This window comes from Thunnus albacares, chromosome 8, assembly GCF_914725855.1.
Source record: "Thunnus albacares chromosome 8, fThuAlb1.1, whole genome shotgun sequence".
Lineage (NCBI taxonomy): Eukaryota > Metazoa > Chordata > Actinopteri > Scombriformes > Scombridae > Thunnus > Thunnus albacares.
In genome coordinates, this window is record NC_058113.1 from 1,152,323 (window position 1) to 1,296,501 (window position 144,179).

The 144,179-nt window shown below is 39.4% G+C and overlaps 4 protein-coding genes and 2 long non-coding RNA genes across 8 annotated transcripts; 3 read left to right on the top strand and 3 right to left on the bottom strand.

The window, feature by feature from the left end:
* Window positions 1-6,842: 6,842 nt before the first annotated feature.
* tgfb2 (transforming growth factor, beta 2) lies at window positions 6,843-63,560 on the bottom strand. The gene is made up of 7 exons (XM_044359154.1): window positions 62,164-63,560; window positions 21,683-21,846; window positions 17,527-17,659; window positions 17,312-17,422; window positions 14,359-14,533; window positions 12,452-12,605; window positions 6,843-12,282 (listed from the first exon to the last, which is right to left on the bottom strand). Exons 1-7 carry the CDS (start codon window positions 62,507-62,509, stop codon window positions 12,124-12,126), a joined length of 1,242 nt encoding a protein of 413 aa, XP_044215089.1. The 5' UTR covers window positions 62,510-63,560; the 3' UTR covers window positions 6,843-12,123.
* A 4,161-nt stretch (window positions 63,561-67,721) lies between these two features.
* Window positions 67,722-74,565, bottom strand: rrp15 (ribosomal RNA processing 15 homolog). Of its 2 annotated transcripts, none has more exons than XM_044359956.1 (5): window positions 74,458-74,565; window positions 73,648-73,958; window positions 71,889-71,986; window positions 71,611-71,800; window positions 67,722-68,310 (listed from the first exon to the last, which is right to left on the bottom strand). In XM_044359956.1, exons 1-5 carry the CDS (start codon window positions 74,501-74,503, stop codon window positions 68,164-68,166), a joined length of 792 nt encoding a protein of 263 aa, XP_044215891.1. In that variant the 5' UTR covers window positions 74,504-74,565; the 3' UTR covers window positions 67,722-68,163. The 2 variants fall into 2 exon arrangements, with proteins under 2 accessions (XP_044215891.1, XP_044215892.1); XM_044359957.1 differs by lacking the exon at window positions 74,458-74,565 and adding an exon at window positions 74,146-74,227.
* Window positions 74,566-79,114: 4,549 nt separating this feature from the next.
* On the top strand, window positions 79,115-81,598 carry LOC122987176. The gene is made up of 2 exons (XM_044358912.1): window positions 79,115-79,210; window positions 80,103-81,598. Exons 1-2 carry the CDS (start codon window positions 79,192-79,194, stop codon window positions 81,596-81,598), a joined length of 1,515 nt encoding a protein of 504 aa, XP_044214847.1. The 5' UTR covers window positions 79,115-79,191.
* A 4,237-nt stretch (window positions 81,599-85,835) lies between these two features.
* On the top strand, window positions 85,836-95,481 carry LOC122988151 (alpha-N-acetylgalactosaminidase-like). Of its 2 annotated transcripts, none has more exons than XM_044360325.1 (9): window positions 85,836-85,975; window positions 86,849-87,021; window positions 88,429-88,569; window positions 89,681-89,892; window positions 90,028-90,122; window positions 91,536-91,697; window positions 92,241-92,438; window positions 92,569-92,709; window positions 95,192-95,481. In XM_044360325.1, exons 2-9 carry the CDS (start codon window positions 86,864-86,866, stop codon window positions 95,393-95,395), a joined length of 1,311 nt encoding a protein of 436 aa, XP_044216260.1. In that variant the 5' UTR covers window positions 85,836-85,975; window positions 86,849-86,863; the 3' UTR covers window positions 95,396-95,481. The 2 variants fall into 2 exon arrangements, with proteins under 2 accessions (XP_044216260.1, XP_044216259.1); XM_044360324.1 differs by having other exon boundaries at window positions 86,862-87,021.
* Window positions 95,482-114,575: 19,094 nt separating this feature from the next.
* Window positions 114,576-140,831, bottom strand: LOC122987583. Its single transcript, XR_006404528.1, has 3 exons — window positions 140,684-140,831; window positions 115,024-115,124; window positions 114,576-114,888 (listed from the first exon to the last, which is right to left on the bottom strand). It is a non-coding gene; the product is annotated as an uncharacterized LOC122987583 (long non-coding RNA).
* LOC122987584 lies at window positions 121,029-121,998 on the top strand. Its single transcript, XR_006404529.1, has 3 exons — window positions 121,029-121,285; window positions 121,770-121,831; window positions 121,906-121,998. It is a non-coding gene; the product is annotated as an uncharacterized LOC122987584 (long non-coding RNA).
* Window positions 140,832-144,179: the final 3,348 nt, after the last annotated feature.

Below are 144,179 nucleotides of genomic sequence, written 5' to 3' on the forward strand. Positions count from 1 at the left end.
GTTGTGGACTGTTTTCTGTGAATGAATGATGCACATTTGGTGCTCTTGTGAGTGTTTTGCAGCAGGGCAGTGTGTGTAGGATTGACCCTTTTTGGATCCTAAAAATCCTTCAAATTAAACTCTGATAAGGACAAAATCATTGCTTTATGCATTACAAGTGGATAGTGCATCATTTTAAAATGATCACAAGCCAGAACGGTTGGGTACCAATGCACTACTACATATAGTATGAGACTATTTAGTGCTAGTGTTACCAGTATTGATACCACATTTCCTTGAAAAATAACAAAAACAACTATGTTTTCTGTTTTCTCTTACAGGGCTATGGCCTGTACATGTCACATGCTTAACATATTATATGGGCTACTACACTACCATATGAGACATATAAGACAAAATACACAAGCATTATAGTGTCTTCACATAGAAGGCTAAATAAAGTATGTTTAACAATATATATGATTCTTATTTTTATATGTTGTATTGGGAAGATTTCAGACTGAACGCATTAAACATTTAGTCCGTCCGCTTCCGTTATTTCAATTACTAGTGCAGGGCCTGTTCAAAACGTGCCTGTCCAGAACAGTCCATTGATGATTGTTTCTTGAGTGGTTGCAGTGCCGCGTCCAGACACTTGCTGAATGTAGTGTGGGGAGTAGCTCAACAGTAGTCTGTTGTACTTGTAGGCTATCCCCTGGGAGACGAAATGCAGGAACTTCCTGTGTTTCAGCATCACCTCAACATTAAAAATATGCATTATTCAGGTTGATGGTGGTGAACCAGTCACCTGGTTGAATCAGTACCAGCAATCTCCTGATGGTCAGCGTATGGAACATCTTTCTGGTGATGCACTGGTTCAGAATGCGGAGATCCAAAATAGGTCTGAAACCTCCCATCTTCTTGGGAACCAGGAAGTACACAGAGTAAAACTCCTTCTGTCTGTCATGAGTGAGAACGACAGACAGAAGTAATGCTGGCCAGTCTGGAAAATAACGGTACCGGCAAGCACAGCAAAACACAAACGCGCTTTTGAGTGTCGCTATGGCGGATGGGATGTGTGTTTTTCTCACCACATTGTGCCTAACATAGTGCTCATAAATCGAGTGGTGTTGAAGGTGGCTGAAGCAGCTGAGGCTGTTGATGCTCTACCCTGCTGCTCTCCTTCTCGCTGTGGAGTTGCGGAGTTGTGTCCTAATTGACTGGCTACGTACATGCAAATTTCAGTGAGCGATTGTGTGTGTGTGTGTGATTGGAGAGGAGTATCACCCATAGAGTCCAGTAGAGGGCGGAGCCTCTGTGAGATAGAACAATAATAGAGTTTAACTCTCTAAACTTTTTCAATTCATTCTCTAAGGTAGTTCTCATCACTACCACCTCTGACCACAATGTGGGTTGCAATGGCAGAGTGGTGCTGTCCGTATTTCTGCTCGTTCACTCCACGTGCAGAGGAAGAAGCAGAAGCAACGTTGTTGTTTCTGAACGTGCCTGAGACATCCAGAACTAAGTCTTGCACGTACATGCCAAGTTTCATTCACAGTAACGTTACACAGTTCAACAGTAGAGTTTAAGTCTCTTAAACGTTTTCAAGTTATTAACACTACGCATGTAATCCCACCTCCGACCACAATGTGGGTTGCTTGATGGTGATTTTGATAATCATTGCACCATTAACAAGATAGAAAAGGTTCCCAGTGGAGTTTTCTTAAGAATTTAAGATATTTTTACATTCAATGTTTCTCACCATAACATATTGTGTGTGTCTTTTTTTTTTTTTTTTTTTTACCTCTGGTGGCCGTCATCTTTTTCCCTTCCGTTGGTGGTGCATTGCTACTTCTTTCTACTTGTATGCTTTTGAAAAACTCCACAGCATACGCATAGGGCTTAAGGACAAATATATTTTGGGATGTTTACTTGATTGACAGGTAGGTGTCTCAGCCTATCACAGCTTCACCAAGGCTTGACCAAATTCGGAGTCAAAGTGGTAACCTCGTGGTGATGTCACAGACTCTGCATCTACTGGTTATTACCAGACATTTGATAGATTTTTTTTAATGTTGTCTAAAACTGGAGATGTACGCAGACATGTACAGTAATACCACTAATCTGTTCCACACTTTTTTGTTTTGTTACTGTATATCTTTATTTTCTCTATTTTCTCCTTTCACATTCCAAGGCACTTTATGTGAAAGTGTTTTGTGTTTATGACTCAATATAATTAAGTGAACTTGACTTAAACATCAGACAGACAGGCAGGCAAGCAGACTGGCGCTGTACGGATTGAATGTCTGGGGCTCCAGGGCTGCCTTCCTGCCTAACTCTCTCTATCGTGACATCTCCAAGACGCCTGTCAAACTTTAGAGGAAGGCTGCAGAAAGGAGAAAAGAAAAGGAAAAAAAACCCTCACTTTGTACTGAGCTTGTGAGCGATACTTCTGGCTGCCTTTGTGCCCCCCTTTCTGAGTGAAACACAAAGAGAGTCACTAATCCGGAGCTCAAAGAGAGCTGGCCTTCCTGTGTAATTACAGACGCAATACAACACTCTGTCTTCTGAGCTATTACTGCCGCCACACGAGACGCACAGCGAGGGGAGTCAGAGGTGGGGTGGGCAGGCACAGTGAACCAAACCGAGATGGTATCAAGTTCGGTCAAATTGCTGTCAAAGGAATGCCTTGGCTGCGAGCATCCAAACACACAAACACACTGGCTCACACATGCATTAACGCGGTTAGACATGTACGTTCTGTCAGTAGCCTAGCCTCTGAGATTTTTCTCTCTGCTGATGGGAGCCAGCACATTGCTCGCTGCTGATGTCACACTTTGAGTGCCTCTCTCTGATTTTGTGTTATTGTGTGCCGCCAGCTGCAGCTGAGTAACCAAAATCTCCAAATCGCTTGTCTCCCCAGAGACAGCAAGCCCTTTCACCCCGAAAATCCTTGTTCTCCTTTGCTGCAGACTCTCAGGCCTCTCACAGGAGCTGCGGAGGACAGAGGGCCCTTCACAGGCTCACCTCACCCTCTGACTTCACACTAATAGTGGTTATATGTGTAAGACAGATACTGAAGAAATGTTCCACCAGCCTCAGGAATCTGATTGGATTCAAGATTCAAGCCAAAGACAACCGGTTAGACTCCACGATCAGTTCCAGTCCTCTTGTGGCAGCTTGTCTCTGTCTGCAAGAACACTGAACATGTACATTTCAAACAGTCACATTTTAAAACATCAGCTTTAAACTGAGAGGAAATGTAGGGATTTGGATGTTTGAGGCCAGAATTAAAACTAATTCTAAAATCAAATGCATCTTTAGATTCAGTGACACCTTAAAACTACACTGATATTTAGCAACCAATCAGTACCCCCTAAACCCTAGAATTCTCCCACTGCTCACTTTTGATGTGTTTCAACCCAGCTGAGATCCATGAGGAAAAGTGGGGTTTGCGTGGCACTACTGTGTGCAAAAACACTTCCCGGGAAAGATTACCCAGTGTTAAGAAACTTCCACAGCAACACTAGTTAAGAGTAGCAAGCTACATCACAAGCTAAATGTAGCTTAACACACTGAGTCTATTTCACATCAAGAAACATCTGCTGTTATAATAATATAACAAACGAATTCACCACAAGTCAAACCTCAGTCACCGAACCAGCTGTAGCCACGTTCTGCTCTCTCTCTCTGCTCCATATTGTCACACCAGCTGCCTTGTTTGTTTCTCTACTCAATCAGAGTACTGGGAGGCATCCTCCAGATAATCTGACAAAGTGCAAATATCTGTTTCACAGAGTCTGACCCACAATCTTTAAATCCTACTTAGTAACTGCTTTAAACAAAGTGCTTTTTGTTTTTTGTTTCATTAACTCACATATGTAACTGATAGAACTGATCATGTTCGTCAAATAACAGATACAGTGGTAAAATTCAGAGACCTTTTCCTTCAGGGCTGATTCAGTTTCACATAACTTTCACCACCATTTGATCTATTATATATTAAAAATATTGATCACTGCATCTTGAAATAAATAACAACAGTTTATTTGAAGCTTTAAATGCTCAGTGGTGTGATTTATGATTGTTTTGTGTTACTTACAAAATCCTCCAGTGCTTTCTGTGTGGATGTTCTACCACTATCTGTATTTATAGAGGCAAAACATTCTTTAACAACCATATTTTTACAAAATAGGGCATTCCTCTGTTCTGCACATACATAACAGCTACATAGTCAAATTATACTGTAAATCAGGAACAATGTAAAAAAAAACAAAAATCAAAGACACAATCAATGTTAAAAAAAAAAAATAGATAACAAAACCTCAAAAATACTCTTTGATTACAGACATTGTTAATGGATTGGATTGTTAGTTGTTCTTTATTCATGAATGTGATGTTTTCTTAGCAGGCAAAGAGGTTTTATACAGTCATCAATCATTCTGTTATCAGTATTAACAGATACATATAAAAACATTCTGAAAAACAGATTAATTTTCTAAAACTAGAATCAAAAACTACAGGGAAAGAGTTTAAACATCATCACGTTAACTGACTGACTATTAAAAGGCTGATATTGTGTGTGTGATTGCAGCTCTGCTCTGCTCAACATGATCATCAATGACCCAGATGATGACACACTTCAATGGTTTCCAGCTGAGATGCTGAGTTAGATTTCGTGGAGGTCCAGATTATGACTGGAAGCCAGTGCCAGGCTCTCCTCTGGTCTTCTCCCCTGGATAGGAACCACACAGAGCCGGGACCACACTGTCTTTATTTATCACTGGTCCGCCACACAGACCTAATCCCTCATACAGAGCCTGGTGGAAAGCCTCATTCCAGAGCTGACAAAAACCTCCCACACTGTTAATGCTGCTTTCCCTCCCCTCTCTCTCCACCCATCTGTTTCATACTGACAGCATCACGGTTTAGAGAGAGTAAATGCACCCCAACATGATTTACCCGCCTTTTGGATTTTGAGAGATTATTTACGCCTTATAGAGTTATGGAAAGTTTATAAACGTAAGTGATGTCAAACTCAGTCAGGTTGGTTTTAGAAGTGGTGGTGATACAGTGAAGTCAGAGGAATCTTTGCCTCTCAATGCTGTATACTGTAGTGCACAAAGCCACCATCTTCCACTCTGGTTGCACCAGTCAGTCATGTTGGTAGCTGAAACATACTGTAAACCACAAGTCAAAATGCCAATTGTTATTAAATCAATTGAAATTCAAAAAAGTACACTCACAGTTTTTCAAGTCTGTCTTAAAACAACAGTCAGGAGCCCAAATGAGCAATTTTCTTGCTGTTTTTCTTGCTGTAATCATTGCTTCTGTTCATACTGACCATTAGAAGATCCCTTCATAATGACCTTACAATGTAATTGACGGGAGACGAAATCCAGTCCTTCTGTGCAAAAATGTATTTAAAAGTTTGTCTGATGCTAATATGAAGCTTCAGCGTCCAAATGAGTCAAATCAAGTAGATATCTTTCAACGTTACAGTCTTTAGTGCCAAAGTTCCTCTTTTTGTTACTATACTTCCACCACAGCTCAACAGGGAAACACTGTCTGAGGAAACACAAAGAGGGAATTTGATGCTAAAAAGACTGTAAATGTGTCAGATATCCATTTGATATGACTAAGTCAGACTGATGAAGCCTCATATAAACTTCACATCGACTTCTGAATGCAGGTTGGCTCAAAATGAAATTCACGTCACACTTGTTACATACTTGACTGTGATTGGCTCCAAACTGTTTGTGATGTCACAAATCATGCTTGTGCATAGATGCCTTTAACTCAGATTTAAGGTGAGCACAGAGAATCTTTCCTCCCTCTGCAGGTGAAGGTAAAAACAAACTCTGCACATACATTATTCTACACAGAAAAAAGAACAAAGGAACAAGAAGAAAAACACATTTTTGAGTGGAGGTGGACTACAGTTGAATTTTACATTTAGCCATTTGGCAGAAGCTTTCATTCAAAGTGACTTACGAGTGAGGCAAGACAATCAAGAGGACAGTGTCAGTTAAAAGGGTCGTGGCACAAATTCTCAAGTAGCTGACCAGGTACAAGTGCAATGAGAATATTTTTTAATTTTTTAAAAAATTATTATTTAAGTAAGAAATGACTGGAAGTAGACAAGAGCAAGAGAAATACCATAAACAACAAGAAAGTAGTGCAACAATTACCAAAGTGCTAAAAGGTTAAAGGGGCTCTTTAAGGTATGGTTGGGGGTTAGGCAACTGAAACCCTGGAGGTTAGAGAAAGATTATGGATTCCATTGGATCATTTCCTGCTACACACCCATCCACCACCTGAACCTTCACACCCTTACTCTTGTGAGGTGCAGAAATGTCCAATATGGACATTAAGTATTTCTCAGGAACACTGGGCTGAAAAAACATCTTACACCTAGCTTTAATTCAGTCTAAAGCCAGGAACATGCAAGAAGAAAGACATTAATCTGGCTTTTCCTAACATATCTAATTTTGTTTATGCTGAGGGTTGTTTGCGTTACGATTAGCCACTGGAGGCCATACGCACATTATTATTTAGCAAACAATAACAGTTTGGCATTAGCATCTACATCCCCTCCTTTTGTCTCATGTGCTGCAGTTTTGCTTGACTGTCTCACAAAAGATTCCTCCTGTTGCTCCTTTGTTCATATATCATGTTATGAAGCAATATTGCATTGCATATGTGATGGAAACATGAGTCTCTTATTTGTCTTTGTGGCTTTCTGTAGCCAGAACACAACAAGTGTAGGAGGAATTAGACTTTGCAGAGAAGAAAGGACGACACGCTGCTGCAGCAGACAAACAAATCAGCATCTGAAAGAACACACGTAACACAGAGTTCCCTTGAAACTTAAATAATTTATTTACCACTAGAGCACCACAACAATACTGTGTTACAATACAGCATAGTGGGTAACAATAACATCATCATCATCATCATCATCATCATCATCATCATCATCATCATCAAAACAACAACAAATACACATAAAAAATAACAGCTCTATCGTGACAAAGTTGGTGCCTAGCTCTCTTTTTTTTCCTGCTATTCAGTAAGTCCACTGGCACTAAACGCCCAAATGGGGCCGGGGTCAGGGGTTAGGTCACCTACATCAACACTCCTCATTTTATAAAGGGTGGGGGAGTTTCAACTAACTAAAAGGGAAAAAAAGAAAACAAAACTATGTATTTTAAAATAGTAAAATAAAACAGCATCAGTGCAATTTGTTTTTATTAAAGAAACAAAAAGATCATTACTGACAGATTTTACACATTGGTGGGTGAAATAAAAGCTTTATGTTGGCAGGAAGACAACACACTGATGACACTACTACAGGCTACAACAGAGTGAAAGACTTGACCACTATTGGAGAAGTTTTAGAATATTTTTTGGCTGTAAGAGTATTTTTGGAGGTCATATCTACTCTTCATTACACCTTCTATAATCTTTCATCACACTAATCGCCCTCAGCATTTCTCCATACATAGCCTCATCATCACTTACCAAAAGACAACATCTCCTCTCTCTGAACCCAGACCTTTCATAGCTAGTGTGGACTGAATGTGTGGCTGTGCTGAGTGCATGACATGACACTGCTGTATTTCTTAAGTTTATGAAATTTCATCACTTCTTTGAGTTTTCTCTGTGTGTGGAAAGCCTCTAATTGTTAACCATTAATCACTGCTGGAGGTTCAACTGAGTGAAGCTAAACATAACCTATATACAGTGAATGGGACATGAAAACCATCTTTGTTCAATGACTATTTATGTAAGCTGATACCATAAAAGGATCGTTTAAATTTATTACAACTTGGGTCTTTTTGTAGTTTTGGCAATTCATACTTGTGCCCCATCATATTTTTATAGGTTTACAGTGTGACTACCAGAAGGTCACACTTAATATTTATAATTACTCTGCTGATTTACTCATGCCAGCACCATTTGCTGCTGCAGCTCCCTCCACCTCCCCAACTTGTACCCAAGTTGTAGGTATTGTAAACTTTACTGAGATTTCATGTTCATGCATGAGTTTACCTTAGGGGAATCTCTACTCCCTCAGAGAGTCTTTTCTGCTGAATTGGACTGTATAACCATTTGTTAGAAATGGTCAGTTCCTTGAAATTCACGCTAATCAGCATTGCCATTTTAACAGCATCAATATAAATGTGCCGGGGTTAGCTCAACAGCTAATTTAAACCCGTAGTCCCAACTCAACTGTAACTGTGTAATTTTGAAATCTCATTCACAAAACAACATCTATATAATTTTATGCTTAATGTTTCGGTTTTTAACACCTTTTACCCACAAGCCCAAGACAAAGAAGGACAAAGAAGAGCAACCTGTGTCGTTTTTAAACAGTGGGAATTATAGCACAAGAGTTGGAAAAATGACTTTAGAAGAGGACATCAGTGGATATTGTGAATAAGGGAGAAACAGTGTTCTGGAACACTAGTAAAATTTAATGGGAGCTCTCTAACGTTGTTAAAACCTTGAAGGGTTCAAATTCCTGTAGTGTTGAAGTGTTGAAGTAGATACTGTGTTATCTTATGGAATATGGATTATATCACCTCTGTTCCATCACTTTCTGTACTTCAATGCAGCCTCTTGTTGAGGGTACTTTTCATCAATGTCTGAAAAGGTGAAATGTATTCCCAGGATTTACTGTCCATATTCTACATATGTGAGCAGGAACTGCAGAATTCTAACCCTATATAACAACAATTAATTTATTAGCATTCCAAAAACCAGAGATCCCGTCAATTTTAACTTCATATAACATCATAAATTCCAGTTTCTTCCATATACATGACATCCAACAACACCCTCTTCCTGTAAGTAATATTTCCAATTTTTTAGCTGTAATCTCTGCTGTGTAAACACATCTATACTGTTCGGCTCTCCCTGCCCTGCTGCTGTTACAGCTGCTCGATGGCTTCTTCTGTCGAGCTGGTCATGTTCAGCCTGCAAAGGTCTTGAGCTTGTAGGAAATGTGTTTATTAAAGGCTGCTTGCAGATATGTTATATAAATCATATATATACATTCTATTCTTATCTTGGCAGTGGAGTGAACCACACCATTTACTGTTGGGTAAAGTCAGATTGGACTGGATTTTTAGTATTTTGTGTTATTATTAATGTGAATGGGATTAATTTCTTCTGGAACAGGACTTGGAAGTTCTTGGAAGATCTATCAAAACGGACAGATATGATGGCCAAAACTATGAAAATAAGACCCAAATTATAAAAACACTAAATTATCCATCAAGGGACCTTCCATGTGACATGTTATTTTTTCCTCTTCTGGTGGGTTTTTCATGCATCTATAAAAATGAATAGTTCAACTTTTTCGACACAAAATTACAAAAGGGAGTAGATATTATATTTCATCAGTGCGAGGTTGATTCTGTCCACTTCTCTACCAGGTTCAAAATTTGTTGGGTGCTAAACCATGAACATCTTAAATAGCAAAACAATGAATAAATTTAGAAAATAACGAAGGATACGAAACAAAGACAAACATAGAAATGAGGACATGGTGTGGCGTGACTGTGAAAACTGTGGAGGGGGTGAGGTGAGGGAGAGGGGAGCGAAGGGGTGGGTGAGTGTCGAGGGTGGGGCTGTGTTATTAATTTCACATATAGACACTTATCACTTAAACTTCCAGTGTTTGCCTTACTCTCGTGTCTCGTGTGACAAGTGTGTGAGGTGATGCATGTTGACAGGGCCTTCAAAACGCAAAGAAAGGACATAAGCCATATCTGTGTCACTTTACATGTGTGTGATCATGATCCAAATTGGCATGACTTTGATACCATTGCTAAAGATTATCTTACAAACATTTGATATTTTCATCAAGTGTAAAAATTAATGTCAAAGTCACCTCTTTGCAGTATAAATGTGTGCACTGGAATACTGGCCAGTAACTGAAAAAATAAGCATCAACCACACATGACATGGCTGTAGCATCTATGATGTCCCCTGAAACTTGTATTTGTATTTGTAAGATAGTTCAGAAGATAATAGTAGAAGTATAGTAATAATATAGTAGTAAGTTTGATACCAGGTCCTAAAATTACTAGTCAAAACATCTACATATGTGCAAAGAGGAGGAACTCTGGGGACAAGTAAACTGCAATAACATCGCTGACTATAATAGGCTAAGACATCTGTCAATCAAGCAAACCTGCCCCAAAGCATATGTCTCTTAAAGCCATAGTAGCTCCATCACAGAGTAATGATACTCAAACTGAAGTGAAATCAGTTAATGAGACACTTAGTCCTTGTGAACATACATTGCCTTTCTATTTTGACAGAGAAGTCAAGACCTTTTAAAAGAAATCAACCAATACTAGATTTTTGAAGCTGTTACCGATATTTGAGAATTAAAAAAATCTCTGGTGGACAAACTCTGTAGTGTTTTTCCACGTGTTTCTAAATGACCTGGCATTTCTAAATTGAGATTTCTTGTTAATTGCTAACATCAGCCAGGCATATTGGCCCAGCAAATGTATCAGTCTAGCTCTACTTTCTGAACAAATTTCAAAACAGTCAGATTTTTTGGAACCAGAGTTAGTGGATACTAGAGTTACTATATCTTAAAGCACAAGTGGTAGTAGCTTTTTGGTGTCCACCGCATCATAAACTGGATGTCAGTCTATTTAAACTGGTTGGCAAACTGATGCCAGGAGCCAAAACTTGAACTATTTCACTTAAAGACAGCAGTGTACCTGTACTACAAGTACTTAGCAGTGGTATCAAAGTTATGTTTCTGGTATCATGACAGCACTGGTCCTGTATGTTGTGAATGAGCATTGCTGTCTTAGCTGAACTAGCACTGAAGTTGATTTGTTCTGTACCTCTATTCTCCAACACACCACACCTGACTGTGTGTGTGTGTGTGTAGGAATATTGCTGTGAGTATAATAGCGCTTATAATGCCTGGATCAGACTACATGAATTCAGCCTGATTTTGACACAATTTTGTCACTGCCAGCAAATTTCCAGCATTGGGCCTGATTATGAACATCGGGAACGACGAACATGGCCTTGTAGTGTGACATAATCAACAAACAGCGATGTGGCATCCGGGACGCCCCACGACACCCCAACGAAAAGTCTAGCATGTCAGAATTTTTTGTATTTTCATCTAGTTTGACATCTCCTACGATGTGTTCCTTAACATTGACCAATAGGATGACAGAGTGCTCTCTGCTGCACATAAGTAAACACCAACACATAAAGTCAAAGCTGTCCAGTTGCTGTCAGTGTCTGTTTTGATTTCATATATACATATCACTATGTAGTTTTACAGTTATTACTGAAATAAGAAAACAGCACTGATGACTGACGGCAGGTTCTCCTGCCTGAATCAGCCTGTGGAGGAGGCAGAGATGAGCCATTGCTCTCCCCCCTGTCTGAGACACTAAATGCGGCTCAGCTCAGCTAGACAGCTGCTGGACAGCTTTGACTTTCTATGTTGGTGTTTACATATGTGCACCAGAGAGCACTTCAGTTGTAGTGATTGTCAAACCACCTGATATTAAAACATATCTTTGTATCTACCAGAGTATACAATTCCCAAAAACCCAATCATTTTCCCTCCACAAGACCTGTTTACATACAGCGAAACTGGTGGCTTTATGTTATGTTCTTGACATGTTAACACATTCATTATCTCAAGTTGTTTTTGAAGGATATACAGCCTATACTGTTCTCTTTGTGACACCCAGTAACAAGTCCACGATCGTTTTTCCTTTCTTTTCTTTTCCTTTTCGGAACACGACAGCCAGCATCACACATAGTGCTTCTGTAGCCGTGATTGACAATTTCTTGACCCTCATCCCTGACAAGCTATGAACTCGCACAAGGTTGTGAACAATGATTGGTTGGGGTCATAGTTGTAGTGTTGCCAGTCTCCTTACTAAGACATGGCAAGAATTTATTGTACTATAATTGTCTAATCTAACATAGTGACCATTGTGAAAGACAAAAATGTCGTGTAGTCTGATCCTGGCATAAGAGATGGCTGCGGTTTGACTGCATGTATGCCCAAGTCCACTGCATGTGTGTGCGTGTTTGTGTGAAGGAAGGAGAGAGAGTGTTTGTGCTGGCTTGTAAGAGCTTCTAGCTGCACTTGCAGGACTTGACCTTCATATTGGAGAGCTGCTCTATTTTGGGGGTCTTGCCAATGTAGTAGAGGATGGTGAGGGGCTCCAGGTCCTGGGAGACACAGCAGGGCGATGCTGATGCTTCAGGGTTGATGGTGTTATACAGGCCTAACACCTGGGAACACAACCATACAATAAAGAAAATCTTACCTAAAGATGAAGATTTCAGAGCATAAATTCCCATGTATGTATTTTAAACTGTAACTTTCATGCTCAAGTTACTAACCTTTCTAACTCAGACCCCACAGATTGTTTAACCTTTGACCCTGTCACCCATACAGTACCTTGGAATGCTGGGTGTCTGCACTCCACAGATATGGACAGGCCCCAGCGCAGAAGTTGGCCTCATAGCCCTTGGGCTCATGGATCCACCTCCAGCCCAGGTCCTTCTTAAAATCGATGTAAAGTGACCGTAAGCAGCAGTTGTCCTGAACATTTCTACAGATTATACAAGATACAAAGACGAGAGGTGAATTGTAGTGCAGCAGGGACAGAGTTTCACAAAGAATTCCTCTGATCTCATCTGACTTTTACAGTATGTCATTCAGTGGATCAAAGAAAATAACAGGGTTGTGTCTGAGATCTCTGAATATTGCAACTTTTACTCATCTATGTTGAGGCTGAGAGATACCAGATAGTTCAAACCATATACTCTAGGATGATTTTCTAGATTTGGCCTTCATTCCTAACAGTCATAATAATATAAACACTCTAAAAAATTATTACTAAAAAATTATTACACAAACTGTCCCTTATAAACATCAACCATTTATAGTCCCACTTCCCGCTTCACCTTTGACCTACTGTACCTACTGTAGTTGTGAGTGCACAGTTTTCCTGTGCAATGAGGGACTATCAGCAATATCTCAGGTGCGTTCATTTTCAGTTTGACATCCAATTAAAGTGGGTTAGCTGATGTGGATAAATGGTTGGCTTGTTTACAACCTGATCATCTTACTGCTTGTGTTTCTTGCCCTATTAGACCTATTTTGAGCAAGTGAATTACTGTCTGTTGTTAACTAACAAGTAGGCAGACTTCCTACTTCAACTTTGACCTAGAGTTTTGCTGCCTGACCCAAACCTGAAAGGGGCACAAAGTTTTGGGGCAAGTTCAGGCCATTTTGTTGTTTTAAGCTTCAGGATTGGGTCAAGTTTGGTTATTTTCAAAAGTAATTTATTAAGAAATATCTTTCTTTCTCTGATTGCGCCAACTATCTGCATCCTGCAAACAAGCAAAAGAGCGCAACCAATACATTACATTAGCCTTGTGCACTTGATGAAATGAAACAAAAGCAGCACTTTGGGCCTTTGATTGGGCTCCAGTCTCAAATTTGGCTGTAGCAGTTGGGTTCGGGGGGGTCGGGTAGAAATGCGGGTACGGGCCTTGTTTTGGTCTCAGTTTTAGGCACGTGGAGAAGTCTGCTTTGACCTGCTGCACTTATTGTAGTTGTGCACTTATAGTTTTCCTGTGTAATGAGGGCTTATTTGAAAGTGAGCAAACATTCTGTTTGACCTCGAAATAAAGTGGTTTTAATGATCTGGATAGATCCTGACTGCGGATGATCAGCTGGTTGTATGAAAATTTAAACACTGTTTGTGCTTTTATGATGTGATGAGTAATATTATAGTGGCATACATTACAAGTAGTACTATATCATTTTTTATCACTTGTGTGAGTAGAGAATTTCTTCCAGTACTCTGTGGGAAGATTTTACTCAGCAGCCTATAAAAGTTGTAATGAAGCCTACCTCACTCTGCCTTAAGGAGCAGCTACCACACAATGGAATTTCATTACTATGGCTTTCCATGGAGAGTTTTATGCCTATAGACACAGACTGTGTCTTTGTGTTGTGTCAACACAACTAACGTCAGTTCAATGCAAATAGCAGGACAATGCGTCACTATCCAAGAAATTCTAACAAACTGTTGCCATGGCGGAAAAGCTCATAATCACTGTCACTGGATTTTGTTGTCTATATGACTTTACAGCCAAAGTATAAGACCCTATGTGCAAACATTAGGGGAGCTTTTGGCTGCTTATCACTAAATAAAAATAGCTACTAACAGCTCATATTACAGGAAAATTTAAGCATGATTTCTGACACCTCAGGCAGACCTTAATTTCTGGGCCTCTTCTGCTGAAGTATGTGATGTGGACGAGTGTGAGTCTGGTCTAATTCTAGCTCAGTACCTGGAGCAGTAGGCAGCGTCCAGGGCTCTCTTGGATCGATGGTTCTTATGCTGGGACTGGGACTCCAGCCGGTATGAAGGCAGCAGCATAAGGAGAAGGTGTGGAGCCCGAGCACTGTGCCGCCGCTTCTTAAATACCTTCAGGTCACCACCACGGATGAAGCTGTCATCAATACCTGGAGACAGGACAGAGAGATCAACCAGCGGCATGTTACTGCATGTAAGTATTGGTGTTAATGGCAAAAGGAGTTAACAGATCAAAACATCTGATTTAATCTAATAATAATCTAATCATATCGGATTCTTAAGACTATAGGTATTAATAAGCTTCAAACAAAGTGTTTTTCAGGATGTGGAAACCATGACCAGGTCTGACAATTTCTACTGTAAGCAGGATTTGAAATTAAACTCAAGCTCTAATATTTCATCATTCACTAAAGTACTTTTGTCATTTTTCATGTGTACAATCGAGTGCGACACCATGAATCCCTCTCTGGAAAGCCTTAAGACTCTTCAGCCATGCTAGAGGCTCTGTAAGACTGCAGCTAGACAGAGTGGCTTTGTTAGCATAAGCAATATTATTAGCAGTGAAGACAAAGTTCAGCTGAGGCTGATGGGAATGTCATTAGTTTTGCAGGTATTTGGTCATGAACCAAAGAATTGGACAAATAACAGTTCTGATCCGATTATGATCATAGATGTAAAATCAGGGTATCACAAAAGCCAAATAAAATTCATCCTCTGGGGACCATGTATGTCTATACAAAATTTGTGCCAATTCATCATATAGATTTTCATATACTTCACTGGATATGTGAAAAGTTTGACCTGCTGGCAGAAAGAGGAAATGTCAAGGGATCAAGGCAACTCAAGTCATCAAGATGCATCCTCTGGAGACCTTCAATATGTACTAAATTTCATGGTAATGAATCCTAAAGTTGTTGAGATATTTTAATCAGAACCGAATAGCTTAACCTGCTGGTGATGTTAGATAGTAAGTCAGAAGTTCATTCATTATTAAGATTAATCCTCTGGGACCCATGAATGTCTGTACAAAATTTAATGTCAATGAAATCTAATATTTGTTAAGATATTTCAGTCTGGACCAAAGTAGTTGACCAAGCCACACCAGTAGTGTGGCTAAAAACATTTACTGGTTTAAACAGAATACCCAACAAGCTAACATTTACTCATTCTTAATAGAACAGCTAAGAGTTTTGACTGCTGATTAGAAAGAAAAAGGCCATTCTGATGTAGCCCCAGTAAACCTGTCAGTTCAAAACACTAATATTAAACACTTTAACCCCTGAGAGCATAAGCCTGGCAACATTCTAAATTCTTTTTGTCAACAAATCCTATGTGTAGACTCAAGCCTAATCACTACTACTAACAAGTTTTACTTGTGTGTCCGAAGCCTGATATATCTTATTATATCTGTGCCATAGAGCTCCATTAAAATACATTTGTGTTTAGTTTAACTGTAGTTTATTTTGACTCATTTCCACACACACTGTTCTGCTGCTGGAAATACTCACCAGACCACCAAATGTGGATTAATCTGCTGCTGAAAATAGTCCCCAACAAATTTACTAAAATGTACCAAACCAATGTGAACCAACAGGCAATTTCTCTTGAATGCTGGCAAAGCCCTTCTCATCTGATATGTAAGTCATTATTAATTATGAAGATACGACGAGATACTAATAATATCTTAATACAAGAGAAATATCTGCAACTGAAATTAACCTGGATGATAAAGAGAAACACATGTTGCGCTAATGCAAGCCAGGCTGCCCATATCACCAATGAGCAAGAGTTTAACTGGGTCTATAGATTTCATTATGATATGAACAACCATAAACCAAGTCAAGTAAAGTATCTTCTAGTAATCAGCTAAATAGGATACATGAGCTAACAGACAACCCTCAAAATTACTCCAACCTCTTGGGGAAAATGTGCCTAAAACCAGTTCAGCCAATATGGCCATCACTTGTACATTAGCAAGAAGGGAAGCACATGCCCGACAACATCACAAGAAATGAGCTCAACTGCTACATGAGTTTGATTGATTAATACCTATGCAAATTAATTCACATTGCAAGTGAATACATGCTTATATGCAAATGAATACACATACAGTACATTGCATACTATCCAAAAGAGTACACAGAGTTTCAAAAGCAAACAGCAAACTGAGGAGTCGGCAGCACAGCATCACCTGCAAGCATGTGGAAGCCATAAACACCAATAATTCATACTCCTCACAAATGAATCTGAACAGCAACAGCACAGCAGTGGAGCTAAACAGGCAACATGCATAAAACTATGCAGCCTTATAGTTTACTGCAAATGGCAAACAACACGGTCTGTACTGAACCAAAATATGCAATGCCACTGGCAATGAAGGATGTACAAGCAGCTCAGCAGCAGATACTTAGCTCAGACCCCGGCATAATGGTGAGTTGAAATCCAGTGAACAGACCCCTGACTGAGTGGTCATGTTCCGACAGCAAACACAAGAAAACTCGGCTTCTGTCCTGGTTTCTGAACCGACAGCTGTTTGAGTGCACAGACAGTGGCGCCACTCACCAAGATTATTTACTCCTTTATAAAGTCCAAAACCAGGGGCACCAACTTGTCAGCTGCAGCGGCAAACTGCATTGGCAAAAGCATGAGTAATGTTTTGTAAAAACTACAGTGATCAGCTGTTTCAGGAATTGACTGAGCCCTTTTGAAACTATATATTTGTGAGTCATTTTTAGAGATTTACATCTTCAGAAGAAACCAATGGACTTGGAGCTGGGGAGGTAGGGAAGTCAGAAAGCATTACTGAGAGATGGACTAACACGTTTTTGGTTTTGGTCTTTTCATGAGATTTGCTGACAATAAGAAAATATAGAACAACACCAGACTAACCCTTTAACATTCCCTAACAATTTTTCGAATCAAATAACCTGCAAACCGTGCCTCCAGCTCCTCACTCTTGTTGGGAATAATGTAGTTATTTGATGGTACAAACGTGCAGCATGGGCAGTGCAGGCTGATCTTGAATCCACTGTTTCTGTCTGTGGAGAGACAAAAGTCATGACAAGGTGATGTAACAATGTAGCACATGTAATAAGTGATGAGTAATGGGTTACAGGACATCATAGGAGGAACATGCACTCACCTCTGTGGTTCAGCCATTCACTCACCGCCTCTGTCACATCAAAGGACAGCCACTCCCCCTCCGTCTGTGTTCGTACCACCTTGCTGTCAATATATCGCTGTGTTGGGGATGTCAGGTCTTTGTGTGCTAAAATCTGTGGACAATAGAGAGGCACAAGAGGAATGTGTGAAACAAATAACAGATAACTGCACTAAGATGATTAAAAAAAGTTTCTCTCATGGTCTTGAAGCTGTCTCAGTTGGTAAGAAGATGTAGAATACCCAAAGCTATATTGACCACAGTCCTGTCCAACAAGTCGTCAAACCTTGATGACACAATAGGTTGTTTGTAATTGAGTGTTTTCTGATCTGGCACCCCTATTGGTAGGATGTTGTTGTGTTACTGTACCTGCCAAAATACTTATCACCGTTATAAAAACAATTCACACAAGCATCAGCCATGGCATCTCTTTGGTTAATGTTTGGTCAGGTTTAGGCAACTTAAACTAATTGGTTTACGTGATCATGGTTAAAAAATTCAAACGTTATGTTGGTAGGAGACATGATACTAACTGCAGTTTGCAATGTTAAACTCAGACATTTCTTGCCATCCACCTTGTCTTTCTCCCTAAGCGATTTTGAACGTCCACCTTGACTTAATCCCCCTCAGAAGTTTTGCAGCATCACAAAACATCACATTAAGTGGCAGTAAATGTAGGCAGTGCAGCCAGTGCAGCTGCACCAGGCCGTCCATTGGCCCATCATGGCATTGCCCCTGCTGTCCCATTAATTCATATTGTGTGCTAATTAAGAACACCAGTTACAAATGAAATTAATTTTGTTTGATAATTGTATTCATAATTGAATTCACCACCTAAATCTATATCTTAAAGGACTGACAACTTTATAAAATGCTTGGACTACACTGTTGTCCAAATTCAAGCAGATATTAATGATGCTAGGTTTCTAAATAGATGCCTGGATAATATTTCAATAATATTCTATGCCTCTACATTTCTATGCCTGCTGTCATAACATAACTTACAATACATCAACACAGAAGGCACACAAGCGGCAACAGTAGCCTTGGAGGACTGTTGGTTGAACCATCAGTTGAGGTCTAGCAGCCTGCTCTTTTCTCTCTGATTGATTGGCCAGGTCTGGGAGGAGCAGTGAGAGCGGAACCAGATGCTGGACAGACCTCTGTTATTCTGCAGTCCTTCAGAACCATGTGTTTACATTGGCTCACCTTGCCTAATGTGTAAAACACTATTCCTGCTGCTTTCACTGAGATCTCCTGTTAGGGCCGCTGTAGTAACCCTGATAGAGGACAGTGAAGCTCAGTCACAAACAGTACATCAGAGGTAGAAGTTGAAGATAAAAAGCACTTTGATGAGAAGTAAAATGAAGTTAGTCAGATGCTATGACCGTAACAGTCAGATCCTTAACCTAGCTGAACACTTATGGGAGGTTTTGAGATTATGAAGTGAAACTCTCCACCACCATCATCAAAGCACCACACGAGGAAATATCTGTTTGAAAGATCTTTGACAAGGAGCACAAAAGCCCTCTTTAAATTTAATACATTTCACAAAATTTCATTAAAAAACATATTTGATGCTATTTATGGTATGTTCTCTGCTGCAGTCATTCTGTAGTCGTTGTGATGTATTTACATTCAGTAATTACCCTTCTACATACTAGTAGTCTTCATTGTTAGTGGTGGACTTCGCATGTAGTAGTATGTAGTATGTAGTATTTGTAGTAGTAAATCCTGTCATATCAGAGGTGTATTAAGTTACTGTTAATGCAAACCCAACATTTACTACTGCTGTTGCTTCACATCAAAAGCATTTAACTATTGAAACACAGGGTGGCTTTTATTGTGAGGCAGCCACAGGAAAACAATGTATTTGTCACAGAGGTTAGCGTTGACAGCCATCGTTCATCAATAATGCATCTACAAAACAAGTCAATGATCATTTTTAGTGAATCAGATTTAAATATTGCAGGGACCAATGGAACAGTCAGGTGCAGCCACAGTGAGCCGTTAGATGAAGAGCTGCAAGTGACAGGCTGCACACCTCTAACTCCTGAGCAAGGTCACCAGAATTCTGTGACTTGTAGAATTAAAATGTAGTAAAATACACACAGTATGCTCATGATGAGTGATCGACTGCAACAAATTTAATGTAATTTAAAGTTATCTTAACCAAAGTGTGTACTGAATTTTGTAATCTCATAATTTAATGTTTTAATTTAAAACTAAAACCATTACAGTAACTATTTACAGTTTTACCTTGTGGAACTATGTCAGAAATGGTGCTTCACCTTGATGTAGAAAAGAAAAAAAAAACCTTGTGCACCACACATTTAGGTCTCAGGAGTCATTTGGCTGTAAGATCTATAGATACATCTCCAGGATATTTATCACAGCAGAGTCCAAACTCCACCTCAGGGGCTGAAATATTTCTAGATGAGGTGTTACGTTTTGCTATGTATAGAGATGAATAAGTGAGTGTGTGTGTGTGTGTGTGATGAATGTGTATGAGGTCGATGTTATCGGGTCTCCCTCTTTGTACCGGTCTGTCCCTTCCTCCCTCACACATTTACAGGCGCTGTGTTTGCGTGAGAAAATCTCCCTGTTTGGAGCTGTGTTTAGCCCAGCTGTCATCTCCTTGTCTGGATGTAAACATAGCATTTGAACTGGCTGGTGCAGACAGGCTGACAGACAGACAGCCCAGGGTGACTACAGGGCCAAATCACTAACCTGAATTCTTTACTGTGTTCAAAACACCATTATCATCCATGGACCCTTGTGAACAGTACCACACTCACATTTAGAATGTGCATTACAGTTGTTATTCTAGTATTCCAGACCCTGGCGTTTCTCCAGTTTTTTTTTTCTTCTGGTGCTGCATAATGCTGTGTTATTCATGCATACTGCCCTTCCTAAAGATTACTTGCCAATCAAATACGCTGACCAAAGCCTTTTCTTTGGCATTTGATGAAGCTTGAGTTTATGTAGGTGCCTGCAGCCACAGTAAGTGTGTCTGTCACTGCTTATGCTAATTACTGTATCCTGTACACCAAAACATTTTTTTTCTAAATATACAGTAATGCTCTGTCATTTTGATGATCTCATCTGTGTTTGTCAACATAGAAACAGCAGTATCCTTGGCAAAATATACATCCTATAGGTTTATATTGTTGCTGTCAATTTGTTTTTCTCAGCTGCCATTGCTATGGAGAAGAAACCAGTCAGAGGCACAAATCAGGTTGCCAGGTTGTAAAAAGTCTCTTTATCCTCTGTAGAGATGTAACAATTAGTGGATTAATTGATTTGTTGATCAACAGAAAATTAATTAGTACCAATTTTGATATAATTGAAAAGTCATTTTTAAAGCAAAACACTCCAATCATTTTCTGGTTTCAGTTTCTCCAATGGGATCTTTAGCTTTTTTCTGTTGTTTAATTATTAAGAAAATAATTCAGCAGATTGAATGGCAATAAAAACAATGATTTCTTTTAGCCCTAACCCTTTTATTTTTTATTATTACAGCTATAAATATGGGTAATCCACTGATAAATGCTGGTGGGTCTGTAGTATTTACAACATTCCACCAAGTCCGCAGTTGTAAATATTAATAAGTTGTTAATAAATGGATTATGGTCCAGATGCCATGCAGCTGTTTTCCAGAAGGTAAGTGGTTGATGAGTCAATTTGGACATCTTGCTGACGAATGAAAGAATGTTCCTAAAATGATTAATGAATCATCAGTAAAGCCAATTTATGAAGCCTTTATGAAGAGTGCCTTATTAGATATTCACAATGTTCATCTTTTGAACAGATAATTCAACCAGAAGAGTTTCATGCCCATCTAATTTGTGGGTGTGCTCCAACTGTCAGTCACCTAACACTGATAAACAGACATTTACTTCTAGAACCCTGGAAGCCCAAAACACTGTAACTTCTCTGATGGAGGTTTATATAAAATGCTGTTGTTTTATTGACATTTCTTGTACTGTTTCAGTGTAAAATGGGAAAATAATGTCTAAATATTATTATTTATTTCATTATGACTCAGAAGTAAATCAACTGTCCTTCCTTGCCTGAATTGATCCCAATAGTAACTCTTAAATCATTTTAGAGAACCCAGAGGAAAGTGTGTGTGTACCTGGTATAGCTCAATGCGCTGCTCAGACACTCGAGCCCCAGGGTTTTGAAGACGGAAGATCCTGAGCTCAGCCTTCACCAGGTTGGAGGCGTTCTTTTCCATGGAGGACACATCAAATGTCAGCCGCCTGAAGTAAGGGTTGAAGTGTGTAGGAGAGATGACATCTAAAACAAAGGAGAGAAACAGGTGATTTCTAGATACTGAGAAAGGTGAAAGGTTCAGTTTGACATGTAGGCATTAAGCTGATGTTCTTATCAATGTGATCTACAGTGAAATAACATCCACAACAACAATGTTGACAATGACCATATAAGTAGGTGATGAGTGATTTTCTGTAACTCATACTAAAAATTTCATAAAAAACAGAAACAGATTTCACTCTTCAACTAAAGCTTTAGAAATAAAAAAGCTCATATAAAATGCTTTGCAAACAGCACACCTGCATTTAGATTAGACAGGTATATAATGTGATATAAAGTAGAGAACTGAAGTTAATCCCCACTTTCATCGTTGTTTGTGTTCCTAGCCTTCATTGCACATTTTTGCTTTAAACTCTCTCTGAATAGTTGAAATATAACAATGATCCTCTGTGTTAGTCTAGTTAAAGTCTAATGTAAAACAGTATATTGTACTTATCAGTATTAGCCAAATTAGAGCACCCTGTTATGTTAATGGAAAAGAAATAAAAAAAAAACATTTAAAGACAAAACAATGACCATTTTTTTGGCATATGCATTTAATCCCATTAGTCTTGGCCACTGTTTTCTAAATGAACCAAATGAGCCATGAACTAAACTATGAGCTAAATGAGCAACAACAGCTGCATTTTGACGCGCATCATAGGTTGGTGTACGCCAACTGTCCAAATGTTGATGCGCGTCAACTCTTTTTTTTTCTCTGTTCAAAACAAGCTTAAAAACCTTTTTATTCAAAAAGGCTTTTTTTTTTAATCTTAACTCTTGTTATTTTCTTTATGTTACTGTATATGTTATATGTTTTTAATGCTGTGGCACTTTGAGTTTCACTGCAAATGAAAAATGCTGTACAAATTCAATGCTTTATTATTATTAACTCTCCATAAATGCAGCAGTTTGATCATTTCCCCAAATGTATGTTTAGATATTAATCTCGACTACTTTGTCTGTCCGTATGACCTGCAGAGGCTGAGATATCCCTAGTACAAGTCAAGTCACATATTTGTAGCCTCCAAGTCCAAGGTCAGACTGATGACATCACTATGACATCATTGGAGTTATTCTCTTGACAAAGCCCCTCTAGAGCCACAGAGGACATTATACAACTGTTTTCACAGAATAGTACTCCCAAAGACCAATAAACTGGTCTTGAGGTGTCAAATCTGTGGAGTGCCTCTTTAACGATCAGTTTGAATGCTAAATATTACTACAGGCATCAGACTTTTACTGTGAAAGCCAGACCAGTGGAACCCTGACACCCACACACTCCCTCAGTACAACAGCAGCCATGCACAGTAGCAGCAGCACAATCCCCCTCATACACTACTTAGAACCATGTGTGTGGAAGTGTTTGACAGACGCTTACACAGGACTGGGGTGACACGCGCAGCACTGACAGCCATATGTGTTGCCATGTCTGACAGATGCTGCGGAACACACACACATGAACAACGTAATACTGGAAACCATGTGTGTGGTGAAGGAGTGTTTGACAGTGTCCCACAGCATGGTGAATTAGGAGGCCCGGAGGTCTTAAATTGATGGCTGTAACGTAAGGCAGAAGTCAGGGATTAGCAAGACACTGTGGTTTGTTTAGAGAGAGTATACAACCACAGCAACCAGCGAGACAGATGGACTGGGACCAGCTGAGAGAGGCAAACACACAGAGAGAGAGCGAGAGAGAGAAGGAAGAAACTGTTTTTTCACACAATTTTTTAATATGGTTGAATATGACCATTAATATATATATATGTGTGTGTGTGTGTGTATATATACATATATATATATAAATGTATATGGAAAATAACAATGAAGGGAGAAAAAAAAAGGACAGAAACAATCAACAGCAGTACTGTCTCAATCTGATGAGTATAAGACAAGTTCTGAATTTTTATGTACACATATCCTCAATGGAAACAGTAAGTTATGTATGATGTGATGCAAATTGTGTCAGGTCAGTCAGGTGACCGATTAACTTAGTGGGGTAAAAAAGTATTTCTACACAAATTCAGATGCTGTTTGCACCTGTCGAGAGCACATGCTCTGTTCTTATATGAATACTTCCTTTACACCACTGTTATAAAGAAAGACTGACATAAAAGCCAATAATTATTCTTCCAATATCTCTATATCAATAGCAGTACTGTACCTCCTGCATATTTGTGTGTTCCCAGAATCACTTGTCATTCACTTGTCTTGGTGTTCTCAATTGGAATCCTTTTTATTTGCTTGATATGAAAAAGTTTCACACTGAGTGGATTTAAAGTGTCTATGTGAGAGACTAGACAGCAGAAATCCACTGCAGCAGAAAGGTTTACTGTGTCTGATTCAGCATCTGACTGTTTGTCCAGCCAACTCTCAGGATTCTCACAGCCACCTGTGAAATACCTCTGCTGCTGTTGTGTTTCAGCATGGCTGTCTCCAGTGTCCATCTCTCTCCCTATCTATCCTTACAGTTTCTACAGCAATGTGCAAACCTGGGAACGTTTTTCAATCTTATTTTTTTTAAATGTTGCACCACATTTACTCCACCCAGGAGTTGTAAATATAAAACAGCCCTGAATCTCCCGAAAACCAATGTTTTGTTTTTATTATTCCTCTATCCACCTATCTATCCACCTATTCTAGAAACCACCTACCCTATTCAGAGTCAAACACCCTGGACAGGCCTCCAGTCTATCACAGTGCTGACACACACACATTCACACCTACAGTAATCTGCATGTATCTGGATCTGAGGAGGCTGGTCCATAGAGGCAGAGGAGGTTGCTTCTCCTCTATTTTAAAACCATTACCAAATATAATAACAAATATAATTCATATAAACCATTACCAAATCTCAGAATCATTTATAAAATAATTTTTCTCTCTTCTTTGGAAAAGATCCATTTTTGAAATTCTGATCAACAGTAATACATGCAGTGCAGGGAAGAGGAGAAAGGACAGTGTGTGTGAAGCGGTGAGAGGAGAGCAGAGGAGGACGGGCTCCTGCTGTCCTCCTAAGGGTGACATCTCTTCTATCAATTTAATGTACTTCATTTTTTCATGCTAATCTGTTATTGGCCAAATCATGTAAAATGATGCTCCAACAGAGGACCTTCCTCAATAACCACTCAACAACCAGAATACTATATTGACATTGCGTTGGTGCAGTGACAGTTTCCAAATTTCATCTTCAATTTTCTACCAATGTATGCAGTAAAGTGATAGATAGATTCATACAGTAGCATATTAGAAAATATATTATGTGCAAATTGTGAACTACTTTTAAACACATCACTGAAAAATTACATTTTATTTGGGCCTGTTCAACAGAGTCCACATGAGATTTGCAGAGACAAAATGTTCTCTTCTTTTGACTCTGGGTCGTAACCAAGTATATTTCCCAACCTGTGAAACTGTTCCATTAAGTCCTATTGAAAATATGTCCAAAAAATCTGTATGCAAAATCAAAATCAAGCACGTTAGTAACAAGATGAAGGGGGCATACCACTTAACCGCAACATCCCTGGTTCGATGGCAGCTGGGGACCTTTGCGGCATGTCAGAAGCCCTCTCTCTCCCTTCATTTCCTGTCACCATACTGTCTACAAAATAATCTTAAAATATACAGCTATACTAGCAGCTATGCTAACATGGTCACAATGACAATGCTAACATGCTGATGTTTAGCAGGTGATTGGTGGTTGCCATATAACCAGAACTACTCCTCTATGGGAAGCTCTTGACCTGAATGAACTCTAAAGCAGTTCTTTGATCAAACTCCACATAATCACACATCAACATGTTTAATCCCTGTGTTCCTTCCGGTGCTGATCAGTGGCCAACATTAACCAGTATGCAGTGCGAGCAGTAGAGGCATGATGAGCCAAAACTAACGATGCTCTTGTTCGTTTCCTTCCCATCCGTCAACAGAGAAAGTCACACTTCCAGCTCCCGGAGGACCAGCTGAAGGAGGACTGTTTACACAAACTGCAGCACAGCCTCATGAATGAGTCCGCTGTGCTTTAACACAACACTGGCTGCATTGAGCAGAGGTTCAGGGGAGAGCTACAGCCACACTGACATATGCTGTGGATGGAACACACACACACACGCGCATGCGCATAACCACTATACCTGATAGACATTCACAAATATAGCTCACTACCTTTGTTGGACTGATATCTGCCTTCTATAATGTGACACTAAAACCTTCACTGAAACCCAGACTTAGCAACTTCTTATGAGAAGTGAGATGTGACACAGGTTTTACTTTACTCACTGAAATAATCTGTGTGGTCTGATCATGAATGTATTAGGAGAGCTGGATATGGCGCCGCCACTCAGACCTGCTGCTACTTTTTCCTATTGGTTATTGTGGTACTGCAGACGAACATCCACTATGATCCAAAAGAGCATTTTTACTATAGACCACCATTATAAAAGTAATGGTAATGGTGGTAAAACTGTTGACAGGACACCTCAAACTGCAGTCAAAGTCAATTATTACTCTGTCTACTCTGAATTTTTAATCCATGAAGGTTTTACATTTGTAAAACCTTTCAAGAGTCTAGAAAAGTGATTTAAAATTCTGTAACGTTATCCCAAGGAACACTACTGTGCATATTCAGGTTCTGTATGCATACTAGGCTAGAGCTGATATTTCAGCATGTCACATCCATTGGTAATCAGCATTTCATTTTCAGGTTGCTTCTTTGGCTTGTAAACATTATCTGTCACTGTAAACAGTAGTGTTTCTGAATTTTAGTTATTTCTAACTTGGACTAAACCCAAACAGATTTGATAAGGGATTGAAAATGGTTTCAGATTCAATACTGGAATTAGATTCAATAAAATGCTATAGAAACCCAACTCCACTCTCTGACTGATAAAGTTTGCAGTCAGTGCCAGCTTGGATATTGACTGTCATCCTGTTATTTGCGTCTATATTTGTGAACATTCCATTCAGCATTTATTAGAGGGAGTGATAGTTGGATCCTCAATGGGCTTCATTTTAGTAAAAGGCCAATTAAGTAATTTGTTGGTCTATTTATTATGGACTTCCAAAGAAATAATACTGTACTTGTCATATATTCATGAATAATATTCAATAAAAATAATTTGCTGAGCAGTAAAGACAGTGCAGTAAGTGGACTGTCATTTGAAATACACTTGAGTGTTCTAGTAAAGTGAGATCAACAGGGAAATTCCGGGGGTTGGTTGAGGGTGTGGGGCATAAGCATGACTGCCTGCAGGCAGCAGAGTCAGCCCACATTACCACTGATTTATCCAAACTTGACATGAAAATGATCCAGTACAACTGGCGCCGCTGTGGTCTGTCACACACACACACACACACACACACACACACACACACACACAGCAACATGGATGCTGCTCTTTCATGCAGTTCCTCCCTCTGACAGAAAAGCTGATGTCACATGAGAGCTGTCACACACAGCCGACACAGGGCCCCTGACTCCTGTAATCAGTCACTTCATTACTCATCACTCCCATTACCTCACATACCAATGGCAAAGCACTAAAGCATGTGCTATGTGGACAAAACACAAGTACTACAGAGTTTATGTGTGGCTGCCCTGTTGGTCAACTTAATTGTTAAATGATGAGAACATGGATACCGAATCTATCTACTGTATGTGTCCTAATTCTTTGGCTCCAGGGCTTCATGTTTACACTTAAGGCCAGTAGTTCCCAACATGTTTGGCTTATGACCCCTTAAAAAGGTATGGTCAAAGTGTAATCCCCATCATCATCAGTTGCATATCTACCCATTGTGAACTGTTACCAATTCAACCAAAGACATTTTGGTCTTGTTTTGTTTTTAAAAGACCTCAAATGCCCAGGTTGCTATGAATACAATTTGCTGCAATAAGTACCAAATCTTATGCCAGTTACTCTCTGTCAACACCAAATGTGTAACAGAAGAAGCACATTAACAACTTGCAAAAAAAAAAGAAGTCATAAATCTTCCGCAAACACCAGCCGCACTTCAGCTGCATATTCAGATGTATTTTGGCAAATATGCTAATAATAATAATAATAAATACATGTCAGCGATACAATAGAGAAAATTGTTATTTGGTTGAGAAAGCTGTGTTGAAGTATTTACGATGCAAAATGGCTTGTCTAGGGATTGTTTGTTATTTATGAGAGGGAGGAGGGGGTGCAAAACGGGGGAGGTACATCACATAATTTTTTAAGCACTGTGGAGGGACTTGTATTTTTTATTTTGGCTTAGAGGAGGGACTTACAATTTTAAATGGCTGCATTCTGTAGTCATTTTAAAAACATTTTTTCTTTTGAAAATGCATGTTTTACTGCTGTATGGTGACGGGACTCGGAAAATAATTCAGAGGAAATAAACCATTCACACCTGCCTATTCAGCCTGTGTTGGAATGTGAAGAGTTAAATGAAAGAAACCCCTTTTGTCAGCCTATCAGAATTTTGCACCTCCACAGTTGCTGGGAAGAAAATGCTGCTTTCAGCTCTGTGATTGGCGGTCCAGCTATAATTTTCATTCATTCATTCAAATTGACCAATCATAACCATATCTTCCCTCTAAATGGGCGGGTTTTATTGTTGCTACTTTATGACAAGTTCAGCCCACTGTGCTCTATGAATGGGTCCACACCATCACCACGCTGGTAAACCTGTGGTGCACCGAGTAGGCAGAGTCTGTACAATATTGGACACAGTTGTTGTTGCCGGCAGATCCGATGCCAAATTTCAGTGGCGAGAGCAGCGTTCACGTCACCACGACTAAATGTGCCACACAAGTCAAGGGAGATTGACAAGACAGTGAACTGATGAATGTCATTCAGGTTTACATAAAATCATATTTTGAACATTACTGTCCATGCTGGCAATTATTTTATCTTTATTTTATATTTGGCTTTTGCCCTGTAGGCTGACATTGTTGTTTGTTTTGTCAGCTGATAGTTACGTGGTTGCTGCTGCTGGCTGACAGATTACACTCCATTTAAATAGTTTTCCTGGCCTTAGCTGTTACGCGTCAAGCAGTGCACCGGTGCACTGAAATGGAGTGAACCAAATCACAAGCTAGCAGGAAAAAAACATATAAACAAGCTGGGAGTAACCATGGCTAGTGAGGATTATCCATGTCTTTTTCAAGGTTAACTTTTAATGAAAAATTGGAGTTAATCGGCAAAGGAAGACCTACACCAGAGATAATTTGGTGCAGAAAACCAAGACTTTCTTCAACTCCAGGAATTTGTTTTCAAGTAACTTTCGTTAATGCGATCATCAAAGGCAAAATTTTTATTCTGGCTGCTGCTGCCACTGTTGTGCATGTTATGGTTTATTTGGGAAAATGGTCATTAATATGCACATGTTGCTAATGTTGACTGTGCGCGCTGCGTTGTGTGTGCGTGTGTGATGTTTAGGCTTATTAATTTTTGTTAGTTTTGTGTGGTAAGAGGGGTGGCTGTCATGCACCCATATTCTGCTGAATGGTTATTTATGGTGGAAGGAGGGGTAATGCATTTTCTCCCAGTCACTCAGGGAGGCTCAAGGATAAATATTTGTAGCTCCTGGGACGGTCAAGTTAAAAAAAAACAAAACTAAACTAAATCATACCCCAGCCACCACCCTCCCTCTGATAAATAACGGACAGTCCCCTGGTGGTTTTAAATCAAGCGTTTATGTGTGCATGTAGAAAGAAAATATGTATGATAGTGGTAGGCAAATCAAGCCAAATCTGGCCCTCACCTGACAATATTTGGCCCCCCGACAAAAGGAATTTTTACAGATTGCATCCAATCGTTTACATGACTCCTCATAAACCTACAGTAGAAAACAATGTAAAGACAAGGTTCATGTAAATTCCTATAAATATGACCTTGTAACACCTTAAACTTACAAGATGTATGACACAGCTACATAACATAATTTGGCTTATCAGAACAGAACAGATTTGTGTCAATAACGGTACATTGTTTCAAACCATAAATGAAGCAGACCTCTGTTTATTGTGTGTAGAAAAGATATGTTAACATAAGATATGCTTGCTAAATGTCATATATTTAGTTAAATAGTTAAGTTCAAGCACTTTTTTCAGTATTTTTGGGGGGAGGGAGGGAAGGGATTAAAGAACATTAAATTTTTTATAGACCAGTGTCTAATAAACCTTATCTAAAGCTTATGTAGCCTAAATGCATGATGTCTTCCAAGAGGTGGTAGGAGACAACGATGGAAGCAAGAGAGGCAGCCATGCAGCCAGAGGAAGTACAGTATTGAGCTGAGCTTCTGCAAGTGAGGATGTCAGAGGGCAACAGTTGGTAAGAGTTGGGCTGGTTAACATGTGAGGAGAATTTACTGAAAATAAACTTTACTTCTTTGCATTTATCATGAATTAACTGTCATGAAACACTGTTTGAACCAACCTCAGTCATGGATTTGTTTTAAATACATACATTTCAATATCCCTTTTACAGTATCACAAAAGTATTCATTCCAGGTGTATATTTATTTAATCATTTGCAAAAATTACCTTTTATGAATTTGGGCCCCTGCCCCTCTAACATCTTCTGCATTCCCACTTACTAATGGGACATCTGCCCTCACATACAACCCTAAAACAGTTTTATAAATGCTATTCTTAAATGAAACAAAATAAATAAAAAAAATATATTAAAAACATATTTGGTGGTTTTCCCCATGCCTGTGCAATGTCGGTCCCAATAAGCAGGGCTGAGAAAAATGTGGTTGAACATAGCTGCTGACCCCTCCCTTTAATGGATTTGTTTAAGTAGAAGCATATCTGTTCTGTCAGATGGACGGCTGGAAAACAGACACTTCTTGACATTGGCTGTAAAATGAACACTAGCAATGTCCATTCAAATCCTATTATTTCTGTACCAAAAGAACATCCCATGTATTCCAATGAGCCTTGTCTGTGGCCTGACTGGACAGCCTGTTGCATAGTAATGTAATAAACAACACAATGCAGTGGTGCCAGATGAGGCTGAGACTTGACCTTTTGCTGTCTGTCATTGTCTTTAACATTTCATCAAAGAAGTGAATGACATGTTGGTTGACATCATGATACTGTCTCCCGCAACAGACTTGACCACAACAACATACACTTATCTGTTCCTTTGTCAGATAGCATAAGCTCCATAAGAATGTCTGCTTTTATCATTTGTTTAATTCTCCCAAATCTTCCTGTGCTATCTAAACTATAGGTATATGTAATTCTGTCTATGAACCTAAAGTATCAGGCATCAAATATTTTCTGAGATGGGCTTTCATAGGACAAAATCCTTCGGTAAGCTTTTGAAGTCTGACCTGCTGCATATCTTTAAGAAACCTTCACATGACATTGACACAGTACGATAATAAATTCCCCAAGTACAGTTTAAATAGTGAGCCGGAAGCAAAGCGAGGCCCATCTGTCAGTGACCAATCTATTTCAAATAATAAAACCCTGAACGTCTTCCTGCCTGAAGGACTTCGCAGTTCATAGGAAACCTGTGTGAGGATCCATCAAATGCAGGCTTCCTTCCTGAGGGGAGAGGGCTGGGAGTGCTGTGCTTGGCTGCTCTCTGCTCCCCTGGCCTGCTAAGTCTATGACTGGTGGCTTTGTCAGCAGAAACCACTGGCTTCATGGACCTCTTCCGCTCTCCAATGACAGAGTTAGCACCACTTTGAATGCTGGACTTCTGGCTAATCTGTCATTACTAGGCTACATGTTTTCCACATGAAATTCAATGTGAAAACAGCATTAAGCTACATTACACATGGGGGGATGATATTGGTGGGAGTGAAACCTATGATTAGCATAGTCAGTCTTAAATAATCTCTAATTGGGGTCATTTCTAGTAAACAGAATCACAGTATATTAAACTATTCATCATACTGCGTATGCCCTGGAAGGACATTAAAGTCTCCTGGGCATCCCCAGTTTGGGAACCACTGCCTTTAGAAGCAATCTTAATCCAAGCAGCAGCTTTCGCTTTATTCACTCCTGAGGGAAAGGAGTCCATTACAGATGTAGAGATGATGTGTTTTTTTTTTTACAGGTTAAAGAAATTGTTTAATATTTTGGGAAAATCTTTTTAAGAGTGAGTTGGTTAGCCTAGATTGGTATAAAGAAGCAGGAGGAGACAGCTAACCTGGCTCTATCCAAAGTTCAAAAATACACCTACCTACACAGAACAGCATGTGTGTGTGTACAGATTTAACAAATGTGATATATGTTCATTAGTGAGCTTTAGAGATGTTGGTAGGCATATCTAAAAGTGGTTTGTGAAGAATAAGAGATACAATGTATCACTGAAAAAAATGAAAATGGATAATTTGATACTTAAGTGCTAATGAGTGATGGGCTGATGAGTCATAGGAGTGCCATAAAAAAGAATAAATCTGTAAAAGAATATGAAAATAAATGTGGAAATATACAGACAAATTACAAAATATAAAAGATAATTATAAGAATTTTCATATATTTTCACATTTATTTGTTCATTTATTTCTGTATATATTTATTTATATATTTTTTCAAAATATATATATTTATTTATTTTGCATATAAATTACTCATTTTTTCTGTACATTTAATTTTTTTTTTTTTGAAAGTTAATCAGGGATCCTTTCTAAGAAATTGAACAAAATACTAATAGCTCCATGGTAAATATCAGTTTTGTGGTGCACTGGGTGTTTGTCATCATATATGCATCTCCCTGTTTGTCAACGGATAAGTACAGACTTAGAGTTAGAGTTTTGATTGGTAACTGAGTCATCTTTGGTAACAGTTCTGCTGTGTAAGTGTAGTAATACAAATGTTTTTTCATTCTGTCATTGACCATCACAAAATATATTGCAAATTAAGTAGCAGACTCATAGCAGAACTGTAGTCAGAGCAGACTCTAGGTCTTGAGAAAGTAGTAAGTGGCTGGTATATATTAAATTTCATTATTAATGTTAGTATCTGTTTTAACTTCTCAGGTCAGCCAGCAACACGAAAGGATGGGCATCCAACACAGCAAACAGGCAGAAAAGAAGTGACAGTTAATATAGAGAAAACAAAGATATGCATGCTATATCTTGGAAACATCCATGAAATTCTTATATATAGCACAATTTATAAGATCGATTGCTTTGTGAATGTGAAAAATGTGTTGGGAACAATGTTTAAGGTAATACATGATTTTGTCATGTAGGCATAGATGACATAAGTTGAAGGATATAGGCAATGTTTCAAATGTCATTAGGCTGCTGGTTTATTTGTACAACACAAAGAGTTAAACATTATAGCAGTCAAATAAATATGTAAAAACAGACTAAAAAAAATAAAGCAGCAATTAAATACTGGTGCTATGGGTTTGAGAATTCTCAGCTGCCCTGCAGATGTCCATTTTGTCCAGAGCAATTGTCTTAACATTACTATTAAAAATTAAATTTCAAATAAAATGTTATATTTGCAGTAGTCATACAATGCAGTAAAATTAAATGAAATGTAGGCAGTAGTGTTCCAAGCAGAACACTAGGGACACACCCTGACCACAGCCCCAGATGGTCTGGACTTAGCCCCAGACCTTGTCAACTCCTAGAAACGCCCCTGGCCCACAGTGCTAACCAGCAGCACAGTTTCAGTGCAGTGACCCTCACCATGCAAAGTTTGTTTTATTTCCCGTTTTGGACAGAAGTGCAAGGGAATTCTGAATTGCTACGACAACAGCATTTGATTCTGTCTTCAGAGATTAAACAAAAGAAACGACCCATGACCACTGAGATGTAAGCTGTTACTTACAAGAGAACCTTACACTGACCAAGAATTTGAGAAAAAGCAAGGAGACACTAAAGCAATAGAAGGCCTCTAGCAGGGATGATCCAAATTCAACTAAATGGGGGCGAACAGAGAGGATTACTATGGTGGGTTCTGTAAGAATATATGGTTGACTATAATGATTTTAAATGAGACCTTTCTCAGCACAAAATAGTGCAAGCTAACAGCTTAGCTTGAATGCAGGTTCTTGAGACTTTAAACTTGGCATGTTGAACTTGGGAGTCCAAGGAAGCAGTACACTCAATTTGAAAATGGCACAATGACAAATGGCACAATGGCACTTGTCATCTTCGCTGTAATGTATATTTACTGTGCAGTAAAACAAAATATATCATATCATCAACACACTGGCTCACTTTTTTCATATATCTATAAATATGAGATATATATACATGACATGGACATATGAATCAATATATATTAATTCATTCTTTTTGCTGTGTGGCAAGATCTGGAGAAGATCTGTTGTACAACATCACTGCCCACGAAAAACACAAACCCTAGCCAAAATAATTGGGCAGTAACAAATATTAGACTTTAACTCTAATACTTGTATATATATGTATATCATAATCAAAATGCTACAGGGACATCAGAACCAAGGGCTGCTGACATAACTGTTCTCCTTAGGATGACTATGAAAAGCTGACTGAAGATATTGTCAAGGTCACACACACAATTCAGCTCCAAAACCATCCTGGATCTAATTGGCGGAGCAAAAACACTTCTGGGCATTTGGACTATACTTTGCTGAATGTGAAATTTCACATTTAGTACTTGGTGTGGATAACGTTTCACAAATCCATGAGAACACATGAAAAGACAAGAAGGGGCTAATGTAACATGACTGAAAACAGTTACACATGACAGTCAGTTTATTGATCACGTTTAGTACAAAAGAGAGTAAAGATATTTGCGTTGTGGGAAAGGATCCAGTGTTTTTGACTCATATAAATGAATCTGCATTTTCAACTTTTAACCTTTTTTTTTCAATCTGTCTCTTGTGAGTACTCTTGGGAGTACTCCTTTAATGTGACTAAGGCCTGAAAAAATCTATCTGCAATGTCTTTGATTAAATGGTGTCATAATATCACAATCTGTATACATTTAATGCTCTGATAAGGACAAACATGCCAGAGGGAAGGCAACAAGTAAATCCATGACATACCTACCACTGCATTTTTTTAAGACTTCATGTAGTTCTGGAGAGGCTCTTCACATTTTTAGATTAATACTGTAACTAATTAATGAAACCAGCAGGTTTGTGGAGCTGGGGTCATGACCTCATGAAAGCTGCAGTTACAAAATCTAAGCAACAGCATTTCAGGACAGCCCCTCCCATCAGCCTCCTGACCTCAGCTGACCACAGATAAACTTCCCAAGTTGTGGATGTGTTACAGGTTGCAGCTGACCAAACTGGTGAGCCGGACTTCACGGTTTCTGAGGAAAAGATGTAATGATTCAGCTGCAGCTGGCCTCAACTTTACAAGGCTACTTTACGCACTGTCAGGGAGTTGGAGGTTGCAACATGAAAGGGTCATTATAGTTTTGGCCAGGGCTGAGCGGGACACCTGCAGTGGGCAAACAACTGACCTCGAAGACAAGAAGAGACAATTTGAGCTAAAACTGTTTAATTTGGAATCCCTTTGTGAGGATTTAGCCAGCTTCAATACTCCACTTCAGCTCTTTTTACTAATACTAGTCCATGAAAGGGTTTTTACCATTCCCAATTTTATTTTCCAAACCACAGTTCTCTTCAATGACCTGAACAGGTGACAGCCATATTATTCGGCTCAAACCATGAACTGAACAAAAACAGATTGAAAGTGTGGGAATACATAAATGAAAACATTCGCTATGAAATAATTACGCTGTGATCCTGAGCTGTTAGGAATTCAGCTGTGACTGCTTTTGCAGATGTACTGGAATGAAGAAATCCACATGTGCACATGTGTCTCCTCAGTGCTGGTAGTGGCTTCTGGCACCGACATCATCATCATTATCATCTCTTTCTCCTCACACACATATGGTGAATTATTGGGTGTTTTGTGAAATAATTTAAATATTTCAGTTACCATAGAGACCTTTATGGCAAAACATGTAGCAATAATAAAATGTAACATTAAGCGGTATATATTTTATGAGGAGATATTCTGTTTTTCCCCCCTCAGAGTAGGCATGGTGCAGTGACTATTTCTGTTTGTGCAAATTTTCCCAAAACTCACTAAAAAGATTTATTACCGGATGCAACTGTTTACTACCTCAGAATCACTTTTACCATTTCAGAATGGAAACAGGGACTAAATATTGGTCTGCAGGGCTGACTATTTGACCTACTTTTGAGTATTTCCCACCTCTGTAAGACATGCACAGGGGAAGAGAAGGTTAGGAGTGAGTGAGTTGAGTTAACTTAAGTGTAAAATCATTTTGTGTGGAAGAGGACAATAATAGCATGAGAAGATAGTAATAATGTACATTACATAAAAACCGAAATACAACAGTAAAGTTGGTGGAACTTGTACAATTCAGTTGTAAGAGAAAGAAAATATTTCTACAGATTTTACATCTCTAGTACAGTCTAGATGAGATGAACACATGAATGAAACTTTGAATGAAACAGGTGAACTTGTGCCATGTGGTAGACATGATAGAAATCTACTTAACTGATATCATTCAGTGTGAATCCTGCCAACAATGCAGTGAGGGTGGTATTTGACAAATAAAATGATTATTATTTTGGTCCAACAACTCATGATTTCTGTTTTATGTCCGGCAGGATGGATATAAATATGAGAGTCATCTGCATAAAAATGAAAATTTACATTTCATCCACAGAGGATGTTTCCAAGTCGGAGCATGTACAATGACAAAAGCAGTGGTCCTAAAACAGAGCTTTGGGTTGCCTCACAGAGAACACAGAGAATCCAGTGTGTGTCATCTGCCAAGCTCATATGAACAACTCCACTGAAATGCAGTCAGTGATGCTAACATCAAACCCAAGACAATATAACAACAAGTTGTGGTCAGTGGTGTCAAATGTGGCATTCAGATCAAGCAAAGTAGAACAGAGGAGAGGCTGAGGTCACAGGTACGCAGCAGGTTATTGAATACCTTGATGAGAGCAGTTTCAGTAGGATGAAATGGCCTAAAACCAGACCAGTCTCCAGAAGACAATTTATGCTAAGCAGTGAGCTGAGTTGCAACTATTCTTTCCAGTGTTTTGGAGAAGAATGAAAGATTGGTCTAAAGTTATTAAATGTATCTATAGAGAGACTTTTGGAGGATTGGTTTGATTATGGCCTCTTTGAAGGCAGAGGAGATGTTAGATGAAGAGAGGCAGCAGGGATAAGAAGGAAAAATCAGCACATGAAACAACAAATTATAAGACACACAATGAAAGAATCCTAAAAAAAAATGATTTTCGTGGTGACAGTGAATCAGATCATTGTCCAGCATATAGAGGTGATTTATGGAAAAGGAAACTGGACAAATTGAGGGAGTGAGGGCGACAAAGCAGAGGAAGAATGATAAAGAGTGGAGAAGATAGGAGCAGACGGCTACAGACACACAGCAGCCAAGAGGAAATGAAGGAAACAGCAAGGACGGGGGGCAGGAGGAGGGGAGGGATGTGTTGGGAACGAGAGAATAAAAGAAAAGTCTGAGAATAAGAGGAGAGACTGAAAGAGAGAGGGGGGGAAGGATCTACAGCGGGGGAATGTGAGCTCCCGCCTGTCTGGTTCCCTGCAGACGCCTCCGCCCAGCCGCTCACCTGCCAATAGCAAATTGAAAACAACTCCACACATAATCCCTGGGAACTAAAAATACCCAGCGCTTTGAGGGCCCATCCACCACGGCCTGTCAGTCTCCACAGGCCCAATTCCCAGCAACAGATAAACACACATATACACAGTACAGACACATGTGTGACAATGCAGACACATGTTCTTTATGCACTGTGTGACTGGGACCATCCAAGCATAGATACAGCACAGTCACATAGAAGCACACATAAGTGTAGAGTGATGCAGATTTACATATATCATGTGCACATATGTGGGAGACAGGCAGTGATGGAGAGCCTTGGCCTCCAGCTTTGCAAAGCCAAAAATACATAAACCTGACTTAAATGAAAGTCACCTACAGGTGCCACTACATCCTTCTACCAAATCATGATTTATATGTTTTAAAAGCTATCTCCAAACTTGTTTTTAATGTAATGTGTCAATCTATTTACATATGAAAATATGTGCAAATTTATGAGTATCATATAACAATGGTGCAAGTAATTTCCTTCATAGTTGGAACATAAATGTACCAAATATGGTCAAAGGATACTAGCCTTTTATGTAGTTGTTGGCTTCAACAAAACCAACTCATTGATTGGTTTTAAGAAAAATGACAAAGACTGATAGTAAAGGCAAACCCAGAATTTTTCTGATAGAGCCACCTGTAGCTTCACACAATGTCTTCACAGCCTGTGTCATGAAAACAACATGTTATCAGAGCAGCAGCAGCTAACTCTAGTTTTGTGGTAAAACAGAAGTAAATAGACTTGTAAAATAGGCTTGTGGTTACACATGTACGCCGTAAGTGAGACGCAAGCTGTTAAGCAGCCTGTGTAAACAGCTGTATTGATTAAAATACAAGCGTATCTGTTCTGTCAGACACAAAACCTTTTGAAAAGCTAATAGCTTTGATTTCCTGGTTATCTAATTTTGTTTATGGTATTTATAAAAACCATTTGCATGTCTAGAAAATTCAACAGTGGTGTGTTTTTCCAGGAACAAGGTCAACAGTTTTCATTGGAACTACTTTCTACCAAAAACATACTCATTTACTTAAGTAGAAAATATTTTATGAAAACATTAGCAGCGAAATAAATAAATGCACTCATACCAAGTAGCCCAGAGTGAAATTACTGATGAATTAAAATGGAATCAGGTTTTCAAAGTTGTGGCTAGACCAGGTGGTGCTACTTTATATAGTATTTTGTAGTTTTTTATAGAATATGCCAAGAAGATGCCAACTGCACAATTTTGTAAAGTACCAAATAAGTGCTACTTTAATATGGATTTGACTATGCCATAATAGCACACTGTAAAATTTGTTGCTCATGTGGGCTGATGGTAAACTTGGCCTCCTTCTGCATGATGAAGGCTGTTAAATACTTGCTGGGATGGGACACTTCCACTGTTGCTGTATGGCAACAAGGTAATCAGAAAGCATGGCAAACACACACACACACACACACACACACACACACACACACACACACACAGAATACTTGTGACTCAACCACATGCATGGTGTGTGCACATGCAAAGTGGCAGCAAGGCAGACAAGTGTTGCCTCATTACACAGTGACTGACACACACCATCGTGACCACAGTTTCAGCAGGCTCTGCTCAACCAGCCTGTTGCATAACCTGATTTTGAGCACCAGCGCAGCCACAAACACTGTCCAAGTTCCCATCCAGCATGTGAGCCACACCACAGCCGAGCCTGTGCACCAAACATCCTCCTCCCCTTCCTCCTGTTAAGACTATCATCTTACACAGGACTTGTGCCGCTGCTGTAAACAATACAGAAAGTGCTGGAGGAGAACTTGTTATTCTTTTAACTCTCTCGCTCAATCGCTCTCTTTCTCTCCCTCTGTTACGCAATGCTACTTGGCCACAGTGGCTGAGCAGTTCAAATGGCAGCAGCGTCCAGGTCTTGCGTAAGTGAACAGAAAGCAGGCTCTCAACAACAACCCTGTGGTGAAGTCCGTCACTCCGGCAAATACCCAGAGGTCTTAAAAGTTTTCAGCTCTCCCTGCAGCTGCCTTCTCTCTCTGATCACTCCATCACAGGAAAGAGGATTTCAGCTGAATTTGCAGGATCCTGATTAAGAATCTGAGACAAAAACAACAATCCCGGGCTGCAGTCATCACAGCTGGCACTTTATAAAAATGAAAAATGATGGTCAGTTACCATGCAGTCTGTTTGCAGCAACCCAGTAACAACACTATGACTGTGAGTTCTATTACTTCTCTGAAAACTACGAGATCCATCATAGTGACAATGACATAAGCTGAAGAAAACACACAGCTAAGAACGGGTTTCAACGCCTGGAGAGCAGAGGACTCTCAGTTCCAGTCTGCTTGGATAAGATGGAATCAGAACACAGTGTGACAGGCAAAAAACAGGCCTGAAGACATTCTGAACAGCGCTTTGCGGATTATCTAATAGTATCTGAAAACCCCTTTCCAACATCATCATCATCACCCGAATTGCAATTTTTGTAACTTTCTGAAACTGACAACACAAGCATTTCCACTTCATAGTGATTGGCCAGGTGCGTGGACATTCAAAAGTTTGAATATCTTTCTTAAGCTCTCAACACATGATTGTCTTTGAAAAGAGACCGTAAAGGTATATGTTGTTATCCCCATTTGTAGATTCACTGCATTTTGCCCTTCTCTATGAGGGTGACCTTTTTGCCCTGTCCTGGAGTGTGGAGGATGATGAGCATACAAAGCTCAGGACTTTTGGAGACTGGGATTACATCCTGTATATTCCACACATTGTTACTGTAGGTTTACACCACTAAAACACTGGGGGTTTCAGTTATTAAATACTGTCAGGTCAATGCACCCTGTTATCAGGGATGGGCAGTATTTCTGTTACTAGTATTTGAAATACAGATTTCAATTACTTATGAGTATTTTGTAATTGGTATTCGACAGGGCTGAAAAAATTCAAATGTAATTTGTAACAAGGTACTTTAGAGTGGAGAAATTTGGTATTTTCAAAATACTCAAAATGCTTTCTCCATGATTCATAAAACACAAAAAAACAACACTAGGGGTACATTTCAACTCTCTTAATTGCATCCATGTTTTCCTCACTTGCGTCTTTTCCTTCAGTCTTAGTCCATCCCCATGAAGATGCATGGAGAGACGCAAGGAAACCATGCAAGGAGAGAGGAAATGAGGAAATATGTTTTTAGAGAAATGAGACATCCTTTCCTCTGAAGCATCACGTGAAGCAACGTCCGTTTCTGATGATGTTTCAGCTGGAGCAGTTGTCAGTCAGCTTTAACAGCTGTATCGACTTCTAATGGAGTTTTTGTCTGCACACGTGCACTGTGCTGACACTAATAAAGGCGCAGCGTTATCACTGCCAGCAGCTGTTTTCTCTCTGCAGCCTGTTACCTGTTTAACAAACTCCTGCACATGAATAAAAACCTGCATTCTGTATTTATACTGTGTACTGTGTCCTGCTCAGAGGCACAGGAACCATTTCTAATGACAAAATATATTTATATCATTTTGCGTCTGTATTTATTGATATTCTGATTGTGAATTGATTATTTAATAACCCAGAATATGATCAGGGTGTCTTTTGAACACTGGCAATTATTTATTAGGTTTAATTTTTCAGGGAAAATTGAAATGATGTAACTCATATCAAACCCGACACTCAAGAATTTTCAGTCTCACATGTGACTGAATGGAAATGACGACAAATGATAAAATAAATGTGTTTCAAAAGTGTTTCTTGCTGGCAGACAGACTCTCCCTGACTTTAACTTTATCAATAATAAAAGTTAATGGAGGAGATCAGATCATCTTTCTAATAAATGAAGAAAGTTTTTTTGGTCCTTAAGTTGACCAGACCAACAATTAACAAATGTTTAACTAGATGATGAATCAGAAAACAAATAAAATATAAAACTTGGGAGTGATACACTTGAGTTTGATCTGTCATCTGTCTTCACTCAGTGATGTTGTGATGTATCAAATCAGTCCGATCAGCTGCAGTTTCCAATCAATAACTGATATTCAATGAGACTTCCTTGAAGGCTGCCTCTGGTATATCTTCACTCATGGCTCCTCAGAGATCCTCCTCGCTCCTCGATCCCCAGAGCAGGAATAAGAGACTTGACACAGCCTTCAAGATGGCAGACCGGAATAACTTCTGTTTCAAGCGAGGATCGAGGAGCGAGGAAAGATCAAATAACAGACGTGTACCCTGATGTACCCTAGGTCAAAACCTTGTGAGGGCTTTTAATTTGAAACTAGATCTTTTAATTTGAAACAGATACAGGAACCAACCAATGGTGTGACTTCATCACTCAGTCAAGTGGCGTTTGGCCGACCAATGGTGTAACTTAGTGGTGTAACAGAGGGTAGTTGATCTGTGATCCGTAGAGACCACTCCACGCAGTTCAGCACAGCAATGAATGACCACAGATTAATTGCAAAATTGATTTGCTCATTGCAGACAAAGTAAACAAACTACTGTAGCTACAAATCATGTGAGTGTTGCTAATAGGGCTTTTGAAGAGCAGCAACCAGCTGCTAACTAGCTGAGAACGGCATCTAACAGTCCGAAGTGAATAGGCATGTTTATGCGCACTTTAATTTCCTGCAACTGAGCAACTAATTAACTATATTGCTGCTCACTGATGTTAGCTGTGCATTTTTCCCCAGTGAATGTTTGCTCGTTCATGTTGGCTCGTTCAACAAACTAGACTGCAGGACAAAACGTGTTCATGTTTGTATGTTATTATCAAGTTTTTATGTGGACACAAGCTATTTTTTCATTCACTACCATGTTTAGGCGTAACGGAGGAATGGATCATGCCTCATATTGAGTACTTAATATTTTGTATATTTTAAGATTTATTTAAATATTGGACATCTTGAAAGTTGCAAAAGTGTTACACGATAAATGGAAAGCAACTGGTCTCCCTTTTTTTTTTTTTTTTTTTTTTTGCTGATCCTTGACTCCATGAAACCATGAGTTTTGTGATCCATTGCATCCCTAGTGCAACTTCATCACTCAGTCACTCACTCACTCAGTTACAGACTTTCACGTTTAAAGGGCTGGCCCCGCTGTTGCAGTCCAGCCAAAAAAAAAAAGTAGTAGTAGTAGTAATAAGTACATCTTAAAGTGAAGAATAGTACATTTAGACACACTCACACACCATGAAGATCCCTGGAACTCTGACAGCTACATCAAATTTCAAAACTCACCTGAAGAGACTGCAACCTGAGAGTCTTAATGATTTTGAAAGGCACAAGACAGAGTTTACATCTAGCGGTAAGAAGATACAGACCCCTTATAGGCAGACACAGACCTGCCTTTTTGAACACACAGTAACATGGGTAAACTAGATTCTCTCATTACTTCATATGTAGTGAAGAGAATGCATCCTTTGTCTACAGTTGAACAAACTGATTTTGTTGAACTGATTCATGGATTAAGCCCCAATACAACAGTGATTTCCAGATTGACACAAAAAAATAGAAGAAGTGCAATGTGTTTGCACCACTGCTGACATCTGGTCTACTAGTAAGACTAGCTTCATGAGTGTAACAGCACACTGGATCAAACCAGATTCAACAGAATGTGAATCAGTCGCTCTTGAATGGGCGGTTGACCAGAAAGGTGCGATATAAGTGCAGTCCATTTAAGTTGATTGGCTACAGGGTCAGATCTCCTGCTACTATGGTGAATTCATTCCCACTCTTTTTGCTATGCAAGCCAAACTCCAGGACCTACAAGCCTCAAACCTAAGGTACACTTCTCCCTTTTTACAAGCCATCTTGGGGGGCTTTGAGAAAAGGTTCTGTGGTTATCTGGAGCTGAAGATAGTTGTGAATGAAGCCATCTTGGCAACAGCAACTACCACCACAATTGTCAGGAGAAAAAAGGCAAATTCACCAGCTCATACTCCACTCAGCTGAAGAGCTTGACCTGGTGGCAGAGAGAAGACTTCAGCCTCAGCTGAAGAAACCAATGTCTGGGAAAGACCAGAGGCCTGTACTATGAAGCAAGTTCACCATACCCAGGATATCTTTCTGTTAGCTGGCTTCACTGAGCCTAAAATTGGCTATCCAGATAACCAGTTCTATGAAGCTGGCTAACAACCTGTTCAGTCAACTCCGGGTTTTCCTATCCAGCTACAAGCATGTTCATGTGAAAGAGGCAGGGTTGTTAATTACAGAACCATGAATGAAGTACTTCATATGATATGAGATGAAAGACACCAAGTACCTGTGGAAAAAATCTGTTTTAGGGACAGCAAAAAGTCATACTCAATGAAGTGAAATGTAAACAAGCCTGTAATCATACATATAAGAATGATGTAAAAATGCTAAAAATAATTTCCACATATTAAAGTAGGCTAATAAAGCTTAAAATACATGTAGGTATTATTATATATGACTTAGCATGTAGATATTATTATATAAGACTTAGCTATAGAGTGAGTATTCTTTGCTATTTAGTTGGATGATGAAGAAACCATTCAGAATATGTCACATAAAAAACTTAAAAGTAATGCCAGATTGTTTCTGCTACCAAAGCAATGAGTGGAAAAGTAGTTAATGACTGATGAGGTCTATCTGACCAAAATGTTGCATTTATAATCATGGAAGCCAATTACCAGTGTGTGGATTATTATTTTTTTATTTATAACAATACAATGCAAATATATATTTCTCCTTTGATGTTCCATTCAACAGATTAAGGTAACGGGCAAATTAGGCTTCATAGCTTACAAACAATAAATGGCAACATGATAAAACAAAAATGAATGAATAATCAATTAACTAAAAATAACTTTTACACACAATGTAAAAGGCTAAATCATCTTCATTTGAACACATGATTATATGTGTTCCTCAAACACACTTTGGGCAGATATTCAGCACCTTGACTGTGCATTTTCCACAGACAGTTTTCCTGCACTTCAGGCACTTGGCAAAGGTTTTTTGCCAGTCATTTTCCTCTGCTCTTTTTATCATTTAATTATGACTTGACGTAGATGTCAGATAACACACTCCAACGAATGCTGTTGCCTAGCAACTAAAACAGCATGTAAATGAATATATTTCATACACAGGTAAATTTTACGCAGCAGCAGTTATAGGTATAAATGTCTGTGTTTTTGATACTAATGCAGTGTCCATTCAAAACATGAAAGAAACAAACATTCTTAAGTTCTCTTTTGGAACCTCCAGGTGGTCTGTCACTTCCTTTTACTTTCCATAAAGATCTGGTTAATTGAGCTACAAAGATGGTCCTCCTGACACATCCTCTCTAAAGCCCTGTTAGTGATCACTGGGTTCTTGATCATTTCCCTGTCTAATGACCTTCAGGACACTGAGTTTGGTCAGCTTTCAAACTTGGTCTATTTCAGTGATGGAGCCCTATGGCTCCTGGGGACTTTGAAATAATAATAATAATAATTTTAATACAAATTTCCTCAAGACAATGATATTCTACAGACAATTCTTTTTTTACATATAACAAATTCTTACTTAGATAGGTGTGTGCCTTTCTAAATCATGACGTTTGTCATTTGAATTTGCCACAGGTGGACTAATATCAAGTTCTAGAGACAATGGAAGGATGATTAACGGATGGGCTACAACAGCAGAAAACCATGGCGGGTTGCACTCCTGTCAACCAAGAACAGAAATCTGAGACTGCAGCGGGCTCAGGCTCACCAAAACTGGAGAGCTGAAGACTAGAAAAATGTCACCTGGTCTGATAATTCTCTATTTCTGCTGAGACATGCAGATGGTAGGTTCATAATTTGGCGTCATTAGCATGAATCCATGAACCCAACCTGCCTCATGTCAACAGTCCAGGCTGGTGGTGGAAATGTAATGGTGTGGGGAATGTGTTCTTGGCACACTTTGGACCCCTTAATACCAATCAATCATGGTTTGAATGCCACAGCCTATCTGAGTATTGTTGCTGAACATGTGCATCCTTTCATGGCCACAATTTACCATCTTCTAATGGCTGCTTCCAGCATAATAATGCACCATGTCACAAAGCAGAAGTCTCAAACTGGTTTAATGAACATGAAAATGAGTTTAGTGTACTTCAGTGGTAGTCAACAGCTTTGGGATGTGGTAGAACAGGAGATTCGCAGCATGAATATGCAGCTGACAGATCTGCAAAAAAGATGTGATGCAATCAAGTCAACATGGACCAGAATCTCAAAGGAATGTTTCCGAGATCTTGTGGAATCCATGCCATGAAGAACTGAGGCTCTTTTGAGAGTAAAGGGAGGCCCTACTCAGTATCAGTATGGCGTTCCTAATAAAGTGCTTGGTGAGTATATATTGCTGTCTTTTCTGATACTACAGGTAGTAGTTGATAAATCAGACACAGTATTCTGAAATTCACACAGGGGCTTTAAGTGTTAAATCAAGCATCAACAGAGTGACCAAAATAATATTCTTTCATCATCAGAAATACTGTCAATGTTCAGTCACTCTTAAGCTAGTAAGATGCTGAAAGGTTCCTTCATGTTTTCATCTTAATAATTCACTTTTCACTGGTCTTAATAAAGTCTTTGACAGGCTTCTACTTAAACTGAATCTTGCTGCTAGACTGACGAAAAACTCCTTGTATACTGTACATAAAACTCTAAAGGGTTCAAAACCAGCAGACTCCCTGTTGCTTTATGTGCAACATTTGCTCAGATCCTGACACCATTCCAAGGTATCAGTGAGTAATTCAGTAAGAACTATTGCATTTCAGCAGAATCATATTGTTGTCCAAATGAATGATTAAGAGCAAGCAGTTTTACTGTTAAAACACAATGAGTTGGTAAAGTATTTGTTTCACACAAAGAGTTTGGTTTGGTAATGTGGAAAAGTGGCATCTGGTTTATTCCTTAGTTTGATTACATGGTGTATGGTATATAACAGTGTGGATACACCAATAGAAATGATGGACAAAACTAAGAAAATAAAACCAAAGTTGTAATAAAGTGGAATTTTCCTTTCAAGACAAATTTGTATCTTGGTGTTTCTGTCAGGTCTGGACCTCCTTCCAGGGTTGAAACGTGCCTGATCTCTGTGTGTGTTTGTGTTCATGTGTTTGGCTGTTTTTACAAGCCTCCCTTCACAAACCAACAGCCGCCACAAGACTGGGTTTATTTAGAGAAGTGAAGGGGAGATAGGCCAGAGGTTTCACTAAGACTAACTAAACACGATCCATCACACGTAGGCTCAGCAACATGCACACTGGGCTCTCCACATCACAACACACAAACACAAGACTTAGCAATGCAAACTAACAAAGAGCCACGTGCCCATACCTACATTTTCACTTCAAGACATGAACACACACCCTTAATTTTTCTCTGATTCCACATAGTCTTTTACAAATACACAGCACAGAGCAGGGCCCTCTAGTCTCTCTGAGAGGGCCTCTATATCACAGTCTCATTTTGTGAAAAATCAAGCAAAGGAGTTTAGCCACATTTTTTTTGGTGCCCTTGCTATCACAACTAAAAGAATCCACAAGGTGCCATTAAAACTAACCATTCATATTTAACCTCTAAAACCTCTTTCACACATAGTTCCCGGTAAATTACTGGGATAACCTGTCAGACACTGCTAGTGATTTTTACTATCACACATGCAGTTACATTCAGGAACATTCCATCTTGCACCTTTTCAGAAATGGCATGGCAATGCCGGTATAGATTGGCAAGAGACAGTCCAGCAGATGGCGGTAATGCAACACTTGTGGATGCCAACCGCCATAAAACTCAACAGAAGAAGAGGGCGAACCTCTCATAACTCAGATCAAACTTTCAAACTAGGCAGTCCTGATGAAATATGAATCAAGATTATGTTACTGCATTGCCTATTTCAAATTTTTTTCGGAAATATATTTTAGTGTACTGTTTAGCCATAATATGAGAAATTTGTGACACGGCCACCATGTTGACACCAGACGAGCTAAAACCAAGTACTGCCCAACTCGCAGTACGTCACCCACATGTCGAGTCTTGTGATTGGTTTGTTCGCTCCACGTGAAAGCGTCTTTCGTCAGATGGACATAACCCTTTACGTGCATGTCCCTGCAATGTTACTGCTTTCATTCACAACACAGACGTATCGGCATTTTTCCTGACATGTTACTAGGTCATGAGGTGAGAAATTCGTGGTATAGATTTCCCTGAATATCGATCCCTGCTTCCATTCACACATGACCCCATGCAGGAAATGTTCAGGAACATTTCAGGGATAGACTGTATGTGTGAAAGGGGCTTAAGAGATATGGTTCTTTTATCCATTTATATAAAAATGATTTTCACCAGCTGGAAGTCCTAACGGAAGCAAAAAATGGCAGTGGCTGCTACAAATGAAGAAAGAGGGGTTATTGCTGCTGGCTTGTTCATAACACTTTTTTCATATTTACGAATGGGAGACCAACATCAGCACTGCAACATATGACTGCAACACCTGAAGACATTTTCCTTCAATAATTATCAAAGATACCAGTAGATGTCACAGGAAAAGTCAAGGAAAAGGCTGTTTTGTTGGAACTGCTTTCTATTAGTGCAGAAAAGAGTTTTACATGGCTCTGAGAAGACTATTCTGGGTTACAATACCAGGATGAGAATAAATGATAGTTTTGGCTTTCATGATGGTCACTTTGTCACATCGTGATCGTAGTGTCATTAATTCTTGCTGTGACTTGGCTTGGATCATATATGTAATTGGAAAGAGGTTCCTCGGACCAACTGTACTTCACTGTTCCACCTGACAACACCAACATCATTCCTCTTTCTTCTCCTCTCTGTGCTTCTACTGGTCAACATCTCAGAAGTTGTCAAATTTGATGATGGCCAGGTGGCCTTGGGGTTAAGGTGCTGACCATAAATCACAATGTCCCACATTTGACAATGTAGACAATGTGATTTGGTTTAAAGCTGTAAAAAGCTTTTAGGTGGACCATTACTGACCTTGCTTTTTTTCAAGTCTGTCTGTCTTATAATACAATACTGACATGCCATTGTGGAAATGGGTCCTCTGGTTATCTGTAGCAATTCCTACTCTCCATAGTGACCCTGAAGCTATTCTCTGAACGTGACCTTGGCCAGGGACAACCGATGAGAATTAGCCTTCTAGGCTAACTCTGGCTCATTTAGAGTTGATTTCTGAGCATTGCCACTGTCAAATAGATGAATAAAATAAAAAAAATAAATTATATACCATTTAGTTACAGTATCAGAATCCCTATTGGAAGAGAAAAAGTCACATCACTGCATTGCTGTTAATACTTCAGTCCAGTGGTCTCAATTTGCCACCACAGACACATGCCATTAAGGGACTGTTCGTTATTTATCAGAGGGAGAGGGGGGACTGGGGTGTGACTTCATTTTTTATGGGGTTTTTTTATATCTTGACCCTCCCAGGAGCTACAAATATTTTTCCTTGAGCCTCCCTGAGTGACTGGGGGAAAATGCATGACCCTCCCTCCACCAGAAATAACCATATTTTAATATATTCACACCAAAGGTAGGTAGTATTGGAGAAAATAAAAGGCAAAGGCTGACCTTTTCCAACCATTACATTTAATAACGAGTCATGACTTTTAAACCAAACTTACTGTGTCCTCTCCTTTAATACTGCAAAAGTTAGCTGTCACAATTCCAGCTCTGAAATAATAAGACTAACTTAGTCCAGCCAATGTAATGGGCAAACAGCACGGAAGGATTGAGAGTTATCACCAAAACAAACAGCTGATTTCAAAATGCAAATCCTCTGTAAAAATAATCATATCATCACACAAGCTGTGTGTTCACTTCAGCAGAATATGGGTGCATGACAGCCACCCCTCCTACCACACAAAACTAACAAAATTTAATACGCCTACACATCACACACACACAACACAGCGTGCACAGTCAACATTAGCAACATGTGCATATTAATACAGTGGCAGCAGCAGCCAGAATAATAGATTTAAAAAAATTTGCCTTTGATGATCGCATTAACAAAAGTTACTTGAAAACAAAATCCTGGAGTTGAAGAAAGTCTTGGTTTTCTGCACCAAATTATCTCTGGTGTAGGTCTTCCTTTGCCGATTAACTCCAATTTTTCATTAAAAGTTAACCTTGAAAAAGACATGGATAATCCTCACTAGCCATGGTTACTCCCAGCTTGTTTATATGTTTTTCTCCGCTAGTTTGTGATTGTGTCCGCTCCATTTCAGTGCACTGGTGCACTGCGTCATCTAATGGCAAAGGCCAGGAAAACTGTTTAAACTATGTTTAAATGGAGTGTAATCTGTCAACCAGCAGCAGCAACCACGTAACTATCAGCTGACAAAACAAACAACAATGTCAGCCTACAGGATGAAAGCCATGGTAGCTTTCCTAGCTGACAAATAATTGCCAGCATGGACAGTAATGTTCGAAATATGATTTTATGTAAGCCTGAATGACATTCATCAGTTCTCTGTCTTGTCAATCTCCATTGACTTGTGTTAGTGTGGCACATGTAGTCGTGATGATGTGAACGCTGCTCTCACCGCTGAAATTTGGCATCGGATCTGCTGGCTACGCTAACTGTCCAATGGTGTACAGACACTACCTATTTGGTGCACCACAGGTTTACCAGCGTGGTGATGGTGTGGACCCATTCACAGAGCACAGTGGGCTGAACTTGTCATAAAGTAGCAACAATAAAACCCGCCCATTTAGAGGGAAGATATGGTTATGATTGGTCAATTTTACTGTCATTCGAATGACTGGGCCCTCTGTAAAATTATAGCTGGACCACCAATCACAGAGCTGAAAGCAGCATTTTCTTCCCAGCAACTGTGGAGGTGCAAAATTCTGATAGGCTGACAAAAGGGGTTTCTTTCATTTAACTCTTCACATTCCAACACAAACTGAATAGGCAGGTGTGAATGGTTTATTTCCTCTGAATTATTTTCCGAGTCCCGTCACCATACAGCAGTAAAACATGCATTTTTAAAAGAAAAAACGTATTTGAAAATACAAAATGCGGCTATTTAAAGTTGTATGTCCCTCTAAGCCAAAATAAAAAACACAAGTCCCTCCCCAGTGCTCTCATAAATAACAAGCAGTCCCTAACTCTCCATATAAATTGGACTAGCCCTCTCAGTCTTTCTTCTTCCTATTAAAAAAGTGACACATCCTTCCTGTAGACTCTTTGAAGGCCTGATTAGAGGCTGATCTGAAACCTGTGCCAAACAACACTTTCTGTCTTGCACCCCTTCGGCAATTTACACACCACAGGAATGTTTCTTCATACTGCTAATACCTGACCAGACAACAAGTCACTCTGCTGTAGTTTATCAAATTAGCAGCTTTCAAATGTTCAATTCAGAGCCATCAGTTCCTTTCTCTTCCTTTGCCTCAGCTTAGTGCTCAGACTGATTTCTTAGGGTGTTCATGCTGCAGACTGAACTGTTAGTAACCACTCCCATAATGTTTTAAAGTGAGTTAGCCAACACACACACACACACACAAAAAACAGGTTCAAAGTGTGTAATGTGGTGAATTGTTACCTGATGGGGAGCTAATTACTGCCTTTGAATTCAGCTCACTAAATAAAAGCAGAGAGAAACATGTGGTCCACATTTGCTTTGTAAATAGCAGCAAATCTTTGGCTCACTGTGTTCACTCCATGTAACAAACATGCTTTCTTTAAATTCTGTTTGAAATGTTTGCCAGGCTTATTAGTGTTTTGACAGGAGATTTACAGCAGTGGGCACTATGTGTCAGATGCACTGATGCTGGACTGTGTGTGTGTGTGTGTGTGTGTGTGTGTGTAAAAGGCAGAATGGGCTTGTGGCCTGCTGGGTGTGTGTGTGTGTGTGTGTGTGTGTGTGTGTGTGTGTGTGTGTGTGTGTGTGTGTTTCCAGGGCATTTCCAAAGCAAACAGCAGAATAAATCAGATGCCACATATCATTAAAGACAAACACTGGCTGTGAAAGAGCAGGTTTAATCAGTGGCTGAGCGAAACAGTCGGAGTCTGTTCAGCCATGCTTAGCAGCTTGTCTGCCTTTAAGGACAGATCTGCTTTATCAGGATCTCTCATAGTGTTACACTGCTGACCTCAGCAACAACATCAATCTGCTATTTTGACATCTTCTGCAAACGTCATGAGCAGCATCAATCTTTCAGTGTGTGTGATAAAGCAAGTGTCAACTGGAGTATGAAGGACGCTCCCAACACATGCTGTATGAACTCTGTGGAGTTGGTAGTCTGGAGGTTAGAGAAGCAGGCCTGTGACAGAAAGTCACTGGTTTGAAACCCCAGAACTAGAGCTGAGAAAATAGAAATCATACAGTATGTCCTAGGAATTCTGGTCATATATATCTAATGCTGTCTGGAATACAGCCATGTTTAACATATTAAAGAGAATGTTCATATTGAATGTATCTATAAAATGCTAATTACCTACATTGTTCTGTTGGTCAGTGCCCTGTATACTCACAATTAGCAGCATACAAAGCTCCAGCAAATATGAAAAATAGACAAATGGCCTGACATGACCATGTGTGAATTATGTATTGCAGTTTAACACAAAAGAAGAAAAACAGAGAAGACAGATAACTGCTACATAATTAAGAGAGATTTGTGTGCATGAATTTTGTTGACAACTTTGTTGTCCTATTTGTCTATCAGTTGTTGCTTTCAGGTCATGTCTGTGATGTGGATTTAAACCTTGCTGTGTGAAGTGTGAACCTTGAGCTCAGCTGCAAGTCATAGAAACCATGCAGCAAACAACACCCATGATAGTGCTTCAGTGAGGCTCTGCATCTTGGCTTTCTCTCTAGTAAACCTACACAAAGCCATTCTGCTGCTAGAAAGGCTCTTACGGGGTGTTCAGACCAACAACAGCTAGATTTATTTTTTTGTTTTATCTCAATTTAATCTCATTGAGCTAATGATCTCTTTTTTTTTCAAGAGAGACCTGAGAACAAGAGACATTCATAAGACAAGAACACAATCAGAATTCAGAACAACACAACTACACAGTCAATAAGCACTTCATAAAAACATGAGTCATAAAAAAACAGGTAATAAAGCTTCAAAATCTCCAAGAGGAGTGAAAGACTCCAGTTTGAAGGCAGTTTGCAGTTCATTCCATTTTAAAAGTGCTGCATACCTGAAACCAGATCTGCCAACATTAGTATGAACATATGAGATATCTAAGGTTAAGTAGTTACTGGATGGTGTTTCTGTGGTCACTGGATTTAAATGAGAGAAGAGATGTGAGGTGCTTTGGAAGCTTCAACAGTAGAGCTTTATAGATGAATATTATGAGATGATTATCTCTACTTGTCTGTAAGTAGAGTCTGTAAGCTTACTGTAACTTTGTAACATGTTACAGTAATATAATTACTTTTTTCAGTAACAGGTAGTGTAAGGGATTACAATTTGAAATTCAGCAATTACATCACAGTTACTAATCCTAGTAATGCTTTGTTACTTTTACACTTGTGGGTCAGCATGCTCACTGTCTTACTGGGAGGGTTGATATCAGTGTGGTCTCTGTGATCAGCTGACAGACTGCGGAGGAGGAGGAGAAATATAACTCACAGTAATTCCAAAGTTGTCTTATTAACATATTGTGTGTTCTTAGCTGGCTTGCTAACGTTAGTCAAGGGTACGCCTATATTCAGGAGTCACCTGACGCTAGTTTAATTTAGAGTTGGAATCCTGTGAATCGTGAATTGTGCATTCATTGAGACACGCAAACGCTAGCTGTTGGATGGTCAGTAAATCTTTCCAAACTGTTTTCTGCCTACTTGATAAACCACAAACGTCTCATTTTCTGCTTCTACATGTGTTAAGTACAAAAGATGCAGTGTGTGGCTGTGGAGAATTCTGAGTTGTTTAAAGGCTTTGACAGAGCTGACGGCTGAGTGATGAAAGTAAAGTAATGAGTAATGTAACGTTACTTTTGCTGCTGAGTAGTAAGTCATGTAATTACTTTTACAATGAGTAATGTGTAATCAGTAATCAATTTTCAAATAACTTGCCCAACACTGCTTGTGATACAGAGATCTAAGATGAGTTTGAAATTTGTATTTGGTGATAAAGCGTAATGCATAGCGGTGCAACAGATTACAAAACTCATGGTTTGGATCGTATCACGGCTTTGAGTCACGGATCCACCGGGGGAAAAGTGCACTTCTAACATCAGTTAGCAGCTACGTAGCTAATTAGCTGCTCAGCTGCAGCACATTAAACAGCATGTAAACATAACTGCAAATGTCGCTGCAGACCCGTTAAATGCTGGTTTGGTCGTTGCTCTTCAAAATCCTTGTTAATGACACACTGTCTGTCCATGACTTGTACTTATAGCAGTTTGTTTACGTTGTCTTAAATGACACATTCAATTTTGCAATTAATCCACGGCTCACGTGCGTGCCGAACCGTGGGGACACTAGTGATGCAGCGTTTAGTGAGTGATGATGTGGCAGCATGACAGTACAAATGATCTCCATAAACAAGGACAGATATTGAGGTTGACTGCACAATAGTTTTACAATTCAAAAAAGACAGACAGCCTTTAATTCTATACAAGAAGCCTAGTTTAATTTTTAATTTTTGCATCAAATGTTGAATATGAATAATATATTATAGTTATGGTTATATCTCTATTCTATTTTCATTTATTCTATTTATTTGATCTACATCTATGTTTATCTATCTTTATTCTATCTTTCTAATTATTCTACTATTTATATCTGTTTTTATATTTGAGTTTGTCTATTTAGTTATTGTATATAACTTAGCCTTTAATTGTATTTGTTTCTGTATTTTGATCTATGTCAAGTGGCTGCTGTAACTAACTAACTGTAACTAACTATCTAATCTTAAATGATAGTCTGCTGTAAAGCCAAATTCCTAAGTATTTGTATGACTCAGCAAGAGTAATGTGGGTTGTATGTGTTGTTGCACGGAGCTGTAGCAACAACACATACCCCCCCCCCCCCCCCCCCCCCCCCCCCGGTTGCAGTGACTGAGGCAGCAGTGCTGATGCCTGTATGATTAAAGTAATACTCCACACAAACTACATCTTTTGATGATCAAACACTTGACCCATGGTGACTTGAGTGGTGGTTTTATAAAGTTTTGTGTTTTATCCTTTACAGCCAACAGAGACTGGCTGCAGCGGGTTCCAGTAGTTTTTGTGGTAAAAAGAAATGCTCAGAATGAAACCACCTTGGCAGCTTAGTGTAGTCCTGCTGTTCATTTGTACGCTCAGCTACTGTTTCACCAAAATATTTTCATATAAACACACTCCGACTCATCTGGAGTGTGGTGACAGGTACCTACTTGTCACCAGATGCTGCAGTCAAACTCATTACATGGTAGTAAATGATTGTCTGAATGTGAGCTCAGTTGTCTTTCCTATTATAAATTAAATACACACATGCCAGGCTAGACAAACTCATAATTGCATCTTTTTGTAATCTCTATCTGAACAGAAAACTAAGTTCTAGTGTAGACATCCAGTAGGAGCAGATCCAGCACACAGTGGGGTCAGTGTGTTGGAAGGCTGCTGTGGGGGGATGGGGGGGGGGGGGGGGGGGGGGGGGGGGGGGGGGGGGGGGGGGGGGGGCTCTGGAACTCTAAAGTACTCCAGAGACATACAGTAAGCTGGAGGGCACACAGGCATTCTGTCCACTCAGCTCTATTACGGACACACAACTAGCCCAGACTGTTAGATTGTTAGATTGAGTCTTTTATAGGTGATGCAGACAGAACTATGACATTCATACATCCATATACATATACACAACAGCAATTGAGCTGATACACTCCTGAAGAATATTCAAGTCTTCATGAAATTATAATTACTGATGAGTTGTGAAACATCTAACTGATCAGACAGAGGCTTGATCACAAAGCTCAGCTGTGTATATTAATACCAGAGAGCAAGAGATCAAATGGGGACAAGAGTATTATACCATTCTTACTGCTTTTGGTCCAAGAGTTCCTGTAAAAACACCACTTTCAAGGCCTGTTTTTTTGACATTTTAAACAGAAGTTGGAAAGTTTGACTTGCAACAAAATACGATGTCCAAAGTGTCCAAATTGTTAAAATATGCATGTGTTCAAACAGTGACATTGCTCTCTTTGAGAGAGTAAAATGAGAGGATTGAAATGAAAACTGGAAACAGTTGGAAGCAACTCGGCTCAGGCTGGTTTGTAAGTACAAACTGCCTAATGCTTTTTACAAAAAGCAATATCCCTTTAAAGGGGACATATTGTAGAAAGGGATATTTCCATTTCTTTTTGGATTATAAAGCAGGTCTAGGTGCTATATAAATACTGTGAAACTATCAAAACACTCAGTCCATGGAGAAATGCATTCAGCCCATATTCAGAAACTGTGCCTTTAATTGAGCCGTTTGGACTTCTGTAAGGTTGTGATGTCACAACTATATGCTCAGTGTTTCCCCTACCATTGCTTTGGACGCCCACCCTGCCCTCCTGAAAGAAACAAAATATGTTTATTTGTGTTATTTACCTAATTTGCAATCGTGTGTGCATGTGCAATCGTTTCATTTCAGCTCAGTGTGAGAGTCTCTACTGTGTTGTCACACAGTGCTGTCATTTATGGTCATGCTAGTTTCTCTACTCTGCTCTCTTAGCTCCTCGACACACACACGGAGCAGAGCAGAGGAGAGACAGACAGTGGAGGAAATGCTACACAGTTGTTGGATGTCAGGAAGCAAATTTGTTGTTGCACAGGTTGGATAACATTATCCTCAGCGGTGGCCATCGCAATTTACCCGTGAGTTTTGCCCAGAGCCCTGGTTTTTCCTAGCTAGAGTAGACTACAATCTGTTACTTGTGGTTGGCCTGGACATGCGTCATTCAGAAAACAGTCAGCCAATTAGAAGAGAGAGGCATTGAGCAGACCCAAAACAGCCCAAGCTGAGTGAAACAGAGGGCTTGCATCCATGGTTTTACAAGTGTAACTTGGTGCTTTTTGACCATAAAAACATGCAGATGTTGGTAAATAGACCCCAACATGAAAATGGGAAAGATGCATAATATGACCTCTTTAATTTGAACAGCACTCATTGGCCACAGCATGGAGAGTTCCTCAACGTGATGCCTGTAGCACACGACAAATGCATCCTGCAGACAGAAGAAGTAGTCAAGGTATTCTAGACCTTGTGTTGTGTTCTGCTCAAATTTGACCAATTTAAAATATCCCACTGTCAAATACATTTTTTTTTTATTTGATTGCTTTAAGGCTTCAAATGTCATCCTTAAGTTGACCTGCAGGTGCAATGCCTCACACACACATAAAGACACACACACACACACACACACACACACAAACATACAAACACACACGGAGTAAAGGTAAAGTTGTCATTTGAACCATGGGAACCACACAGGTAGTTATGAGAACTAGCAGTGTGGTTTTGAACACCAAAGCATTAGACTCTCCATTCTCACAGACGTGTCAGAAACAGAAGACAACACAGAACATGATGCAGATTAATGAAGAAGAAGTGTCAAATGTTGAGAGAGAGGAATCAAAGAAAGGAGATGTGCTCTGGACTTCATAAATATAAAGAACAATAAAAAGATATAAATTCAGAATCCACGGTCAGTTGAAAGAATAATGCTGGACATGACTAACTTGGAGGGCAGATGTGTGTACAGTGACAGGTGGAGCGAGCCTGACACAACAGACTTGCAGGCATCTGTAGATCTGTTCATTTTATGAACATGTTATTCTTGTTCTTGTGAAAATGTGTTCTTTGTGAACAAAAAGGTTTTGACTGTAAACACAACAGATGTTATTCTGTCACTGAACTGAAATATTGAGAATAATTTCAAAGGAATAAACCTAATAAACTTTGATAAACAAACCTCTTTAAGAAAAAAAATCTTCAAAAAATTTTGCTCTGATCTTAACTTAAGTCAAATTACTAAATAAAATGGTTCTTTCACTCACAGGTGAACAGTGCAGTTTCAGGGAAAAGATCATTTAAAAAATGTAGAACTTGTAGTCAAGAATGGGAATGAAGCAAAACATCCATTTTTGGACAAAAACACAAGTAGTGAAAGTGTGAAACAAGCACAGCATGAAGGCTAGATGTGCCAGTCTGGGAAATGAATGTGATAGACATTCTGCTATCATTGCTATGGATGACAGTGACCTACCCTGACAAGCTGACATGCAGCATTGTGGGTTGACCTCAATATGCTGAAGGTGTGCAGGCTTAAATAGAAAAGAGTGAGTCTGTGTTTTTAAATGTATTTTACACCTGGTACCTCCTCATCACAACTTCATAGCTTTAAATCTAAAAATAACAAATGATTGGAGTTTGTTTGTTAGTCAAGCCTTAAGAACAAGCTGACAGTTTCCTTTTTTAATGACTGTTTGTAATGAGGAGAGATGTATAAGGATCCTCAGCTGGACTGGAACAGGGGACATTGCAATTCATGGTTAACATCTTTATCCTGACTGGGGCGCCCCAAGACAATTTAATTATAACATTATCAAGAAGATGTCAAAAATGTTGAGATTTCAAATGAAATGTCTCGATACGTCAGAATATCAGACGTCTTTACAGCCATGAGAGAAAACTGTATGCATGTTACAGTATGTTAACATGAGAACCACTGTTTGTTATCTCTACATAATGAGATCATTAGATTGTTATCAGGGAATTGTACCACAAACCATAACTGCTCATGGTGAAAGTACAAGACAATAAGATGATTAAAGGGGTAATTCTACAATTAAGTATTGCACTTCCATTAAGTTGGGGGACTCACAAGACACAGATTAAAAAAAGAGTTATCAAAATCTGTGCAGTAGAGGCTGACATATCCTGACTTTTAGACCCTACTGTGGCTCAAGCTCCAAAAACACAGGATCCTACATTTCCCATAATGCAACTAATACCATCTTTGCATTAGGCCCGGTAAATGCCAAGCAGGGAGGGTTTTTCAAACTTGATGCCTGTTTTTGATTTATAAATCTGAATCTCCAAACTGAGGTAACATCACTATGACATCATCAGGGTTATTTCATTATATCATATCATACAACTGTTTTACAGGCTGAGTAGAACTCCCAGTGACTAGTAAACTGATATTTATGTGTAAAATGAGTTTATGTTATTAGCAACCATGGCTAGTCTGAGCTCCTGCAAATAAATGCCAATGCAAAGACAAAAGAACAGGATGGGAAGGAATAGTATATGTTGGAATTTTCCATGGAGGAGTGGCAGAGCAGAGTGGCAGGCAGGGTAAGCACAATGCCTCACAGCTAACTGGGTTCAAATAGACGACTGACGTCTGTGACAGTGTCTGCAGCTACCCCCACCCCCTCAACACACTCACACACACACACACACACACACACACACACACACACACACACACACCACACCCACCCCTAACCCTCCTGCCAACATTTCTGTAAGGTTTCCAGTGCCGTTGTGCCCCACATTGCTGTCTCTGAGGACTTCCTGGCGCCCAACCAAATAAGGCTGATACCCTTGTGTTTGTGTTTGTGTATATATGTGTGTGTGTGTGTGTGTGTGTGTCTGTGATATTCACTTTCACAACGACTCACGCACACGTCAAGTGAAAGAGACTAAATAAATATGGCCTATCAGCTGAAGGGTTAACTGCCTGATCTCTCTCCTGTCAGCATGTCTCCAGATGTGAGGACCTGGCCAGTGTCACCAGTTCACATGAATGGGAATCAATTCTGGCCTCTTTCCTCCCCGCGTGTTGACTCAGTATTATTTATACCCTGTAAATGCTTCCCTGACTGCACTTGGCATCCAGCCCGATTTATTCATATTTAAGGTATTTACGCAAGAGGCAGGGCCAAGGATAACATTTAACACAAAATACACCTCAGGGCATACAAAATGTCGTGCTAATTTATTTTTGCTTCAGTTCATGTGCTCACATTTCTGATGTGAAGGGAAACCATATCTGGGTTAATGGCTCCGCAGTTTCTTTTAATATGATTATTTTGTTTATACAGCCATGCCTTTTTTTCTAATGTGCTTTTGATCCGCTGAGGGGGAAATTCATCTTCTCCACATGGGAGGTCAAAGGTCAGGGTCAGCTACAGAGCAGCAACACTGAAGGAAAAGGAACCCACACCTTCTACTTGAATGATTATTATACAAACATGGCTTCCTCTGCAGTCAGTGTATATTACTGCTTATAGCAGATAAACACACGTCATACACACAAACTCGAAGCTTTTTTACACACAGCCTTTTGGTTTGTAAGCACACATTTTAGTTCAGTCAGTGAGGATTGGAAAACCCCTCACGTTGGGCATTATTCTACACAAGTCCATACATAGGAGTAGTTCAGTTGTAACAGTTTAATCACATTTTAGGGTAGACATTGATGTAAATTAATAAAGGCACACTCCACCATTTTTTTTCAGATAAAATCTGAAAATTTTAACAAAGCGTAGTCACACCACATGTCAATGACTCGTTGTTATGTCACCTTGTGCAGAAAACATATTCCAGGACGCCAAAGGGAAAGAAGCTGATAAGTTGGAACAGCTACATACAAACACTGTTCACAAGGACAAATGGCTCATTAACAGTATGGAATAGTAATGTCATTACTTTTTCAGTAATGAGTAGTGTAAGGGATTATTATTTGACTTCCGGAAATTACAGTTACTGATGCCAATAACGCTCTGTTACTTTGTCATTTTGAGAGTCGGTTGGTTCACTGTCAGATGAGTCTGGTCTCTGTGTTCAGTGGACAGACTTTGGAATGTGTTAGCTTGGCTCAGCATGGGGGCCAAATTGCATGATTTTCTTCAAAAACTGGAGGTTGTGTATGTAATGGAAGATGCCCAGATGAAAATGTACTTGGTTTAAAGTGTATATGATAGAAAATAAGAAAGCTATTAACAAAAAAAACAATGACACTGCACAATTAATGAAAAATGGTGAACGATGAACCTTTGCTGAATGTCTGAATATCAAACTTAAACTACCTGTGCTCATTCTAGCATAGTGTGTGTAGTGATGTGATATTTGTGATATATTGTGTCAATCAGGTGAAAGGTTGGAAGAGGACAAATATTACTGACAAAATATGGGGCACATTATCTGTGCACATCCAAATAAAGTATTTGTTTTCCCCTCTAGCCCTGCTGTATATAACATGTATGAAATGCAGCCATTGTGCTTGCATATTTGTATTGTGATATTTAAGTCAATACCCTAACTAACTAACTAACTAACTAACTAACTAACTAACTGCGTTGTGTATTGGACTCTCTGACTTGAAATGTGAAACTGCTGTAAATAAAAGCTTGGGTGAAATGAGATTGCGTGAGTTTGTGTGATTGTTGAAGACAAACTTAAATTTAGGACAATTCTTGGATCATTGTGGTCTGTGTCTAACTGCTCACAATACACAGTACAATAACAACTTGTCTTTGCAAGTCATTGTTGTGATACCACCATTCTGATGTCAGTACCAACATTACATTTAGAAATCTGAAAACAATACTGTGTTTAGTTCACTCCCTTCGTCTTTTAAAGCTGCAATACGCAGCCGCTTCTACATGAAATCACCAGTAGAATGATCTCCTCCGTGATGCTTTACCTTAACCTTTGCCGTGTGAAGTTCAAGCACAGAGAAAAGCAGAGAGACAGACAGCAGTGTACTGCAGGGCTGGTTTGTCCGGTATATTGTACACAGCTGTGATGCTGGTGCACAAGGGACTGAGTCAGCTGAGTGAGAGTTTTGGGGATGGAACTTGATCAACTGAGGGGAGGAAAGTGGGAGTAAATATGCCTTTACGTGATAGTTCACCAAATTACAAAAAAATAAAATCTCACTCCCCTCTGGTGGTATCTATCCAATTACAGGGTTTTGTTTTTTTATTGTTCAGGTTTTTAGATTTCTGCCTCCACCTCAGTACAATGCAGTTTAATTTGTGGTACACTTAAAAAAATCAACAAACATCATAATCTTCCCAGAACCAGAGTCCCAATAACTCTGGACAATCCACAGACCTCACTGTTAACAGTTTTCATGAGGACTATTATTTTGGTATAAATTAGTTCTAAACATAGGGATGGAGGCAGAAATTGAGATGGAGGCATAGTAGTAGTAGTAGAGGCCAGGGCTCTCTAACAGGTCAACAAAGCTTAAACTCACAGTCTGAATGCAGCTTTCTGGAGGTGATGTTAAACATTTTAGTTAACAGATCTAATGCTGCACAGTACTGAGCGTACAGCTCCAGGATTTATTGAACATTTGGGGGCTTCTGGCTCTGGTGATGGCCATGCACTTGGCTGCACTCTGAGGAAGAGGAGGGGAAGTTCAGCTCAGACTGCAGAGTTGTTGATGCCTGCAGTTCAGCTCCAACTCTCCTTTCTGGCTGTTTTCCCCTGCACTCATCCAGGAGAGCATGATGGGACGGATTTTCCAAAAACAATTACAAACACACGTGACCACGCACAGACGCTATTTGGGACTGTGTGTATGCAAGGCTTTTAAATTTCACACTCAAGTAACATCAGTAAGGGCATTTAAGGGCCTACACGTGTGCGTGTGCACATACGCGCGCGCGCACACACACGCACACGCACACACTCACTCACACACACACACACACACACACACACACTTACTCTCTGACGGGTAGAAAGGCTGCATGTCGATCTTGTGCACCTCCTTGGCGTAATACTCCTCCTCGCTCCGCTGTCGCTCGCACGTAGCCGCCCGTTCGTTCGCCTTCTCCTGCAGCAGGTCCCGGGTGCTGTTGTAAATGGCGACAATGTCTCGGGACACCTCCTCGGGCTCGGGGAAGTCCTCCGGGGGGCTCGTGAGCTTCAGCTTGCTCAGGATCTGCCCTCGGATGGCCTCGATGCGCTTCTTCTTGAACTGATCCATGTCAAGCGTGCTGCATGTGGACAAACTGAGCGCCACGGTGGCTAAATCCAAAGTGAGGAGAAGACTGACGATACACAGGTTCATCTTCTCCGCCAACGTCTTCAAATCTCGATTTGAAAAAAACAGATTGAGGAAAATATTCACCGGGGCGATTTAAATGTCACCAGGAAGACTCATTTCTTGAGCAAAAATCAAAACGGTTCAAAAGTAGAGAGCATTTACGCACACGAGCCAACTGGCCCCGAAATGATACTTGAAAATCGTATTGTTCTGATTCCCCAGTTTCAGTCAAGTGTATCTGAAAATCCATTCAACTGAGTAGACACAAAAAGAAACGGTCAGAAGAGATCGCACCGACCTATTCCCGGCTGGCAGTGAACGCACACCGAGAGTGCGTAAAGATGCAGCTGAGTGTTGGCAGAGCTGGACGTGCGGCCATCAAACGGGTCTGAAATATCTGGTTGAAAACAGGAGAATGAAAAACAGCTGAGGGGTTATCGTCAGCGAGACGCACAGCCGTGTAGCCTGCGGGACTTAGCACACCTCCACCACATCAGAGCGCTCAGCTCGCAGCTCTCCAACCGCACTTCAACCGACACCAACCCGAGCTCTGAGACTTCTGTCTGTTAAACTTCAGAGTCTTGGTAAGCGATTCATTGCTTTTTTTTATGATCAAAAACAGATCACAAACGTGTTTTAGAAAAGCAAAGCCCCAAAACGCAGTCCTGGCGTTGAGCAGGGACGCAAGGTGCGAACGTTTTCTGTGGTGGCTTAACACGTTCTGGCGAAATCAGAGATCCACATAGAGTTGAAATTTCACGATGAAAACGTTTTCCTTTATAAGCCACTTGGTAAAAAAACAGTTCGGAGCTTCCCCTCGATGTGATGCAGAGCGCTTTTGCGCGTCGTCCCTCACCCCATCTAGTTGGGCAACGGCTCGTCTTTTACGCGTGCCAAGCGGACAGCAGTGGCTGCTTGTAGGAGATTTATAAGGGACTAATGTTACCACGTGCTCCCCCCTCCGCCCGCTTCAAACCGAGGTTGTGGTCATGCACTGTCGGAGCAGGGGACCCCTTCAATTCCACGTTACGAGACGATTTATTGTAAATAGGAGTGCTCGCTGTGCCCATTGGGACAGCGCTGCAACGGCTAATGGCTCATTGGCTCCTGGTGCGTCGTGACGCTGGGTCTTAAAGCCGGTCAGACCGAGACTTCTGGAGATTTGTCAGCAGAGAGAAATATCCCTCTCGTTTTCTGCCTCAGAAATTCGTAGAGGTTCCTGTTACATTTTATAATTCCATCAGAGGAAGGTGAACATGGTAAGGAGAGGCTATTTTATTAGTATGTACAAGCTGCTATAATCTGTGTGAACGGATATGTGTGTGTACATGCTCTCACCTACCATCATATTCCACTCCTTAGTATTGTGTTTTTGTTTTGTTGAAGAGTGTATCTCTAAAATATTGATTAAAGACAGGCAGGTTAAAAAAATGTAATTACAATTAAATCTTCATATTGTTTCCAAACTCTCATGATGTGATTACAATGAACAAGAAGAAATACTGATGGCATTAGCTCAGTGTCCTCAGTGGTCAGTACAGCTCTGGAAGTGTTCTCAGTGCAGGATCCAGCAGGATCAAGACCACAATGGAATTACACTCCATTACAATAAAAGTCCTGCAGAATGTGGGCTAATATAAGTTTTGTTTTTTTACTTATTTTTAAATTGTTTGGTAAAAGAAAAAAATATTATAATGCATTGTATTGATATAAAAGATGATCATATGTTTTGCATGTAAAACCTGAATCTGCAACAACAATTAAAGTTGTGAAATAAATGTTTTGGAGGTAAAAGTGCAAATATTTCCCCCTGAAATGTAACGACAAAGGTATAAACCCACTTACCCATGTGCCTTTCACTAGCTCCTACACACACACACAAAATACCTTTACCTTTCATTGTAATCGGCTATTTGTTTTGTTTTCTCATTCTTTATTTGCTCACCCATTCATTCATTCAATCTTCTCATTCACTGTCCTCCCTCCCATGTCAATTCTTGTCATGTTTCAAAGCAACAGGTGGAGCAGAGCTCTTAAACATGTTAAAAGCTGATTGGCTGCGGCGGTGTATGTTGCAGCACAATCAGAGCTCCTGATCGGAGTCTGGAAACACTGTTAAGCCCACGACAGGTGCCTCAGCGAAGACTCAGCCAAATCCATGGAGCAGGAGGTCTTCTCTGTCTCTGTCAGCTGATTGGCTCATGTCAAAAAATATCACTGGGCAGGACTGTCTCCACTGTGTGCACCTCCACCTTCTCCTCTGTGCGCTCTCTGAGCCTGCTGTGTAACCAGCTTGATTTACACTCACACCCCTCAGAAAATCCCACTTTTTTCATTATTTGCCAAGGTCTGGTGCTGGCCCTCCACACTCTGCCCAACCACAGCCGGCCATCCATCAGCTCTGACAGCCGCTCACTGACTCTATGCATCCAGAGGCTGCTGTAGACCAGATGTTGTCACTAAATCAGTACCCACACAGACAGATGTAAGATTACTGAGGTGTGTGTGTGTGTGTGTGTGTGTGTCTCATGCAGAACGTCCCTTCCAACACCTGTTCCACACAAAGAAAACTGCTTTAGCAGCACACAAGAAGACCATGGGACTAGCATTTTATGTTTTCAGCACCTGAGTTGGATGAACTCAGTCCCAATCAAATCTGTACAAAGGTTTGAAATGATCAAACCAGCATTATTCTCACTTTATTACAACTTTACTAACATATGCACTTCTAAGACTCTCTCTCCTTACCACACAGAGTCTTATGATGAATACAGATCTTGGATTTTTGACTCAGTGATTTTTAAATTTATTTTTTTTACTTTCAACTCAAGGGCCACTTATTGAGTTGTTCTGGAGCTTTCAACTATAACATGCAGTCTTCATGGGCAGATCTTGTTTTCTCAGTTGTCATGCCACCGTGAATGTACAAACTTTTATGCTAATTACTATCACTATCTAAATATATGTACACTTTTAAATGTTGAGCACTTTGACGGAAAAAATCAACAATCAATGATTCAACAATTTTCAATTCAATTGGTTGAAAGTTTCACACTTGTTTCACCCGTACATCACCCCCCCCCCCCACCACCCCCCCCCCCCCCCCCCCCCCCCCCAACCCATTTTGCTCAGAGCCCCATAAAGCAACCATCTGCCACATGGGAGCTGCACTTCCACAATTATATAATTTATTTCCTCTTTTTCAGTTTATGTAATCAAATCAAAACACTGTACTTGCAATCCATACATGCTGCCACCATCTGCGATGAACTGTATTCCTACACTGCAACACCCAGTCACAGATTTGCTGTGTCAGGTTTTGGCACAGGGCCCTAGAAGACAGATTACCAGACTCATCTGCTATGACAGAAGTCCTCGTCCTTACCGTGTTTCCAGATCTCAGCTATTCATGAATTACTGATAGAAATGATGATCAAAACCACTGAAGTAAAGGTTCAGTCACATGATTCTTCCGCCCTTCAAACTATTGGCTTTGTTGCCTGTTCACCAATATTAAAGCCTGCACGATGGAAAAATTCAAGCAGGCATTTCCTGTTTCGGTGTGATCTCCAGCGGACTCACTTTTGTTCAACTTTGACCTGCAGATTCACACTTTCGACCAATTGCAACACTGATGCACTGTGTTTAGAAATGGAAAGGTCATCTTTCAGACGGTGTGTCATCGCATTCCTCTCTTACTGAACAGAAGGCTAATGTAACCATACCTTCAGAGCCAATTTATCAGCCAAATCTTACTTTGACTCAGGCCTTATGTGACGCCTTCAAGTTGACCTGGATTTTTTCAGCTTTTGGTATTTTGTGTGAGAGTCACAAAGTGAGTGAGAAGTCAGTGTTTGCTGGTGGCTTTGACCAGAGTGAGGATACTAAGTGTCAGAGACAGAGTGGAGGTGGTAGATGAGGCGAAACAGCGGCCCGTTCCCCAGGATGTGTGTGTCAACAGGGGCCAGGATAAAAGGCAGCATACCAAAGTGGCAGGCCGCAGTGTTGCCATGACAGACGAGCGTCCAGCGCGGTGCAGACAGCCCAACGCGTCGCCTGCGTCCCTCTTCTCTGTCGATAACACCCTGTGCAAATATTTCCATGGGTTGTGCTGCCGCCGAGGGCCAGACACAGGAAGCTCCGAAGTAAAACAAGTCAAGAGAGTGAGAGGAGTGAGCACAAGTGAGCGCCACGTCACCTCACTGGGTCACTGCCAGAGCAGCAACCTGCTGATATTCAAATACTGCATTCACATGTTATACCATACTATCACATTACAAACAACTCTGTTTAAAGTCATCTGGTGAGACCAACTGATCTACTAACATCAAAGCCTGATATATCTTATTGACCCCCATTGATTAGTCACACTGTTGCACTGGGTAACATGTTCCTTCATCACCATGAACACACACACACACACACACCGTCCTGCTACCAGAAATACTCACTAGAATATCAAACGTGGATTCATCCACCACTGAAAATAGTCCCCAACAAAATGCATTATTTCCTCCTGTTCAAGTAACATTTGATAAAACTACAGTGAGCAGCTGTTTAAGGAATTTACTGAGACTTTTTTTTTTAAACATGTTTTTAAGGATTTATGTTCTTCAGTGGGAACCAATCAGCTTGGAGCTGGGTGTAACAGACAGGAAATCAGGAAGTATTGAGAGACAGACTAACAGCAGTGGTTCCTAAACCCCTAAAATGAAACAATGTCTGTGATACACTTCCACGTACAGGTTGTATTCTGTCACTTTATCAAAATAGTTTTTAGAGGCCTAAAGATAATAAAGAGATAAAATGATCGAGTAATTCATGAGGGGAAAAAAAAGCAACAATTATAGAACAGTCTGAAATATAAATTTTGTGTAGCAGACATATTTGTTTCTGCACTCCTGTGCTGTTAATCATCACACAACACCTCAGATTTATGTATCTTGTGACCTCTTGTGAAGGCTCAAACCCAAAAGAGAGGTTTAGAATTCTTCCTCTGAATACAGTACTAACACGCTGTATGCACATTCAAAGAGTTATGGCTCACCGTTATTATTCCTTCTCTCCGTTCTGACCATGAAGAGATCCCTATCTGACACAGACGGAGGAAGAGGTTCACGGCCAGCATCACATGTGGCATGTGAGAAGTGTATCAAGACAACCGACGTACATGTAGTCAATCAAGCATTTACATTCCTTCACTGAGAGCAGGACTGACTCCAGTTAAAAGACAATATGTGAATTGGCTGTTTATTCAACCAGCACTGTACAAAACATTCTTATTTACAGGGTTGACACAGTCAAAGCTCTTTCAATAATAAAATAGTTGTACACAAAACGGGAGCAAACGGAATCCACACAGGAGCTCAGAACCTGCAGCTCCACAGTGAGGAGCTCCTTCACACTTCCTGCTCTCTCAATATATATATTTTACATCCTGTTTACACTCTTTTAGTGTACCACCTCTGCAGGATATATCAACAAATATCAGTAAGGGACACAATTTCCAAACTTTCTCCATCCATTCTATGCAGAACCCAAACTGATAAAGAGCTGGGATTTACTACATTATTTATCCCCAAGTATTCATTTCCAGATCCAGACATGTGAAGGAGGAGGAGGAGGACACTGTTCAGGGATTGAGGGCATCACAGTCCCTTCAGTCTGTATGGATGATGTCAGTCACTGTCCTCTGCATCTCTTCCTCCTGTGTGTGCCTCAGCCTCCTCTCCATCACTGTCTTTGTCCCAGTCTTTCATAGTGGCTCCCATCATGAAGTCGTCTCTGAGGACGCTCCAGGCGGGCTTCTCCTCTGCAGCCGCACCCTGCACGCACACACACACACACACACACACACACACACACACACACGAGACACACAGGGTCAGCAGCACATAGAAAGCTATTTGAAATGTTAAGAGTGTGTAGTGAATGCTTTAGGTTCAGCTGTGTTACTGAGTGCTTCCAGCTCTGCTTACATGTCTCATCAACACTTTCTAAAAAAAAAAAGGCAACAGTGACACCGTGTGAGCACTGAGTGAAATCACACTCTTGTGAGGCGGTGCCATGTTTGACAGTCACACTAAAAACAGCCAATATTGTTTTTTTCTCTTCCTGCTTTTCTGTGTGAGATCTAGAGCTACAACTCATTTTATTGATTAATCTGTCAATTATTTTCTTGATTAAAATCGATTCTTTGTTTGGTTTATAAAATGTCAGAAAATGGTGAAACGTGTCAAATGCTGTTTCCAATAGTTGGTGTCCTCAGATATCTTCTGTCCCCAAAAAATATTCACTTTACTGTCAAAGAGGACCAAAGTAACATAATATTATATAACAAAATATTGACATTTCAGAAGCTGGAAGCAGAGAATTTGGACTCTAAAAAATGATTCCAAACAATTAATCAATTATGAAAATAGTTTCAGGCTTAATTGACTATTTGTTGCAGCTCTAGTGAGATCATTGAAGACATGAAGACATGTGCCTGATTCATTAAAAAGCAACGACACTGAAGCACTAGCACATTACCTATATATATATATATATATATATATATATATATATATATATATATATATATATATATATATATATATATATATATATATATATATATATATAGCCAGTCCACAGCTAGACAACATCAAACACCACAAAGGCTCTTCATGTTAAAAAATATCTAGAGTGCATCTATCAGGCTGTTCACAAGTCTAACGGCTTCTGGAATCAAATCAAATGTCCTTCAGTTTGTTTTACACACAGTTGATCTATAAGACATTTGACGACACATCAGCCTCCATCAGTCATAGAGGATCATCTTATCTTCTCTCTTCAGTATGAAGCTGTACGAGGGATCTTTGTTTTTTGCCAGTGATGATGTCATCACCTTGCAATCGGACGAAGGAATGTAAACCAGCAAATAAATTAAAAAGTTTTATTTTCACTAAAGAGGAAGAAAACATCAGTATTCTCTGAATCTACTCCAAAGGAATTTAGTTTACGTAGGCAGTACAGACGCCACTGACCCCCTCTTCACAATAACATCTGGATTTTCACTAAACCTCAACCTCTAATGTAAAAACGCTCCCTGCAAGACAAAGCCCAGGTTTCAGCTGCCCTAACAGCTTTGTTTGCAACGTTTTTTTTACTTTCCTGATGAGATGATGTCTCGTTGCTCATGTACAGAACTAACACTGCCATCTGTTCTATAATCTTTGTTGCTGAGGTCGTCCGCTCTCATATTCTGGATAAGGATCCAACATGATAGCTCCAACAAGTACAGATGGATGTGAGAAGTTTTCATTTCAAGGAAAGAACAAGAAAAGAAAAGTAAAATTCTTTTGCTGTTGTTTGCTGACGCAGTCTCAGGAAGTCTGCTGAGGGGCAGCTTCCAGAAGCTGGCCAATCAGAACAGAGCGGGCTCATCATGAGGGGGGATCTGTTTCAGACAGAGGCTGAACTGAGGGGCTGCATGAAGGGCTGGTAGAAGATAAATAAGGCAACGATATTCCTGTAGAGCTCCGGAATATAAATATAGACCTGCAAATATGCATGATACATTCAAAAAAGTGATATGATATGAATGAAAGTTGAACAGAGAGATTCTGACGCAAAATCATCAGTGACATTGTTTGAGAGAGACAGAGGGACATAACAGTGAGTGCTCATTGTATTTACTGCCAAATCAGCCTTCATGTTAGATTATTATTCATTTCTTCTTTTGGTGAATCATATGATCTCCTCTTGGCCGGTAACAAATGTTCCGAGTGCTGGTGGAGGGAGCATCATGGGGTGTTAGGGCCTGGGCTCTCCGGGGGGTCAGCTTGTGAAAGGTTTTTGTTGGCATACCTCAGTGTAACGATGGTTGTTTAATTAATCATTGATTTAATATACCACCCCCGGAGCACGCTAGGTGAGCCAAATCAAACACACCCGACCATCAGCAGCCTACAGGTGCTATCACAAGTGTCAAACTGAATGAAAAAGCACCCGATGCATTCGTCCAAAATGTCACAAGAATGGTGCTCAAAAGAATTTCAAAAATTGAAGAAATTGGATTTTTTTTTTTTTTGCTTGTTGTGCTCCGTGGTCAACCTGTAGAAAGGTCTACTCTGACTTTCTACTGTTTATGACAATTCCTATCACAGTGTTGTGACTGTCAGGTGCTCATTTGTATTCAGACTATTTGAGGGTTGCAATGGACAGGTTGAGTGAACGGTAAACCATCCACTGAAAACAAAAGAGCTAAGAAGTTGGACCTATCAGTCAGAATGTGGAGGAGTTGAGGGAGTGAAAGGCTGGCAGAATGACATTCAGATAGGTGTGGAGGCTACAGTAGAGTCTTGTTTCCTGCTCACTGATGGGTTGCGATGATATGATCGTTTCATGTGTGTGTTTACATTGTTACATTTTTATAGCGTCAGAATCTCTCTGTTCAACTTTCATTCATATCATATCACTTTTTGAACGTATCATGCATATTTGCAGGTCTATATTTATATTCCGGAGCTCTACAGGAATATCGTTGCCTTATTTATCTTCTACCAGCCCCTCAGTTCAGCCTCTGTCTGAAACAGACCCCCCCCCTCATGATGAGCCCGCTCTGTTCTGATTGGCCAGCTTCTGGAAGCTGCCCCCTCTGCTGCAGACTGGGCTGCACCAGCTGTGGTGTTCATATTGCTTATACATCTCCATGTATGTATGAGTATTCTGTCTTGGTGATGCTCTATTCTGCTGTTGGTTATTGAAGCTATTTCTGTATTTATGCATGTTGCACCTGCCACAGAGTCCAAAGCCTCATTATTTCATTCATCGTCGGTCAGTTTGTTAGTATTGTGCTCTCTTCTGAGTAATTAGAAGGCTGGAAAGTGCCCATCTACAGACACAGGATTATAGTTTGGTTTGGACACATGACCGTTAGTGTGGAGTTGCATTCTTCCACTACTGGTTCGGAGGCTGGTACTGGTAAAAGGACTGGGGGGGATTGGGAACCCCTGCTGTGCTGGTAGTTTGTTTGTACACTCAACGCTCCAGTGGATCCTTCTGACTCTGAAAAGGTTTTTAGTGGAATTCTATGAGATTTTTAATATCGAAAACCAAAAAAAAAGAATTCTTGAACTTACGGTGTCCTTTTCAGTCTTGACGGTGACTCCGCTGCTTCCTTCCGTCCTCCTCAGGACGTCGATGAAGTCCTTCTTGGAGACAGAGGAAAGGATCTTGGCCTTCTTCCTCTCTGAGCCTCCGACTTCCTTCACCTTGTCATCGATTGTTTTCTGGTGCTTCCTCACGGCGTTGAACAGCTGCACCACTCCTCTGAGCGGAGAAATACAAACTGGGATCAGGAATCGCACTCGTTTCTAGATGTTTAACGGAGCTTCGTGGGACAAAGACACACACATACCTGGTAGCGATTCTCTGAAGAGCTCTTTCAGTCTCACGGTCCTTCACCAGATCAGGTTTCTCTCTGCACATCATCTCCCATGCTCTTTTCTTGTCAAACTGTTGTACACAGACACGAGCACATTCTCACATTCAACTCCAACAGATGTACCAAACGTTGCAGTAGATCTGCAATGATTACTCCATTGACAGAAATTAAATCAGCAACTATTTGGATAATTAAGTGATAGTTTTTGTCATTTTTTTAAGCCGATGCCAAAACACACGGGGGAGCAACAGTGACTGAATAAAATGATTGTTACAATGTTTGTAACTGTTAAATGTTTTGTTGAATCCCTGAAATTTGATATCAGCCACTGGTTTTGACAGGAGGGACTTTATTTTGAAAAGCACACAGTTATAGAAGTGGATATTCTACTACCATGGTTCCCAATGTGCGGGTCGAGACCCTCCTCAAGGGGTTCCAAGATAGATGTGATGGGTAACAAGGTGATGGAAAAGAAAAATATATATTAAAATTTCCTCTGGCCTCCAACAGTGTTTGGATGAACTACACAGCTCATTACCTGTGACTGCTTTGTTTTCAGAGATCACAAGAAAAAAGGTTGGGAACCACTGGTTCAGGGCTGCAACTAACAATCATTTGTCTTGTTTTGTCGCGACCAACAGTCCACAACCCAAAGATATTCACTTGACTGTGATAGAGGACTAAAGAAACTAGAAAATATTCACATTTAAGACACTAGAACCAGAGAATGCTGAATGAAAATTTTCTTTGTAAAAAATGACTAACCAATGAATCAATTATTAAAATAGTTGGCGATTACTTTAATAGTCGGCAAACAATGGTAAATGGACTGTACTTTTATAGCACCATTCTAGTCTTCCGACCACTCAAAGCAATTTTACACTACGAGTCACATTCAGCCCTTCACACACATTCACACACTGATGGCACAGCCATCAGGAGCAAATCGGGGTTCAGTATTTTGCCCAAGAACACATCGACATGCAGACTGGAGGAGCCGGGAATCGAACCACCGATCTTCCGATTAGTGGACGACCCGCTCTACCTCCTGAGTCACAGCCGCCCCATTAATCGACTAATCGTTGCAGTTCTGCACTGGTTGAGGATCACTTGTGTGCCAAATTTACTGGTGGATTTTAGTGATTCAGAAGAAGTGTATTACATATCTGCCAACATTTATGTTTGAACAATTTGAACTCGTTACTGTAAGTGCAACAAAACCTTTGTGAGTAGAAGCCAATAAGTACTAGTAAACATGTAGAAAAGCAATATTTTCAACTGCCTTGCCTGACATGTCCCATCCACCACTGGTATGTTTTACACAACCACAGTGCACCACAGCAAAAGCTGTCTGTATGTAGCATTTATCTGAGTTTGCCATGTATCTTAACATTAGGCAAATTCTTGTAAACTGAACTGAGATAAACCAGCCCCTCCTCTCTCTACCAGCAGCACCTGCAGCAGTGAATCACATCAGCAGCAGAGGACAGGATGAAGGACAGGATGAAGGACTGGCTGCACAGAGAACAGCTGTGTAGACATGCTGTACAGTACCAGAAACTGGCTGTGATAATGAAAAAGGTAAAAAACATAAAATCAGGGGATTAATGGGAGTAATTGCCAATCGGGAGCACAGCAGGAGAAAGTGTTAAAAATAGGGAGACTCCAGCATAAATCAGGAGTGTTGGCAGGTATGGTATTACTATCAAGAGTCCTTCACTGTGTTTATTACCTGTTTCTTTCTCTCCTGCTGCTCCTCTCTTTCCTTCTCCTTTATCTTGTCCAGCTCTTTGTTCTTCACCAGGATGCTGGTTTTGCTTTCTGGGGTTTTCTTCCCCAGAATCTTGGCCATGGCCTCTGCCCATCCAGCGTTGGCGTTGCTGTCGTCACCATCTTCCTCCTCACCCGCATCTTCATCCTCTGCCTCCTCTCCGTCACTCCCTCCATCACCATCTGTGCCATCTTCTCCTGCATCATCCCACATTTCACTGTTGCTCCCTCCTTCACAGTCACTCTGCCCACTGTTGTCCTCTGAGTCTTCTCCTGAGTCACACAGAGAAGCACGTTCATTCACTGGGCCAACTGCTGTCTCACACTGACATTATGGGACTGATATCACTGCCATGCTTCAACAGGACTATGGTATTACCAACATTAGACAAAAGACTAACGTCAATTCACATGAAAAGTTAGAAGTAAGGTTACCACTTTTTAAGGAATGAAAACTTACGTAGCAAACACAACATTATAAGTCATCTTTTCTGAGCATATCGACAATTAAAGATGGTTAAATCGACGGGTTTTCACATTTTAAAGATATAATCATATCTAACCAGTCCTGATATATGTATTACAGCTGACGATTTTTGCCATATGAACGCTAAGTGTGTTCCTGTTGCTTTTACATGTACTTAAAACTTAGCTAACATTGCTACATTGGTTTCTAGCTCATACAGCATAAAATGCAGCGAGAAACAGCTAGCTTACAGCTCCGAGCCGAAAAAATGATTTTTTATCAGGCATAACAACGAATTCACGATACCTAATTCAGCAGAAGTCTGCACATGTGTCCTCAACACAGCTGCCATCGTGGAGTAACAATGAAATAGTTCCGCAAAGTGCAACTACAGTGAACGTTCCGGGCACAACTTCCGCTAAATAACGGAAGTCGGCCAAGATGCATTGTAAATGTGTAATTTCCGATGTTGTTTTTATAAGACACTTTGAAAAAATATTTATAAGCATAAAATAATTTAGTAGATGACGCATTAATGATGTTTATGAAAAGCTGTTGCTGAGCCTGTTCACATGTTGCTCTTTCTCACAGATGAGGAAGTTAACCAAACATAACATTACCAACCCAAGCAGTTGTTTCTCTTGTAAAGCCGAGAACTACTGTTTGAAAACACGTATGATAAATCTCACCTTTGCGTCGTATGGGCAGAAATATGTGTCACTAGAGACTGAATTTAAATAATTTATATTTGAATTTTAATCGCTGAACTTGAAAAACTGAATATGAATCACATAATTTGAAATTGAATTTATTAGTTCAGGATTGAGTTCAAATAAACTTGAAACTGAATGTCATATTATGAAATTGAATTAGTTTTCTCTGAAACTGTATTTGACACTTCCACATTCGGTTCTCACAATTCAAATTCAGTTTGTTGACACATCCGGTCGCTGAGGAGGAGCAATCCAGTGCAGATTCACAGAGCTCCTTTTCACTACTGTAATGATTGTTTTCTCTCAACAATATCAACGACCAATAGGAGCTATATATTTTGAAAGCCTAAAGTGTTTTCTCTATTCTATATAAAAACTGTAGTTTCATGTCTTGCCATTTTGGAGAAAATTTAGTTTATTTGAATTTTGTGTCTGATCGGTAGCCATGGTAACATTTTGGCCTGAGGTGGGCTTCTGTTAATACTATGGTATGGTGCTCTTTTAGGGGTGATGTCAGTTTGTTTCTGGGAGGCAGAAAGAGCTGAAGCATATTTTTGGATATCTGTCTCAGTGATTCTATAGATGACACATGTCTTCACAGTCTCACTGAGTGGTACCTTGGAACAAAGGAAGAATTTGGACTAATATCAGGCTTTGCTGAAGCCTGAGGGGTCTCTGGGATTTATCATCATATCAACACCAAACTGACTTTGTTATTATGCAGTACTGGTATTGGGGGAAGAGTTGGGGGCCTTTTTGTAAAAAGAGTTACTGCTACCCAGTAGTATAGCTGTGTCTATGGCTTTGTATAGCTGTGTCTGGGACCTGAAGGACTTCTGGGAGTTATGCTAGCCATCCGAATTACAGTAATGAATGCAACTGATGTGTTCCATGAACACTAATTAAGTCATCACTTTACCTGATTACAAAGATTTTTCAAATTGATTTATGCGTTTGATTTATAAATCTATCCTGAAAAAAAATGATCTGCATGTGACAGAATCATGGTCAATTATAATTACTATGATAATAAATGTCTTTATAGCTCCAGAAAAATGTAAATGCTTAGAAATGTGCTTTTTCCAAAAATATCATCAGCTATTTATACATATGACTTATATATACCTTATGGGACTAATCATATGAATACATTTACATATTAAGTTACAGTTAATATAAAGGATGTAAAATGTGCATAATGTTTGCTTTGTAGGTCAACACAAGGCAGGACATACCTCAAAAATGTTGTCATGTGTAAGGATCTCTAAAACTACTTAACAGCCTGCTAACTACCCACTCTGTCTCTTGAGAGGTCCCCATTTGGAAGTGCAACACTAAGGAGTATCCCTTTAATTAAACAACTCAGTAACATGTAATGATACTTTTTAAGTTATAAGTCATGGATGTATGAGGCATAAAAACAGAAAGCAGATTTGGGGGCAGAGTTTGGTGGTATAATAAAATCAGGAGTTCATCTTTGAGATTAAGTGGTAAATATTTTGTGGGCCAGGCTCCTTTAAAACACTGGTCATATGTGAAATTTTAACTTCCACTTTCATTTTCAGCCTACTCATAACTTCTTACCAACTGAGTTTTTGTTTTACTTTTGAACTTGCTTACTGGTAGAGTGCAGACCAATAAAAAGCCACCGGAATGGGTAAGTTATTTAGCGAGGATATGGCAATGGAGAGATTTACTAAGATTAGATTTGTTGATAACAATTTAGATTACAGCCTGAAGTGTACGCTTTAATTCTTCTGTTTACAGTGTGATTTGTTGTACTCATGGTGTACAGTACATACTGCTACATACATGTAGGCACAAGGGAACATTACATATTTGTCAATAAAAATGTTGCTTTGTGTCTCCAGAGTTAATACTGGGAGTGCTGCTGAAGGTGACTGCTGCAAGCTTTGCACTGAACCTGGCAGCAGAGAAAGCAATGGAGGTGATAGCTGTGACCTGGTATCCTAAAGCTCATGGTCTTGTTAGAGTCATAGGTCTGGATGGACTGTCATCTCTCTTGGGGTGTTTTGGACTTTCCCTGGCCTTCCTGTCTGTAGCCTGTGGAATAGTGATGGGATCTGGTGCTGCTATGATGAAGCAGCAAACTCGACCTTTCTTGGAGACAGGCTGTGTAGGGCTAACTGCATTTATGGGATGTGGAATTGCAGGAGCACTCCTTGGATCAACCTCCATGACAATGATAACTCTGGGACTAAGAGGTCTCTGTGTGATGGGCTTTGTCCTCAGCCTCACCTTATTCCTCATATATAAACAACAGCGGCAAGTAGCAGCTAATCCAATAAGAATTCTGACCTTTCTTGCTGTGACATTCATGACAATGCACCTTGGAGTCTTCTCAGGTCAGGTTATTGATCCTAATAAACTTGGAATATTTATTGTCATCATGATTTTGCTCCCAACAGGATTTCTGATGGGCTTCTTGGCTGATATAATAGCCTTCAGGGAGCCCAGTACATACATAACACTCAGCTTTGTTCTGCTGGTACTCTTGACAGGACTCCTCCTCGGACGAGGGATTGAAAATTATTCTAAAGAAGACCCATTTTTTAATGAAACTTTTTACACAGTCCAATCTTTGATGTACATGCTAGAGATGCTAACTGGACTGATTGGTGCTCTTTTAGGAGTGATGTCAGTTTGTTTCAGGGAGGCAGAAAGAGCTGAAGCGCTGTCTTTGTGGATATCTGTCCCTGCAGCTGTGATCCTATACACTCTAGATGTAGATGCCCAACATATACCTCTTCTCAGTCTCATTGAGTGGTGTTTTGGTGCAGGAGGAGTATTTGGACTAATATCAGGCCTTGCTGGAGCTTCTGGGGTCTCTCTGGGACTTGTCGTCATGTCAACAGGAGAGCAGCTTTGGTCTTGTACAGCGGTGGTGTTTGGGGTTGTGTTCTTGGCTCTTCACAATGATTTATTCTCATTCAATAATATCGTCGTACCTCTGGCTGTGCCATTTGCCCAGGAGCTGCTGAAAAGTTCAGAGACTCCCATCGAACAAGTCAGTGGAAGCGAAGTGATTGTGTTACTGGAGGCTGCACTGAGTTTTGCAGTTCTTGGTGTGGTGATGATGGGAACCGCAGTGTTAGGGGCTGCTGGACTCCTTACAGCTGCTCTGGGTTCTGAAGGACTTTATGGAGTTACTATAGCAATCCTAATGGCAGTAATGAAGGCAATTAATGTGTCCCGAGGATGCTAATTATATCCTTTTGTTTTTCTATAACGTCTATTTATAACTTTTTCATAATCACCAGGATTTTACTTGTTTCAAAATATAGATTAATGTATGTTTTAATGGAGCAAAAACAACATTCTTTTATTTAGTGGTGATGTTAAAACAGATACTTCAGAATGATTTTGTTGTAATTATTGATATTTTTCCCACTACAGCTTCTAGTTCAGATCTTGTTACTCTTATGGACAAGAGTAACAATATTGTAGTAAATTATAATTTCTGTGTATCTCTGGAAAAGTGTGAATGCTTGGAAATGCACATTATCCGAAAATATCATTACTATACTACTAATAACACTGTACTGCTAAAAAAAACAGCTAAAAAGCCATCTGTTCAGATAGACATTTGGGTAGCATGTGGTATTTTTATGTTTTAATTTGTCTGTTATGCCTGTTCTTCTTGTATATTTTATCTGGTGTCTTTGTTTTTATTTATTTTGATTGTATTAGATTTTATTTCTTTGACTGTGAAGCACTTTGTGACCGGTGTCTGTGAAAGGTGTTATATAAATAAACTTTGCTCACTTACTGTAAATTATAAGCATGATTTCCTATTATTGCAAAGTTTGAAGACAATTTCTATTAAAATCTAAAATAAATAAATAATGTGCACTCTGAATGCTTTCTGTATGAGTATGTAGTCCATGACCTTTTCAACTGAAACACCACTATCTCTGACAGCACTTCATAAGATAAATCACTCAGTATCTTCTGCAGTCTGCTCACAACCGGTGTAAGAGAGTGATTGACAGGATGGAGTCAATGAGAGAGGATGTAGAGAAACCATGACAGATGACAGATAAGTAAAGGAATGCTGCCACACATGTGACACTGAATACCAGTGTGGTGCAGAGATTGTGGAGATTAGGACAGGATCACCTGGAGGGAGGATACAGAAAGGACAAACTGGTAGTGGGTGTGTCCTGTATGGGCAGCTGTCATAAAAACAGGAAAAAAGGAGGACTGCATTTCATGACACACATGTCCCTTTGGAGACGGTTCTGTAGAAAGCCTGATACAACTTCAGTGGAAGAGGATTCCTCAGTTTGCTATCCATCTCAGCAATATGGGACAGACTAAACTGGGTAAAGACATCCCCACTTACCAAATCTGCATCTACATTTATCTCTGAGTTAATGACTGATGTGTAATGTCTTGCTTTGATTGTCCTTAACAAAAGACAGTTAGCAGTGTAAAAGTGTTTCTTTTGTCATTATGCTTTGGGTGCTTTCATGTCCTTTATGTCTTTTACTGATGTTATGGTGTTAGAATAATAGCATGAAAATGATTCCTACCTTATTCTATTGTTTCTCGTTCCCTTGTTCAGCCCTTACAGCCAGAGTTTGACGTCATTAAGTGTTGGAGTCACATGCAGAATGTGAACAGATAGAAATCATGCAGCGTGGTCTCTGCTAGTTAAACCTGGTCAACCGGTCTGTTGAGAGTCTCTGGCTGCAGGCAATGCATGTCATGCGTGACAAACACGTGGTGACTTTACTCACTCACAAATCTCTACCAAAAGGCATTCAAGTAATTAAGTAGTACATTTGAATTGAATGAATAAGAATTTTGCTATTCTGCATCATTTAATGCATTAAAGACTCAACCTTTATCCAGTCTTTGAAGGGTTTTACATTTCATATATTATCGTGTGAGCAACCACTCAAAATCAAATCAAGAAATCAAGAAAATCAATACATCTTTATTTGTCAAACACATTTTTTGTACAATGTGTAGTAAAATGCTAGATTGCCATGGTCCAAGATTGTGTAATAGCGTGTAAAATCACAGTCTAAGTGTCCGGACACGGTAATGCCATCTTCTTCTACTCCTGCTAATGACGTAAAACACACACACACACACACACACACAGAAAAATATTATTAAGGACATAATAAGTACAGGCTACCATTAAACAAAAGAACATGCAACATCATTTTAAATGGTTAAACAGTTTTGTTCTTGTCATTTTTTTAGGAGCTCGGAGCCCTGTATTGGAGGCCGCTGTAGGGTTTGCACTGGGAGCAGTGGGAGGCTGCATTCTTGGAGCCACAGAGGACCCAGTGGACAAGACCTTGTCTGTGATGACCTCATCTGGTCTACTGAAGCCAGTGATAGAGGAAGTCAGGATGGTGGGTGCTCTGGGATTGGGGACTCTTATTGGAACCACAGCACTGACCACAGCGATGACCTCTGTAGTAGCTGGTGTGATTCTGGCAGCAGCAGTAGCTTCAGTGTTTGTGGCCACGAGGAGCTGCGGAACGTCCCACACTGACTCTGCTGGCTTGTGGGCATCAGCAGGATTGGCTGGCGCTTTCGGGACAACACTCAGCGGAGCCACACTTGGGGTCGCTATTGAATGGATTGTGAAGAATTACGGCATGGTGGGCCTTTTGTGGGCACTGGGCATTTTCACTGTGCTCAAACCACCCCTGCACTTTGTATTTAAGCTCCTCTGGAAGCAGGGAGAGGCCTGTTGCACGCTGGGATCTGCAGATTGGGTCAGGGAGAGGGAACAGATTGAGATTACAGAGTTGCAGCAGAGACAGAGAGTGGCTGTGCAGATAGAGCAGAAGATCCTGACACTGGAGAAGGGAGGGAACACCAGCGGGAAGGAGCACATGACGACGTGGGTTGCTGAGCGAAGGCAGAGAGAGGAAATAGAGAAGAAGAAGACAGAGAGTGAAGAGGCACAGATGGAGCAAAGAACCATCCAAGACTGGATCAACACAGTGGTGGTCAAACATGTGGACTTCTTGGCTTTCTCAGGGATCCCTATGACAGTGGTTGCCATTGTAACATCAGGGTTTGGGGTGTTTGGTTATGGAGGCCACCAGTCTGTGTTTATAGTGCTTCTGGCTTTGGTTGCAATCATAGCTTATTTGCTTCTGAAGTCATCTGACTTTAAGTTCTGGATGTTGGTAGGATGCATGGGAATGCTCGCAACATTTGTCATTGCCATGCTCACCCTACATGCTGGACAGGTGGTTGTAACAACTGCCATGAAGATGCGAGCGGCAGGGCAGAGTCAGTCCAGAGAAACCATCAGTGCTCGCATGAATCACCAATCCTCTCTGGAAGCTTTGAACACAGCTTTCTTTGGGGCGAAGCTGTGCCAGCTGGGTCTGGGGGCTACTGTGGGTGGGCCACTGGTGAGGCGAGCAGCTGGAGACAGCAAAGTCATAGTGGGGGCAGCTTTGGTGGCGGGGGGTTTACTGGCTGGGGTGGAGACTTTAGCTCCTGTGCTGGGAGAAGGAGGGAAAGCTGGAGCACTGCTGGGGGTGGTGGGGGCAGTAGGGGTGTCAGTGGGTGCAGTGGCAGCCATGGCGGGGCGGTGGTCCTCATGGCCAGGCACTTTGGGTACTTTAGCAGGGTTGGTTATTGGAGCATTAGGCATGGGAAAATGGCATATTGTCAACATCGGACTGCAGTTGCCTGTGGCCTACGTCTTTGCTATGACCAATCCATTCTGACACAACAGACGTTTAGATCCCATAGGCCTCGTGTTGATGCACTGAGTTGCCAGTTTGTCAATGGTACTAGTGACCTGTTTTTAGTTGCTTTACACTTTAAAGAATGAGTCTGATAGTATTTAAAGTTTTTCTTCACCAAATCTCATGTGCAGACCCAAACTGACAATGAATTAATCTACTTACAAGTATTGTGTGTGAATCAAAGCCTGATATATCTTATTCCTCTGTGCCATAGAGCTCTGTTGTTGTCCAAAAACTATTAAAAACACATCAATGAGTCACACTGTTGCACTGGGTGACATGTTCCTTCATGAACCATGAACATACAAGCTAGTTTATTTAAATTCAATCCCACACACTGTCCTGCCGCCAGAAATACTCACTAGCACACCAAATATGGATTCATCCGTTGCTGAAAATAGTCCCCAACAAATGCAGTATTTCGTCCTGTTTGAATAACATTCTAAAAACTACAGTGACCAGCTATTTTAGGACATTACTAAGACTTAAAAAAATGAAACCATATATCTTTGAGGCATATTTGCAGAATTACACCTTCAGTGAGATCAGAAAGTATTGAGAGACAGACTAATACATTGTTGGTTTTGGTCTTTTCATGGCATTTGTTGACAATGTGAAAAATATAGAATAACACCACATTGATCCTTTAAAGCATATCTTACCTGATTCCTATTTTGCTATAATTTGTCCATTATACCATGTCTATTTTCAGATTTGTTGAATCCTTCCCCTTAGACCTATTTGATCTTTCTTGCCTGAATGAGAATCTAAAACTAATGTAACAGAGATATCACGAAATCCAAAGCCTGTCTTTTAACATATATTGTGAACACTACATATTTGAATTATACATATTTTTGAGAACCTGAGTGGCTTAATTAGCTAGGATCCATGCATGTATCTGCAAAGGTCAAAAATCTATTTACTCCAGAGGTCAAACATTTATCTGAATGGGACAGTCATTCAGGGAATTTAGCTCCAGAGTGGAAGAGTTGATGAGACTTCAGAATGAGCTTGTAAAAAAGAATAAGATGGGACAAAGAGGGTCTTGGTAAAAAAAACAGACAGAAGTTAAACTTTTAGTGTGTTACAAAAACTGTACCGCTGTAAAATATTTCATGTCTGTATACATAAGTTGTCGAGATACTTATCTTGAGAACAAGACAAGAGAACAAAATGTCAGAACCTTTTTACATAAATAAATATTTTTGAATTTTTTTGAATATTTTTATTTCTCTGATTTATTTTTGGTCAGCAAAGGGGCCGCCATTTAAAAGACATGCCACCAATAATAAGAGCACAGTTCTCATGTGGGTCCATGATACATCCTAAGTTGTACATTGATATCTTGCAAGACTAAGATAACATTATTCTCAAATTCTAACATTCACATGAAAACTCTCTCTCACATTCCTTGGCAAGACGAACGGACCAGTTCAATCAGTTAAACAACCAGCCACTCCATTCATGTTGCCACTAGCATATTAAAGCTCTCACTTCTCCCAAGAGAATCCATCAAGTTCCAACACTGTCGACACATTAGAATTAACCTCATAAAATCCGTTTAAAGATCTATATTTAAAGAACAGATAAATTACATGACATTCTAATTACCCCTACATTCAATAAATACACACCCAAATTGGCACTGCAATTGAGGGAATTAAATGATCATTGATAAGTGTTTTCATTTTAATATCATATACAACAGTCTTACATTGTCAACACTATCATTTTCTGTAATCTTTCAACATACAAATACAGATAGGACAAGTTAAAGAGGAACTCCAGATTTACTTTACAAGTGTTGCAGGAGTGCTACTGCATACGTGAAAAATAAGTGTACAGATTTATAGGCACCACACAGAGCTAAATAAAAGTTCAGTAAAATAATAATGATCAAAAAACAACAACAAAAGGAGAAATAAATAAAAAGACAACAAAGGGTTGACAGAAGTGTATACCAAACTTAGCAGTCAGATTCTGCTCTCTTTTAGAATTTGTTTTCTCCATAAGTTATGAAAGAGACACAAGTCTTTATGAAAAGTAAGAAAACATAGTTTAGTTTTAATCTTGACTCTTAATCTTGACTTATGCAAATATAATTTATCAAGTATTATAATACATCATTCACATGAAAAAAATGTTTGACTGTACATACTGGAGTTAGAAAGAAGTTACCAGAACTCTGTAGCCCACTCCTCATCTCTGCTGGAGGCTGGCAGCTCCAGGCTATATTAGTAGAATTGTACCAGCTCTCTGCAGGAGAGAACACCAGACCTACAGTATGTGCTGCATTTAGTTTTTCTGTAGAGAAAAATGCCAAAACCAAGGCACAAGGAATAATTTCATGGGTGAGTAGTTAGTACTTAATTCTACTGACACCAAGATGTTGAATTTAATGTACCGTTATCACTTTAAGCAATGTTAAGTGGCTATTAATCTTTATTGTAGGATGTTCTATTGCAACTTTATGAGTAAAGTGAATTTGTAGTTTCTATTTATTACTATTTATTATTCCATTTATTGACAGCAAACCTGGATATAGCCACATGCCCACATGGGAGCCAGCCAGTGTCCAAGCACCTACCTGATGATCTCCCTCAAAGAACAAACGCTGCTATCACGTTGACTAAACTTATATGAGAATAGAGCTAAATTCATATTGTTTATGTCTCTCATACACAAACATGCAGCCCACATTTTCATTTCCTGCTGCTTTTGGGTTTGTTTCTACACTTTTTTGTGCTCTTCTTTTTTGTCTTGGAAATACCTGCACTAACTGATTAATGGAATTTCCATTCATGGCAGTATCACCTACATGTGATGAAATACATGTAGTATGAGACAGAATGTAGCAAAACCTGTTTTCATGGTGAACTGCTGTATGTCTGCACCTCCAGATGAAGAAATTCAACTGTAAAATCCTAAGGAAACAAAACTCTCAGTACTCTACCTGCCATTTTACTAGAGAGAAAATGAATCACTTCAATATTCGAAAGTCTATGAGTCACTGAAAGATTTCTATGAAAATGTTCTAAACACAGTGATGTTATTCTTCCCAGCAGTGGTGGAAGAAATATTCAGATCCTTCACTTAAGTAAAATTACCAATATAGCAATGTTAAAATACTCCATTACAAGTAAAAGTCCTGCATTCAAAATCCTACTACAGTAAAAGTACATAAGTATTATGAGCTTGATGTAGTTAAAGTACTGCAGTAAAAGTAGTGGTTTGGTCCCTCTGACTGATATATTATTATATATGACATCATTAGATTATTAATAGTGAAGCATCAGTGTTAGAGCAGCATGTTACTGTTGTAGCTGCTGGAGGTGGAGCTAGTTTACACTACTTTATATACAGTTAGCTAGTTTAGTCTATTGGTTCTCAACTTAGGGGTCGGGCCCCTCCAAAGGGTCAGCAGATAAATCTGAGGGGTCGTGAGATGATTAATGGGAGAGGAAAGAAGAAAAAACAAAGTTCTGATACACAAATCTGTTTTCACTTTTTGGACTTTTTCTCTAATCTTTGATTTTTGCTGAAATATTGGATCATTTGAACATTTATTGAAATGAAAGCATGTGAGAAGTTTAGAGGGAAAAATCACTATTTGGTGAAGCTGTTAACAACTCATAGACATGTGAAATGTGACCCCGACTACACACTGCTTTTTGTAAGACGTCAAAAGCCAAAAAGGTTGGAAACCACTGGTTTCATCTTTAATAATGTGTTGTATTTTAAAAGCTTGTTATATTATCCATTGTGTCAAATCTTCATCTGAAAAATAACTAAAGCTGTCAAATAAATGTAGTGGAGTGGAAAGTACAATATTTCCCTCTGAAATTTAGTGGAGTGGAAGTATAAAGTAGCATCACATGGAAATACTCAAGTAAAATACAAGTACCTCAAAACTGTACTTAATTACAATACTTGAGTAAATGTACTTAGTTACTTTCAACCACTGTCTCTCAATTTGGGGGTTCATGTTTTATTAAGGTGGATATATTATAGGTCTATTGACTACAAAAAAGCAAATGAAAACAATCTCTGATGAAAAAAAACTACACAAACATTGAATACATGCACAAACAAAAGAGTGAAAACTACAAAAGTATAAAAATGTCAACAATATGCAATTCAACATATCACCTCTGCACCATGTTTCTGCCTCTTCAACCTGTTTCCTGTTTTCTGATCATGTGACACAGAGCAGTCACGTGATTCTCAGCTTATCTTACCAGGAAGAGGTAAATCTTGCTGCTCAGGGGGAAATACAGGAAGAGGAGAAAGCAGTCATGTGCCTGCAATAACAGTAATGATTGTTTAGATCAGTGGCCAGCTTCAGGTAAACAGGTGAGAGAGGCATTTTTCAGTTTTTCAGTAATGTTAGAGACAACAGTGGTACTGCTGTGTGTGTGTGTGTGTGTGTGTGTGTGTTTAGTGAACAGGATCTCAGCTGCTTGAGTGTTCCTTTTCTCACCGAGCTGCTTTAGTAACACTTGTTCTTTTTTTCTGTGGCCAAGCAGCATTTGTTTTGCTCTCTCTGCAGAGCAGTATGTTCCCATGATTATTTTTAGGTTGTTGAACACTGTAAAATATCTCAGTTTAAGTTACCTGTATCTTAGATTAATTATAAAATTATTAATTATATAAGTCTTGCTTTTTATATGCATGAGTTCAAATTTTGTTGTCCAACTGATCATTCGCTTAACTCATCAAACTTCAAGTCCAAGCATGCATTTTTTTTGGGTTACAATGCAGCAGAAAGCCTCTTCCTCGTCATCTGAGGAAAGTTACATGATTGAGGCTTGTTATGAGTCTTTTTATGCACCTGACCTATGATCACTTGTTCTCTCTTATTCAAATTATGACAGGTGATAAGGCAGGTGTCCAAGGCTGCAACTGCCTTAGGGCCTTCAAAAGTCCCAGGTTCACTGTATGTCAGTTGGTTTTCAGGAATTTAAATAATTGCAATTTTTTAAAGGAATTTGCACCACTCAAGTACAATATTGAAGTTGAATTGTTAGTTTGTATGCAACACTGAAAGCTGTTGAACTGTCAGTTCAACAGTTTTGCAAAATACAGACTTTATGTTAAAATCTTAAAATATCTGGCCAAAAACATAAAACTAACAAGTAAATCTTAAACCACCGTGACAAGAATAAAGGTCTGTATGTATGCTAGGTGTATGTGTGTAAATGTTAAGCAGAGCTTTCATTTTTCTAGTTTCTTCTTTTAGAAATGGGGCCCTTACCAGTAACTCAGCTCCTGCTGGCCCTGACCTCACTGACTGTGGCCCTGGATAACGGTTTGATGAGGACTCCCCCGATGGGATGGATGGCCTGGGAACGCTTTCGTTGTGATATTGACTGTTTTGATGACCCAGAGAACTGTATCAGGTACGATCAATTGGGAAATTTCTCTAATTAGTTTACACAGAATGTTCTGGGCAAAGATACTGAAGCCTTAATCACTAACAACACAGCGGACTGAGGTAGACACCAATGTCGAGGGAGACTATAACCATAGTGTTGCACAGAGTTGTGCAATAATGATGAGAGTTGTTTGCTGCAGAAGGGGCTGGAACAAAGAATTGTGCTTTCTGTCAAACCACATGCACAGGACACCCATGCCAGTTACAATGTAATGATCAATAAAGAACAATGTTTTGAAATATAGGTGTAAAGACTTTTGAAAATGAACACTATATTTTTTCATCTTTTTGCTGTCGAAGCAGTTTTACATGAAAGTATGTGACAAAATTCTCACTATGATTGCTGAGCAAGTATTTGGTTGTATTTACTTTGGTGATACTGAGGGAAGTTGAATATTTACACAGATGTATTTATAGGCTTAGTAATAGTGATAGCCTTAGCCAAATGCACATATTTAGTTTTTAATATTCATCTAGATCCAGATGATAATAGGCAGTCATGTTGATTTTTGGAGAATTCCCAAAATGTATCTGGGCATATTGGCATGAATTGTGCAAAATATCAAATGAGTCACACTCATGACCACTTAATTCTGGCAATATTCAGTATATCATTTATCATGTTGCTGTAGCAACTTGCACATAAGTTGAATTGCTGTGGCTTCAGTTTTCCTACCCTGCTATCTCAAGATCATTATCTTGAGATACAGATTCATTATCTTAGGATGACAAAGTCGTTTTCTTATGATAACTAATTAAACAAACCACGAAACCATCTTATAATTCCATAGAGATAATATGTGCATTTAAGGTTTTTGTTATGTACTAGATCTGTAAAATTGAGTCACATGTCTAAAATGTAGAAGGTGTTTGTTAAAAATTTGAAATGGCAGAAATTCTGGTAGATAGAAATTGTTGTGGTGATACATGTACAGACAGACCCAAACAAACAAATGCTGTGGAAAAGTAGACTTCTGATGTCAGTTATCATACTAGATAGCTAATTAGCTGCTCAGCTGAAGCACATTAAAATGGCACGTAAACATACCTGCAAATGTCACTTTGGTCTGGTTAGATGCTTGTGTGGTTCTTACTCTTCAGTACCACTGCAGACAACACATGGTCTGTCCATGACTTGTAGTTTACGGTGTCCTTCTAGCTGGCTGAGACCAAAAGGAGCATTTGTAATATTTACAGTAATAATCAACTACTATACAGTAATAATTAACTATTAACAATGCATTAAAAAACACAACATTATTTTTAACTGGAAAAGAGGTTGACTAAATGTGATTTCAGTTGGGTTTAAAAAATCCGACTATAAAAAAAACATGTTTCATGTATTCTTGTCCTTTGTCCATCCTGTCCACAGTGAGGGTCTGTTCAGAGACATGGCAGACCGGCTGGCTGAGGATGGCTGGAAGGAGCTGGGCTATGAATATGTAATCATAGATGACTGCTGGATGTCCAGGTTGAGAGATGAGCAGGGGAGGCTGCAGCCTGAACCTTCCAGGCAGGTCTACTTTCCTCACTTTGCAGATTCAGCATGTCTGTGTTCTCTCACCTTCCATTACTGTAAATTATTTGTTTTGAAGCCACTGGAGCAGTGACTCAGGTTAAATATTTGAAATTATTCCTGTACAGGAGGTCATCAGAAAGTACAGTTTTGCTTTGAAAGATTTCAGTAGACAGAATCTGCTGTTCAACAGCCAGTTTTCATTCTCAGGCAGATATGATAGCTGTTGCTTATTAAAAAGACAAGTGGAAATGCAACCGAGAAGCATTTTAGAGGAGTAGCTGTGTAAATGCATCCGTCTCTCCAAGCCAAGTGTATTTACATCAGTAAGCGCTGCTGTGGATAAGTGGCTTCCTGCTTTAACAATACTGAATTTATCTGTCTGTGTGTGTTAAGTGATTTCCAAGCTTTTTAGCTTATAACCACTTGAAACTTACCCATGTCTGCTTGTGACCTATGCTCACTAGTTGTATATGTTTATGAATTAGGACCAGGTCAACCAGTGTTTTTTCCCTGTTTTATTTAAATATTATTTAGAGACCTTGAAGGAATAAGATTATCCAGTAATTCACAAGAAAACCCACAAAGATTAATATAATGGGCGGGTCTTTGTGACAGTATGTGCTGACAAACTTGTGTGAACACGATTGTGCATGCAGACACATAATGTAGTCTAAACAGAGCCACATACACATCCACTGTCCGCATCAGTTTAGGAGTTCATCTCACCCTTCAATCATCTTGCATACCATTAGATTTATTGGTCTTGACCCCCATGCTGGGAATCATTGTGTTCATGGTTAGTTATTATGTAGCTAGCTAAACAGGATATCCAGAAAGGGTTCTTCCTCTTGTGGTGTTGTTGGTGATTAGCAATCACCTTTAGGAGTATTAATGCCATCTTCTAATGCCTACCCAGATTTGTGTCTGGTGCCATAAAACCAGGACGAATACAGTCAGATTGTTTATCTTGATATACTGTACTTGGAGAAGTGTAAAGGAAAGTTTATGTGTAAATTGGCCCTATCCAACTTAAACATCTCTATATTATGCGTCATGTTTTAGTTTGTTCCTTATAAAGAAACAGTGTGTGCTTACTTTCCTCAAGGTTCCCAGGGGGTATTGCAAAACTTGCGTCGTATATCCATGACCGTGGACTGAAGCTTGGCATCTATGCAGACATGGGCACTTACACATGTATGGGCTTTCCCGGTACCACACTGGATAAAATTGAGATTGATGCCCAGACCTTTGCCAGCTGGGAGGTAGACTATCTGAAGTTTGATGGGTGTAACTCAAATCCTGTAGAACAAATGCTGGGTAAGAGCTTCTGCTAACCTTTAGAGCATGTTGTGATTTGTAGTTGCATGCACAGAATGATGTAATTGAAAAGCTAAAATTGTTTCTTACAAGAAGCCACATGAGATTATGGAGTGTTTTCCTTGTGCTGCACAGGTTATCCTTTAATGTCCATGGCTTTGAACGCTACAGGCAGACCTATGGCCTACTCCTGTAGTTGGCCTGCTTATCTGGGAGGACTTCCACCTAGTGTGAGTGTCATCACTACATCACTGTCAAACCAAGTTGTTGGGTCACTGAGACCTGGATAAAACTGTGCTAATATTCTGAAACAAGACTGAATTAAGGCGATTGCTGCACTGAAGCTAGAAACTTTTTGACACAAACTGGTTTTATATTAATGCGTTTTTCACTTGTTTTATAGAAACAATTTTTTGAACTCATTTACAGACTAATTGACTTGATAAGATGAAGATCTGTAGACATACTAGCATATGTAGCTGGATTGGGTACGCCTCTGATGTTCTGTGTTGTGTTCCTGGCATTTCAATTAAGAGACAAGAGGCAGCGCTGGGTCTCAGGGCTTTAGTAGTGATCTGGTAAAATACATACAAAGTAACAAAAACATCAGCTGGTGGTGTGTGTGTGTGTGTGTGTGCTTGGCTCCCCTGACAGAAAGAAGAAAACATATACAATTAACATAGAAGGACCGCAAATACAGCAGTTGTTAAGCTAACTTGGCAATGAACTCAGCACTCTAACAGTCGCCTAATTTCTCCAAATGTAATTTTATTAAAAACTGTGGTTAGCAATCACAAATATCGGCAGGATTTACAAAGAACGGAACTGATATGACATAGAACAAGATACAACCATTAGATCACATTAGTATCACATCTAAGGAATAAAAAAAAAAAGTTTATCAGTGAGTTTCAGTTGATGCAGCCTACCTCTCTATCAGTTGAATAGAGTTTTGACCCATGTGCGTGTGTACACACACCTGCGTAGCTACGCTGAACACACACACAAACCCCAGATGACATACAGGTAGGAGATACAGAGCCAACAGAACAAAAATAATAAATGGGAATGATTTGATGAAATTCATAGGCTATGGCTACATTAATCAGTTACACCAGGCTGCAACAGCCCTGACAACGACACACTGATTGATTGACACAGGTACAGACAAATCAGTGTTGAATTCAGACATTTCGTGTATTGTTTATGTTTTTATACTGGGCTAGGTAATAAAACTGGGACATTTTAGTGTTTTAGAGATATTTGTCGGGACTCGAGACACCCAGCCTGAAACTGAGACAATTGTGGACAAACCGGGACATCTGGTCACCATAGCCTCAGCTGTACTTTTTATTTTGTGCATATGCAAATGTAAGCATGCTAACATGTAAACTAAGATGGTGCCCATACTAAAAATCAACATGTTAACATGTCATTGTGAGCATGTTCAAAGGTTAATGTTAGCATTTAGCTCAAAGCACGGCAGCTGTGCCTAAGCATAGCCTCACAGAGCTGCTAGCATGGCTGTAGACTCTGAAATGAAAAAGAAAATGGATTCACTATTATTGACTTAATGATTGGTGTTATGGCTTGCACAATACTTTTGTGTGCACGCTTCAAGTCGGTTTCCCTTTTTCTACCAGGTGAATTACTCTCTGCTGGGGGATATTTGTCACCTGTGGAGGAATTATGATGATATCCAGGACTCATGGGACAGTGTGCAAGGCATCATTGAATGGTTCGCCAACAACCAGGATGATCTGCAGCCAGCTGCGGGGCCTGGACGATGGAATGACCCTGACATGGTCTGATGGATTTGTCTTCATTATTGATCTGTATGACATCACTCAAGTGATCATAGAGACAATCATAGCCCTAACTGCTGTATCTCAGTGTGTCAACACATTTAAGGTTTTCTTTACTGTATTTCTGTATTTGATTCATTTGGTTTTACACTGCCGACTTACAAGAAAAACTAGCTTGCTTACGGGACAGAGTTTGGATAAAGTAAACCTATCCGTGTAACATTAGCTTTGCCCATGGCCACATTAAGGTACATAGATTTGACAACACATCTTTTCCGCTGTGTTTTGACCTTCCATCCACACATTTCACATGTAAAGATGTTGCTTTTCAAAAATGTGGGACATATCTGAAACAACAATCTTGTGTTTTAGAGTAGATGAGGAAAACAAGGAGATGATTGAGTGCTGTGTGGCAGTCAGTGGTGGAAGAAGTATTCAGATCTTTTACTTAAGTAAAAGTACCAATACAGCAATGTAAAAATACTCCATTGCAAGTAAAAGTCCTGCATGAAAAATCCTCACATACCTCTAATCTCTCCTCAGCTCATCATTGGAAACTTTGGTCTCAGCCTGGACCAGGCTCGCTCTCAGATGGCTTTGTGGGCTATAATGGCTGCACCTCTCATCATGTCTAATGACCTTCGAAACCTGGACAACAGCGCACGGGCCATCCTGCAAAACAAAGTGGCCATTGCCATCAACCAGGACCCCATGGGTATCCAGGGAAGACGCCTGCTGCAGGTTATCATCGTTATTCAGACATCAGTTTATTTACACTAAAACATTGTTGACAGTGTGGTGAGAGGAGGGTTTGTGTCTTTAAACATCATGCTCATATTTTTCTTTTTACAATGTGTGTGTTGTTGAACAGGAGAAGAGTCACATTGAGGTGTACTGGAGGCCTCTGGTTCATTCAGCCAGTGCCCTTGTGTTCCTCAGTCGACGGACAGACATGCCCTACCGCTACCATACCTCCCTGGCTAAACTCAACTATGATGCTGGCAACTATGAGGTTTGTAAACCTTCTGTATCTTGCCCTGTGTTTTCGCATTTATACTGAAATGATTAGTTTATTAATCAGTCCACAAAATGAATCAACAATTTGAAAAATTAATTGCTTCTGTTATTTACCAAGAAAAAATGCCAAGCATTCTCTGGCTCCAGCTGCTTCTATATGATTTTTTTTTTTTTGAATATGTTTGGTTGTTGCACTGTTGGTCAGTTTCTAAAAATATAAGAGAAAACTTTGTTGATCCCCAAGAGGGAGATTTAGCTCTACAGCAGAACAGGAACAGACCAGAAAAGCAGGAAGGAACATGTACAGGAAACATAACATCAACAGATAATCAATCAATCAAACAAAATCAGATTACATTACCTGACTCAAAACCATTGGGCATAAATATAATGCATGTGATCTGATATTTCAATATCAGATCACATGATAACACAGACATCAAAGTGGCACAGTAGATATAATATATGAATAATTCATATTTATTTTTAAATTAGTATTTACACATGATGAATATAATCCCCCATAATGTGAAAAAATTACACATGTATATATGTTATATAAATGTGTATATATGAAATAACAGAATACAACAGAACACGGTAGCATAGTATGCGTGAACATAGACATACAGTATACAGGTGTCTAGACATAATACGTCTCTACCAAGCAGCAACCTCCAGGGCCGAAAAATGAAGCCAATGCAGAAGTGCCAAAAACCTGCATTCTATCTAACAGCCATCAGGGGGCGACTCCACTGGCTGCAAAAGGAAGTCCAATTGTATGGAAGTCTATGAGAAAATGACCCTACTTCTCTCTTGATTTATTACCTCAGTAAACTGTTTCCTAATGAGTTTATGGTCTCAATTGCTAGTTTCAAGTCTTCTTCAATACAGCATGATATTCATTTTGTAAATTATGGTCCCATTTAAGAGTAAAATAGGCGATAAAGCAGCGTATGCTTTAGGGCGTGGCTACGTTGTGATTGACAAGGCGCTACCACTGCCACAGCTTTGCTTATGTTATGTAACCATTGCTTATAGGTGTAGCTGCTGCTATTTCACAGTATGTTTTCAGTTCATTTAGTCAATTGTAACATTGTGGTTGCCTAAAAACAATCTTGTTCAGTCTTGTTTGGTTGTAATAAAAGACCCATCAATGAGTCGGATGATCAGTTTTTCCGGTGAGTACATTTTGTCTTAATGGTTTTAGGCCTGTTTTTCGCTAGCAAAAATTAGCATTAGCATTATCACTGTTAACCATGGATTGTAAATGCACCGTGCTAACCAAGCTAGCAGCTAGCGCTATGGTCAGCTCCACCCTCTCGTCCAAATATGGTCACTTCTGGCTCCAAAAATCAAACATGGCGACGGCCAAATCCAAGATGGCGATGGTCAAATCGCTATCCTCGAGGCTTCAAAACAGCAGTTCGCAAACCAATGGGTGCCGTCACAGTGACTACGTCCATATTTTTTACAGTCTATGGTCTCTACATCATTTTAGTCATGACCTACATGGACATTGACTGAAAACTGAGATCAGCACTGAGGCTGCTAGTCTAACTGCAGTAAACTGGCGGTAATGGGTGATAATGCTGCGTGTAATCACTGGAGTTGTGTGTTCTCTGTCTTGCCCTGACACGTTGCTGAGCAGGGTGTGTTGATCCTGATGTGGGTGTGTTATGAATATTCTGCCTACTCTCCCCATTGTCTGGATACACAGACTGACAGTCACTTATTATATACTGACAAAAAACTCACTATTAGCTACAAAATATAAATGTGAATAAAATCAAAAGGTATAAAATACAATTTATGATATGTATATTAATCCTAATCTTCTGTTCTGGGCACCCCTGGCCGTCTTAAATCTCTCCAAAAACACGATCAACTTGACATTCAACTTTTCCTAATTTTATGAAAATTACTAATAAACATAATTTTGAATTGATGACATGTTTCAGAAGTCTGCTACAGAAAATAACACGACTTCTGTTGGTACTGTAAAACTTGCTTGAATACAACAGATGTTTAGATACTCTTCATCTATGATTGGTATTGAGAGAGAAACAGAGAATTTGACCTCTCTGAGGTCTGATTGTCCCCAAACATCAGTAACGTCACCTCCATCAAATGTGCAAGCTCAGTGTGTGGTCAAGGGAAGGTACTTGTTTATTTTTCATATACATCCTGCTGCCTTCATCATATATATATGGCATGATTTAATAACAAATTTCACATTTCACATTATGCCCAGCAGCAGTCATAAATCCATCCAACAGCAGTCAGAGACAAACCAGACAAACTGATATTTATCTCCAGCTCAGCCACTCTACTATGCTGTCTTAGTATTTCATTTCATGAAGTAGCTTATTTATCCAATTTAAACACATTATTTGGTGAAATATAACTCAAATCATCAAATGTGAATTACCTTGTCTCCTTCAGCCTTACATATTCTCTTTCATGTTCCTTTTTAGGCCTACGATGTGTTTACTGGCTCGACAGTGAAGGGGTTGAATGCCACAACAGAGTTGACACTCTCCATCAATCCCTCAGGTGTTGTCATGTGGTTCGTCTATCCAGAACAGTACAAAGAAGAGGCTGAGACACTCGTCCAACAGCACACGAAAGCCTCATTTACATTCCACAAAGCTAAAGCTTTGCATCATACTGTCTTATGACGGGATTTTATAGAAAGTTTTAACATGTTTGACCTTCATATACCTGATGAATATCTGACAGAAATGTAATAAACCACTAAGCGAGACAGTGTGCAGGAGTTTTTAATTTTTAGTTCAATGAAAGATAAAAGTAAAAGAAATTTACTTTCAGTCCTGCTCACAAACTTCAGAATTAAAAAACTATTTATCATGGGGTTCCGGTTCCCGAATGGCAGCTAAAATAACAGCTCCTTGGAAAAAACACTTACTTCGCCCCTTCAAGCTGTCAAATACAAAATTTCTTGATAAAACTTGAACTGTGTCGGGCAAGAATGGGGAAGAAGCATACAAATAAATAAAATAAAGCAATAAAAAAAGAAATTAAAGCACTGTTAAAGAACCAGCAAATGGAGAAAACACGAAGAACAGCTCTCCTACACAGACACAAGATTGCAGCTAACGCTAATCCAAACAATGTGGCAAGTTTAACAGAAGTTTAAGAGGAGATATGCGAATTTCACAAGGACACAAAACAATAACTAAACAAAATGAAATTCAAGCTCACCAACATTAATCAAAAAGAAAGCGGAGCCAGAGACATGAATTGAAAAGGTGTAAGACCGCATTCAAAATGTTGAAAAGGTGCAAAGTAAGATGATAAAAGTGATAAACCAACAAGAAGATAAACTTCTTGACCAAGAAGGGAGATCCCGATGGGAGAATATAAGGATATATAATGTTCCTGAAGGAGCGGAGTGGTCGCCTGTGGTGGAGTTTGTGGAAAAGTTACTCTGGGACATCCTGGACATCCGCCAAACTACAGAGCTTGGCATCGAGAGAGCACAGCGGGTGCTTTCCCCATGACCCTCTGGGGACAGGGAAGACAAGCTGCGGTCAATAATAGCTAGAAGTTTTGACTACCTGTAAAAGTGCTGCTAAGCTAAACAGAACCTAAAATAGATGGTGCTATATTCATCTTAAAAAATACACATTTAATATGAACTTTTTGTTACTCTATATATTTTTTGCATTGATTCCTTTTTCCCCATTTAAATGAGAATATATACATGGGTGGAATACACAGGAAAGTCTTTTCTGTGTAATGACAGACTTTGTCATAATTTTTTTGGGAGCTGCAGGAGGAGAGGCTTTTCCCCAAAGCTAGACGTTTCCTCTCAGCCCAGGGTCAACTACTAGAGATCCCAGCCTTGGAATCACACTTTATCTATTTGTTCATCTGCGTTTCTTTGTTCTTGCTTTCACAGAGTAGATCTGTTATGTTCTATTTTGCTAATTTCAATGATACATACGACATGACAGATAAATACGTATGGCTAGCGGCAGAATAAAATTCATTTCATGTATTGACAATGGGCTGTTGAATCCAATAAAACACAGTAAAATTCTGTCTAAAATGAAGAAAGAACAAGACCATGTGGTATATCTACACTCTTATCCCGAATTAGTTGACTTTACTAGAAAATTGCGTGGAAACGCAGTCTAAGTTGTATAAAATAAATGTTTTAAGTTAAACACACATAAACATAACAAATATAACATTTATCACAAAATCATTTGTTAAGTAATCTCTTTTCATCTAATTTGATTAATTATACCATGTTGATTTTGAGATAATTATATTAAATACATTCTGTTTCAACAAAATTGTAGGGAACTGAAGAAATTAAACAATACATTTAAATGTCCCAAGGTAATTTACTAGTTGACAAAACATTGGAAGGTAACACTTCAAATGTCAAAATGAAGGAATATGAATGCACAGCCTGCTATATCCTTATGAACAACTGGACACATAAACACCTCTACAACTTGAGAAGGACAGATGAACTGTGTTAACTATATCAGATCAACTGAGCACTAATATGCAGTCCTAAGCATACGCTTCTGGCTGGACATTCCTGTCCCTTATTAAATCACTCATTACATAATACAAAATAAAAAGCACCTGTTCAACGTTTCCTTTGTATCACTGGTGACAAAGGGGAATGAAACCACATGAGGCTTTTGTGTTGTATTTTATTAAACTTGCAAAGTTTTTGAGGCGCTATTGGGGTCAAAGAGGGGACAATAACAATATGGTGAAGAGGCATGAGGTTGTAGTGGACAATCAATAAAAACAATCATCTAAAGAAAAAGAATTAGCACCAATTGAACTATACAGGTCAGCAGAGCCATCTGCAAAGTAGAGCTGAAAAACACCCATGAATGTCCTTTTTGGATTTGTAATGTTCAGTTCTTGGTCCATTAATTATCTTCCTAGTTACATCCCCAACCAACTACAACTTACCAATATCCTGCCTGCCATACCCTCTCATATGGGCCTTGAAGAATAAATAGGCAGTGGAATAAAGAAAGAAAAGATGACAAATGTTCGTTGAAAGGACTAGATGTTGCAATCCCTAGTGTTAACACTACTTCTAATTCAGGAGTTCTTGAAGGATGGCTGCTATAAGGCTTTACCAGTGGGACACATCGTCAGTTGTGTACCTCAGCATCACAGGGTGTTTCGGCCAATTATTACAATACACTCTCTGCTGAGGCAGGCCCACCACAGGTTGATCAAGCCTGGGTGTGTGTCCCGTGGTTAGCTGTTCGCCTTAGCAGCCCAGGTGGTGTTGCTACTCTTCAGCCACAGCCAATGGCTTGTCCTCTCGGCGGTGTTGGCCAGCTCTTGGATGGCTTGTCTGTGAGCCTGTCCCCTGACTCTGACCTCCCTAAGGAGCTTCGCTGTTGTGCTGGCTACAAATCCCCTACATCCCACCTCCACCGGGCGCACTCTTATCTTCCAGCCTCTGTCCTCTGCCTCAGCTGCTAAGTTGGAGTGGGGCGCACATCCGGTTGTTGAAGGGTTGGGCGTTGATGGATACCCTCTTGCACTCGAGTTTATCGGCTAGACACCTGAGGACCTGGTTGTGTCTCTACGTGTATCTGCCTTGAGTGAGGCTGGTCCTACAGCCAACCAGGATGTGCTTGAGTGTTGCAGGGGTTGTACACAGGGGGCAAGATGGGTCCCTTCCAAGCCATAGCTGCAGATTTATGGGAGAGGGCAGCACATCATACGTAGCTTGGACGATGAAGGATTCCATGCCCCAGAGTTTGCTCCATGTGAGTTTTCTCTTCTTGACACCCTCCCACCTCATCCAACGGCACGTTAACACTAAGCTAACTTTAGCGTCTAGCTAAGTTGTAACTTTGGCGTTTAGCTAACCTCATCGGACAGGTCTTTTAGGAAATCAATTTTACCAAAAAGATATCTACAAATAGTTCCTTTACACACTCACCATTGAACTTGGAGTAACGTTGCTTTCAAATACTCACAGCTTTCTCACGGTCACGGTCAGACGCAGCAGGAGAGCAGGAGATGTGTGCAGCAGTCAGGACCAGCGGACTCTGCACACAGGACTCCTACTCACTTGTTCAATTGTACTAACTTCAATTTGGAAAACTTAGCATACCTCTGAAGAAGTACAAAGGAATTTTAAAAGAAGCACAGGAGCAGCACACTGATGATGTCAGAGGGCTGTGATTGGTTGATCGCAATGTTGGTCCACGAACACAATGTTGGATGTTGATCCAGGAACATGTCCTTCTTGGCTAAATCACGTCGTGCCTCTGCTTAACATAAGTATACATATTTCATATATACTATATGAAATATGCAAAATACTGCAAACAACTTATTTGATTTAGTAATGAGAACATTTTTTTTTACAAAACATGAAAGTATAATTAATGACCACTCAAAAGTTTAATTAAAACCATAATCTGGGTTTACAGTGTACAGGAAACTCATTTAAATGATAAAGAACATGAAAAACTAAAGAGAATGGTCTTCACTAATCTGTTTCTTCTTCTCATACAAATCAGAACATAGAGGAGGAGTTGCTATTCTTATCTAAAGCAGGCTAAATTTTGAAAAAGTATTTGAAATGGGAGATAGAGAGGGTAGATATATTTTAGTAAGGGGAATATGGATGGGAATTCAGTTATTCTACTGAATGTATATGCACCCCAAGGAAGTGATATTAGTTTCTTCTAGAAAATCACTAATATCATGATAACAGAAACAGAAATTCTTTTTGTTGATTTGTGGGGGAGATTTAAATATACACTTACAACCAAAATTAGACAGTTCCAGTAGAAAAACCCATGAAACAAAGTCCCTACATAAGAAAGTTATCACACTTTTTGAGGATGTTGGTCTAATTGACATATGGAGAGACTTTTTCCCTAACAGAAGGAAGGACACTCACTATTCTGCCCCCACCCCCTATATACAAGAATGACTATTTCATAACATTTGGACAAGATAAAGACAAAATAAACACCTGTGGAATTAGTACAGCAGATTTAAGTGACCATGCACCCATATATTCATCCGTTGATTTTAACCTGCAACCAAAGAATACCACATGGAAACTAAACTCAAGTCTCCCTACTTTAAGGAACAAATTAAAAAAGATATTAGTCTTTACTTATAATTCAATGATAATGGAGAGGTCTCATCTCCTATTCTAAGGGATACGGTAAAAGCAGTTTTAAGCAATATCTTCATATAAGAAAAAAAGGAATAAAACATTAGAGGAATTACAAAACAAGCTGAAGGAACTAGAAAGAAAAAACAAATTGCGTTTGGTGCAGGATACATTTGAGGAAATTAGAAAAAAATAGGAACAAAATTAACAGTTTGGCTACACAAGAAATCATGAAAAATCTAATGTTTCTGAAACAGAGACACTATGAGAGTGGATGTTAATCTACAAAAATCTTGGCGTGGAGACTGAAAAAAAAGTGGCAGAAAATGCAATTCATAGACATAGGGATCCAAGAACAACAGGGATTAAAAAAAGATACACTAAGTGAAATTCAGGAAGCTTCTGAAGTGCTTTACAAAACTCTATATTTCAAAGTTCCAGGGGGAAGCGTAACCCAAACTGACACCTGCCTGAATTCCCTAGAGTTACCCACTTTAAACAAAAGACAAAACAGAGCAATGACTGCTGACATAATTGAAGGTGAATTAAAACCTGCAATTAGCAGGTTTAAATTAAACAAGTCACCAGGATCAGATGGTTATACGGCAGAGTGGTATAAGGAATTTAAAAATGAGCTACTCCCAACACTGAACTGAACTATTAAAAAGACAATTACATCTGATTGACAAGAGCCGTGACACTGTTTACATAAAACTCTTTACTCTTCAAGTAAAGGCGTGGTTTGCACCTTTTTTAAAGCCCAGACATGCAATCTCAGCTATACCAATGAAAAGTAAGGATAAAATGGAATGTGGGTCTTTTAGACTAATATCTGTTCTTAATGTAGATTATAGATTATTTACTTCCATCATGGCCAGACGATTAGAAGAGTTCCCACCCACGCTGATATATAATGATCACACAGGTTTTATACAACACCACCAAACACAGGACAACTTCATATATTAAAACAAAATGGGAAAAGGAAGGAGGGATAATTATATCTGAGGAAGAATGGACAACAATATGGTGGTATCAATGGAAGTGTACCAGTTCACAGAAATGGAGGGAGTGTGGCTGGAAAAGCCTGATAAGGTATTTTATTACACCCATCTCATGGAGACACTGTGGAAACCAAAATGCAAACCACTTTTGTTTTATACATGGTAGGTATCTTTTTCTCTGTTTTTACTTTTCTGTGTGTGTACTTCTTAAAAAGACTATTTTTAGATCTGTGACAAACATGAATATATGATATGTATATAAATACAGTATCTGAACAACACCACTCAGAAATCCTCCAAAGACAGAGATTGATAATGTTTTTGTAAGACGTTATACAAGTATACTATCCTTACCTCTATTACCTATACCATCTGAGTTAAACTACTGGTGCTGATTAGGCCAATAAACAGGCCCAGTGTATATGAACTGATAAAACTGGACTGTCTGTTTCATGCACTTTTTATATAATGTCTGTTAAGTTCTATGTATGCATAGTTGTGATTATTTTAATCTGGTCCATGAAAGTTGAAACATTCTTTTAATAATGAGTAAAGTTAAGTAATTGTTACAACCTTCAAAACTCTGAACAATGGGAACAGTTCAGACTGCGTGATGTTGCAGTGGCTCACCACCGATGGGCAGTGCAGACTGAAAAGTACAATCAGAAGTTCAGACTGCTAATTCCTCTCCTGAGACATGATCACAGACATGGTGAGGTCTGCTGCCTCCACCTTCAGCTCAGAGCGCTATTAGGTTAAGTGTGTTTGGATTGTGTTGGGTAAGCTTGTTTAAGCTTTTTGTCAGATAAAGTTAGAGCCTTCTTAATCTATACTGTGGTTTCACAGGGCCGAGGATTAGATGAAATGTAATTAGGTTTAGTGGAAAATGAAACATTCAGTGATGTCATGATAAATAAAACAGTGTGTAAACTTTTACCTGCAATCTAAACCTTCAGGTCACCACCCAATATTGCACATTGGGTGGTGACCTGAGTTGAAGACGGGTATATGTTATTGAACTTTTAATAGTAGTGTTATTAATATGTACAACATTAATGCCACAGAAGCAATGTCTGTCTGCATCACCCCCCCACACCCTTTTTTTTTTACTTTTAACACTACTATTAAAAGTTCAATAACCTATACCCGTCCTCAACTCAGGTCACCACCCAATGATAAGATATTTATATGACTTACATGTAGCCTTATCTCTCCAGGGATTTCTAGCTTTAATGCTCCTAATTTTCTTCTCTTAAAGGATAATTCTGCCAATTTTCCATATTTTTCTTATTGTTAACAAATCTCAAATAATCTGATCTACTAACAAATATTGTGTGTGTATCCAAAGCCTGGTATATCTTACTCCTCTGTGCCTAGTTTGTTTAGAAACGGCTAATGACAGAGATCCCATTTTCAGTCTTTGGAGAGTAGTTTCATTTCAGGAAGAGACATCATACATGCATGAGGAGGCAGGTCTGTTGACAACGCTCAGCTAGCTTGATGTGCTACGTATCACAAAGTCTTGACTTTGTACTAAAATTCTTTTGAGAAATCTATAATGTCTGATCAGTACAATGAGTGTGAAAAAATGGTGATTGTTTACTGTGAAGAGAACTGCATCCTTGCGCATATGCTGTTATTACTCTTTGGAGCTGCTTCTAAACAAACTAAAGTAACCACCATCTTCATGACGAAGAAACATGTCACCCAGTGCAGATGAGTGACACCCAGTGCAGATGAGTGACTCATTGACATAGTTTTGGGACAACAGTGGAGGTCCACAGCACAGAGGAATAATGTATATCAGACTTTGCATACACACACAATACTTGAAAGTAGGTCAGTTTATTGTTGGTTTGGATCCAAATATGAGATCCGTTGACAATAAGAAAAACATAGAAACTTGCTAGTCTTATTCATTAAATCATTAAATTCACAACAATCCCGCAAGGGTGGCTTGTTAGATTTGTTGTTTTGAATTGTGTGACAATTTGAAACTTTTCCATCCACCTTTTACGTTAAAATAAAACCTGAGGTGCCTTCATCAAGAGAAGAGCAGTCTGGACATAGACAAAAGAGGTCAACCAGCCAGACTGCTGATATCATCGTCAACCAACCTTGTAGAATGACACAGCATTAGATAGGTGATACAGAGTCCAGAGTCCTGCAGCTGCAGGTGAGTAACAAACAGGAACATCCTCCTGTCAAACTTGCAACATACAGGGTCAGGCTCTCTCTGTGCACATTAGGTGGAAGATAGAACATGTTTTCAGTAGCCCTAACACTTCCCCATGTACCCATTGAACCAGCTGACTGCAAGCCACACCCCATCGAAAATGAAAAAGTCCTCCAAAAATTCGAATCAGTACTTTAGACATTAAAGTCAACTTTGCAGCTTTACAGAGATATTTAATCTCTTTTAGCTTATTATTTTGGTTTCATGGCTCATTTAATGCATAATTCAATCTCAGCAAATATTACTGGGACCACTATAGAAAATTGCAGATGAACATTTAATATCCAGGAATTCACATTATAGACACTACCACTGACTATACCTGTAACAAACTGACCACAATTTCACACATTGACCATACATGGTCCAGCCATATACTAGGTTTGACCTAGTCTTCTTCTAGGACAGTGTCTTTAAACAATGTACAATATGGCAGATGTAGGGTCAGTCCATATCTCTGATTGGCTGGCATGCACACACAGACTGGTTAGATTTCATTTATGTGTTATTAAAAAGTTTTATATTGTTGTTTCATATCATTCACACCCTAGCTGCTGAGCAGTGAATGCTGGGTGTGCTTCTCAATGGCCCAGGCTGGCTCTGGGGGTTTCCTCTGGCCCCAAACTCTGCTGAGCTGGAAGGGAAGTGGTCCATGTCCACCCACGTCTTTCCCACACAGCCCCCTTTTGGTCCGCCTGGGGTCAGTGTGGGTCAGCGCCCTTCTGCCAGCTGCCATCACTCATGGATGAATCCACAAAGGAAGACACCAAACATGCTGAGAGTCATACACGTGTCCTTTAGATGTATATGCTCACACATGCAATATTTACAGCAGAGGCCCAGAGCCACAATGTCTTTTTAGACTGCTCAACAAAAAGTATGCTGCACTGAAGAAGACCTCAAGCATCCTGCATCGTAAGTCTTCAATATGGGAGTGCTAACCAGTGTTGTGAGTCAGTTTTAAAAGCAATAATAAAATGACTGATTTACTATGTCTGATGCATGACACATGGCATCTTTGAACATCTCAAACTTCGCCAAATAGGAAGGCTCAGTGAAAACTAGCATTGTGAAAGTTTTTCAATTTAATAAAATATTTGGAATATAAATATAAAATATTTGTGAAATTCAGAGGGAGATATAAAGTTATGCTTTTTTACATTATAAAACTAGAAATCATTTTTCTCTCCACGTTTCCAAAAGAATATTTAAACTGTAATTCTGAGGCAGACAAACAACTCAGGTCATCAGCTTCAGGTGTTTCAGGTCTATGTAGATTGTTTGTTTACTCCTGCTCAGCGCTTAGACTCGGGACTTAGTAGCAATATCCAAGTCAGTAAGATTAAAGGACAGGTTCACAGTTTTTCAGTCAGGTGTCACATGAGTAGTGAAAGAGGTTTTCCTCGCTGTAATCATTCCTCCAGTTCATACTGGCTATTAAAAGATTCCCTTCAAATGCACTTCCAATGAAAGTGTCATGGACTCGTGGTTTTTGGACTCTGTATTTTTGTTCTTTTGGTTTCCTGTGTTGCACTTCTGTTGTCCAGTCCTTTGGGTCATGTGGTTTTGCTCATTCATGTGATTTGGTTTGTATCTTTAAGTGACTGTCTTCCATGATTATTTGGCTCATGGTGTTGTGTACTTGGGTTTGTGTTCATGTGTGTTTTTGGATGGGTTGAGGTATGCTGGTTTGTTATTGGGAGGTTTTGTGTTTTCTGGGTTTTGGGTTTTCTGTTGTTTTCCTGTCTGTGTTCCTGTGCTGATTTTCCATCCTTTGCCCATCTACACACCCGCCCTGCATCTAGCCTCGTTAGCCCTGCTGTGCTCCCTGTGTCTCCCCCAGCCAATCAGCTCCTTGTCTGTTCTCCTGTTTTATCACCTCACTCCCCTCTCCTGAGCTTTTCCACCCATCTTCCCGCCTGCAGTCTCTGCATTCAGGTCCACCTGCTCCACTACACTTATCAGAAGGATCCAACAAATTATGGACCCAGCAGAGCAATGCCTTTTTTTTTTTTTGAAAGGTTTTTGAGTTCAAAAGCACTGTCTTTTAATTTACTGGATGATTAGAAGAGATGGTTAATCTTTGTACAGTGCACACATAAAACATGTACAGTGGCTCATACCGGTCCCACAAAATGAATTCTTCATCATAAATCACTGTAGTATTGTTTTATTGGATTTATATTCATCAGCGATGGTGTACACACGGTCTAATTCTGTCAGTCAAAAAATGCAACAATTAATGAAATCAAGTTAATTTAATGTCCCCTCCTGCTATTGTTAAAAGCCTGTTCAAATGCCAAAAAATCAAAGGATGTGTATTAAATGCAATACATTTGCACTAAGTACACTCATTAATTTATTGTAATGTGAAATTTTCACTGAATTAACTCAGTAACACATTGAGGCATTTTCAAACTGTCTTGTAAAGGAACTGTAGGTTATCAATTTACATTCTAATGTCTCAGTTTAAGGCAAATCCTCTGAACACAGCACATAAAACATGGCTACATTCACAGTATGAAAACCACATCTAGGTCTTCAATTTTCAGTATTGATCTCCTTTCAGAATTCCTTGTATCATATAATGTCATCATATTGTTTAGGTGTTATCAGACATGTGTTGTATATAAATACAACTCAGTGTAGATTACCAGAGAAAAGATTTAAAGTATTTTAAATGTATTACAATAAGTGATAAGATGCTAAGAAATGTGAATTTGAGCAATGTGTTAGTTACACAGCCTGTCCAGTATGACCTGGAGAGTGTGGTATGTTGAGTGAGGAGAGAGGTAGTGATGCTGATCCCATTTCACTGCAGAGATGCAACCAGCTGAGTGTCTCAGTGAGGTTAGGACTGATGGGGACATTTATTATTTCAATGCAAGGAAAAACAAATATCCAAATTGTATGACTGTATCACGTACTGTATGTATGATATATATACATGCACACTGAATTGTTTCAACACCTCACTGAGACTTAAATTACACAAATATCCATCATGCATTACAGTAGTACACAGTAGTATGTATCACTGGAAACTGGACTCTTCCACTATTGTAAGTTTAAACAATGTTTGATCACACAACAGGGTTTGTAAAACATGATTAATTGGTTTATACGACAAACCGGTTTAAAGTTTTACATATATATGGGAAACATTAGGCCAGTTGTATTATACTAGCCCCTTCTTGGTCAGGAAGACAGTTGGTCCTCTGTAGGGCAGAGGAGATGAGAAAGAATAGAATGAAAAATGATGCATGTTTGCAACACCTGAGGCCGTCTGTACGATCTATGATGCATTTAATAATGTGTGATCTGTCTTAAATTTGTTTTCTAAAATGCTACTCATGCTCCATTACGAAGGCTTTGAAAGTTCACTAATTCTCTTGACAGTATATTTGAGTCTGGTGAAGCCCTGACAGGGTTAAGCAAGTCTGAATTTGGGTCTTTAGCCACATTTCACTTCCAGTAAATTAAATATTGCCAGCCTTAGCCTTCTACCAGAATATCTTACTGTAATGAATCATCATGAGTCAGGGTAAGATTGCCAGTATTAGTTGGTCACTTCATCACATATCTGACATTATCAATAAAAACATCTTTCACCTGAATGAGTAATCCAGTGTGCAGCCTGTGATTAATCAATATTACACAAGAGGGTGTGCTTTACCGTCACTGTTAGCACGACTGAAGTGACTATGAGGTTAATCTTTCCTCTTTACTTTGATGGTGTTTACATCCACAGAAAAACAGTGTAGGAATTGTAGTTTTAGTTTTTACTAGTAAATAAAGTTCTCCAACTTCAGTGGGCCAAAGATCATTTGACCAATTAAAACAAACATGGGCCATGATATATAATATTTGGTGTCAAACTATCTTCCGTCATTGACTGACTGAAGTCTGTGTTCTCAGAGGACACTTATATCTCCCCTGGTGATTCTATGCCAGACCTGAACTGCAAACTGGACTTTTGCCTTTGGTCTGATTTTCGGCGAGTGACACAACGGTTCCGCTGGACTGAGGTCAGATGAATGACAATGCCAGTCCACAACATCCCACTGCTGTGTCATAAAAAACTCCCTGGCTGCATTTGCTGTATATTTAGGATTGTCCTCCTCCTGCATTGTCTTAAAATTGGCAGGCAACATGAAAAAGGGGGTTACTTCAATGTTCACCCAGTATGGATTTGAACACAAAACTACTTAAAACCAAGTCAGCACTTAAGTTTCAGTCATTGTTTCATTTCAAATCAAATATGCTGGTGTCAAAACAACCTAAATGTGTCACTGTCTAAGTGATGGACTCTACTCTGCTCTCTACTCATTATCTCTTATCAGCTGGTGGTTTTACAGGTTGATCATGCTGTCTAACAACAATAAACTCTGATCAGACATGACTTCTCAATTCAAGCCAGCATGCTGACGGATTTGGAAGTTAAACACATTAGAAACAAGGACTTACCAGGACATTTCATGCCTTTGTGGAGCTGAATCTCCAATTTGCGGTCAACGCTGCACTGATGCTACTGTGGTTTAGCCAGCTGCCTCATTATTTTCTTCTGCTTGTACACTTGTTATTACAGTAATGAGGTTTTTCCACTTGGGGGAATTGAATAATCTGTCCACAGAACACGGTTTTTGCCATTTCATTCGGTTCTTGCTTTCATTTACTTTACAGTCAACTGATAATATTATGATTTGATTCAGAAAGTGAAGTGAAAAAACACACTGTTTATTTAACTGGCTCACCAAGGAGGCAGTGAGAATTCACTATGTAACTTGAATATACAGAGCCTTGACTTCTCTTTATTCTTACAGATTAACAAAGTGTCATATTCAGCATATCATGAAATGGAAACTCTGTTTCCAATCACTAATTCTACTTCAGACACATTCTGGAGGCCCCCCAGGCAACTATAAAAGTTCTATTAAGCCAATTGGAGATGCATGGAGAAGCACACTAGAACCCAATATATCTATGTTGTATGACCTTTGATGAAGAAATGCCTCTATCAAAAGAAAGAACACATTTCACAGAATACAGACTGATTTTTCCAAATGTGCGCATTTATTTGGTCTCCAATTACTATCCAAAGATGATTATAGGCATACTTTACAGGACTCACGGCAAGTCAAATTAAAATGCTCACCGTGGCAAAAAAAAGAGAAGATAAATAATGTTAACAAAATCTGTTTTCTTCATTCCGTCTCTCTTCTTTTTATTTCGATTCAAGGCTGCTTTACGATGATTGACAGAGACAATAACAGCTAATGTTATGGGAATATCACATATTCAAATAAAACATTTACAAACTCCTCTGATTATTAATTGTGCATTGGTAGGCTATAAACTAACCCTTAGCTGTAAAACATCAAATGCATACATTTCATGGCTATCGGAAACTTTTAGAAAAACTTTTAACAATGAATTTGGGATGTAATCCCATTTGTCTAGGGTCCTGCTGTCTGCCTGGTCACCATATGAAAAACTGTAGATTACATTACATAACTTGAACAGGCTCAGAGTTCATTTAGTTAGAGTATTATCACAGTTTAGCTAATTTAATAATGTTACTCTGTTACTAACCTCAATCACATATGCATAAATATGGCACAACATTAACGTAACTTGCGTACAAATAAGTTATCGAAATATACAAATTAAATGAATACCTTGAAAATACATGAAACCTTGGCTAAATAAGAACGCAACAAAAATAGTGGTGCCTCCATCACCCAGGTTGATAACCCGTGAAACTGAGAGGGGAGAGATGAAGGAGTAGTCTGCCCATTCATCACTATGCTAACTGTGTCGAGAGCATTCTAGTGTGGCACCAATGTGCATTCGTGCACTACACAGTGACATAATGACCATTCCTTCTTTATTAGTTTTCTTGGAGGACCCAAGGTAGCTGCATAAAAAGTTCCAGAACATTTCACTGTGGAATTTCAGAATAAAGGCCCTCCAAATGTATTATACACTGTTCTACTTAGAATACTGTAAAAAGGAAACTGCCAGTTTCCAATCACAAATTCCACTTCAGACATATTCTAGAGGGCCCCATGTAGTTGCACAAAAAGTCCCAGAACATTTCACATTTTTTTCATTTTGAAAAAAATAGACAGCATAATGAGATATAATATATTTGGAGGGACTTAATCTGAAATTCCACAGTGAAATGCTCTGGAACTTTTTGTGCATCTACCTAAGGACCTCTAGAATGTATCTGAAGTGGAATTAGTGATTGGAAACAGACAGTTTTGTTTAAGTAATTTTTGAATAGACAAAAAACAGCTCTGTATTGGTCCAGGTATTATCTGATAATCCATGATTCATTTATAATTAACAAACAAAAAAATCGTACATCTGTTATTTGTTTCAAAACCAAAAACAGAAAAATGTTTTTGGTTTCAGAATGAAAAAACCAAAAACCAATCAAAATTGGTCCATTTTTCATTTATGACAATTCCTTTTATTGTTATTCCTTTTTAGATTGAAGAACGAACAGGTCTGTGTACAGTCAGCCAATTGTTTTTTTCGTTTGAAACCAAAAATGAACAGCAAAATCACATGGTCTATTTCTTCACAATTCCAAAAACTGTCCAGTTTTGGTTTTTGCAAATTCCTTTTTTCATTTCTCATTTGGAGAAGTGAGTGTAAAAACGTCAAAATAAAAGTAGACCTATGTAACACGTTTTTAGCAAAGTTATTATAGTTAACTAACTAAACTAAAACCTCAAACTATGTGTGAAAAAACATTTTGGTTAACTGAAATAAAAATAAAAACTAATAAAAAATACAAAACTATAATACTCTGGTTGTTAGAGAGAATGAAGCGTTTTACCAATGTAAGCGACCTGTAACTTCAGATTAAGATAACGTGAACTAGTTGGTGTGATATGTAGCCTTGGGTAGTAGTGATATATTTTAGTTATTATTTAATTTATATTTTAGTTTCATAACATTTATAAATACTTAGCTATGAGGAACTCAGCCAGCAGAGGTCACCCACTGCCCACTGCTAAGGCCCCTAGGTTGAGGTTGGCCTACACAATGAACCAAAATTATTATGTAATAACTGTTCTGACCTATGTCTAGTCACTGTGTTTGAGGGCATGCTGCTATTACCACTTCTGTGTCAAAAAACCAACCAACCAAACAAACAAACAAACAAAAAACACTTTTACAAATGAAATCTGCTGAGTTGTATACTTTTTTCCTTTGCAATTTTAAAACCTAATGTAAAAAAATCCTGTGTAATACATTGTGTTAATTAAGGTATTAATTATGTTAAATTTTTTTGTGAAACCTGGTGAGCATTATTCTGAGTAAAAAGCATCTCATCTAGCTCAGGGGCTCTCAAATCTTTTACAGTTAAAGTGCCTGACCATAAAGACCGTAAAGTTTATGTCCAGGGAAATAAACTCAGGTTTATTTATAAACAAATGCAATGATTTAATCTGGAATATCAGGGAATTTCACATTCTGATAACTTTTATTACCAATATGCAGTAAAATATTAGGCTACGTGGACTTTTTAGACTCTACCTTAGAGGCTACTAATGCGCAAAAACACCTGCATTATATATAGTTATTATTATTATTATTATTATTATTTTGCTGTTAATGACTATATAAACTGCCTAAAAAGCCTGCCTACTGCAAATCAATATGATAATGATCAATACCATTTTGGCAGATTGATTTGTCCACTATGTAATGTCACGGCTGTTGGGACTACATGTGGACCACAGTTTACCACATGTTTCAAGACTCCAAGAAACCTGAGCCCTGGGGATTCGCGCCCAAAGTGTGAAGCTCCACCCATTGATCCAGGTTATCAAAACTAGAGATTCCCCTCTTATCTTTCTCTTTTCTCCACGAGCTGCAGCAGGAGCAGCTCCTTGCTCTCTTTCTCCTTCAGCTGCAGGAGCAGCTGCTTGGTCTTTCACACCTCCAGCGGCTGCTGGAGCAGCTCTCTGCTCTCTTGTGTGGCCTGCGCACAGCAGACACACACTTTCTTCTTTACGGCAGAAGACGCAAAAGCCTGCTTAAGACTCAGAAACTAAGTTTCCTTGTGCCAGCAGCTAACACACAAGTCTGCTGGCCAGTTTAACAAGTACAGGAGCCGCGAAATGGAGTTAGCTTGCTGCTAACTCTACACAAAGGAGTGACCTGGGCCCTCTGCACGACTGGAGTGCTCTCTCCCCAGCAACGACTGCATCTTTCAGCTTCAGAGCCAAAGCCTTCTCAGCCTGACTCACCCACGGATTCACCAGCTACAAAGCAGGACCCCACAAAGCATCTCTTACTTCATGGACTGGTAACAACTGGGCATAGCCTAGCAACACAGTGAAGCATAGTACGGCTAAGCAAGAATGTTTAACTCAAACAATGTACTGTACGTGTATTGATTTGGTTAAAGTTATACATTGAACTGTTGTTGTGATGTCCTTGTTGCCTATAGTCAAGTTACTGCATAGCCACACCGCTAGGTTAATGTTAGCATGCTTAACACATGTTACATCCAGTAACTAGGTCTTGCATGCAACTAACCTCGTTTTAACCTGGCACCTTTAGTATACACCAATTGGTCTTGAATAGAGGATCACACAGTTCAGAGGTTAAAACCTAGTTTGGCGAACTTTGGTTCAGGCAGCACATGTGGTTCAAGACACCACATGGTCTGGCCTTTTATCTCTGTAGTTCTCTTTATCAGCCAAATTGTTGGCATACCATGTGCTCAGTCACCAGGTGACTGCAGCCATCTTGCTATTGTCTTCCCTACACACACACACACACACACACACACATACACTTGTATATAGGTCTACTTAGCTAGATTAGTATTGTGTGTTGCTTTTACCCTTTTGTTAAATAAATGCTTTTGGATATACCTGTTGTCTGTTTTAATGTATGAGAATGAGTTTTGCTCTGTTCTGCTCTGTAAAGAACTCCAAATCCTTCAACCTTAACTAGCTATTGATATGGTGATTTTGTTTATAGTTATTAAATTAATTATTAATCAAAGTCCCAAATTCATAGATTAGTACACTTTGAGACTGAATTGGCTATCTTTTTCCCTGAGTCCAGGGTGGTGCCCCGTCATTATTAATTCTTATTAATAATTTTATTGATTTTAATAATTAACAATTATCTTTGATAATCATTTATTATTGCTGATAGCCAAACTTGTAGCCACGGCCCAACACGACTTAGGACTGGACAGGAATTCCAGAAGCAAGGTTGTAGTGTAGGCTACGTAACATAGCCAATAACGAACAATAGCTATAAAAGGTGAACATTAGCTTGATCGTGTTGTTGATTATGAAGTTATTTAGTAGCCTATTACTACAGATGTTTCTCATTTTGTTTGTCTGCTTTACCGTCACATTACAACGGTGCTGCCACAGCGGTAAAAGAGGGGGCTGCGCTAGATGACTGTAGACCCTAGGTGGCAGCAGAGTGCTTGAATGCTTACATGCCTAAAATCGCTGTATCTCACAGCCAAACAAAAAGTGCAGTTAGAATATTTCTCAGAATAAGTCATTGGTAAATTGTATGACACTTACAGTATATACAGGCATCCCTCTGTCAGCCCATTCGCAGTTTACATTCACAGTCTGTGAACGGACAATGTCAGGATTCTCTGCACCAATCAAAGTCCTCTGTTCAGATGTCTATCAACTTGGCTCGTTAGCAGTGTGAAGTGGTAGGGCTGAGTTAAGTCAGAGAAGTTTTTTGAAGATATTTGATTTCTTTTTCTTACATATAAACTCTCCTTACATATAAACTCCCAAACATCTTCCAAAAGACATTTTGCTGCAGAGCTGTATTTAAGGCCACTTCACTTAACCCAACCCAGTGAAGCCCCAGTTTGTCTCTCCTGGTTCTTAAAGGTGATTCCCCCATTTCAATAAGTAAAGCTGGAACAGGCATTGTTCAAAGAGCTCCACAGCAAATTCTTAGGGCCTTTCCCTGGACCCCATCCAGTTTGCTAAGAATAGAATTAACAGCTGACCGAAACACAACACACCCATAATCTAAAGTGGATCTTATCTAAATCATAAGCAAGGTGTCTCTCTCAGCACCCCAATCACTTCCAGCTTAACTATGGAGAATGTTATTTACTTTCTTACCTTTACAAATGTATCTATATGAGTTTTCCTTGTTTTTCATCCATCCACATACCCAGAAATTTGAAGAATTTTCCTCTTGAAGCCAAAGATCATGAGTTTATTTTTAGAAGTGGAAATCCTAAATCCCCACTTATCTGCCCACTGCGCAACCTGATCCAAGGCCTTTTGAGTTTGACAGAGCAGATGACCAAAATTTTTCCCTCAACTCCAGATCGTGCCATTGTCAGCCCAGATCGTGCCATCGTCAGCAAATAAAGATTCCCCAAAACTTTGGTAGACTTGGGGCGTACCATTGTCAACAGTTTCAGAAATAACTCCCCCAACCCTTACCTGAATTGAACTATGATTGAGGAAACCCTTCATCCTTTTTTTAAAATTGGTTTTACAATTGGTAGACAACTGATGATGAGGGGTCATAAGTACACATCACATTGTTTGCTTGCTGAGGTTTAGGTCTGCAGAGCTAAACTTAAAAAAATTAGAAAAGAGCGAAATAGGCATAGAGTTGTTGGATACAAAGAGAGCGATTTAGTTGAATTGGAAGGTTTTTAAACCTTATTGTTTTTTAGTAGATGTGATGTGAGACGTGATGTTGATTATGGGATCCCTTTAATTTCACTGGCAACATTTCGGTCAACTAGGTCGTCAGAAAAATATTTGCCTGACCAAGACCTGTAGTTGGTCGAAATGTACTTCTTGTATTGCTATTTAATTGATTTTGTTCCAGTACTTATTCCATTGATTTTGATTCTGTAAATGGGTGTGCACATGAATACTCTGATTTATGCAGAATAATTCGCAGATTAAATTGGACTGTCTTGTTTTTTAATAGTTTAATAGTTTTAATATTTTAATTGTTTTTTAATAGGCATGTTTTTTTAATAGTTTCGCAAAAATTGCGACCTGACCCAGACCAGAGCCTAAAGTTTTATGCAACAAAATGCCCCAATCCTGATCCAAAATGCCGAACTTGAGCAAAAAAAGGTTGGGCAGGTTTAACTTTAGATAATTGGGATTTGTCAAGTTGAAACACTTCAATGAAGACCATCAAGCACCACCAGCAAGAAAAGAACTTAGTAATCAAAGGAGCAACCTACTTATTAAATTGGATGAAATTAGTATCTTAGGCTTTTTCCACATGTCCAGAGAAAATGCAGTGGAGATCATCTCACTGCTGAAGCCCAGTCATGCACTGCTGTCACAAAAAGGAAAAGGGGAAACTCACAGTGTAACTCAGCTACATGTGAGTGAACACGTACTGTACAGATGTCTCAGATTCAGATAACCCTATTCAGTGATATTTCATCATCTTACCTGATGCTCTCAGTAATGATATGTGAAGGTTTATGGGGACAAGCTGCTTAGATCTGTTGGCAGACCCTGAGACACTCCGTCATACATCACCACACAGATTCCCCTGAACTTGGCAGGAAGTGACAATGGCAGGTCAGTCAGCAGATGCCTCACAGCAGGCCTGGGTCTCACAGGGCTGCAGGGCCACTGCATAGCATATGACAGAAAATGCCATACAGCCCAGCCCCCGCCGCCCTCAGCCAGTTCTTTATTGCACAGTAAAACAGGAGTCATGCAGCTGCCACGTCTCATGTTGCACAGGGGAAGTCACAGGGTGTTCCTGAGGGGAGAGGACAAACCCAAGAGGAGCGCTGTGAACAGACTAAAGCATGACAAGGTGGAGACAAACTAAAAACAAAAAAAGGCTGTGATTGATTTGACCTTTTTTTATCCAAGAAGAGCAAACTGATCTCACCTGCTTCCCAGTTACGCATGTTCACAGCACATCACTGAGCAGCTCCTGGATCAGTCATATGTTCAGTGTCTCACACAACTGCACCTTGACCTTGATTAAGCCTGAAACAACCAATAAGTAAAGACAAAAGAAATGACAACACCCCACACACTACTTGCTCATCATGTATTCTTAGGACTGAAGGATACTTCACACAAAGTGCTTGTCTCATCTCTAACAGTGTCTGAACCCCTTGCCTTGAGGCAGGTTTGGTCAACATGTCACACACTGGCTCATTTGAAACATACTGAACTCTTTACTATACATCACTCAGGACCAAAACAAACCAAAAATAGTGTAGCTCTAAAAACAAGTCTGTGTTGATGTGGGGCGTGTTGCCACAGGTGAGAAGATGAAATATAATCTAGGAAGTCCAGTTTGAGAATTGGATCCATGAGTTTGAAGCATAGACTGTATAAAAATGGACGTAGCCAGAAGTGATAAGAACCATATTTGGATGAGAGCATGGAGCTGGGGAGGAGCTCCCCAAAACACTGCACGGCATTTTACAGTACTATAAGATTTTAGAACTCTGGAGAGTAATCCGGTGGACAATCCTCTGTCTCAATAATCATGAAGTATGCTGTAGAACCATACCATTGACTTAAAGTAATTTACCTATTTGATTGGTCAGTGCATTGCTGGATGATGTCTTATTGCATTTGGGCAAAAGATGAAACAGTTTTTCCCCCTGATCTCATTGAAATGAATGGTAATGCTAATGTTCTGTATAGTGGCCCTAGGCACTGTTCTTCAAATGTGGCTTGACTAATTCAGGCTAACATGCTATTATCAGGTTAAAATAATCAGGTTAATTCTCATCCAGCTAATTTGGTTCTTTGATGGGGTAGGTGTATTGGGAACACTTCCAGCATGCACAGGGCAATAGATTTATGGACATAAGTCTGATTTTATTTGTGTTCCTGCTTTGTTACTGCTGTTATTTTGCTCTACATTGTGCTGCACATTATTTCCGATGTTTCCACACTTAAATCCCACACGAAAACCTTTTAAAAACTAAAAAAAAAAGTATGTTTGATTGCATAAACAACTTTCAGGAAAGTGAGTTCTGCAATTAATCATTTAATAAGTTTTAGTGTTCAAATGTCAAATTAAATGCCACATGTCCTGGCTCCACAGGTCCTTTAACAGTCCAAATCTTTTAAGGGAATTTATGTCTCTGAGTATCCCACACTATATTTTTTTAGGGCCTTCTATTTAACTTTTATTTAGTTGTATCATTTATTAGTGTAGGTAACTCTTCATTATAAAAATTAAATAATGATTTATCACTAAACTGCATGTTCTCATATAAAACCATAATTATATCAGCATTATTTTATTATGAATATGAGAAATTGAGACATTCGTATCTGAAAATTAGTTCATGTTTGGGGTTCACCTTAAAATGTCTTAGTCATGATCAAGCTAATTGTCAATAAACTGCACTTTAGCAGGCTTGGGTTTAAGGATTTGTTGCTATAACAACAGTTCCAGATTCTTCAAAACAGCTTTGAAGAACCAAAAAATCCAAATATTCTAATCATCCAAATCTTAACAAATGGTCAACATTCTCTGGATCTCTGGATAACCTGATTATCCACGTACAAAGACTGGGGCCCAGAGGTGCAAAACACAACATTTCAAAAAACAAAACCGACTCAGATTACTATTGAGCTGATAAATGTGATTTTAATATTTCCATTGCATTTTAAATATTTTCTAGATGTAGCATATAGATTTGCATCTGATTGAGGTTATAGGATGCCCTGTGAATTGTTGGAGTTCACTCCTAGCCACAAGGTGTAGCCTGTTGCTACTAATGAAATGTTTGTGATAATTGGTCAACTCTGATAACCCTGCCTTTTGTATATAAAGATGTTTATTTCCATTCGTCAGCATATACCTGAAGAAGGTCGTTGATCGAAACGTTGTATATATTAAAATACCTTTACTGAGCAAGTGAAGACAGTGTGCGGGTGTCCTTTCCTCTTTTTAGTAAGTGGCTACTCCACCAATGCACCTGTCACAAAGACTACATAGGTGTGCAAGAGATTTTTGATGATAAAAAACAAAACAGAAAATGCACAAACAAAACAGGAAACAAAATTTGACAAACCACACAACCATGGCTACTGTAAAGGTTATGTTGAGTAGCCATCATGTGCATGCAAATGTGTAGTAAAAGCAAGTATGTTAGCATTATAACATATAAGCTACAGTAATGCTACAGAGCTGTAGCCAGGATTTACTAATTTGAGGTCAAGAGTTTGTGCAACACCATGCAGCCTTCATATTTTTTCTATTAATTCCACTGTTAAACTACTAAATTTTCCGCAAATTGAATCTCCTTGTTTCAAAGCCTTTTCCACAATGTCACAAATATTGATAATTTTGACTAAAAAACTGAAAAACTAATTATAATGTTTAAACTAATGTTAAGTGTGTAATTGTAGAATGTTACCTCTTCCACAGGTTGTTAAAATGCTTAAATTAAACAATACTGAGGACACAGCCTTGTGTCTTCAATAGTCGCTTCAGCCCTGGCTCCAACTTGCAATAAATATAATAACTTTATCCATCAAACAAACTCTTACAAACACTGCTGGATTGGCATACAACATCAGTGATATGCATCAGAAGATCTAACTAGATCAGATAAAAGCGTGTCAGTCCCAGTTCACTGACCATGCAGCCAGAAAAAGCAGTCAGCAGCCAAAAGAGCTCTGACAGGAACATGCACAGTGGAGCAGTGTCTTGAGATGGTTTGGATAATGACTCCAATATAGAGCAGCTATTTTGCTGATGTTGCAGTAGAGGGAGGGCACATAATTTGGCTTTGACGGCTTGTGTGTAAGTGCTTTGTTGTCGGAGAAACGGGACAATCCTTCCTGACTCATCTGATCAGATGAAGGGGCCAATTGTCACTGCAGTAAGTTGCAGGAGCTTTGGCAAAATGCAGCTGCCCAGAAAACAAAACTGACTGATGCTACAAAGAGGCTTTGATGCAGAAATGAATGGAGCCTGCACACACGCACTGTCAACTCATATTGACAGTGATGGATTACATCATGTGCATATGATTAGTGATACTGAATACTGAATATATTCTCTTGAAAGGCTACATTGATCACTGTGTCTAATTTACCATACAGTATTAGCAGAGAATGGAGATGGACAGGTGGATGAGGGAAGTGAGGCGGCCACACAGAAGGATGCATTCATGACTGTCAATGTATGCCTTCATGACCCTGTTGGTCTTCATCTTTTCACCATCATTGTTTCATCCTGTGTCAGGTGTAGAAAATATAAAATGAAAGCTCAGTTTCAAAAAGATTTAAAAAAAGATAATTCATCTATGAAAGGGAACCTGCAATGTCTCCTGCATGAAAACGCCAGAGCAGCTCATGCAAATCATAGTGTCTGTGTTAAGTAACATTTAGGTAGACCTGATTGGAATAATTTTTGTGTGCCAAAATTAGCTCAGCTATCATGAAAAAAGGGTTACGGCTAGGGTTATAACAAATTAAAATTATTGTATATTCTACAAAAGGACTTAATTATACAAATATGATTGTGTTTGTATATCTGGCAACACTGTCTCTAACCTCAGCATGTATGTGATTGTGTTGAGGTCACAGATGGGGCTAAGCGACAAATAACCACATTGGTGGAGGACACCATGATGTTTTCTTTAATTTCATGGATACAATAACCCTTCTTTAATTTCAAATTGAGGAGGTGAGTAAATTCCACAGAGACATGGCTCACCCCTGGACCCCTGAATTGACCTCTTTGCCGAGTGGGGATCTAACAACATGTCACTGACCAAAGTTAAACACTGTGACAAAATGGAGATTGAACAGACCTCCTAAGAGACCATTTTCAATCAATAACTAAATTATGGCCTGAACTAAAAGCATAAATGATCTTTGGGGTCATTTAAACCAAGGGAGAGGACCTACAACTCAACACCCGTGCACAGAAAACCCCTCTCCTTATCTACACAGACCAGAGTCATAAACTCGCATTCTTGGAGGACATTCATGGAGTGTCTGCAAATCGTCAGCCAAATCTGAATTTGTGTGAATTAAATATCTAATCATTATGTAAATCATGTAATATTGTTTGTCATAGAAATACAGTACATAAAGAATGTTATGACCTTCACAGCTGTGTGGTAATCTATTAAGGAGATATTCATTTTTGATTTGATTATATTTTACAAGATGTGACAATACTGCCCACTATTGATAGGTGATTTCTTTTTTTTATAAAGGTTCTATATGTATATAGAACTGTGAAGCAATTTACATCTATTAATCATGTTTTTTTTTATTGCCAATGAATAAATAGGTAGTAATGTAACGTAAAAAATGAGACTTTCCCCAGCTTTCTCAGTTGTCTGTAACAGCTTGTGGACTGATTTCTATGTGAAGGACCCATGCCAGATTTTCAGTGAAAATCTAACGGTGACATTTTTGCGTGCTCTTGAGTGCCTTGCCTCTCTCCCACTAAAGTCAACAAATGACCAGCATAACACAACACAATAAAAATGGTGCTATCCGACTAGAAACACACTGCAGATATTAGCACTCCAGTGAATGAAACAGCTAGCTGTCTCTGGCGACCACAACACATTTCACAACAAAACACTCCCACAATGACAAGTCGCCCACTCCTGAGCACACAGCTAAAACAACATTATTTCCTCAACGAAGGAGCAGAAAACAAGCTCCAGAGCAACAGCAGAACATAGCTTACTAGCTGACTGACTGGGAGTGAGAGATACTTTGTTGAAACACCTTGCAAAAGGCAATGTTAGAAATCTTTTATGTAATTATGAAAAGTATAAGTGAGGAAAAAAATATCACCTGCAATAGTCTTGTGCCGTGAGCACCAGGATGTTGACTACAGCTTATTTAATGGCCACAGGTGTCACTAATGAGAAGGAATTTCTGATTCCTACATAGAGAACCTTTATGTAATGGTATGCTAAAATATGATCTTGTGGAAAAACTATTAAATGTTTAATTTCGATGCGCTAAGTCAGAACAATAAACTACATTTATTACATGTACCATTATCACTAAAGGAGGCAGAGGAATAGCTAAAGGAGAGAGGGAAGCCATCGCTAACTGCTAAGATAAGTTAGCTGTTAAGCTAACTGTTGAGCTAAGTAACTAACAACTGTGGGATTAATGAGAAAGTATGTGGTCTGGCTTTGCTTCAAGTGTTAAAATCGAACACGAAAGTATCAAACGAAAGAGCATCTACAAGGATATGAATATAAACCATGGAAGTAGGGGAGACTGTTATGCATAATGTACTTTGTAATATTCATGTTGGACCAGTACAGTGCTATGTTATATAACCTATATGTTATATAACATCGATGTTAGCATTGCGTTACTTAGCATCCTTTTGGATGTGAGCTAGCTAACTGCCTACTTGAGCAGTAAGCCTAGGTCCACACATACAGTTATTTAATCAATTTGATCGTTGATTTTCTGTGTTTCTTCAGTGTATGCCCTGTTGTGTTGGGCTGTCTCTGAATGTGTAACATTATACTTGAAGCCAATGGCCATTATCCAAGTTATACATAGCGAGTCTACACATAGCCTACACATAGTATATAAAATAATGAAATTAAATGCTGGTTGCTTATTTTATGTCTTTCTAATTATCATGCCTTTTATGTCTATGCTTTTTCTCTTTGATTTATAGAGGCACCTTAGTGTGTTATTGGACGACGAGAGTCCCAAAATAGAAAAATGCACCAGCAGTCAACTTCATCACTGCCCCTTCTGCACATATAGGGCTGCACAATATATGGTCAACAACCACATCAAGGTCATGTTTCAGTGAGGCACAGAGAGTACTATTTCTTTCTGTGTTTATTGAATATATTTGACGTTCATGTTTTTTGACTTTTATAAGTTGTTACTTAAGTGTTATTCCTCTCTTTCAGAGTTCACAGTCATAAAGTGTGGCTTGAGTTGCAGGAATGTGACACACTTTCATCATTGCTATTGCACAGTAACAATAATCAACAGAGCACAGTAATTCAGTTTCAACTGTGTTCAAAGCTGCTATGCATGTTGGAGTATGAAAAGCTGTTGAATTGTACTTTTTCTTTACTTTCATATACTGTGTTCACAGAAACATTGCTCAGATCTTGTTCCCTGGATCTTTGAGGACTTTTGGTGTGGATGATGTTCAGGTTAGATATTTCTTTAAATTATTCCACTGTACTACACCGTTTGACTGTCATTCCTTTATTGAAAATTGTACCTTGTTCACACCACAGGGCCTACCAAAGTAAGGTTTCTCAAACAACTGTGAGGTTTTGATGATAAGATGCTGGCTTTTCAGTACACAGTATATTATCCTATTTTTGTTATGACAAATGAAAACTTATTACTTCTATGCTTGCAGTAAACAAAGCGTACTATTGTTATTGCTCATATTTCTTCTTGTTTATTATTCTTGACACATTGTGGGACATATTTCCTACAGTTATTACACTACATACAAAATTCATACATCAAACTCCTGCAGAGCTGGATGCTGATATGACATTCTGGGGGGGAATATTATAAAACCTTTTAATTTGCATCCTTAAAATCACTTATATATATATTTTTTGAATGTATTGAATGTGTGTTTATATTATTGAATGAATATAATGTTTGTCATTCACTCAGCAAGGTCTGATGAAGGGAGGTTGCAAGATCAACAATGGCAACGAGAACAAAACACACTGAAGGTACGAGGTGTCATATGATGAGTGGTATAGTCTTAAACCAATATTTAAAGACTTAACCCCCAAATGTATTTCAGGATGATGTTGAAGACGTTCCCTCCAAGAAGTCGCAGCATGTCACATCAGTCACCAGCTCTGCAGGATCAGGTACTGTGTAGACTATTAGCTAAAGTAAGGTGCATTCTTGTACACACATCCCTAGAGATTCCCTTACATTACTTAATGACCACAATCTGTTTTCTTTCTAGACAATACTGAAAACAAAATGCAAGTAATGTATTGTAAGTAAAATAGTAACAGTGGCTTTTGTTTGCATGCCTTTGGTGGTATTGATGGTGGTATAATCTTTATTTTTCCTTTTTCTTCAAGGAAGCAGATGTTCCTCTCAGGGACACCCTAGCGGCATTAAGGTGGTGCATATGCATTTGTGCAAACATTTAAAAGCACTGTTTCCCTCCCCACTGTAACTTGGATGGACAGGAAAGACCACATAATCCTTAAAGAACTACAGTTGTATGATGGCCTGGATGAAGAGGAAAATATTCTCCTCATGGAACCATTCATGTTCTTGTTCCAGTTTCTAGTAGTTGACAACAGGATATTAAATATATAAAAATAATAAAGTTATAGCATTTATCAAGATTAACAGATGACCCATATTTCACAAAATAATTCATGGACTGGAATGCACTTGGAGCAAAAAGCACAGAATCAAAAGGCTGCAAATTAAGTTGGCAAGGTGAAAATAGGAATTAAATTAAACAGTTGTTTTTTAAATTTCACTTTACTGAAAAAAATGTACCAACTAACACATCAGTTTGCAGTTGTATCCTTATGTCTTTATATGCAGGCAATGTTTATATTCCAAATGTACTGGTGTAGTATGATTTCTAGGCTGCAGTGTTCATAATTTAGTACACTATGATCAATAATGATTTTCAATGTTGAGTATGAGTTTCAGAAAAATGAAACAATATACCACACACACATAAAATAAAATAAATACATAACAAGTCTAGCAAGTTTTGAAGACGTAGCAAGAAGAAGAATATTTTTTCTGTTGTTCACTGCAGTAATATGAGTGGCTTGTATCAAAGTTTGAGATGTATATCATGAAGCAAAAAGTGTTACAACACTCATGTGCTGGTACCACTTTATATAATATTTCATACAATCTTCAAAAATGAAATATGTTTTTATTCAACATATGCCTTTGATCACGACTGTCAAACCTCAGATGGACAAAAAACAAAAAAACAAAAAAGTAGTAGCAATAGTATGGTAGTAGTACAGTAGTAGTAGTAGTAGTAGTAGTAGTAGTACTAGTATAGTCCAAAGAATATAGTAACAGAAGTAAATCGGATATATATCATCATTACTTTTGAGTTAAACAAACTTAGGCAGCTGTTCATAAAGCCAGGTAGAGGAGAGCATTGCTAAACCAGTGTGAAAGAATCAGCTGCCCAACAACTACTGTCAGGCGAAACTCAGGATAAAGCTCTACACTGCACTTAGTTTATTCAGAGCCCCTGAAGGAAAATCATCTGTTCAAATAAACCAGGGGGCTTTTCCACAAATAGGATCTGGCTGTTTCGAAGACTTTCTGCTGTTTTACTGGAATTCTTGTAGCCTCTAGGTAAACCTACTGTTATTTTAGCTGGACTCAGCGGATGGTAGAGCTGGTATTGCATACATGGAAGTGTTTGTGTACACTGAGTGACTCCCTAAAGAGCAACGCTGACTCCTAAGAAATACATTCATATGCTACTAATTTGCTTTGCCAAATGCATTTTAGAATAAACATGATTACTGCCTTGATTATGTTCACTGGCAATGTTTTTTTTTCCAGCCGAGAGAGTCCATATATCCATATGCAGCACAGAGGTCAAAGAGATGTGGTCAAGGCAGGTGGTTGGGTGCACATGACTTTGACGGTTGTAGAAACTCATAATATAATACCTGTGCATAATGTAATAAAATATGTAATAAAAACTGATAATGTAATAATCTTCCAATAATGTAATAAAAATGGTGAGCACACATAATAACTTTCTGTGCATAATGTAATAAGTTATTACATTCTGTGCAAGTTATTACATTTTGAGTTTAGGGGCAACTTTTTTGTTAAAAATAATAACTCAACATACATTGTAATAACAAATAAGAATGAAATGCTTTCAGATCAAATATGTACAGTATTTCATGCAGAGCACCTTTTCCATCCCAACATCACATCATGGACTGTATGATCCACGTTCAATTGTGCTTTCAAGTATAGGTTTGCCATTCAAATGTAAACCACAAAAAATTGTTCCTTTATGTGCATTTTAGGTGTTTTTTATGTACTGAAATAATGCACACTGTCTCAGAATCTACCTCAGAAAAAAACCAAAGCCAAACACATAAACAAGATATTGGCAAATCTAATTCAGCCTTTCAATTCATAGATATTATAAATGTATATGTAATGTATAAAGGATGTTGCGAAATGCTTGTCAGAAATCAAAATCTTCAACCTGTTATTCCATCTATAAATATTGTTGGATGAATAGTAGCAGAGGTTTCACAACAGGCTTCTTTCCTTTTGTAACATCTAAATGTATGCATGTTAACCTATTATTACAAAAACAAGGTGATTATGAGAAAGCCCTGTAGCCCTGTTGAATTACTAGCAGAAACCTCAACATATACAGCAATGCGAGGCTTTTGAACAGTTTTTAATAAACAAATACTGACAAAACTGACACAAAAACATACTTCATTAAATGTAGGCAGTATTTACATATATATATATATATATATATATATAAACACCCTTATCAAAATGTGTATGTGTATGTATTAATAAATATGTGTATGGTTGGCTTTGGTCTTTTTCTGAGGTGGATTCTGAGACAGTGTGCATTATTTCAGTACATAAAAAACACCTAAAATGCCTATAAATGAACAATTGAATTTGGTTCACATTTGAATAACAACCCTATACTTGAAAACACATGAGGCACAATTGAAATGTGGATCATACTGGCCATGATGTGATGGTTGGGATGGAAAAGGTGCTCTGTATGAAATACTGTATGTATTTGATCTGACAGCATTTCATTTTTATTTGTTATTACAATGTATGTTTGCAATATATAGTTATTACTTTTAACAAAGTTGCCACTAAACTCATAATGTAACAACTTGCACAAAATGTAATAACTTATCACATTATGTGCAAAAAAGTTATTACATTGTCCGCTCACCAATTTTATTACATTATTGGCAGGTTATTATATTATGAGTTTCTAAAGGGGGTTCATATTTTCCATGGCATTACAGAGTTTAGGCTACTAAAGCACTCTAGTTAAGGTTAGGCAAACTCATCTGGGACTGCATTTGCTGATGCACATTTGCTGTTTGAACATAGTTTTGAGAAACATAGTATTGTTGAGAGAGGACCAGATAGCCTTAAAATGAAGCAAATACAGAAGATGAATTTTCCAGGTATCACATTTAAAGGGGAGATATCATGCACATTTCCAGTTCTTTTTTCTGGGGCTATACTGGAATATCTTTGCATGATTTACAGTTAAAAACTAATTTATCTTATACTTGTCCTCCATGCAGCCCTTCAGTTCAGCCTCTGTGTGAAACAGGCTGTTTTGGCTCCTCCCTCCTGATGAGCCCACTCTGTTCTGATTGGCCAGCTTCAAGAAGCTGCCCCTCGGCAGACTTCTAGCAATGCAGGAGGCCACATAAACAAACTATAGTTGTAGGATTTCACTTCTTTTTTCTCAGACTCTTTACTTAAAATGGAAACTTCTCAATTCATCAGAAACCTTAGCAACAATCTTAGCAACAAAGATTATGGAGTTTGATGGGGAAATAGAGGTGACTTTGCCAAATAAGTGTTCAGGGCAGGTTGAAGCCCTGGCTTTTGACTTTCAGGAAGAATTTCTACATACATTCACCTCAAGTTTTGAAACTTTAACCATATTTAACATAAACATCCAACATAATAACAGTATAAAAATGACAGAAAATCACAAAATAACATATGTCCCCATTTAATAAATTAAGATGATAAAAACACTTGCCCATCTTTCATACATGGCCGTGTTAACCTACAAGGGGAACCCAGGGCAAAAATGAACTTTTTGACCCCCCCATGCATCCCACCTTTGTGCTCTGTGTATACATCCTGCTACTTAAAAAGGGCAGTCCACCGACTTTATGTGTAAAACTCATACTAGTTTTCACTTTACTAGTTACAGGGAGCATTATCCAGCCTCTGAACACAGCTTAATGTCTTCTGTGGCTCTGGAGGAACTTTGTTAAGTCTGAGAAAATATTTGTGATGTAATCAGGGTTATCTCAAAATAGAAGATGTGGATGCTTACCAGGCATGGAGTGTCTAAATGAGAGATGCCATCAAGTTGCATTGCAAGTGAAGTAGTATTGAAAGTATTGAAAGCAGATTGTGACACAAGTTTCCTTTATAAGTCAGGCCTAGTTACCTGGTTAGTAATCCAGCCATGCCGGCATGATAGAAATCTCTTCCCTTGTGTTTTACAGCTTATAGTTGTGTTTGTCACAACACCAGTGCAGCAGCAGCAACAATGTGCTTTCCATCAACAGCACTTTGACCTCCCCACAGGGTGCAGTATTGCCGTATGCCGCAGTTGTCCAGGCTGATGACCTCTGAATAGGGCTTAGATTGATGGAGAGGCTTGTCCCAGGTTTTTATATGACACAGACATTTCTGTGGCTGCACAGCAGCTATTTGTTTTTGTGCTCATGCATTGTGTGGCTCTCTAATGCTCTCTCCCTCTGTCTGCTCTACCCTCAACTGAATGTTGATGACCAGATCACTGACTTTTGATCCAAAACTTCCCTGCAGGAGATTAACCAGGATGACCTTGCCATCCGCAGCTAATCCAGCCCGTTATTTTGACTTACTGGCACTAATACAGCAGCTCCCCCCACCCTGTGACCCCTTCAATCCTGCTGACCTTCTGTCTGAAGGCACAGCGTGGGGAAGGGGGGGCTCGGGCCAGGGGTCAAATTCACCATAACAGACTGCACCATCAAGATGAAAGGGTCTCATGCTGTTTTTCCAAGGACCTACAATTTGTGGACATGACATGATGTTCCGTGTAAGGCTGACTGACTGTCAGGATAGTAGCTGGAGACTGGTTACCCGACATGACAAGGTGAAGGGTGAGATGGGAGTGGAGTGGCTGCTGGAGGTGTAGGAGATGTTGGTGAAATACAAGACCTCTACAACATCAACATCTTTGAAATAACATTGATGAGTCAGTTTCCCTCTTTCATGATGTAAGAACACTTAATGCTTTTCATCTGTTGCAGTAATTGGTCACTGGAATAGGGCTGGGCAATTTATGAATGAATTTAAGTAAAACTGAAGAATGCAACCCTTGAAACTTTTGTGATGTGAAACGCAATTTTCGGCCCCATTTTTCCCCAACATACATACTTATGAGTTGCATAAAGCAATATCAACTCATTTATAACATATACGCTAAGCAATAGATATCAAATTGGCACCCTAACAACAGGTGTAGCTACTTACAGCGTTTCATAAAATAATGTAATAGGGATGTGCAGAGGGCCCAGTATTTGTATTTGTATCTGTATTTGTTGAGGTAGCAAAATTATTTTTATTTGAATAAAAGTGAAGAGAGGCTTAAAAATCTTGTTTTTGTTTTTGTTACGCTTTTAATTTAAAAGCTTAAGAAAATTAAAGTGTTACAATAAGTGTTCATGAATAAACTACCTTATGAAGGAGGTCCTCACACTGGGTCTCAACCTGGAGTCTCCCAGATCATAGACGACTGCACTGACTACTGAGCTAAAACGTTACCCAGCGCCTCATAGCAGACAGACCTCTACATATTTATACACCCATAACACAGAGACACCACACTGTGTAATGTGTAGGGAAGAACCTCAAAAGTGATTATTGCTTTGCACTTTTCATTTATTGCCTATTTTTTACAACCTAACTTTGTGGAAAGGAGAAGGGGAACAACAGGTTATGGAGAGTCCCTTGGGAGCACTTCGCTTGTGTCAGTAGCTCAGCTTTATCTCTGGGGAACACCCCCAACTCCGGGAGTGATGTCCAAATTAGGAAATGTGCGTCATGTAGCAGGTGGATGTGGCTCTCCTCGTTGAGACCTGCTGAGATGTAACGGCTGCGCTGAGAGACTGAGATAGCGATGTAACTGACCTGTGCGCTGGTATTTGACATGTTTTTTTTTTCTTCCTGAAAACAAATAATTTTTAAAATATTTGTATGAAACAAATTATCATATAAAACTTACTATTTGTGCTTTGCCGAATAATGTATTTGTATCCAGGCACACCCCTATAATGTAATACATAAATAGCCAAGAAATAGCCTAGAGGAAAAGTCAGCAACCCAAGAGGCGCACTTTTATTCATTTGCCAGTTGATATGAGCAACCCAGCTCTCACTGCACTTATGCTACAATTCCTAACTTCACAAATAAAACAAATATGACAAAATCATATGTCATGAATGTAGTTTATTACAAAATGCAATGCTGTCATCATGAAATAAAATAGACTAACTAATAATAAACTTAATTTTCACAATGGACAAAAGCTTCCTATGATGATCTGGAAATGTGAGAGCTATTTATCGTTAATCATCTGACACTGTGTTTGCAGCTGATCTTATGCAATTAACACATCAGGCTTAACAGTCAGTATTTCATGCTATAACACTATTTAAATGTTCATTCACTGCTATTGTCAGGGTGTGACACGCAGCATGCCTGCACCCAGAGTGCTGGACCCAGAATAACTAATTAGCTGATATCATTTAAAAAAAACAAAAAAAACAGTATAGTACAGCCGCCTTAAGCAGCGAATAGAATAGAATAGCATGCCCTGCTTTAGGCAGTGAGAAGAAATCTCATCAGTGCACTCGTCTCTGCCATCCTGTTGATTATTCCATCAGTGTCCAAAGCCATAAGAATGTCTTTTTCTGTAGCCATGAGCATGAATGCTTCAAGATGTAGTGCTCGGTAATCTATTCTTGATGAATTTTAAAGTTGAAAAGCTATGCTTTCAGATCTGGTGCTCTGCTGTTAACACTATCACTGCATGAGCTAACATTAGCAGTATCACCTGCAGGAGGTTGTCACACACCTTTCGCTCATCCCCAGCAGTGACCTCCCCTCCTTGCCCCTGCTCTCCACTGGAATTAGCCTGCTCATCTGCCCAGACTCTTTCCTCCTCCTCTTCATTTGGTGGTGGACTACTAATGTTATCACTGCAGCTAGGCATGCTAACGCTAACAGGATTTTGTGTGGCAGTGGCATTGATATTTTGAATAAATGTGTTTTAATTTCAGCCAAGAGATTTTCTTTTCTTTTTCTCTCTCACCTTTTCCACTCCATCTTTTGACTTTCTGGGGACCTTTAATCATGTGTATAGACTAGCTTTATTTTTGATTCACATTCCACTCTTTCTGTCTTGATTTGATTATTTCCCACTTGACCTCTGACATTGCATGGATGGACGCATCCACTTGATGGAGTGAGGGGAGGATGACGGCAGCACTTCCTGCACTTGCCTCACAGTGTAGGTAGCTTATATTGCCGGTGGCCTTGCTCAGCTGGCCTTGGTGGACCAGCTGATCTAGCATTTGCCAGAATTGCCACATTATCAGCCCGAGCCTGGAGGCCATGGAGAAAAAAATAACTAATTTGTTGTAATTTGCTGCTGTGTGCCAGTTCACAAAAACTCGGGATTGCTCACAAACCTGAAGTTAATCAAACAAGTTTTACCCGCTTTTCATTCAAAATGTTTCAACGCAAAGAAAATGTAACTGACGTTACAGGGAATGTCTTCTTTGTCGTCTCTGGCTGACTAAATGCGTTTGGTGCTCTCTACAAGAGGGGAACAGGCAAAAAAGATAAATTAAGAGCACTAATTAAGTCATCTGTGTGCACAAAATATTAAATTGAGAGCACATATGATTAATTCAAGAGCACAAATTAGCTTTCTTTTCCTCCGGGAGCCAAAGTGTCATAAAAGTGTTATCAGTTCTATTTATATTATTACATACTTTGATAGTTGTGGACAGAACCATATTTTACTTTCAATTTCCTGTTTTTAGCAAAGAATTACTTAAAAGTGTTCTTAACTATTGCATATGATAAATAAATATTACTCAGTGGCCTATATCTCATTAATAAGGACTCAACTGCAAGGACAGATAGTCTTGTGTATGTGTATTTAATTAGATACTGTTTCATTAATTGTTACCGAGGTAAATGTGACAATTAATCGTGATATTGATATTAGATGCAGATGGGGTCTTTGTTTCTTGACATAATTCTTAAATAATGTTGATATCCCATAATCCATACTTGGATGAGGAAAGATGTTTTGAGTTGGTGGACCTCCGCTCTCTCAGCAGCTCAACCTGGCAACCCACCGACACTAACACACAAGACCTGACTGTCAGCACGTATGACCAATTAACCATTTTAAATGATTTGAAACCATTATATAAGTAATTAGGTTGCACAACCCAGTTTCACGCTTAACTAGACATAACTCAAGCACAGGCACCCCACAGTAAAAGGCCAGTAACGTCATTCTGTATCTCCTTATAAGCAAAATGAGGATTCCCTGCACATCCACTGTCAGCAGAATTACGTATACTTTGCTTTTTAATTAATCTATTTTTTATTTATTAGACTAATGACTTTAGCTTCTTCACACTTGCTCTAATACATCATTTATATATTACATTTGATAATACATCAAGGTCTCTGATAATCCTCATGTAAGACCAAACTGTTCCATCTCTTTTGTATTTTGTTGGCATTATATCCAGCCCTATGCTGTTTATTGCTCAGTTTTCACTCACTTTATTTACTGGATTTTGGCACATTCACCTCTTGTCTTGTCATGTATCATGTCAGTAATATTATACATGTTGTGGGACAGTTTTTTATGATATGAAAAATAAACTGAAATTGTTTGCCCACAGATTATCAACACATCTCAAATATCTGTATATGAATAGGTAGAGAAGAGCATTAGTGTTCCAGTGATATAAAATCCATGTAAGGACAATCTGAGTGATGAAACAATACAATGATGCAGCTGTGTCATTGAGTTGTGTGGACTTTATCTTAAGCCATTTAGCCTGTATTTCTTTTCCAACTAATTGTGATTTTTATTTGAATGATCCTATATGGATTCTTAAAATCCTTAGATCGATCTTTGCATTTTCACCTTTTCTTAGTAAATGTGTATATCTGCGCTGAATGTTATGTGTATGCTGTGGTTACTTTTAAGTGGTTCAGTTAGGACTGCATGATGTATAAAATGTCTACTTCATGGGAATCTAGTCACTACAATGTACACAGAAAGGTTATTTTAAGTTAAAAAGTAACATCAGTGGTTCCCAGCGGCTTGGACCACAGGGTCCAGATTTTCCCTTGCACCTGTTCAGTATATTTCTACCCATCCATTCCACCTGTCACAGGATTCAAACGCACAACCTCCCTATAGACAGGGGACAATGCTAACCACTGCTGCCCCTTCACAAAATGAAAACTAAAATAACTTAACTACAACTGAGGTTTAAAGCTCAATAAAAAGTAAGTTGCAGCAAGAGAGTGCAGTTAGGGCAGTGTAGCAGCAGTAACAACTAATTCAGTCTTATTTAAAACAAATTTTACACTACTACTAGTAGTAGTAAATTTTACACTACTACTACTACTCTGTTTTTACAGCAGAGCATGTAAACATGCCTATTACAAAGAACAAGGTAATAAAGCTGCAGCCGCAGTGCTGGAAATGATAAAGAGAAGACTTGCCAGTACTTCCCTGTATGAAACATTCATTTTTATCCTTTTTTGTGTCCAGCATAAGTAAAAGCAGCTGTATATATTCTATGTCAGTTTTGTTCAAGCTGTTGTGGAGCAAACTTGCTGTCTCTGGCAACACCCACAAGGCCGGCATTTTTGTACTATAAAGCTGCATGTTTTAGAGCTGCTACTAACTAGGAAGTGGCAAATGGAACTTCCAAATAAAAGCACTGTTCCAGAAACTTGCTACATTTCAAAGGGTTTTTTTGGTTTTGTTTTGGTTTTTTTTTTTTAATGAAATTGGTCTGTGTGCCACTCAGAATAAAACCCAACCCAGCATTTGGGAACCACTAATGTAGATGATAACTGGCTATATTAGCCACCTTGAGTCATTACAATCTCTGGACCTGCTGCAGTTTACAAAACTGTTGTGACTCAAGATGGTTTGCTGACTCTGGCTGTCTCGCATCTACAAGAGGACTAGACTGAAAAAAATTGCACACTGATCCGAGCTCTCAGTTTGTGTTTGTTGATGAGTTATTATTAAAATAAAAGACAGCTCTAGGTCTGATCTTTTAAAAAATAAACCTACAATGATATCAAATGACTGTATAATATTTACAACAGAGTATTCTAAGACTGCAGAGCAGATAACGGGAATAATAACAAAACATTGGCATATACTTAACGGTCAACTCAATGGTATATTCAAAGAACAGCTTCTCATGGTATATAAAAGAGGTAAAAACCTGAGAGACCATCTGGTACATTCATATTTACCTCCTCCTCAATAATTGCCAGCCCAAGCTACTTTAACACCTATCCCTGGGAGCAACCGCTGCTGTGGTTGTTGTAGTCAGTGTAATGATACTTACCGTTGTAAAAGGTAAAGAGATCCATATACATTCACATTTTTCAACTCAAGCAAGATGTTGACGTGCCTGATCTTACTATTAGACCCTACATCTCACTGTCTAACAAGAACAATAAAAACAATGGTATCTCCCAGCCATCCCAGTGCTCCATGGTGTGTGAACCACCACCATGCTCTAGACCTCAGATTCCCTCACAAGAAAACTCAAATATGTCTGACCTCACCAGATTTCTAGACAGATGTGAGTTGCTCACTGGAGGACTTACAATGTTTAGTGACAAGCCAGGCGACTACTGGGCATGGAAATCCTCATTTGAAAACTCCACTCAAGGTCTACTCTTAACAGCTAGTGAAGAGCTTGACTTGTTGACTAAGTGGTTAGTCAACAAGTCTAATCCTTGCATGAATCCTTGCAAGGATTAGATGATGTATCCTTGCAACATGCCATACACCTCTAAGTGTGCATGTCAACAATCCTTCCTTCAGACTGAGCAAAGTATGGGAGAGGCTGCAAAAGTATATGGCTCTCTTGCGACTTTAGATATAGGCCAGATGTTTGATAGGCTAGAACATTTCCCCAGAATCTAAAACAAGGACCCTCATCTACTACGTGACCTTAGGGGCCTACTTTTAGAGACAGACTCTGCCAAGAGCAAAGGCTACATACCAGGACTACTGTACCTTGACACGACATGTGTAATTCATCCCATAGTGGTCAAACTTCCATTTAGCCTGCAGGAGAAATAGATGATGCATGGAACTAAGCACGAACAAGAACATTTGGTGTCATTCCCTCCATTCTCAGTTCTTCAGTTTGGTTCAAAGGACCAGGCTTCCTACTGAAGCCAGCAAATAATGAGGCTTATAATGAAGCATTCTTCGATCTAGTTAACTCTGAGTCTGACCCTGAGATCCGCCTTTCACTGACATCTTGTGCCATTCATGTTGTAGAGACTCCCTTGAATCCGAGAGGTTTTGAGTCATTCTTGTCCTGGAGATCGCTTGTAAGAACTATATCAAGATTGATCTACATAGCTAGCTCCTTCAAATGAGAAAACAGTAAGAGCAATTGTCAAAGCTGGCACATATGGCAAAAGTCTCCCCAAAGTCTCTGCATGCATCCAGACAGGGAAAGAGATCCCTAAACAGAACCAGCTCACAAGGTTGTCTCCTTAGACAATGCAGGTTGCCTCAGAGTTGGAAGTTGTTTGTCGTAAGCTTATCTTGAAAGTGATGAAAGAAATCCACTCATTATTCCTCGCCATGGCCATCTAATGACCCTACTAATACGACACTACCACCAGCAAGTCCAGCATCAAGGGTGCCACTTCACAGAGGATGTGGTGGGGTCAGCTGGCCTATGGGTCATTGGTGGAAAACAGTGCATCAGTGCCATCTTTCACAGCTGTGTGACCTGCTGCAAGCTCCGATGGGGAACAGAAACATGATGAAGATGGCTGACCTACCCGTGGACCATCTAAGCACCAACTCTCCATTCTCTTACATTGGAGTGGATGTGTTCAGGCCTTGGACAGTCACTTCTCATTGAACTCGGAGAGGCTGCATCAGCAGTAAACAGTGGGCAGTCATTTTTAGCCTTATGAGTGCCAGGGCCATACACATTGAGGTGATGGAATCGATGGAGTCTTCCAGTTTCATCAATGCTCTGTGGTGATTCATCTCCATCTGCAGCCCAGTAAAGTAAAGTACAGTGAAAGTAAAAGTACAGTTGAGGTCTGACTGTGGGACCAACATCTTGTGCATGTGCAAAGAGGTATTTACTCAAGACACTGAAACAACCAGGCAATATAGCAGTTCTTAAGTTACAACGGATGCACATGGGTGTTTAACCCACCTCATCCCTCACACATGGGAGGTAGCTGGGAACGCATGATTGGCTTGACAAGACGTATACTTGAGTCAGTGCTTATGAGCATTACACCCTGGCAGCTGACTCATGAAATGTTAACCACTTTCTTGGCTGAGGTAACAGCAATTGTCAACTTGTGACCTCTCATCCTGGTATCCATCGACTCAAGCTTCCCTCTCATCCTGACATGAACTACCCTCCATACCCAGAAAGTTGGAGTTCTATCCATGCCTCCTGGCAATTTCAATGAAAGTGACCTGTGCAAATGTCAATGGAGGCAGGTGCAACATCTCTCCAATGTCCTCTGGCAACATTGGAAGAACCAGTACCTCTCTACCCTACAAGGCCACGGGAAATGGCATTCAGAGAGACCTAATCTGCAAGAAGGGGACCTTGTGCTCTTGAAGGACAGTCATGTCAAGCAGAACCACTGGCCCATGGGCATGGTGGTCAAAACCTTCTCAAGTCATGATAGGAAGGTGAGGAAAGTAGAAGTCAAGGTTGCCTCTGGAGGAGCATGCAAAACTTTCTTGAGACCCATAATAGACACTGTACTCCTGCCAAACACTAATGACAAGGACAATGGAAAGAAAATGTAATTGTGACATCTTATCGATATCAGACAGAGATTAATTCTCGCCATCTCGCCAGAATTGATCTCTGGCAGAATTGATCTCTGGCAGAGATCAATTCTTGCATCCTGTCACCTCATGGATTAAATATAAATTATGACTTGAAGAGTTTTCTGTAATGTATCTCTATTTATTAGATATTTTCATCCAGAGCTGAGATTGAACTTTTTCTGCATATCTATTAGAAATCTATTCAAAATAAATGTATTTTTAACATATTTGAATTCTCTTAACCAAAAATATTTGAATGTAAAATTTAAATCTCTATATCTGGTATTTAAACATAGTGGTTTTTGTCACGTTATTAGAAGAGAACTGTTTGACTGTAGTTCCTGTCACTGAAAGACTGTAAGATTTTGATTCATTGAAGGCCTCTTGATTGTTTTTTTCTCACCCTAATGGTGGAACATGATTGTCTAATCACCATCAGATGTCTTACTAGGTTGCGGCCTATATAACACACCAGTGCCTGTGTCCTGCTATGATTGTTAATCTTGAAGAAGGCCTGAGGGCTGAAACTTTATTCATCTGAATAAAAGAGAAATGCATATGGAGCCAGAGCGTGCAACACTTTTTTCCTACTCTCAAGTCTACTTCCAGTGATCAGACCCCACTACAACCCTTGTAGGGCATTAGTTTTCCATTATATAAGGACTGAAGAGTAAACTAACCATAACAAAAATGAATGTTATCAGAATAGTTGAAAGACACTAAAATCACATGAAAAATTACACAAAAACATCTAGGGGCTTTAAAGCAAGAGCTCACTCATCGTAAACCAGACCAGCGATAGGTGGCCTCCGACCACCACCACCCAGTGCAGCCTTCTGTCTGTCTTTCTTTGACTTGGGTCAGGCTTCTACATGAACAGTTGCACGTTGCAGCAGCAGCCGTCTGTGGGTGGCACTGGGCCAAGTTGTCAGCTGCCTGCTGGCAGCAGAGAGTAGGTCAAAGTCAGAGCCATCTGCCTCTATCCAGCATAGGGCAAACTGTAGAGTATGTTAGGTGAACCACATCACCCTGTTGTTAAAACAGAACCCACAAAGCCTCATGCACTTAGCTCAGTGATCAGGGTTTTTCAAGGGCACTGCCCTGGAAGGAGGCTGCTGAAAGTTTTGGTGCTGATAATTTATGTAGATTTTAACTCTTTAAACACATACCATTGTAAGTAGTTAGTAATATAATCTGTTCAGATTTTTGCCTCTCTAGTGGTGTGTCTTAGGGATGATTTTTGAAAAATATGTCTGAGCTAGAACAACATATGTCAACAAATACTGGAAAGACTGCAACCTGATCTTACAAAAATACGTGAAATGACCATGACCTTTTACCACCATATTACGTTGTGGTGTTAAGATTACATATGTCAAGAGGTCATGGTCATTTCATGTATTTCTATGAGATCAGGCTGCATTTGTCTACTTTCCAAAACTGTTACAAATCATTGTGAAGAAATAATGATATTTTATGATGTGACAATCCTGTGTCTGGTTAGGTTTAGGCACAAAAACCACTTGGTTAGGGTTAGGGGAAAGATCAATGTTTGGGTTTAAATGATCACTTGAAACGTGGTATGGGTTAAAGTTACTACTTCCTTTAAGTAAGGCAACCTTTCTCGTCATGGCAACAGTAAACACCACAACAATCGTAGTTACAGCTTGTAAAAAAACTGTCCTAATTTGTGGATGGAAACGTGACACTCATGGTTCAAAAGAGGAAGTTGACAGCAGCCTCCTGCAGCTAAGTCCACTTTTTGCCATTTAACCACCTAGCCATCCACCCAACACACCTCCTCAAAATATGGGAATTTGTCACCATATGTAGGCCTTATTTGAACTGAGTCACCTCTCTGGGTCATATTCGTGTGTCTATCATGACAAAGGATCCTAATTGACTTTCCATTGGCATTGTTTCCATGGTACCGACACGTAACTTTAGCACATTACGTGCTGCCACCACATAATGCGTTGTTAAGAGGTTGCGGTCATTTCACATTCTTCTATGAGATCAAGCTGAAAGATTGACATGGGAATTGTTGAGGTCATTCATTGTTCTGGGTGAGGTTCTGCAGCTCTGACGTTGCCCTTCCATTTGATGTTTGTGGGACGGCAGCAGGAGTATAGGACACCGGGACATTTGGTCCTTATATAACTGGAGTGAGAGCTGTATTCTCAGCAGTAAGTCAAGCACATTTTCAGTCAGTGTAGGGTTGTCCCTTGTCAGAGATTCTGTTTGTGATCTTCATGGACAGAATCTTAAGATGTAGCCAGGGAGAGGAGATTGTCTCGTTTTGGGGCCTCAGAATGACTTCTCTGCTCTTTGCAGATAACGTGGTTTTGTTGACTTCTTCAGAATGTAACCCCCAACATGCACTTTAAATAGAATGTAATGTGTCACTTACTTGGTATGGATGGTTTTGACTTTCACTAACTTCGCTTCTTCCCTGGGGTTTTTTGTGCTTTCTCATCTTGCAGGAAACCCTGGGTTGCAGGCCTAGCCTTCACGGTCCTTCGCAGTCCTGTTGGCATCCTTCCCTGGCTATTGCTACTGCTATTGCTGCTGTTATTGTTATTGTTATGATTGTTGTTATTCTGCCCCCCTCCCCCTTTCCCTCTTTCTTTCTCTCTCTTAACCCAACCGGTCAAAGCAGATGGCTGCCCACCAAGAGCCAGGTTCTGCTTGAGGTTTCTTCCTGTTAAGAAGGAGTTTTTCCTTATCGCTGTCACCAAATGCTTGCTCATGGGGGAATTGTAAATTAAAGAGTACGGTCTTGACTTGCTCTATGTGAAAAGTGCCCTGAGGTGACTTTTGTTGTGATTTGGTGCTATGTAAATAAAAATTGATTGATTGATTGATTGATTGACTGAGAAGATGGGAACAAATTTACAAAAAACAATAATCTAATACAACCTTAAGGAATATGTTTTATTCATTGGATTGCCCAATTTATATATATTCCATTGAAAATAAAAATTGGATATGGATACAATAAACACTAAATTATTCTCAAGAATGCTTATATATGTGTATGCTTTTGTGTGAGTATGTGCAGTTGTGTGCAGACATTTTGTTTAGAAGTGAGGTTTTCCATCTGCTGACACCCTCCTGATGCACAGCTTCCTGTTTTCGCTCACTTCCGGATCTCACTTCCCCGCTCTATATGCAAATAAGCACGTACATCATTACCGTTTGCAAAGACCAAATTCGTTGGTTTGCAAAGACCAAATTCGTTCGTTATTAACCAGCAGGAGAACCGGGGGTCTTATTTGATAACAGGATACACAAATATACAATGCATTGTGCCCCCTCACGAAAATCAAATGCCCGTCCTATTAATTTATTCTAGCGCCGCATCGGAATATAGATCAGCCATTACACACACATTCCGGTTCATACACTGAAACTGTTTGGAGTAAAGCAGCCATCCTCCTGATAAATCCTGAGCTCATTATATTGAGCAGCACAGCAAAACTAAAAACTGTAGTTATCAGCTAGACAGGACAGAGGAAGCTATCCAGCAACATTTAGCTTCTGAAATATTGTTTTGGACGGACGAGCGAAAAACAAGTTATTTGCTGGTTTTGGTTTAATTTCTAATTACAATTGTGAATTTGAAGAGGAAAACTGGTTAGGGGAACGGGAAAAACGGGAGGTGGATTACATTTTTAATTCGCATGTAAAACAAAATAAAGCATTTGTTTATCCTGTTATCAAACAAGTTGATGCCTAGTCTGCCGGAAAACAGAGGACGTGAGATGACGTCAGTGTGGCTCAGGACACATAGCATTCACACTGCTAAATGAATGTGGTCACATGTGGCCCAGACCACCTCCAAATGTGGTCTGAGTGATCGGAAATCAATCTGTCCTGAATGCATCTTGGGTGCGTTCGCACCTGTTTTAGAGTTGTCCACTTGTGATCGGATCATCCGAGACTGATGTTAATACCAGGTGTAAACAGGGCCTTCCTCTCTTTTCTCTTTCATATGCATACATATGCACACGTATACACACACACACACACATTAATAGCCTGACTACAAAAAGTTGGCTTCATTGAATATGTATTTTCTGATATGACTTTTTATGCTTCTTTCAGTTTGTTGATTTATATCAACTCCTGAATTCAGCTCACCTGTCTGTGTGTCTCTGTGCTGCTCAGGCTGCTGCTGACAGGATTTTCATGACATTCAAAGACAGATCAGTTGGACAGGCTGTGGCTAACTTAGCTTATAAATCATTTTCATTGACACAAATGCAATAATAACTGCTCTTGATGCACTGATGGAAAAGGGGAGGGATGGGGTTAAATACTAAACATTCCTCCCACTAAATTTGAAAGACGATTAATGTTAACATTAATTACAGAACATTCTTATTATCTAAGCTCAGCTGCTACTGACAAACACGTGCTTCTTTAAAAAGGATGTGATGTCTTAATTCACTTTGGGAGACAATGTCCTCTACAGTAATTAAGTTCTTTAATTAAACAACGTACCTGAGCAAATTAGCTAACACCTCACACCTGAAATTTAAATACAATGTTAGTTTTGTTCATTGAAGAAGTTGTCTATTCTGTTATGTTTAAAACATTTAAACTATAAATTCTAACCGCATTAGATTCACCATTGCTCATTCATCACCGACCTTATTACTGTTGCCGTTGTTGGGCTGCAGTTAGACATGTCTCTACAATCCATACCCAACTCTACACCCATGAACAGCTGTAAAATCACCAAATCTGGATGAAAGGAAAAATATTCCTGAGACTAAAACAGTCCTCAGAATATAAACAGTAAAGTGATCTCCAAACTATCTTTTCTGTAGTTTTGAAAACTACTTTGAACTGATTTTAGTACAGTGAAGGTTTCTGACAAAATGTTACTCTCTGTGCACTGAGAAGGGAGAGTGCAGCCACAGAGGTGTCAATTCTTTGAAAAAGAAAGCATTTTGATTTTTTTACCTTAAAAGTTTATTTCTAGGAGGCATGAATGAGGACTTTTCACCTATCAAGTTTTTATAGTGTTGTTTTAAAAGTTCTCAAATATTTTCAAACCCCTCATTTATGAGCTTGTGAGCTTATGAACTTTTATAATGTCTTTATCAATATTTTTTTTTAGATGTTTTGTAAAGTGTTTTCATAATATGACACACCGAGGATACACCCCAAACCTCCTGTCTGACATGAACTGTTTAGTCTAGGTAGGTTGCATTGATGAACAACAGCAATGGTGTACAGAGCCAGTCACCAAGGTTGTGAGTCTCTTGGTTAACAAAGCTGAAAAGTAATACTCAATGCAAAACTGCTTTATTGCACTCAGCCTACTGTAGTATTAAAGGGAAACTTAGGTATTTTTCAACCTGGACCCCCATCATTTTCTGACTAAGTGACAAATGGGGATGACAATTTTTGAAATTGATCCAGTATTGGGCGAGAGTGCTGCAGCTGGCAGCCACCAAACTGGCTGCAATGTAATCTGACGGGGAAAATTGCACCCCATCAAAGTATATCCACCAAAAGTGCTTGGTTTTGCCACTGACAGGCTCAGATTGTTATTATAAGTGTCTGACAACATTATGGAAAGGACCATACAGAGAAATAAAACGTTTTTCTTTACCTTTCGATTGATCCGATCTGTTTGATAGTGTGTCTCACCGAGTCTCGTTCAAAGAGAAGTCTCAATCTTGCGAGAGTTGAGTTGTCAAAATAAGCTCAATATTCAGCCATGACTTTGAAATCTTTTAGGTAACACTAAGCTACGCTTTCCGTACTCCAACACAACAAACTCCAGCTGGCATTCCCCTCTCCAATTTGTTGTCTATATCAGCAAAATATTCAGCCATGACAGAGTATGGCTTCAGCCAAATGAGCCACTCAGATGCTCCGGGTGTTTTTCAGTCATTTGCTTTGCCACAAGATAGTGACAAATGTTGAAATGTAATCTGCACTTCTCTTGTCTTTGGCATAAAGGGCAGCAGCCATGTAGCTGATTCCAGATGAGGCACCCAAAGGTCATCCCTGAACAAACCATCCCTCTCTAATGGGGTGACACTCCCCGACATGTAGCTTTAAGCATCAGAGGTATTTGTTTGGAGGAGTTGGAAAGTGGATGTGGTGATTGGATCTCTTTGTTTCCCTGTAACAGAAAACAAGATAGGAGCAGAGGCGTCCAGGGCAGTATTTTGCTCGGTGTGAGCCCCCCTGTATATCCTCCAGTGTCACATAGTACTGAGGCCAGCAGTCCTGACACTGTCCGAAAGTTATTGAATTGCACTCCATTCAACACATTCATCACAGGGCTTTGAGATAAAGGCAGCTGCTGCTTGGTTAATGTTTAAAGGGGGAGAAGGTATCAACTGAGGGCTATTTCAACTGGGGTTATTACTAGGGAGGCAAACAATCACATGCATCCTCTTCAGCCTGTTTGTTAATGTATCAAATTCAGGCGACTGTACTTATATAACTGACAGATAAGATGACATCTAGGAATAGTTATTGTCATGAGGGTTGAAGAGCCTGGAAATCATTGTTAGGTCATCATAGGACACCAAACCCTTGACCTGAAATTCTATCTCTCATTTCCTATCCTGACAGTATGATTTGACTTCAACTAGGCTGCAATTAGGAAGTTATGTTTTTACTTTTTTAATACCAAGTGTGACTAAAATAGATAATAAATTTATACTTCTACTGTGTTTCACTCTGTCTATGACAGCTGGCCTCTCGCCCTGCCTTCAAGTGAGGCCATTTGAAACAGGTATTAACCAAGCAGCCACTACAATGGGTTGAGGCTGAAGCCAATGCAGAAGTATCTTAAAGCGCACTGCCACCAACAGTCGCTAGATGTTGTCTTCAAAAAATCCCTGGCTCCAACATACTCCCATTAAAAAAGCGTCAACTTCTCTCGAGAAATACGTAGTCATAATTTTTTCATTATGGTCTCAATTGCTAAATTCAGGCCCTGTAATATGTGTGCTGATAGTCATTTTGGAAATTATTTGAAAATGTATGGTAGCTTTGATGTCTGCTGTGAAGGCAGTGATTGACAGCTGTGATTAACAGTTGGCTTACCTGCTGCTCTCCCTGGCTCTAGGACTTGGTCGCAATATTTCGGTAAGTGTCACTTGATTACAGTACCTGCCCTGTTATCACACTTTTTTTTTACAGTAGATTATTTAAAGTAGCTAACATTAGTCCAAGTGTGCAAAGCTCGATGTTCCCAGTAAGCTAACATTATGGCCGGGACACACAGCCTGCGTAAGCAGTGCATGTGCGTTGTGGAACCTCTTGCTTTTCATTTCAGCACCCATGTTCACAGCCTGCATGAGCTGAGCATCATCTAGAGATTCGGGGTCTCGCCTATTTATTCCACCTGACTTGCATGGTTCTCAGAAAAAATCAACAGTGAAAATGATCTGTTGATAGTCCTATTGACATCATACCAGCAACATTAAACCTTTCACTATAGTTTCAATGTCTATATCTGTAGAATATGTCACCGACATGAAAAAGGCTGCGTGGTGCACGCCGGGCAGGGAGACTCTCTGGCGGGGAAGTCCAGCGTGGAGAGTCGGTGACACATGTAGCTTCTTTTCTGGACTCCTGCTTGCTTTTTGTGATATTAGTTCAAACCGGGACTCCTGCCTGTTGTTTTACTTGTTTTACCTGCTTCCAGATGGAGATTTGGTGTTGTTATTTTCCTTATTTGTTTTCAGTTTCCCTCCTGACAGTTAGTTTGGAGGTTTGTTTGTCGGGGTGTGTTTGGCTCCTTTGGGGAACTTGGTGTCGTCTGGAGAGATTTTCTTCAATGGTGACAACGGAGTTTAACTGGTGGAATAATCAATTAAAAGGAACCCATCCTGTGTGAGGAATGTATGTGTCTGACACAGAAGTATCCCAACCAGACCCCACCATGCCTGTCAGAAAGAAAGCTGCTTTCACCTTACATATTATTATTTATTTTTCACAACAGTACATGCTTCTTAAACTTTCTGTCTAAACTTAATATAAATTAAATTTATGTTGAAATGAAATGAAAGATTCTGTTATTGATAGTCAAAGTCAAACTATGTAGAAAGATAGAGCTGACAGTAGCAGCACCACAGCAGCAACGCTGTCTGTGTGGACACTGCATGCATGCAAGCTGCATCAGTTCAGCACTGCTCAGGTAGAGGTAGCTCGGGTCTGAGGTAGTGGGGTGTGCTTTCACAGTGTGAAAGGCAACCACCTGCACTCTTTATTTGAAAGGTCCCTGCTGCAAACTGATAGTATGGTGCCAACCATAAGCAGCAACTCTGGGCTTCAAACTGGCTCTAATGCAAACCAACAGGTGACGTCTCACTACATCCATCTTCATATAGAGTCTATGGGATTCATTCTTTTGCTTTTAGATGTGGTGGGGTGACACTTCATAGAAACTTGTTTGTTTTAACCCTTTTCCACCAAGGCAGTTCAAGGGCCGGTTTGGAGCTGGTGCCTCATCTTGAACCAGGTCTTCATGTTTCGACAGCCAAAGAACTGGCTCTTGGCCAGGAAAACTGGTTCCAGAACAGCACCAACATTTGCTGGTCAAGAACAAAGAACCACTTACATCAGAGGCTGGGGGCGGGATTATTGTGAACAAAACAGAGCTTTAGTCCATGTAACAGTGAGTTTCTCCCAGTCAGCTTCCTGTATAAGCTTGTCCTAAGGCTCTCTTTGTTGTTCATACTCAATATGTCCAGAAAGTTCATTTTAGAAGGTTCATAGGTACAAAAAGTACATCTCAAATGTGCCTTAATGAAGTTGTGGAAGTCTCTGAGTTTTGCCTCAGTGGGGGTCCATATGAAAGAGATGTCATCCATGTACCTTCTGTAAGTTGAAATGTATTTTAGGAATGGGCTCTTGGAAGGTTTCAATACAATCTCCTGCTCGAACAGTCCAACAAACAGCAAAGGGAAACTGGGGGACATCTGGGGGTTATTGTGCTTGGCCCAAAACACCTTAGAAACACATTATCTAATGATTTAGCTAATCTAGATGGCATTACCCTGGCCTCCAGCACCACTGTAAGGAATCTGGGAGTTCTTTTTGATCAGGATATGTCCTTTAACTCCCACATAAAACAAATTTCA

Coding starts and splice junctions, on each gene's coding strand:
- rrp15 (XM_044359956.1), bottom strand. CDS start 74,503: ATGGCAGCTGTGTTGAGGACACATGTGCAGACTTCTGCTGAATTAG. Junction 71,801..71,888: donor CTTCAGAGAATCGCTACCAG/GTATGTGTGTGT, acceptor TTCTCCGCTCAG/AGGAGTGGTGCAGCTGTTCA. Junction 68,311..71,610: donor TCAAGACTGAAAAGGACACC/GTAAGTTCAAGA, acceptor GTGTGCGTGCAG/GGTGCGGCTGCAGAGGAGAA.
- LOC122988151 (XM_044360325.1), top strand. CDS start 86,864: ATGGGGCCCTTACCAGTAACTCAGCTCCTGCTGGCCCTGACCTCACTG. Junction 88,570..89,680: donor CTGCAGCCTGAACCTTCCAG/GCAGGTCTACTT, acceptor ACTTTCCTCAAG/GTTCCCAGGGGGTATTGCAA. Junction 91,698..92,240: donor GATGGAATGACCCTGACATG/GTCTGATGGATT, acceptor ATCTCTCCTCAG/CTCATCATTGGAAACTTTGG.
- tgfb2 (XM_044359154.1), bottom strand. CDS start 62,509: ATGAACCTGTGTATCGTCAGTCTTCTCCTCACTTTGGATTTAGCCACC. Junction 17,660..21,682: donor AGCGCATTGAGCTATACCAG/GTACACACACAC, acceptor TATTGTCCACAG/ATTTTAGCACACAAAGACCT. Junction 12,606..14,358: donor GACGCTGCCTACTGCTCCAG/GTACTGAGCTAG, acceptor TATAATCTGTAG/AAATGTTCAGGACAACTGCT.